The following is a 144179-nucleotide window of genomic DNA, read 5'->3' as shown; positions in this document are numbered from 1 at the left end:
CAGGGTATTTCTTACGTCGGTTTCTTACTTTTCTTATAATACTGTAAGTTTCAGTGTATATCATGGCCAATGTATATTAAAAATTGCCAAATATGTTACTGTAGTTCGAACGGGTTAAGTTAAATCAAAAGCCAACAGGAGGTACTTTGTTTGACAATGAGTGAAAGACGTCTCACACTCCATGTACAAAGGAATGTACAGAATATTTTCTTTTATATGTAACTCCATTTCTTGTCTTCCAGTTTTATTTGTTTTGCGTTCTAAGTCTTGACTTTCTCTTGGTATTGATTTACAGTGTGCAAACGTTTTGGCACATAATAAAAATTCTTTCCACTTCCAGTTACATAAGACATTGTAAAAGCAGCTACAATTACACTTTCTGAAACATATTCACTCCATATATCAATTCAAACTTTTTATACCTTCTTAAGAGCTCATGGTGCATCTCTAATATAAAGGCACCTCACCTCCAACTTGAATCTGATTGACTTGCCACCCATAACTGACAGGTTCATAAGTAGCCTCTTCAACATCTGCATTTCGATTTTTATCATACTTGAGACAGTTGGCTCTTCCATTCTGCAGAACTTCCTCTTTCTTGCAAAGTCTTCTGTACCATACGTTAATGTATTCTGACGATGGAAAGACAATGGCTATTGCATATTGCTAGGTCATTCAAAATACTTCACATAAAATGGCAAGATAAAGATAAAACTTTCAGTTTTTAAAGAATTGGTAGAAGAAACATGACTCACCAGACTTGCCATCTTTCTTTATCAATTGTGTTTTCTCTAAGGCTTCCTGAAAGAATAAAGATTTAGTAAGACGTTTGCTTTTCACTCTCCTTGGCTACGAGACCATGATTACTATGTTTCTTATGTTTGCCTAGTTAAGCAGTGTATTCAATGCTTTGATTACGTTTGCTATATGAACTTCACAGCATGTGGAGGGGTCATGGTCAGAAATTTGCAACAACTTAGCTTGGTTATTGAACCACCTATTATTATGGGGATTTCAGTCGAATAGTTTAGAACGCTGACGTCTTCGCTAGGTGAATATGAACCATACCGATTCAAATCAGATTGAGAATTTATTGAGTTGCATAAAAATTTGTTCCTAATGAATAATGATTATGGTCTGTCCCTACGTATGTCAAAATAATTTCATTAATGCGTTTAGTGAAAAGCATAACTGTCAACACCTTGACATCAGATTTAAAATTTACACACTTCATAACATATACTTACTGAGGGGTCCATCAAATCATCCTTCTCATAATATTCATCATTACGGCTCACTGCCGAAGCCTCCGATTTTGTAACTTTAACAGATTCCTCTCTGCTGTCGTTCTGTGTAAGTTGTTGATCTAAATAGCTGTACTCTGTATTTATGAATGAACAAGAGATGAACACAATGAGGTCAACTGACACTTTACAATGACTTTTGAACTGCCATGATTTTATATTCCGTAGAATTGCTAAACTGAAATTCTAATTTAAACGATAATTTTCTGAAACTTATGTGTGCCTTTCTTAAACATTATTGAAAAATTTCGGCAAAATTCCTTGACTCAATGAACTGATGCATATCAATTTCATCTTATTTACTCATGCTTACCCTGTATTGTTGAGTTGAAAAGTGAATTATACTGGTCATCCAACCATCTGGATGGCTGATCTCTGCACGGATCTTCGTATTCCCAAGAAGAATTCAAATCTGCTGACAACCGTGTTTTGTTTTCCTTGTATCTCATATCTGGCGTTCCATCCACATTCTGTTTCTGCGGCAGTTTTCGATTTTCTGAGCATCTCATGTCTCGTGATCCATCGACATTCAATCGGCCTCCAGTGAAGGGATCCTTTGGTAGCCTGTCTCGGTTTTCTTTCAGCCTCATATCGGCAGAACTTGGTTTTTGAGTCATCTTCCTATAATCCGGTGTTTTCTTTGGTTGGCTCACTTTCCTTGGTTCCTTGTTTTCATTGTATCTCCTATCTAAAGTTCCATCCACATTTAGTTTCTCAAGTAGTTTTCGATTTTCTGAACATCTCATGTCTCGCGATCCGTCGACATTCAGTCGGACTCCAGTGAAGGGATCCTTTGGTAGCATTGCTCGGTTCTCCTTCAGCCTCATGTCAGACGAACTTGGTTTTTGCGTTGGCCTATACTCCGGTGTTGTCTTCGGGTGGCTCACTCTAATAGCTTCCTCGTTTTGTTTAAATCTCATATCTGGTGCTCCATCTATGTTTGTTGGCCCGCCAGTAACTGGGTGACTTGGTAGGAGCTCTCTGTTGACTTTCAGCCTCGTATCAAGGCTACCATCGACGTTCCTACCAGGCGCAAGGTACGCTTGTCGATTTTCCTTGAAACGCATGTCTGGTGTTCCATCTTTCTTCAATGGCCCGCCAGTAACTGGGTAACTTGGTAGGAGCTCTCTGTTTACTTTCTGGGTTATATCGCTGGAGTACGAGCTTGTTGATCTTGTTGGTGGCGTTTGTGTTGGTGTGGAAGACATCCACAGTGAAGGTGAGGGCGATGTGGAAGCAAATTTATTCATCCTGCATCTCATATCAGGGCTACCATCGACGTTTCTACCAGGCGCAAGGTACATTCGTCGATTTTCCTTGAAACGCATGTCAGGGGTGCCATCTTTTTTGAGTCGTGACATTTTAAAGCAGCTGAAATTTAAGGTGTCATTGAGAAACACTGGCATGTCAAAACAGAAGGATACATATTTTTGAAACTTCATTCAATGCAGAGCAGCATAAAGGGACACAGTCGTTGAAACTGCGCTCAAAGGTTCTATGGGACCCATATAATGAATGTAAACACTGTATCCACAAGGTACGATGGTGAATGATGACAGTTCAAACAGTTCTGTCATAACCTACATCGTATAATTTAAATGTTGCATTGGAGCTATGATGATGAGGTGCATCTAGATATCGTGTACGAAATACATTGCTTGTAAACGAGAAACTCGCACAGGCGCAGTTCCGACGACTGTCTTCCTTTAAATGGAATGCGTTTGTCATCGAAATCGGGAAAAAAACATGTAGTAGGCTTTTCCGTTAATCACCATCATGCTACAATTTTGGACTGGTAAATATAGCAACGCATTGCACTCTGTCGTAAATAATACAATTTCTCAAATAAGTTTACAACTCTTAATGGAGAGGTGTGCTGCTTCGCTGAAGGTTCTCGCTAAAACAATTAGCAGACAATCAGTGTGCCCGTTAACATTGACTAGGCCAATTTAACGCGTCATGACACAATCTAGACTGAACGATTCAGTCATGTACCGGATCTCCGCCAACTCAACCCGCCGGAGATTCTCAGAGACCCACACAAGCCTGGCCTTTCAGTCCTTCACTGAATTTATTTCAATTCCTTCTAGCCAAACAACTTATCGGGTGACACTGATTTTTTAGCTTGTTAAAAAGTCTCCAATGTAATGTTCAATTCAGAGAAACATAGTGTTGTTACGAACGCAGTGGCTCGTTAATAAATAAACTTATCATGCATTAAACAAACTGATAAAGAAAAGGGGAAACACAACCGTTTACGATGTGAAAATTCCACAGTCATGAATCCGTATTGGCTTCATCGAATGAAACTGTCTATGGGTCACAAATAAACTTCCAGCCTCAAGTTGAAACAGGCAAATCATTATGAACGACTGTTGAAGTATTGTGATTTAGAGTTTTGTATAGCATACTTTTCTGAAAGGCTCTCTATTAGTGCATCTGATAATAAACAGTGCCTGATGCATTGTTAATGACAAATTACAAAACTAGAATCGAAATCTTTGCAACGACGGAAAAAAGACAAGACTTGCAACGCTTTTAAACTTAGTATAGAATTAGTAGCTATTTATCATTGACAAAATCGTAATGCTAAAACCTCTGAAACATGTTCCCTTAATACACCGCTCCGCAAAACGTATCAGGTTCCCATATCTACGAACTATGAGGGAATCAAATATATACCCGCTGCATCGTGTGGTAATAGAAACACTTGATATTTTGAGAGCTAAACTGGCAAAATCTCAGATTTTACGAAAGTGTCTTTGTTAGGAAGAACATGAAAAGGGAAGGAATTTTTATCTCCAGTAATAGAAGAAGATGCCAAACTGTCATTCCCATATATCGTGACATTGCTGGTTGATACTCACATTCACTGTACTGTAAAAGTGTCCGTATTTCACACTGTTAGTGATGTACTTTACACTTCAAGGAATTCCAGCGTGAGGAAATTAACCACGGCAGTCATGAACGCTAATGCCATACAATGCGTAAAATAGCGTTTTTAAAAATAGCGATTAATCTGATAAGCTCTTATCTGTCACGGGTCACGTAGTACCACACAGCAGAGTGGAGTGACTGTAGTAATACTGACCCCCTTACATACTGATCCATGCCATTCCGTAATTTTACTGGTCCGTATTTGCCTAGGCATACTTGATTCGTCTTCTTCTCAACATTTTCGGCACTCATGTTCGATCCTCGAGGTTTCATCTCAACCAATCACATGTGCCACAAAGAAATGTCAGTCGAATATACTTTTTGTGATTCATTGCTGCACGTCACAAATGAAACATTTTCTGGCACAATCAACATCAACAGAATACTTTATTCTGGCATCTTTTTCGTTCTGCTATTGCAAATTTGGTTTAAAATCGTTTTCATGCGACTTTGACAGTTGCATATTTCATGATTCTGTTTTTCACTTCTCCAATTCACAAACATGTTATCTTCGACGCAATATTCTGTCACGATCAAACATTCAGATGTCGGAAAGTTGTGTCATTTCGCAGGTAAAACTATGAAGCCTTCAAGGCAAATTGCTACATGTCTCGTCGATCTGTCGCTCCAAATGCGTCCCATGACAGAAAAAACCGACGGATGTCTGTTGAGGTCCTGCCTCACGTATGCGAACACGTATCAATCATTACCGAATAAAGACACTAAGTGATGCATTTGTTGAATAAATACAAGGTAACTGCGACATTATTACGTTTTCCGGTGAATATCTCGAAAAATTGATTTGAACACGAAGAAGCAGAAGTGATCCCCTCAATGATGGCATATTATTACGGGAACTTTGGAAACACACTACGCGTAACATTTGAAATTATTACAAAAATGTAAATGATTAACATTTACATTATTACCTTGAGGCTAAAGGTTTCCTCAGGTGACGCGACGCGGTGTGTACATGGGGCAACGCGTCCAAGTGCTGGGCGACACGTTAAATCTGGGTCTGAATTTTGGCCCAAATTACGCGACATAGCTGAACGTCAAGTGAGAGCATTCTAGTTTCTTCGCATACGGCGGTAATCCCGTTTAATACACCGTTCATGATACGGAGAGCTAGCGTCCTATCACACTGCACTACCTGCCCGAACATTCACAACAAATGCTCGCAGTCATGACCTGCGGTCAAACATCTTTCGTTGTCTCTTTTATATATGTCGCTTTCACTTTGATTCTCTGAAAACACAAAACATGGCATGACAAGCGAAGGGATGATGTATATATCACTTACATTCACACCGAGTGCACCGTGATATAATGTTCTTAGCTGACGTACACTATTCGCCGTCAACTCCGCTTGCTTGGCGTCCAAAATTTATACAGTAAATCACTTGAAACGCTTTTGAATAATTAAGAAGGGACGACGCCTCCATATTATGCCCATGTTTCAGCCAATAAGATTGCAGATATGTTAGACTGTACACAAACGAAAAAGGCGTCCAGTGACACACATTTAACCGAAAATCATACATTGTTGACCAAATATACAGGGCAGTCTATGAAAGAACTGTGAACATTTTTTCATATTTCTGTAATAAGTTTAAAAGGCATTGTAAGTCTTGTCTTTTTTCCGTCGTTGTAAAGATTTCCATCGTTAGTTTTATAATTTGTCATAAACAATGTACTAGGCAGGGTTTATCATCAGATATACTAATCAAAAGCTTTTCTGAAAAGGGTGAATATGCTATACAAAAGCTTTATTCGCAATATTTCAACAGTCGTTTATATAAATGCGCCTGTTTTAACTTCAGGCTGAAATTTCATTTTTGACAGTACCATATACACAGTTTCATTCGACAAAGCCATTTCTGTGAAACTTCCAGTTTTCATAACTGTGAAACTTTCATTACTGTGAAATTTCCAGATCTTCGACAGCTGTGATTACACGTTTTCTTTACAAATTTAATTGTTTGATGCTTCTTAACTTTATTTATTAAGGGTGAACGAGACACTGCGTTCGTACCAACAATATTTTTTCCCTGAATTGAAGATGAATTAGCGACATTTTTAACAAGTGAAAAACTATCCATGTCACCTGACCCCCTAAGATTATTGTAAAATCGTTCAGTGAGGGCCCGGTGTTTGTAAGGAACAGTCGTCATAAACGTATACAAGACGCCCATGCCGCAAGTCATATGCGCTGTGGAGAAAGTCGTGACAATATAAACAAAACAGCAAAATCACCATAGATAAAATGTCGAATGCACATCCAAAACGGCTTGGTGGGCGCCGATTTGATTTGAAACAACCCAATTCACACCCGACTTATATTGGCCATTAAAATTGTTGTGGTCTCGAATGAAGATCGCAGAAAACAGTTCTTTTAGATTGTTTTATTGGACTGGCACAACACTCGAAAGCATGTGACCCTGACGCATATGCAAATAGGTAAGGGCATACCAAAGACTTAAAGTTGCTTGAAATTTGGGCAAGTCTGAAGACCACCAGGCCTACACTGAACGATTTTACAAATTGCGATAATCCTAGGGGGTCAAGATGCTTGACTACCTGTATTAAATGTCTTCAGGTGCCTCTAGCAATATCTCTTCTATAGAAATTGTCCTGGTGTCTTTTCGTATTACACCCTATGCTAACATTCCCAACAACAAATGCATTTTAACAATAGCATCGCACATTTCGCACATGTGAATGTGTTTGCAGAACTTAGTGAGTATTTTAAGATACATTTTGGAGAAGATTAAGACAGTAAAATATCGGGGTTTTATGAAACAATGAAAATATTGTAACATTACAGCTTTTGAGCCTTTTATTTCATAAAAGATTAAAAAGAATTACGCTGTGTTTGCTGATTTTTCCCTGTCGTGATTACTTTTGGTTATAAGTTTAATTGGTCATGCATGACACAAATAAAGTACAACTATATTGTACCATACGCAGAGATCTGCTCATGCATGTTAAAGCAATGTTTAGCTTCCCATCATTATTAATATTTTTGATGCCAGAAATTTCACAACTATAAGAACTGGTCAGAATTTATTTGCTGTACAACATAAAATGCTGTGTTGGTTTTATTATAAAGTTTTACAGTCTAAGACAGCTCCAAACTTGAAGTATTGATATCTGACACACAAGTATATTAGCTTGAAATGAGTGATCAGCTGATAAATAAAGTGAATTGAAATTCCTTCCATGTGTTGGAATTTATGTTCAGCGCCTAGAATTGTTTAAGATGTACACATTTTCCCATCACAGTGGAATTACACCATTCAGCTTATGGTTTTGCAACATGCTCAAGCAAATCAGCTTTATAACAGAAATGATATTCACCATGCTCAATAACTCAGCAAAAAATCACTTTTAATGATCAAATATAGATTTTTATTGAGATTAAATCACAAAAACACGAAGTGTCGAAGAGATGGAGTTCATTGTAATGTTTTTACAGGATGTTTATTTCAGTCACCGTCCCTCCATCCTGGGTGGAGGGACGGTGTTTCAGTGAATGTATTGCAATGCATTGCACTTGTGTATCAAGCTTACTAACACTAGAGGGCGCCCAACTGTGACCTCAGTAATCAGATGGCACAAGCAGGTCATCCCAGTATAGACAGGTGTAAAAAATATTATACAGTAAATCTTGCAAATATTTCTCTAATATTTTCATTTTTTTAGAAAATCATGTGTGGCTGCACATTCTAGTTCTCCTTCACACATACTTCTACACATTTGTGTGCAAAATTCTTGTTGTAACAACACCAACAGGTCATTTTCTCACAGACCAACATCATATGCTGATAAATAACTTTTTTAGATGTTCAAGGATCACTCTCCAATTTCTAATCAATGCAATCAATGTAAACCTGCATTTCTGCTTTCAAAACATCAACCGGTTCGTTCATGTTTGAAACATGGTCCAGTCCTTGATTGTTAATGTGTTCAAAGGCACTGTAATCAATGAATGAAGACTGAGAGGTGAAAGGTCACAGGGTGATGATGTCATCTCAATACAGCAAGTATAGGATTATGTCAAGGATGATGATGTCATCGAAATACGGCAAGTATAGAATTATGTCATACAGATGTGACTCTCTACCATATTTTTATAGTTTGTAGCACTTTGTTGGTATAACTTTTGGGTCATATTAATGGTACTTCATAATCTCTGGCCTTGCATTGCCTTCATGACCGCTAGTCTGGTTCCCTGACCCATTTCCCCGGTAGAGGGCGTGGGGAAATATAGGGTCAGGTACCGGGTAGCCATCTTGAACAGAATTTTGTTCAAGATGGCGGAGGTTAGTCACCTGACAGAACATGCTACAACAAAAATGGCTGCTGCCATGAAAACGCCGGTCAAAATTCGACTGGATCAGAATTATGTTCGAACACTGGTATCCAAACCAAAAACATTGGCACACGAGACGGGAAACATAAACTGAATGGATTAATCCAGAAGTAACGGGGAAATAGAGATGATTGAAGGCTGGCTGTGATATCGCAGCAGTACTTGTGGCGTGTATCGAACGCGCTAGGGTCATTGAGGTCATCGCCGACTGTGGCGTGACCCCAATGGACCCTAGCACGCTCGATACATGCCACAAGTACTGCTGCGATATCACAGCTAATTGAAAGCAAACTTTGTTGGAATTGTGAACGACGATTGATTTTGACGGATAGAATGGTGTCTGAATTTCGTGAAAAATGCCAGGCATCATGTCGACGTTCTAAAAGTATTAAGAGGTGTGCTAAGTCACAGTGGCTAATCATGGAGGTAGAAAGTCTTTCTTTCTACCTCCACGGCTTTGTGGTACAAACAAGAAGTTGGTGTCAAGTGAGCCTGAAAGTGCGAAACCCAAGAAAGATGAGAAAAAGTTACAAGTGTTACTTTCATCCAATCACAGCTTGTTTTATTTTAACCCAATAGCGTCCATGTTTACATTAGCCGGTACCTGACCCTATATTTCCCCACGCCCTCTACCGGGGAAATGGGTCAGGGAACCAGACTAGCATTGCCTTCATGACCGCATACAGACTTGCTAATCTCAGACTAGCAGTTTTGAGTTTATTCAAAAACCTATCTGTGGTCAAGTTTTGAAGTATTTGTAGAAATAAATAAATTAGTCCTCTCATTTTCATTTGTTAAAATGGAAAGAAGTGTTTTATACATTACTAGTATATACAAATGAGGAATTGCTGCCTTTTGCGAAATACCACATAAAATTCTGTTCCCTGTTTTTGAGTTTTCATCTCAGTTTTTATAAGCCACCAACTCAGGTCTGCCTCACTGGAATGACGAGGAAAAAATACAAGACCCCAAAATCACTTTGTGGTCTGGTTGTCCTGATTATCCTGCTTTTCATGCTGTCCAGCCTCCATCAACTACCATGACACTCCCAGTTGTAAATGCAGACTATCAAGGAAGAGAGACACACAGACACAGAAATTATCAATTGGAAGTTGTTACATGTGAATGTTACAGTGATACTGTGTACTTAACCCTTTCACCACCATGGTTTGTCCCAAATCAATTGTTTTCTATGGTAAAGTTGAACCTGTACACAGGGAACTGGGGGTGAAAGGGTTAAAACAGGGAGGGAATTTACTTTTGCCAAATGAGATCATATTTAACAAGATATGAGCAAAAATAATCTATTCAAGCTAGTTGTTGATTTAAGCTGTTTGGGACATGATTTGAACATGCAGTTAGTTAAGAAATCTTGATTATTCTTGATTATATGTCATTTATTCATGACTAAAACCGATTTCAAATATATCTTCCAATCCATTTGGCGCAAATGATCAGCACAGCTGTTCAGATAGCGGTCCCTATCATGCACTGCTACAGCAGGAACACATTCAAAGAAACCGTCACAAGAATAACCATGTATTGTCAAAACATAGTGACAACAACAGAGTCTGTTGTACTGTGAAACCTATTTTTTTTTTTGGGTTGACATATACCTGTAGAAGGTGCTTTAAAATTTCTTACCTCATCTGATGCAAGATGAACACAGAGGGCTGCTATTTCCTCAGGTTTACCGATTCTTCCCAATGGTTGCCTTGCTATGAAATCAGCCCTGGCCTTTATAAAAAAAAGACATGTTCATTCAAAATGAAATAAATTCAGGAGTTGGTGTTGATTGACTTTTTGTTAGTTGACAATATATAAATGTAAGACATACAATAAATTGACATAGTTTGTATGAAATTCTGGAAGTTTCCTGACCCATGACCCTAAAGGTGAACCCCAATCTGGATCAGACAGGTAGCCAGATGAATTTGTGGATATAATGTTTATATTAAGAAATTTACAAATGTTGGATTGTAGAGAGAGGTAGAGAAAAAAATACTGTCAAGGACAGTGTGCTCACATTTGGTTTGAATTGGTGCATTTAAGAAATATTTAAAACAGAAAAACAAGAATGACAAAAGTAAATAAGGTCTGAAACTTTAGGTACTGGAGGTCAACTTTAGGAACACACATAGCAGAGGAATGTTTCAACACAGTCCCTCTTAGTTTGAGGTCTGCCAATATGTAACAGTTCATGAACAATGACAGGAAATGACTCATTGTGTAGGCTGTTTCAGTTACTGCTACCACTCCAACACACAGAAGGTACACTGCATACAAATAAGGTCATGCCTCATAGAACCTATACCTCAGATGTATAAGCTGTTTCAGTTAATAACACCACTCCCACACATGTGCAGGATTTTCACTTTTTCTTACCTCACTTGCATATTTTTGATATTGACACATTCATTTGAACAAATTCACATTCCACCCCTGGGTGCACCTGTACACCAAATACTACGCTGGTAGGTGCGGCGGTTTTGGAGCTTTTGATGTGGATAGACAGACAGACAGACACACATACATACATACATATATACATACATACAGATGCCACAGACTTACCATATAAGCTCTTGTGGTATTTATACATATACCAAATATGAGCTAAAAACTGCAGTAAAAAGGGTTGTTTTGATGCAACACGTTCATCATTTATAAAGAATATATTTTATTTAGTAAAACAATTCTGTCAAGTAGAAATGTTTGTTGGGGTTTGGACAAGTACATGTATGCATTGGCCAAGCTTCTACAAATATTAAAGATACATAACATTGATCTTATAAATCAAAGAGCTAGAATTGTAATTGTCAATGTAAAGTGAACTCAATGATGTTTATCTTAAAATTACAAACATCGCATCAAAATAAGCTAGCGACTGTCTTTGAGACCTATACACAAATCAATTTTTACAGCTTCACAATGTCTACACAAGTTTTAAGGTGTGTAACGAGCTACAACCACATGCCAAACATAAGAAAGTAATGGAGGGATGCCCGAATATTTCAATGAACTAAGGTTTCCATGATTTTTGATTTTACAACCATTACAGTAAATACAGTTCAAAATTTGAATTAAACTGTATTCATGTAATAGCCAGGGGATCAAAGCGTCCCTGGATTAGACACTTTCACCTGTGGGGTTTAGAAACAGAATATACTTAGAGGTTATTACCCAATATCGCCTGTTCCTGTGTCGTATCAGCATGAGTGTCATTTGTGCTGCGTCAGACACGAGACGAAGTCGAGTGTCTGACGCAGCACAAATGACACGAATGCTGATACGACACAAGGAACAGGCGATATTGGGTAATAACCGATTTATCATATACCCATGCCCATAATTTTAGGGAATTTTTACTAATAGAACAAAAAACCTTAAATTTTGAGGCTTTACTTTATTACGCCTTGCGCATAAATATCAGAATGTTTATGTGAACAGGCTTCATTCATAAAGTATACGACGAAGATGTCAACATCACGCGCGACATCGCTGCAAGTCGTCCATATCTCAATGAAACCAAAGAAGAAAGACACCGGGATACAAAAATCGTCATACAGAAGGAATATTTTAAGGGGCAATATGCTATTACAACTGTAACGATCAAAAACTGCTCAGCTTTAAATCTATCCTGATTTCGATCGTCGTACGGCACGGAGCTCGCGCGGAGAGGATGCCATTTTGTTAGTTTACCCTTAGAGTTGCCATGTCAACAGTCGTCGCGCGCACGACATCGCTGTCACGCCACGCGCTCACTACCTGCTCGGTGGAGACCGGTGCACAGCGCCGGCGCCGTGCGAAAGGCAGAATGTTTGCTAGAACTTGACCAAAAAAAATACCATGGGAAAAAATTTCAAGACTCAACGTGATATTTCCGTATTTTGCAACCAGAAATACCCGTGTTCCTCGAAGCCCTTCAAGTTTTTACGTCGGCGACATCGCTTCGCAGGCGGGGAGCGGCAGCCATTTTGTTGTTTACGTTGTTTACCAACAAACTGCTAATGTAGTTCGGGAAACTCTAAAACTGGTGACGTTCATCGTGCATATCTCGACGTTTACCGTGAAATATCACGGCTGATATTTTACAGTGAACGTCACTAGGATGTAGCAATATGGGCATGGGTAAATGAATATACTTATTGAAAATACGCTATGAGGGAAAAACCTTACATGAATATTGCAATGTAATTAAATACAGTAATTTACATAATAAATATAAGTTGGTACCTGTTCTGGGTTTGGTTGTGCATTAATTCTCTCCTGCAATGATGGCGTATCGACTGTAGCTGGACATATACAATTGCAACGAATTCCTTGTTTCACAAAATCAACAGCTATAGATTTAGTTAGGCCAATCACAGCACCTTTAGTGGTGCCATAAGCACATCTATTTGCAGCACCTAAAATGTAAAGCTAACGATGATTTCCAGTCACATAGCTCTAAATGTTGGCAACAAAACGTTGCTATAAAGTTTGAGGTTTTTCTCGCCACTATGTAAAACTTGCTCAAATCTCAAAAAGTCAAGTGTATGATGCTTTCAAGGTGGATGCGTTGGCATTGTGGAATCTTAAACTCTTAGACTCTAAACAAATAAGTAGTTGATTAAACCTACCTTTCAAACTGGAACAAGTGGAAGCCATATTTATTATACTGCCACCACCTTGGGTAATCATCTGTGGGGGATAAAAAGAGGGATAAAATTGTGTACTTTGGGTTATTTCTTTTTGAATATTATTTTTCAGGGAAACTTTAGCTCAATTAATCATTGTAAGCAGTGTTTTCTCTGCATGTTCACTGAAAGAGGCAATTTCTGCCCCATTCATCAAAATTAGGGGGCAGACATTACATTTTAGGGGGCAGACACAATAGAAAATTTACAGGTCACTACACAATGAGCTTTGGTCACCGTCACATGGGCGCATTTGCTTGCTGTGTTTTGTGAGGGATTTTCGCACTGTCAGTAACTTTTAAAGGGCAGAAAATGACCTGAAATGCGCAATTTGTGCAATTGCACAGTCAAGAGAAAACCCTGGTAAGTATGTGATGTTCATGTTCATTGAACAAAATCAACTCTGTTAAATCAACCTGCTCACCCCTAATAACCTGTAAAAAAGTCCACACTTAACATTGATAACAATGGGTTTAGGCCAAACCATCATGGTGAAAGGGTTAAAAGAGAATATTCTTCTCACTTTACCTTTGGAATGACCTGCTGACACATCAAATACATACTTTTCACATTCAGATTGTAGGAAAATTCCCAGTCTTTCTCATCACAGTCCAGAATAGTACCATGTGCAACATATCTGACAACACAATAAAACAAAAACATTTCCATCAATAAAATACACTGAACACAGAGATGAATGGAAAGAAAAACTGACATAACTATAAATGATATCATAAATAATTCTTGATATTATGAAGATTCATAACTAAAAACATTTCTGTCTGTAAAGAAAATGTATTTGAAGTAAAGCTGTTGATTTTTTTGTGAGAAGAGTTATTGAACTCACATCTACAACAGCAAAATCACTCTAAAACAACATTAAAGGCATAATAGCGGCAACTGTTGATGATTTTTTTATTGATTTTGTTCTTGGACAAGAGAATATTTTCTTCTTGATCATCCCAAAGTATGTTGATATAAAAAGTATTAGTTTCACAAACAAAACATTTCTTACAATATGCAATGGTTGTTGAAAACTTAATTCTAATGAGGACTGAAATTTAGTCGGGAAGAAAAACGAGAAATTGTATCATACAAAAACGTTCTTTAAAAGGCTGTTAATACACCAAAAGTTACCAGTAATGTAAGTCTTCTGATGATCACAACTGAAACTTTCTGAAAAATTCCCTCCTACCCGGCACAGTTGAAGAGTACATCAATTCTATCTATCTGTCCAACCAAGGCTGCGATGGCATCTTTGTTAGTGACATCCAACACCTTTGTTTCAATCCCTGAAAGAGCAAGAGGAGAGAAAAAGAACACATGTCATTTGTTTGGTGAATGATGGCTAGCGCCCTCACAAGTCTGACTGAACATAATTATGGATCCGACACATATGGTATGACGTTTTCTGCAATGAATCAAGTTTGTCTGATGGTGAAATGTGCTTGTACAGCTTGATTCTGCCATCTATATTTCTCTATCTAATTAAATTTGATCACAGGAAACATAAAGTATGAAGTTTCCGACTTAGTCTAAATAATGAACCAATACAAACTAAAACCAACATCTTTTCGGGATAAAAAGACTGAAAATGCCTAAGGATTAATTATGCATGTGAAAAAAAAAATGTTAAAATAGACCACATCAGATGTGGTCACTTTCAAGGCTGCAAATTTCACTCACCTGGCACATCATCCAATTCTTTGAGTTTTTCTCCATTGATGTCAGTGGCAATGACTTTAGCACCTTCCTTGGCAAATGCCTGTTTACAGTTTAAAAAATACAAAATAACTCATGATGATAATGCTCTGCAATGATTTTTTCATTAGGGAAAGACTGCATTAACTTGCATGGTACCTGCACAGTCCCTCTATCCACCGGTCCGGGGATAGAGGGACTGTGGTACCTGAAACCCCGGTCCTTGCCTGACCAACTCGGGTGACAAACAGAAGACTATTTTAATCCCCCCAAGGTGTGAATGTTCCATTGTTATGTTTATCTTATCCAGCTGGTACCATTGTAGTGCCATTGTAGGAAAGGCAGGTCTGTGAAATTGATCCTCTGATAACTAAGTAGGGAAGTAGGGTATTCCTAAGTTAATGGAGCTTTCCCGTAATGTGTATTTGAATCGTGACTCTTCTCAGACACCTCCAAACAACCAAAGTAAGTATGCACAGACACATGAATAGCACACAAACTACAGCAAGGCAACACCTTTGTTCTCCATAAAAATAAAGGCACAAGTCAGATGAGAGGAGGCGTGTCTGATGAAGTTCCAAAACCATTGATCAAGCTGACCTCGTCAAAAGCCATCATTGTGACAGTACTATGACACTAACACGTAATTATTGACAATAATGTATGATAACACTCACCAGTGCAGCCGCTTTGCCAATTCCCTGGGCTGCAGCTGAAAGTAAAATAACTTTATCCTGGAGTCTACCAATTCTGAACCAGACCTGGCCAGACATGTCTTGCAGCATGCCTCCAAATAGAGGTCGCTCTGAGTAGGGCACGGCTCCAGGCATAGAACAGTTGTGGGTACCAGTAACATGTTTGTGAAATGCTTTTGTTTGTGTTTCATCGAATGTGGAAGAGGCATCCATAGTAGGGATTGAGTGCGCGACCTCTAGCACCCTAACAATGGGAACGGTAGATGAGTGAATGAAGGAATATAAAGGGAAAAAAGGTAACTTCACACATTGGATCTACTGATGTAAGTGCAATGATACAGTAAATGAGTGGATCATAATAGTTATTTTGCGTGAAATACATGTGCTTGAAAAGCATGTTGAGAAAGGCTGGTTTGAGAAATACAATACTTCATTTCTTTGTTTAAAGGGACATAAGCTGTAACATGTGGCAAGTTTTTCAATATTCTGCTTCTGTATATCAACTACCGTGTCTGACCCTAATCCGTTTGTCATGCTGGAATTTCGAGTATTCTTTTTGTCAACACAGCTTATATGTGTGTAGTGATCATTGTTTATTGTTTACAAATGAATTCTAGTCCGGACTTGAATACAATTTTCAACAATAACAATGAACCGGTAGATTATACTCATATAGGTTGTGTTGATATGCTAAATACTTGGCATTAAATTACAGTTTAGGGATTCAATGCAGAAAGTGTAGGGAATTAAACCACAAAACAAAAGTTCTGAAAAAATAGCCAAAAGATACAGCTTATGGAGCTTTAAATTGCCATGTTTCGCACTATCACAAACCACACTGATATACTCAATATAATATCACTAATGAAGGTAGTACCGATGTGTGAGTTTGCCTTTATTTCCTTTACATTCAGAGGGAAGTTGACTATCATCAAACCAAATGAAAGGGATACATAACAGTTCGGCAACTGATGAAGGGACCCCACTTTGGTCACAAAACACCACTAGGACGAATCAAAAATATGAAACTGTTTTTTAGGACTTTTTTGCTGATGAACTAGTTATTTTGCGTGAAATATATGGCGATCAAGACACCACTCAATCAGTAGTGTTTTAACCCTGTCATGTGAAAAACATTTTTATTTTTGTGATTGGTCTTAAAGGTGTTTCAGGATCAAATTGGGGCTCCCTTACTAGTCGCACTGCTGTAATGTATGTAAATCCCATCTGTTCGGTTTGCTGATAGTCATCTTGAACCAAGTCTACCCTCTAATAGGAAAAGCCAGATTCGTTAGTAACAGAGTTACTCACTGTTGACTGGCTCTATATGTGTGCTATCCGTTGTGTGGTGTTGTGATTGACCAATCATTGGCCGAAGTACGCTTTGTCTTTTTGTATTGGGGCATATTTGAAGCTTGAAAAGGCTCTTTTTCACGATATTAGAGAAGTTTGTTGTGAAAGGTTGTTTACAGAAATATTCTGTTTATTTCTGCTTTTAAAGCGGAGCCTCCCTTTAAAGGACGCCAAGGTATGGCGGCATTCATTGTGTATGTAGACACCAAACAGGCAACACGTGGGCACACGCTCAAGAAAATGCCACTTTTTAGTTTTCCCGGGCAGCAAAAACATAGACAGACTGCCAAGCGGTCACCGCGAAGTTGCTGCCGATCAAACTCTGTGGTCATATTCAAAGTCTAGCATGACTGGAAGACAGTTTTTAACGAAATTCGAGCGTTTGTGATGGGGAATCAATGACCGTTGGTGATTTGAACCGACCGTCAATCAAAAGCTTGCATAAACTCTGTTTGCAGGATTAGCAAAAGGTGACAAAAGGTTGAGATCAGTTTGTGTAATCAATGTTATAGAAATCAAACATCGTACTGGCCAAGTGTTTGACTGGGAGGAGAACTCCACTAATGCGAGAACCTGGGATTGAAAAGTGCGGCTTTTAACTTTTGCTGTTTCATTTGTTGTGTTAACAGTAAATACTGTACTAATCAGTCGATGATTAGTTTGTTTTAGGAATGAAAATCAATTACCTGAACTTTTGGTTATGTGATGAAAGTCATCTTCCCTCTACCAGGAGAAGCCAGATTAATTAGTGATAGGGTCAATCATTGTTGACTGACTCACTATGTGCACAATCCGGAGTGTTGTGTCACAACTGTATCCCCAACCAGCATTCCAGACGTTTAATTTTTCTGCAATCAGATAGATTTTGCATCAATACTAGTACCCATTTTCCAGTGTTGGAAAAGCATGTTGTGGAAGTCCGGCTTGAGTAATAAAACACTTTACTTCTATGTTTTGATCACCATGTTTCCCACTATCAAGAAACCACAATGATATATTCACCATACAATATCACCAACAAAGGTAGAACCGATGTGTGAAGTTGCCTTTACGTCCTTTACATTCAGAGGGAAGATGACTACCATCAAACCAAATGGATGGGATACATGGCAGTTGGGCAACTGACGAAGGGACTCCACTTTGGTCACAAAACACCGCTAGGACGAATCATAAATATGAAACCATTTTCCTGGACCCTTGTCACATGACCAGGGTCAAAGCAATATTGATTCACCAGTGTCTCACCATGTATTCCACACAAAATTAGCACAATGATCCACTCATTCACTGTATAATACCACTAACAACAGTAGATCAGATGTGTGAAGATGCCTTCATTTGGTCAAGTGTTTTGACTGTGATGTCTTCACTACAGATACATGTAGGTGACTGTGTGCCGCACTTTGTGAAATCAAATCGGATCGAAATCTACTGAATTCCTTTATATTCATGACAAGATGTGGTGATGAAATTACAGTTTTTCAATGAAATAAGCATGCAGGCAACATACATTAGAGTCAACGTTACATTGCTGATGAAGCGTTGAACAAGAAATGTCCTTCTTTTTACCCTCTCCTTACAAGTATTTTATTCCCTACTTTTGCTTTTTTATGCATTACAGTCTGCCTTCCAATGCTACAAAAGGTTTACACTTACCTGTGTGCACCATTCCTTGTAGTGTTCTCAGAACCACTACCAGTATCAGTGTGAGACTGCTCTTCAACCTCGGTACTCATGAGTGTATAGAAAGAAAAATGTAATAACATAACACAGTACAGGTGCATCAATTTTCCATGGATCAACTTATGGTTTTTTGATGAAAGTCATCTTCCCTTTCCAAGAAATGAGATTCATTAGTGATAGAGTCCCTCTCCTTATAAGTGTTTGATTCCCCCACAGGGTTCGAAATTTATTCATTTGTTTGGTGGTCAAGTTTGACAACCAGATACAAACTTTGGTGGTCAATTGCAAAATTTTGGTGGTCAAAACAAATTAGTCTTTATCAGAGTGTAATTCTTGTGGAAGTCAGGGTCCATAGGGTGAATAGTGGGCTGACATCTTATTCCACCATGCTGCTACATGGGTTTGTTGGATGCCCAGTAAATCGACTGGTAAATTTTCGGTATTTTCACACCAGATCAACTTGACTACTGCATGAGTGACTGACTGACTGGTTATATGCAAAGGATTTGTTCGACACATTTTAAGTTTTGTCAGAATTACAAACTGAGTAATCAAGAAATGACAATTACTGCTGATAACATGACAAATATTGCAATTTTTTTACTATTATGAAGTTTTGTAAGAGTTTTGTACCTTGATCTGTGTCACTTTAATGGCTACACGAAATTTGAAAGATGTTATGCAATGTTTGCAGACTTAATCACAATAATCATAGCAGTAAACAGTAAAACTCCTAAGGAACACCTCACTTGAGTGGAGTGGAGTGGGGTTGAAGGACTGACATTGAACCACAGTGGAGGGACTGTGATTGAACAGACAAGACGTGTACTACATAACTGCTAAAATATCTATCTCCAAGGACAATTTATTGTTTCTGGATATTCCTAGCAATAAACTGTGAGAGGCATGTAAGATTTACAGCTCTGCAGTGCACTAGTGTGACCCCCGAAAACTTGGTGGATTGGTGGTCTTTTGACACATGACCACCAGGTATTTCAAACCCTGCCCCACTTTTGCCTTTTTATACATTACAGTCAGCCTTCCTATGCTTCACCTGTCAAAGGTTTATACTTACCTGTGTGCATCATTCTTTGTGGTGTTCTCATTACCACTACCAGTATCAGTGTGAGACTGCTCTTCATCCTCAGTATTCATGAGCGTATAGAAAGAAAAACGTATTAACATAACATAGGTGCATCAGTTTTCCATAGATATTGGTAATTGTTTAGAGAGTATTTCACCATCAGGTTAAGTTAGTTAAAATAAGCAAAGCACAACATGTCTTATATGGTACATTTTAACAAAAAAATTGAACATTTTAAGGCCCATGAAAATCTAGATATTGTTCAAAGATTTTTATGGACTAACGAAGCTACATGTTCAACAGACAAAGCCAAGTGGGTAATAATGCGTATGGTTTTGGCTCTTTACCACTTTTTATTGACTTGGCTGATGGGGAAGTGACACCATCTGGCAGGAAAAGGATTAAAGAAATTGTTCGTCTTGTGATCGTTGGAAATGACAATTCTAGAGCAAATAAATCTGAAAGTTGCAAACAGGCTACATACAAAATCAGCCTAACGAGTATGAGGTTTATACTTACTTGCATATGTCATTCCTTATGGTGTTCTCATTGCCACTATCAGTCATGGTCTCATTCTCAGTGCAAGTCTGCTCTATAACCTGGATACTTCTGTATTGAAAGAAAACAGATTATAAAAAATATAACACAGCCATACCAATGGCAACTTTCTATAAATATTGATCATTGTTTACAAAACATTCATTACAGATATTGTGTGTTTTCTGATTAATCAAAATAATGAATCTAGAGATAACACTTATTACACAGCAAAACGAACCTCACCCCTCTAACCTGAGCAGACCCCCTTTTACAACTTTGTGGTACAAGTCTGTGTCATACGTCAGATAAGATGGCACAGGGTTGTAACAGGCACTGTTTTACAGGTCTGTATCACAGTCCCTATACCACAGGTGGATAGAGGGACCGTGTCTGTATAAGGTGCTTTGAGGACATGGCTATCGCAGAACTGTAGAGTCAGTGTTGAGTCAGTGTTGTGACTGGGTCTGTATGTAAACAACTGTATGTTGCAAGCACGAATCAAGTCTGAATATTTTTAGTATTTTCACAATACACTTCCACCAATAAAATTGCATTTTTGCTAAGACCCCTGTATACACCCCCTGAAAATGAAATATAACTATTTCTGGCCATGTATAAGGCCCTGTAAATTCAACACTGAAATATGTTTGGACACCAGTGTCGATGTGATCACAGGTCTGGATATTGTCTGAAATTACAACACTGTACCAGACCCTACACTATCAGGCCTGATACAGACCCATATAAAGTCTCGAAATCAGGCAAATTGTATTGCTGGCCCCTGTAACAATTGAACGGTTATTTCTCAGGGTCTGTTACACATATTGATCAGACCTACTTACATGCTCGTCCTGAAATCTGCCTGTGGTTTTCTAGCAGTGTACCCTATATACTGTACGAATACTTCAGTTGCATTGATGCTTTAAAATTTGACCGTGTATGTTAAAAGCAAAATTAGAAAATTTAATTGCACAATGTATGAAAATCTCAGAATACAAACCTTGTGCATTTCTTGAAGTGTTTCACTGTGTCAATACGTCGACGGAAGGGTCTCAGGCAATTTGGGCAGTGGAAATGCCCCCCACCCTTCATTCCTTCATGTGGAAGGTGGCATTTGGTGGCAAAATAACCTATTAAAAGGAGAAGAGTACATATATGGATAACGGGTCACACTGTATATTTAGTATTACCCATGCCCTCTGAGAGAAAATGCATTTCATATTTATATAGCTGTGATATCGCAGCAGTACTTGTGGCATATATCGAATGCGCTCAGGTCAAGGGTCACCACCACAGTTCCTGTGGCGGTGACCCTTGACCCGATCGCGTTTGATATACGCCACAGTACCGCTGCGATATCACAACTAGTATTTATACAGTGTATACTCATCTATATCTGTTGCTGGCTTTGAATACGACACACTTTTTTATCCAGTAGCTAGGGGTACTTCGCATAATTGTATTATTGAAGATGGCATTCATGTAAAAAAATGTAACTGAGAAAAATATCCACAAGGCATCTGGATATTTTTTTCACTGGCATTTTTGTTAACATTTTGACTACTTTTACTTTTCTACTGTTTTTTCTATATATGCACGAGTTAAATGAGCATGTAAATAAATAAATAAATAAATAAATAAATAAATAAATAAATAAATAAATAAATAATGATAACAATTATAGTGTATATATGTTGTAAATGATTATGTATATACGTATCTTTATCGCCGAGATGACACAAATCACATATTCTAACCCACAGAATAAAGGAAACGGAAAGTACTAGCCTTACCTTCCTCGCTACTGCCGATTCGGGATTCCCAGTGCCTGACCCGCACATGATGTTTGACTCTTTTAATCCGACTTGGTCTGAAAACGTCTGCTGGACACAGAGGGCAGTGGTAGGACAGATACTTTGGTTTGTCTGAGCAACAGTCCCGACAGAGCTGCACTTCCTGCTCAAGCTCTGAAAGAGTTCGATAAACTACCACAGCCATTTCACCTAACACTTACGGAGAATTTGTTAACTTACCACTATGCATACACAAAATTATGTAAATGTCTTCGTGCGTTCTGCACCCGGACGGAACAAGACACTTTCTGTGTCTGCTTCGATGATACACGCGACGACGGTGTCAAGCAAAAGGTTTTAGGTCACAGATCACATGAGACTCCTTAGCTTTATGTAAATTCCTTCGAACCATCAGCGCTGCCGTCTTAGAGACGATTGAACCCATCAAATATATGTCTGACTATTAATTTTTAACACGATTTCATCAGCTACCTGTTGATGCTAGATGTACGCTACTCTGTAGCACACTCCAAACAGTGGCGGCGCTCTCACTTCCGTTTCACTCTGCTCCGTGAAAGCGGGAGCAGAGTGAAACGGAAGTGAGAGCGCCGCCACTGTTTGGAGTGTGACTCTGTAGGTGTAAGACTTGATGTAATGTGCTGTGTAGCTCAAGCTGACAAGACCCCAGCTCTGGCGGCGCCGTGCATAAACAGATGGATATTAAGCCCAATGTCAGCGTTTGCGTTTTCCGAAATTACGGGGCGAACCAGGTCGAAAGTACCGTGTAGGATGCATATTAGCCTAAACTTAATTTGTCGAACTTTACTGCTTTCACACTTCAGTAGAACCTAGTCAGCATATATGGGAATTATCTCAATTTTCTTCTCGTATAAATGCGTTCAGAGGTTTGATGTAACACAATTGGAAATATAGCTGCAAAGCAGCAATCACGGGTTTCGAGACATCTCGGTCAACAGGGGCAATAGAGAAATACATATGCAAAAAGATGGGAGGCTATGGTAGTATTTGTGAATCAAGGTCAAAAGTAGTCGAGGTGATGTGACATTTTCTTAAAAGAATTCAATATCATAGTTATCCCTTTATACCAAAAATCAGACATCTAGCTCTATCACCTTAGCCTAGAATTATACATGTGCATAATTAATGAGGTCTTGTCATGTGACATATTGACAATTGATTTCTATCCCATAGTAGTCCCTGTGTACCAAAATTCGGATCTCTAGTCCTATTGGTTAGCTCAGAATTAGATATGCACATAATTAATGAGTCTGGTCATGTGACATATTGACAATTGATTTCTATCCCAAACTACTATCTGTGTACCAAAATTCGGATCTCTAGTCCTATTGGTTAGCCTAGAATTAGATATGTGCATAATTAATGAGGTCTGGTCACGTGACATATTTGCAATAGATTTCTATCCCATAGTTGTCCCTGTGTACCAAAATTCGGATCTCTAGCCCTATTGGTTAGCCTAGAATTAGATATGGCATAATTAATGAGGTCTGGTCACGTGACATATTTGCAATAGATTTCTATCCCATAGTAGTCCCTGTGTACCAAAATTTGGATCTCAAGCCCTATTGGTTAGCCTAGAATTAGATATGCGCATAATTAATGAGGTCTGGTCACGTGACATATTTGCAATAGATTTCTATCCCATAGTAGTCCCTGTGTACCAAAATTCGGATCTCTAGCCCTATTGGTTAGCCTAGAATTAGATATGCACATAATTAATGAGGTCTGGTTACGTGACATATTTGCAATAGATTTCTATCCCATAGTAGTCCCTGTGTACCAAAATTCGGATCTCTAGCCCTATTGGTTAGCCTAGAATTAGATATGCGCATAATTAATGAGGTCTGGTCACCTGACATATTTGCAATAGATTTCTATCCCATAGTAGTCCCTGTGTACCAAAATTCGGATCTCTAGCCCTATTGGTTAGCCTAGAATTAGATATGTGCATAATTAATGAGGTCTGGTCACGTGACATATTTGCAATAGATTTCTATCCCATAGTAGTCCCTGTGTACCAAAATTTGGATCTCAAGCCCTATTGGTTAGCCTAGAATTAGATATGCGTATAATTAATGAGGTCTGGTCACGTGACATATTTGCAATAGATTTCTATCCCATAGTAGTCCCTGTGTACCAAAATTCGGATCTCTAGCCCTATTGGTTAGCCTAGAATTAGATATGCGCATAATTAATGAGGTCTGGTCACCTGACATATTTGCAATAGATTTCTATCCCATAGTAGTCCCTGTGTACCAAAATTCGGATCTCAAGCCTATTGGTTAGCCTAGAATTAGATATGTGCATAATTAATGAGGTCTGGTCACGTGACATATTTGCAATAGATTTCTATCCCATAGTAGTCCCTGTGTACCAAAATTTGGATCTCAAGCCCTATTGGTTAGCCTAGAATTAGATATGCGCATAATTAATGAGGTCTGGTCACGTGACATATTTGCAATAGATTTCTATCCCATAGTAGTCCCTGTGTACCAAAATTCGGATCTCTAGCCCTATTGGTTAGCCTAGAATTAGATATGCACATAATTAATGAGGTCTGGTTACGTGACATATTTGCAATAGATTTCTATCCCATAGTAGTCCCTGTGTACCAAAATTCGGATCTCTAGCCCTATTGGATAGCCTAGAATTAGATATGCGCATAATTAATGAGGTCTGGTCACGTGACCTGACCCAAAATATTTCGTGAACATTAACAGCCAATGATCGTCTATGTCGAAAAAGAACCAGACTCCTAGCTCTATTGGCTAGCCTGTAATGGGCATTTGTAAATCTATAGGGGAGGTCAAAGGTCACTGAAAAATGTGAAAAATAATACTTTAAAAATCTTCTTCTCAAAATCGGCAGGGCCTATGACCTTGAAATTTGGCATGAAGAAGCCTAGCCCTATGGTCTACAAAAATATCTAACAGAATTTTGATTGGTTATTTTTATGCAAATTAAGCCAAGTTGAAAGTTTAATTTCAATATGGCTGCCAGGTCACGTGACCCATTGTTATGGTCATGTGATCAAAAAATTACTTGTGAGGAGTTTTACCTATGTGCCAAATTTGAAGTCTCTAGGTGCAACAGTGTTCGCGTGGCAGTTGCATTTAGAGGACGGAAGAAGAAGAAGAAGAAAAAGAATAATAATAATAATAATAATAATAATAATAATAAAAAACGGAACGATTACTAGAGGGTTTCGGACCCGTGGTCTCGAAACCCTAACTATTGAATTTGGGATAATTCGATGGGGAAGTAGGCCTAATGCTGATTCAATCTGCAAATGTAATCTTATCTGCTTTTCTTTTTACATTATACACTTGTTTTATGACTAATTTGTAATATTGCAACACTCAGCTATATGGCACCTACCATTTTGAGAAATTTGAAAAATATGACGATCCAATCATTCCAAATTAGTTCCAATCGTGTTATGTTGAGTTTGCATCTTTAAAGCTTACGTTATTACGGCCACAACGAGCATTCAATTTTTAGTGAATGGAAAATTCCAAGACACGCCAAAGAAAATTTCAGACAACCTCAGACTTTTTTACTTTCTTTTTTAGAGTCCTTCCATAAATTCTGAACAAAACCAAAACTAATCAGTATCATTTCCCCCTTCAAAGCAAGTGATATTGTAACTCTTGACCTTGAGCTTACCCCTATATAAACGGTTCCTTAATCAATACAGAGTGCCCCCATCTTGCTACTTTAAACGCAATACTAATTTTACACAATCCATGTACGACAGAGAAGAGAGAGAGAGAGAGAGAGAGAGAGAGAGAGAGAGAGAGAGAGAGAGAGACTTTTATCAACAGTGCAATGTCACAACAAAGATATTATTACCTCATCCTTGAGAGTCTGAAACATGGGTTATCAATTTCCCTACTTGCATAAAATTTATCAGAAATCTGCCCATACCTAGGTATTTTCTAGACTCATGATACAGTATTTCATACCTCAAAAATGTAGTATGTGGCAAAAGGATTGTTCATATGCAGCTTGAGGTGTGAAAAACAGTTGACAAGACCCGTCTGCTACTAAATAAGAGATGTTTAAACACGATTGGAACTAATTTATTTATTTGGGATAATCGGATCTTTATATTTTTCAAATTTATCAAAGTCGTAGGTGCCCTATATATGAATGTTGCGATATTACAAATAACTCATAAAAACAATGTGCGTAACTTGAAAAGAAATGACGAGGTTACATTTTCAGCCTGAATCGACATTACTTCACTTTCCAATTATCCCAATCCAATCCTGTTTTCATTCTTCCTTTCACAGGCAATATAAACTGAGCGTGTAGAAGCAGAACGTCTTTGAAGAATTCTCTCGGTCGTCGTACAGGTGCGATATATTGCGGTCCGCAGTAAATTTTCTCTTGGTTATATTTCGTCATGAAATTCAACTTTTTCGCATATCATCATAGGGAACCCAGACATCTGGCTGTTGTTTGTATTGTTGTTTATGTTTATTAGTCGTGTTGTTGTTGTTGACCAATAAATTCAACGAACGTAACTGTTGTGTTGTTGTTAATGTTTCAAACGTAACGTAGATGTCATAAGAAACGCTACAAGGACACTACCATTACTTGGCCCGATACAACTCTCTGCTAACGTACACTCTCTTCATACACTTAAACAAGGGGTGCAACCTCAGCACCCTTCCAGCTCATGCATCCCAATTTCTGAGCCCTAAAATAATACTCTATTCACGAGCGATCGAGTTAAAAGTAGCATGACGAGACCTCAAATAGACATAACAAAGCTAATGTGGGGTTTACTTTACCTCACATCTCGAAAATCGCTCGAAAAACCGCGATTTTCACGTCGTTGTATAATGATTTTACTCGCTTTGAAGTGTATGAAGAGAGTGTACGTTAGCAGAGAGTTGTATCGGGCCAAGTAATGGTCGTGTCCTTGTAACGTTTCTTATGACATCTACGTTACGTTTGAAACATTAACAACAACACAACAGTTATGTTCGTTGAATTTTATTGGTCAACAACAACAACAACAACAACCGACTAATAAACATAAAGAACTAGACTTGGTTCAAGTCGGTGAATTTTTAAAAAATAAAATTATTTAGGGGCCTATAATAGTTTCTCATGAGTCTCTCCTATTTCGTATAAAACTTTTTGGAATTTGGTAGCCCGGGCCAGGTTTTCCCAGAGATTGAATGCATTACCTTTGAGTCTGCGCAGTACAGTGAGTTAGTTTCCGCCGGATTCACCTGTGATTCCGGGTGAAACTCCTCTGTATAGCGTTCACCTCACTCATCGCGTCCACTCACGCGCGCGTTTCACATGAAAGCAAAATAAAAATCATTGCGTTCACTCCACTCAAACATTCACAAATCGTAGACTTGAACCAAGTCTAATAAACAACAATACAAACAACAACAACCAGATGTCATTTCCAAGACAATGTTTTGCGCGCTCATTTTAACAAAGCTACATAGTGGGGTTTCATTGTTCTTTATTGTCGTCGCGCATTTCTATATTTCAGTATACTGTGCACGATTTTTACACCAAAGGGACCTAACCCCAGCTAGTAATATGACACCCACATGTAGGCCATGCGCTGAAGGTGTTTCTGCTAAGATACAGCTTCGGCGTTAAACCATAAGCTTAGACCCTCCAAAATTGTGGAGGGTCTAAGGTTAAACCTTGAACAAAATCTCATTTCAAACGGAATGAATGCCAGTGAGTTATACTGACTAGGACGCTACGATGGTAGAGAAAGTTCTTCAAAATTCAAAATTCATAATTTTGAATTCCGACTTTGAATTTTGAAGAACTCTCTCGGGCAGCGGTATGTCTGCAACTACCAGTGGTGCTGCCAGTAGACCGCTCACTCCATGGAATTGAAAGTTGAGTTAAAGACCACTGTTGCAAGAACATTATTAACCCTTTTACCAGCATGTTTTCTACCACACCCATCGTTGTCCATGATTAGCTTGGACTTGTTCACAGGGCACTGGGGTGAACGATTAATTTCCGCCATCAGACTTTGGAATTCAGTCAGCGCCATTGTGCGCTGGCGGCAAATTTTCTTACTTGAATTCCAAGGACACAATAGCAGTTGTAAATGATATTTTTCATAAGCTCATCTGAAAGCAACTTTTGTTAAATCCACTTAATGCAATATCAAATAGTGCATTGACAGACTCATTAGTGCAATGTAACAGCAGAGTATGAATAACATAATTTCGACAAGAGTGTGCATACTTTAACCTATCGTCTTCATTAGATGGCTGTTTACATTATTGCAATCATTACTGACATCAATATCGAGGCAACTAATGATGCAACCACTGCAATGCTTGCACAAAAGCTGGACGACCTTTTTGAGGAGTGAATATAATCAGTCAGATTGGGTGGTGTGATTGATCTGTGCGTGCGTCTACGCAGATATCTCAGGATGCCCTGGCCAATTTCTTATATACTTGGTACAAGAGGAATACACTATGGAATACATATGCGCGTCAATTTTGTTCAGTGATGCGATCCAATATGCCATGGTCACCAGGCAGGCATTTTGTTCCATTGTTTTCATGTCTGCAGCCATTTATACAGACATGTCTCTACCGATGTCATTCAAAGTTAGTGCAAAGACGAACGCGATGACTGAAACATGCACGTCATATTATTTTATTATACGATCCAATACGCAGAACTCTCGGAATTCTGTTATAAATCATCAAGAATCCATGCACGAATCTGAATCCATTTTCATAAGCCTATCTCAGACAATGATTTATTGCATACATATGCACGTTCATTTGATTTGCTATACAATCCAATATGGCCACCAGGGGGCCATATTGTTTGTTTCCATTTTTCATGTCCAAAGCCGTTACTCAGACATACCTTGAAAGATTTCTTTTTAACTTGGCACAACGTCAATACACCTTGACTTAAATCTGCACCTAGAATAATTTCACAGTATGATCAAATATCGCCGTCATGTGGCCATCTTGTTAAGAATTTTACATGTCTCAACCCATTACTGATTTTCTTTTAAATATGGCACAAGGACAACACACCACACTCCGACATACACGTGCACATCTAATATTTTTCAGCAACATGATCCAATATGGTTGCAAGGCAGCCATTTTGTTCTGATTCTCCAGGTCCAAGGCAATTACTCACATAATTGCCAGGACCACAAGGACAGTACATCATGACTTACAACTGCATGTCAAATTGTTTGTGACAATCTAATATGACTGTCAAGAGGCCGTTTTGCTCTGACTTTATCATACCTACTCAAACACAGCCTCACCCATTACCCAACTATTACACAGATTTGGCAAAACTAATTCCATTTCTACTTGACACAGTAACAATGCACATACAAATAAATATAAGGATAACACTTTCTCAGCCAGATATGAATTGACAAATTTTACTTCACCATGATTTCTGTCAATGGTTTCCAAATTTATTAACCATGCAGGGACTATGTCATTTACAATGACTTGTATATTAATGAATGATCTCTTGATACTAGTAGCACACAAAGTGTCCGTGTTGTAACTGTTCCTACAGTTTGTACATTATTCTTCACCAATTCACTTCTACGTCATTAAAATGAACACTGCAGAACATTTGCTTTTTTGTACATCATTAAAATGAATATATTGCATTTAAGGTTTCCTACCTATCGAGCAAAGCTAAAGCAGTAATTCATAATCTTATGGTTCCATTAATAAAGATAAACTTATTGATAAAAGTTACACGTATACCTGAAGTTCAGGAGAAGCAAACATAAAGAAGTTACAGCAAAACTGCTTTGAGTTAAGCTATGAAACTTCTTACTTAGTGAAATCATATGATTGTGAGAAAACACTTTCTTAATCAGAAACCTACTGTTAGTTAATTTGATGTTATGTGAAATAGTAAAATGTGCAAAACGTCATACATACTGTTAAGATGGAAAATTCCTTGGAGAGATATCAGCAACTTTCAACAAGCATATCTAATAATATCCAAAACATTGTCCAGCACCAAATTTTTTTATAACATTAAAAAATCTTCAACTTTGCTTCACAGGCTTGAATTAAAATTGGATATATTGAATCCTTATATCGAAATGTCCACGTCTGAATTCAATGTTCAGAATGCTTGAATGATTGATTAAAAAAATTGTCAAAAATGGCAAAACACAGGTGTTTTTGGTAAACTATTAATTTTCCAGGACTTTCAAGGACTTTATTTCCCTCTAAAGAAATTCCCAGGCTTTCAAATTTCAGGACTTTCAAGGAGTACAAACCTTAAGTAACTATAACATTGGTATTAAAAACATTCAAAAGAACATACATGGAGTGTCATATCCACTGACAAAAACATAAAAGCACATGTCTGTGACTGAAAACGTTATATGTATTCTGCATATCGGTTATGAACTAAACACTTTATATCAGGTAGTATGTCATCCATGGTGGGTCTTTGCTCTGCTTTAACAAAGATCATAGACAACACATCCTTGACGGTGTCATCATGGATGTCATTCAGTGATGGGTAGCGACCAGTCAGTATCTTCGTCATAACTTCGGTAAGCCCTTGTCCTTCCCACACCATCTTCCTGGTGTAGATTTCATACAGCACACATCCATAGCTGTACACGTCGACGCAAGGTTTCGATTTCATTGAGCTGCCCTCCAGACTTTCTTTGGCGCAATAGGCTAGGGTGCCCTTAAAATTGGAATCTCTCGTGGATGATGCAGAGGCTAGTGTCTCTCTCTGTTTAGCCAAACCAAAGTCACAAATGTAGGTTTTCCGGCTCTTTGCCTCGACCTAAGTGTAATGGAAAGATGAAATAAAACATGTGATTTCCTTTTAATAACCTAGCTTCTTCGACAATTAAAAAGTAAGATTTTGTCAATAACAGGGAAGCTTCTTCGATTTTGTAGGAGGTAATCTTTTACAGGGGGTAAATTCTTTTGAGGTAAACTATATATTACGCTATGTGTGTACGTTAAAGCACTTTTAAATTTTGTGAAGCACCATTGTACCATCATTGTGTTTATTTATATGTTTGTGCTCAATGAAATAATTGGTTTGCATTAACTACACAGAAGAATTTACCTTTGAATTAACACTGAAAAAAAATTTTGCCAGCATAATTGCAAGCAAAATTCACAAACGACACCAAGTGTGTAAGACGAAGTGGGATGTTAAAATTACAACAATGGCTATCAGGTGTACTGAAAACAGCTCATTGCGTTAATGCATGCATTGCTGGTCAAGCACAATGGTGATGCTATGCTACATGACATAGACCCTGTATCGCTTCCTCCAGGGTCTATGGCTACATGACCTTTGAACTGTTGACGGAATTATCTGATTAGCACAAAAGTTTACAAAAGTAGTGTAACACACTGAAGTACCCCATAACTTCCTCAGAACTGATGAACTATAGAGCTAGAAAGTCATAATTTACTTTCAAACATATCATTGTGAAAAGCTAAATTTGTAAATAACATTCTACACTGTTAAAAAAGTACTGTCAATAGCACTTTGCCTAACGTTGATAACAAATGATGTTTGAAACTGCAAATTTGACTGTATTGAGCTAGCAGTTTAAGAAAAGAAATTCTTTTGGCAAAATTTTAGAATTAATCAGCAGTAAGTCATTCCCAAACCTTCCAAAGAAAGTTGTGGTGTAAGCTATTGAGTAATTACTTTATAAGAGATGAAGTGGCTTTGACCACACATGGGAAAATTAGCCCAAAACTTTGTTTAAGCAAACATTATCATTATGTGAATGAATCTGAATGTGTTCAAAGGTCAGGGCAACTAAATTTGAAGCTATAAGATGAGTGATTATTGAGAAAAGTATTTTTTTTTTCAATTTTATGTCAGGAAAACAAGATTATTCATTTAATTTTATGTCAGGAAAACAACATCATTTGTGAATCATTTCCTAATTAGAAGGAACCAAGTTTGGCATCCTGGGTTGGTGATTTTGTAAGTTTTAATTAATTTTTGACCATTGTCACATTTTAGATTGAGGTGTAAACTCATTGACATATTTCAGGACATGTGCATCTGAATGAATCCTATCTTACCCTAGTACATCTTAATTTACAACAATACTCAGTTCATAAATGCAGCAGTTCTCAAGGTGTTGCAGAATGGCAGACAAATATATATATCTCTCATATATACACATACATTCAAAGTTACATTCATTCAGATGTTATGTGATTCCCATCTCTATCACTGCCAAAGTAAATATAGCAGTGTTAGCGGTAGGATTTAAAAAGCATTAGCCATTTTGGCTAATGTCACCTGAATTCAATTAGCCAAATTGGAAACTGATTAGCCATTTTTTTTCATCGCAATTTTATCCTGCTTGACAAATAAATGACAAATATGAACATTTACTTCTACTTTAAAATAAATACAACACAAATGAGTTTCCTGGACCTTTTTTGTTTATTACAACAGTACTTCAATGGTACAAATGATTGACCAGCCCATTACATAACACTGTATGATATGCAATAAAAGCACAGTTATTCTGGTCAATCTACACAGATGATGACAGAACAGAAGATACATTCCTAACACATCTCAGTTTCCTTAACTAGTGTGTTAATTCCATCAGTCAACCTGGCAAGCTGAGACTCTATTACATCTACACTATGTTCCGCCTCTCTGATATAATTCTCAGTAACTTTCATTTGCATGTTGGCAAAAGCCCGTCTGTCTTTCATACGAATCCACACATCAAATGCTGCATCAAAGTCAAACTCTTTGATGTGTGGTCCTTCAATACTTATCATCATAAGATTGTTAATATGTTGAATAGTCAGCAGATTCCTGTGAGTTGTTTTTGTCAAATTGTATTGTGAGAATCCTCTCTCACAGCTCACAGATGTCACAGGGCAGGTAAGTGCAACAACAAACAACTGACAAAGATTTGGAAAAATCTCTCTTTGTTTCATCAGAACTTCCCTGAAAAATATCTGTGTGTTCATGGTCCTTTTTGTACCATCAGAGACTTCACAAGAGCCCATTCAAGTATGGTTTCAGTGTCACTGATAATGGATTGATGGACTCCACCCTCTTTGTCTTTCTTTTCAACACCAAAATGATCAGTAAGAATTTTCAGTTTCTCTAATCCATAGTCAGAAGTTGGATTCTCAGGAATATTTCAAGGATCAAGTACACTGAAGGAGTCCATCAATCCACTATCAGGGAACCATGCCTTTAAATGGGCCACAAGTTGCTCAATGAATTTCAATCTGTTTGATTCAAATTTCTCTCTTTCACTTTGAGAATCTCTAATCTCATGGGATTTGAATGCACATTTGTTGCCCTCTGTGGGTGGCTCATCAGGAATCAACTCTAAAAACTCACTAAAATGTGGGCCATTGACAGTGAGTAAGGACTCTAATGCATCTACTGTGGCATTTATTTGAAGTTTAATGTCAGAATATATGACAATCTCACTCTGCATGACTCTACACAACTTGGATAGCAAACCAATGGCATCTGCACAAAAGTATGTCATGGCAATGAACTGATAAGTACCGAGTCTTTAAGGTAACTTTAAGATTTTTATTTTTTTCTCAATTGAACACGTCCCAAACCCCAATAAAGTATACATTTTCTGAAAGCCCTGACATAGAGCTATCCGTCCAAGTACAGTACACAGTCATTATTTGCATAAGAGTCACGTGACAAGCGTTTTGCTGAACCTTCCAAAAACCGGTTTTTCCCGCCTTATGCAAACACGCTGCAAGATTTCCGGTTAGAATTTCATTATTGACAAGCCTTGACAATATCCTTCAAAACCGTGTCTGCGATTTTTTTCCGGAGGCTCCATTCAAATTATATGGCGTGATAATTAAAATTCCTTGAAAAACACCTTCATCTACACCTTTAAGAGCGCATTAAACAAAACAAAGGCATATAAAGAAAATCCCAGACACGGTTTTGAAGGATATTGTCAAGGCTTGTCAATGAAGAAATTCCAACCGCAAATCTTGCAGCGTGTTTGCATAAGGCTGGAAAAACCGGTTTTTGGAAGGTTCAGCAAAACGCTTGTCACGTGACTCTTATGCAAATAATGACCGTGTACTGTGCTTGGTCGGATAGCTCTATATCAGGGCTTTCAGAAAATGTATACTTTATTGGGGTTTGGGACGTGTTCAATTGAGAAAAAAAATAAAAATCTGAAAGTGTCTAAAAGGTATGTAGCTACCTTAAGTAAGCCACTAGCCAGGGCCTTATGATTACCCTCCTTTGAGGTTTGTACAGCCATGCTATAATGCTGTCTGGGCATCCTACCATGGCTTCAACACAATCACCAAAGGACAACCACCTTGTGAAGAAAACCTGTTTCAGTTTTTTTGCATTTGCCTCACTGTGACAAAGTTTTGCACTTTCCAAGCTCCTAAGTAATTTTGGAGAAAATTTCAAAAGCTTACCAATTTGGTTGAGATCTCTGATATATTTCACCAGATAGGGTACCTCATTAGCTGCTTTTTCACTGGCTAGCGCTAAGCCATGTGCTAGGCAGTGGTTTGCTACAAGTAAGGGTTTTTGTCCTTAAACCTAGTAGTTACACCTGTTTTATGACCGGTCATTACGCTTGCCCCATCTGTTGCCAGACATATCAAATTTGACTGATCTAAATCTTTCTCATCTAATAATGTAGACACAGTTTTATAGATTTCACCGGCTGTACAGTCAGCAAGTTCTCGAACACTAAGGAAATGTGACTCTACATTGCCATCGTTGTTGACAAATCGAATGTACAACATCAATGTAGACAAATTTGATACATCAGTTGCCTCGTCTAGCTGTTTAGCATATATTTTAAATGGGCATGACTTCACATCATTTAATATCTTCCTCTCTATCACTGTCATTATGGACTGGTAGAATTCATCCAAAGATTCATGGTGACTGTAGTGGAACCTCGAATTATCTTGCAGATTACTTAATGCTTGACATCCCTGAAATGACACACACAAAAAAATAAGATTGTCAGTCATGTTGAGTCTACATTTGTTATTTGGCTTAGTTATTGCTAATGTGAATTTTAGTGTTAAAGTACAAACTAAAATTAATTTGCCAAGAATGACAATAATGACTACATGTAATGTATAGACTGTGTTCACAAGCAGAATACTTGGTCCACAACACAAAAAAAAATATGAAAAAAGCCACCAAATAGAGAATTTACAGCTACTGTTCATTAAAACAAACAAACAAACAACAAACTCAATTTAGACTCTCTGTCCAATTGTGTTATGTGGAGAAAAGGTTGGTAAACAGTACATTGTTTACCAACAACACAAGTTGTTACATCCGACAATATTCTACATTTATTAGTTGCCACACTCAGAACTAGGCCTGTATTCTCAGAACTTAGCAATGAAGGAATACTTACATTTAGTATCTGCATGTCGAGCAGGGGCTCTATCTTTCTGTTTGCCATCTGTTCCTTGGCCATCGTGTAGACGGTTCTCATGTGAGCTATAATGGTATCTTTCACTTTGGAATACGCCGTAGTAGTTGCTCGCCTCAAGTTCTGCTTCTGCTGTGGTTGATCCATGGCTGCCCTGTAGAAAGATACCAAGGACAGAACGGAATTCGTGATTTAGTTTTCCGCACATTTTGGCGAAAATAAATCAACCTTACAACTTTCTGAGCTCCTTTGAAATTCACCGTACCGACTTCGCAAGTCACCATCGCCACAGTCAAAACATGTGCCAAAACAACATTGCACGACCACGAGTCTCCTCCGTACAATGAACCGACCAGTTATCAAATTTCGGAAAAGTTGGGCAGTACATACCTGTGATCGCGAGATCGTTCATGTTTAACCAAATCATCCTTTTTCGGGCAAACGTCAGATTTCCCCTCAGTAAACACGTTGTGGAATTTATTATCGATGCACATTTGGCATTTCAGAAGACCGTCACTGTGTCTCAGCCATGGAAATTGTTTGAACCACTTAGACTTCACTGCTCTTCCGATGCTCTCCGCTGATCCACTATCTTCGAGTCGGCCTTTCTTCTTGATTCTGGCTATCGTCTTCGACAACATCTGACCCACAATTACCACCGCCAAAATATGACGATATATCTTTGGATTTCGATGCCGCTTTCCGTTTCCCCGACATCTTGAACAGTGACTGCGTCGCGGGCGCGAGGCATGGCCCGCGACGCCATGTTTGCTACATTTATTTAAATTTACAGCGATGACGACAAAATCTCGCATATATTGGTCAAGTCTCGTGAGATTGAGCGCGATGTAAACACTCAAACAAAATGGCTGTCGCGGTGGAGGGACTGTGCCTATACGTTACGATCGAAGCTGCCGGCAAGACCAAAATCAGGCTTCGCCAAAGTGACAAACTGGGTGCAAAATAAAATCGCCAAATGAAATTCCATTTCCCGTTAGCGAATTTGGCGAGCGCTAGCGCGAACACTGATATAGCAAATCGACGCTAAAATTTGCTTTCAATAGTATGGTAATATGAGGTTATTACGAAAATACCGCAAAGGATGCACGAGGACATAGCGGAGGGCGATGCGAGGCGCCAATGTCCGAGTGCATCCTTTGCGGTATTTTCGTAATAACCTTATGGTTATACATTTTACATTCCTGATCGGGGGCATCAAAATGTCGGAGTAGTGACCGTTTTCGTGCAATGTCAACAATTTTTCTTCCGATTTTATCACGCCAGTGTGGAACGCTACCTCGGACGCGCTTCTGCAAGTTTTGGAGTGTGTGCACTACACACATACGTAGGTACAGAGCGCGGCGCGAGACTTGTTCTGGCACTCGTCCAAGGGTCCCTTGAAACCGTTCTACAGTGAACGCGCAGATACAGCCCCAGGGAATGGGGCGCCTTGAAACCGTGCCGTACGGAACGGGCGCGAGTTCCGTACGGCTTTTTTTAGCGCACGCTAAATTCTATTGTTCTCGATGGTAGATGTATAATAATATGTTATATCAGATTGAAAGAATAGGTGATAAAGAGTGTACATATCAAGCACTGATCACCGTATGCCTTATTGTGGGAACAGTGCACACAAAATTAAGTAAAGCCTGTGCACTTGAAGCTAGGTATGAATTTTTTTACACATGGACTGTTAACTGTTGGAACTTACCAGAATGTTTGCTGGCTTCAGGTCTTGATGGACAATCTTATTGGTGTGCAGATACTGCAATCCAAGTGCCACTTGATACGCAACATAACCATTTGCCTTTAACTTCAACTGCAACAATTTAGTAACATAAGAAGAGTAAATTATCATTAAATTATCAACATTTTCATAGTTTCATATCAGCGAATTGGTGTGTGGGATTCTATTAACCCTTTGAGCGCCAAAGTCAACTTTTGTCACCCTTAGAAAATATGCTCCAGTCAAATTGTTTTCAGATTTTTGTCAAAATTTTGATAACAAACTGTAGCCGATGAAAAGCGACGTCCATTTTGTCCAAAATTATCAAAAATTACAGAAAAATTTATAAAAATTGGTAAAAATGTTTCACTAAAATTTTGTTGGGAACAATGACAGCACTCAAAGGATTAATAATCTTACGTACTGTGCAAGTTTAATTTACTGTTGGACTATTTTAATCAGCGTTTATTGTTATATATATTTCAAGTCTTTGATTACAATATTATGGACATTGATGATTTCAAAATATTCATTCATTCATTCATTTTATTGCCATATTATTATGCATCAAATACACATCTAATGCCACAAAAAGGCAATGAGAAAAAGAGAATTTGCAAATGGTACATTGGCAATATGGAGCTAGAAATGAATGAATATGAATGATTTCAAAATATATTATTATTGTCATCATTACTGTCATTGTTGTTGTTGTTTTTATAACTTATTGATAAGAAACAGGATGAATAGGGTATATCCCTTTGCACAACTCAACCCACTTGTTCAGATATTTGTATGTTTTGTACCAGTGTACGAGAGGCTGGCCTGCCTTTGATTTGTTTGAAATATTTCGACCAGATTGGGGAGAGTATTTCTCACACATATGATCATTTTATTATGGAGTCCATCATTAAAAGAAAATGACACATATCCCTTAGGATGATATTTATTTTGATATGGCTGAGGCTGTACACAGTGTTTTAGTCCTGAAGACCATGGAACCATTTTCTTACCTTTGGTTTCTCATCCGCATGGTGTAACAATTCATTTAGGTTGTCCCCGTAGATATACTGATTCACCATATAAAACCTCACCTTGGTTATGAAGACACCAAGGAGAGCCACAATATTAGGATGTCGCAGTTTTCTGGAAAGTAAGGAAAATTTACCATAATTATGAATTACATACATTTTGTTTCTTTCAAGTTATAACTATGTGAAACATGCATAAGATTTATCCACTGTGATCAAGAAATGCATAATAAAAGGTTGCACTTTCAAAGAGTTGTATTATTTAATATTGAAAGCAATTGTTGAAAGAAATATTGAAAAGAAATGCTGAGAACAATTTACAGGGAATGGAGCTAGATGAAGCGTAGGGACTAACAAACAGATATTTCTGAACCAGTGAGGTAATACCTACTGAGAACACAATAAAATTGGCATGTTTTCTTTCTTTTGATTCATACTATATAATTTCAAACATGCAATGGATGATGCAAAAGATTACAGGTTCAGAAAAGCCAGAGAAATCTACAACAAAGCAAATATCATAGCAATCTGGCCAGTAATTCATGAATTGGTCAATTTCACATCTGGTTTCATGATACAATACACATCGTTCTCATACAATGAGCTCTATGAAACAAAGACAGTAAATTGTTATATTCTAGAACCAACCTGGCAATTTCCACTTCTTGTGGAACCTCAGAGAGCTTCAGAGGGACTTCTTTAATCGACACCAAAGTGCCTTTCCACTTCCCCTTCCAAACTGTACCAAAGGAACCAGCACCTATCTCCTCGTCAAATGTCATATCTTCCTTGTTCATTTTGATGTCAGCTGCAGCAAACATGATAGATTATGAAGCGCTTAAGTTTAATTGTACGAATTTAATGTTATATCTGCCACACCCCATGAAAAGGGAAATCAAATTTCTGGTTTTGATGATATATGCAAGACATAACATGAAAAAAAGAAATCTGAAATTCAAAATACATAACTAAAGCATGTAGCATACAATAGAATTACAAAGATTACAACCAGGTAGGAGTTAGTATTTTAGCTCTACTTTTGTGGTTTCATGTCTTCAAAAGTCTATTCTATTGGTCAGAATTTTGAAAATGCTGGAACCTACGCCAACAAAACATACCATCAAAGTAACTTGTAAACAGAATGGAAAAAGAAAACCGTGATATATTTTCTTGGTGCATTTTGTTTGTCAAAAAAATTTATACTTTTCCTTGAATATTCCAAATGTTCAGACAACGCTACTGCATTTGGATATTACTGTACTGTTGTTTCAAGATGGAAAGGAGACACTGCACATAACTGCAGTTTTCCTATCCTCACGTTTATTACAATAGCAAAACTATAATTTGATGAATGCTTTTGTTCACGAATCAATCGACTTACCACTGACTTTGATAATGCTGACAACTTCAACGCTTGACGATTTCTCTCGCCTACCCTTGTACTTTACCACACAGTGGTAACAACCCTCTTCTTCCACATGGATGACAGACAGATCTTTTCCGCTTGTAAACTCCTCATCGTTCAGGAACCATGTGTAATCCACACCTTTTCCATGGTTCAAAGTTACACAACCGATGGCAAATTCACCATTTTCCTTGTCTCTGCCACTCACTTCGTCTGGACCATGAATAATCTCTTCTGTATACAGAGAAACGTTGTTTTTCAATAATTCTTTATCGATATGTACTATGCATAATACTCTCAATTTTGTCAACCAAACACACAAAAAGATGATAGCCTAAGTGACGGATCTGAGCAAACATCTAGAGCATGCTGATGAATTCTAACCTTCCCACCTCGACATCCTCAGTGGAGTTCCACTTTATCATTCAAAATGGTGAATGCACTACCATTTTGAGGGGAAAAAGGTCGAAGAAGCACAATAAATACTGTGATTATCTGAAATTAATGTGTCAATATCAATGAGTATACATGCATGCATACATCATAAAGGCTTCGAATATACAATTGCATTTACATTTTCATAATTATAATGACATACTAAGCTTTGCTTGATTTCATATACATCTTTGAAATTTCTACTCTCAGTATGAAAGCAGCTTCAAGTATCTGGCAATCTTGCACTTCCCCATAAGTTACTACATTAATGTCCATGAATTTACCCTATTCCATGAATTCCTTCATGGGTATAGGGTAGAATATGTGAGTTAATTGGAAGATATCTAACAAAAAGATACATGACTCATAGGTTTTTAATTTCAAAAGAATCATCTATGAATTCTTACTGTAACGTTAATTTCAAAGAGACTGGGTCAAATAAATTTCTATGGAATCACCCATTAAATCCTACATATAATCATACCAACCTCCCTTATTTAGGGTCCTCTTCAGCTCAGGGAATGTAACAGTGTCATCCTCTGAATACATCAGCACTTGCTCTGTAAATGCAAATACAGGGTGAGAGCAGTTATTTTATATTTGTTTGAAATACATCAAACAAGATCATGTTGCATGACATGAAATTTTTTCACCAAGACAGTTATTGAAGATGGGTGCACCTACACATGCAGCTACATGTAATATGCTTATCAATTGTGATCATTTCAATGATAATCTTACTATTTGTATTAAAATAATTCTGTAGCCATTCATTCAAATAGTTTCAATCAAAGTCCATAAAGTGGTACTTTTGACCGATTGACAGTGGGTGCAAAGAGAATCTTCCCTTGTGGCACTGACAGAACTTAAATTTTCCTTAACTTTATAGGCTATGGATTTTTTTTGCATGGATTTATAGTGCAAACTTCACTTCATAGTTAAAAACTTGTTTCAATATTCCAGTTTTGTGAAATTATTATGCAAGCAGCAACAACTGCATCTTTCTTAAACATTTTCATTTCTTACACTTTTTATTTATCATTTCTTTGTAAGATCTTCTGATACAGACAACAGCACCTCACCTCCAACTTGAATCTGATTGACTTGCCATCCATAACTGATAGGTTCATAAATATCCTCTTCAACATCTGCATTAAGATGTTCTTTATCATACTTGAGACAGCTGGCCCTGCCCTTCAGCAGAACTTCCTCTTTCTTGCCAAGTCTTCTGTACCAAATATTAATGTATTCTGACGATGGAAAGTCAATGGCTATTGTACACTGCCAGGTCATTCAAAATATTTCATGTGGAATGGCAAGATAACTATCAAACTATTTCACTTCTTTTAAGGTGGTAGAATTGCACCTCGAGGACAGAAATTCGGACTTAAACTTTTACAATCTTTTCTGGTCTATTACTTGTGAGGGCTCATTTTAAAGCTCTTGGATAAAAAATTTCGCCTAAGTTTTTAAAAAAATCTGAAATTTATTTTTCTCCATACCATAGAGTTAACACAGGGATGGCGGCCATTTTGAATTTCTAATATCGGTAAATCTTGGGTAATTTGTTTCTCCAGTCCTAAAATGTGCACGGTGATCCTTGAGTTTTATTCTTGATTTTGAAAGAGTATGGTTGAAAGATTCCTCGAGGAAAGTTTAAGTACAAAAGATAAAGTTTAAACAAAAGTTTAAGTCTTTCACTTTCGAGGCACAATTACTACCTTAAGAATAAGTAGCAGTAACAGTAATGTTTTTTGACAATGAAAAGTATATGCATACAGTTACTGCTAGGTCATTCAAAGTATAACATATTGAATGGCAAAATAACCATTTCAGTTCTTTTCAGGAAAAAATAACTCACCAGACTTTCCATCTTTCTTTATCAGTTGTGTTTTCTCTTGGGCGTCCTGAAAGAATAAATATCTGTAAGATGTTTGCTCTCCAGTCTTCTTTGCAAAATAACCATGACAACAGAATTTGTACAAAGATTTGGTCACCATGAATAGTTATTTTTGCACTATCATAAATCATTTTTTTAATTCATTTGGTTAATTAAAGGGATCATTATCAACTCTTGACATCATGTTTATAAACATGTAACTTTTATAATCAATATATACTCACTGAGGGCTCCACAACATCCTCATCATCATCATATTCATCATCAACGTTCCCAACAGAATGCTCCGATTTTGTAACTTTACCAGCTTCCTCTCGGCTGTCATTCCGTGTATACTTTTGATCTACGTAGCGGTACTCTGAAATTATGAATGAACAAGGGATTCACAAAATTTTTTATATTGACGTTTGACCATTCATAAATTTTATTCTGTACAATTGCCACTGTTTTGATACAAATGCAGGAAAACTAAATTATTCCATTAAGTGGGAGTACAGATGCACATGTGATCCCTGCTCCTAATTTGAACTTGGAAAATTCGCTGCAAATAGTTTGCGCCATTTTCAAACTCTGTTAAAACGTTTGCTTGGCTGAAATGAAACATATCCATTTCATTCTTATCTTCCGTTCACATGCTTACCCCTTGGTTGTGAATTATAGAGTGAATCATACAAGTCATCCAACAACCTAGATGACTGAAATTGGTCTGGGTCTCCATATTCCCGAGAAGATTTCCAATCTGTTGATGAAGGTGCATTGTTTTTCTTGTATCTCATATCTGGTGTTCCATCAACATTTTGTTTCTGCAGCAGTTTTCGATTTTCTGAGCATCTCATGTCTCGTGATCCATCGAGATTCAGTCGGGCTCCAGTGAAAGTATCCTTTGGTAGCATTGCTCGGTTCTCCTTCAGCCTCATGTCAGACGAACTTGGTTTTTGGGCTGGGTTCCTATACTCCGGTATTGTCTTCGGTTGGCTCACTCTCACAGCTTCCTTGTTTTGTTTATATCTCATATCTGGTGTTCCATCTTTCTTTGTTGGTCCACCAGTAACTGGGTGACTTGGTATGAGCTCTCTGTTGACTTTCAGTCGCATATCGCTGGAGTAAGAGCTTACTGCTGGTGGTATGTATGTTGGTGTGGTGTCAATCCGTGGTGCAGGTGAAGGTGATGGCGATGCGAATGAAGATTTGTTACTGCTGTATCTCATATCATAACCACCACTGACGGTCCTACCAGGTGAAAGGTAGGCTTGTCGATTTTCGCTGAAACGCATGTCTGGAGTACCATCGCTTTTAAATCGGGGCATTTTAGAGCAGCTGAAAAAAGTGGCAAGGAGAAATAGCTCTTAAAAACAAGGATGCATATTTCTTAACACTTCATTGAACAAAGAGCAGATCAAAGGCTGATTTACTTTAAAATAATCACTTTGAGCTTGATTACTTGTAGATGTTAAAATTACACTACGTGATAAATGTTTTTTGAAAACTAAGTTAAGAACTAACTAGCATTACATGGTATATGTAAATTGGTACCATGTCTCAGTCAACAATTAATACAGCAAGATGCTTCTGCCTTTATACAGTTCACATATTATCAACTTGTTCATCAAAATCAAATTTGTTTTGTCAACTGGAAGAATAACTGTCCATCAATGAAGGAAACATGAAACATAGGGCCAATGTCCCTGAAGCTACTATAGACATGGATACAAAATTAAGTATTTCCTAAATGTATGAAATTATCTCACTAAGGTCATCCTAGGGACCTGTATAGCAAATGTCAAAGCTGTCTGACCAGCGGTTTTGAAAAACCAAGCGACTTAACAGTCGACAAAGCTGCGCTGTGTTATGTAGAGAATAACTTTTTGTGACACATGTGTTGATGACGAATGTGGATATCTTTGATATCTCATTTCAGAAGAGCCTATCCAAAAATGGCAAAATTAGCTGCAAAGATACAAAAATTGAAGATTTCATCATAATTTCAATATACTACATTAAGATAAACCCTAGGAACCTGTATACCAAATATCAAAGCTATCAGATGAGTAACTTTTTGAGAAACAATGATTTTGACCAAAAAAGGGAAAAATTGACCCCCCAAAAAATATAAAAATTGAAGATTTCAGCAAAATTTCAATATATCACACTAAGATACAAAATATCAAAGCTATCAGACAAGTACTTTTTGAGAGACAATTTTTTGACCAAAAATGGCAAAAATTGTGCTAAAAATACAAAACTGCAGATTTCATCATAATTTCAATACATCACATTTTGATCATTCCTATGAACCTGTATACAAAATGTCAAAGCTGTCAGACAAGCGGTTTTGATGAAATAAATTTTTGACCAAAAATGACCAAAAAAATCCTTAAAAATACAAATTTGCATATTTCAACATAATTTGAACAAATCTAAGTTGGGTCATCCCTAGGGACCTGTATACTAATATCAAAGCTGTCTGACCAGCGGTTATGAAGATTTTTTTACCAAAAACGCCTTTTTTGCATTAATTTGCATGTTTTCAACAATATCAAAAAATAAAAAAGATAGTTTCTCATAATCATATTTTGCATCCACACAACAAATATAAAATCTGTAAGTACTGCAGTTCTCAAGATATTTGAGTGGACAGATATCCTCACAAACGGACATATATACATACATACATACATACATACATACATACATACATACATACATACATATATACAAACCAGTGTTTTTCTTAAGGCCCGTACCGGGGTTCCCCAGTCATTTCACCGGGGTTCCCCTTGGTATATCAATGCAATCAGATAAGGGGACAGTAGAAATGTTACCATGGTTCCCAAATCATTTACCGATGTTCCCTAACCTTAGCAAAAACACTGCATGATAAATACATACAGACTGACGACCGAAGCGGGACGGATACCCATCCCAATAGCTTCTATAGACTATAGTCTATAGTAGCTAAAAATGAATCGATTTGAAGAGAGTTCTTGATCTACTGAGAGAGTGCTTTAATTGTGGGTTAAGCAACCAAAAGAACATCGATAGTTTAAGAGCGAAGATTAATAAGTATCACTACTATGTTGTGGTTCAAAAAGTAGATGCGTCATGAATATATTAATATTTTACCTAGAACTGAAATGATCATTGATGTCATATTCGAATTCATTGATAGCAGAGAGCCGGACAAACGAGCAGTTGCGCATGCGTACCCACTTTTGCACGTCAGGGGAAAATCTAATCTATTATGCTAATTTGATGTTAATCCTGAATTAACTTTTTGGCGGGAGTAATACACCCTTGGCATGACCTGCCATAAAATGCTTAGGCCAAACATGGTCTTACATGAAGCAATCCAGGTACAGTGTTGCTTCCGGGAAGCGCTGTTTTTTATGCCTGCAGCTAGCAGCTGGCCTCTAATGGACGGCGCGCCGCGCCGCAGGCGCTAACATACACGCGGTACGCACAGAGACCTGCTAGCAGGACCATACTTGTGTATGCTTTTCCTACTCTGCATCAAGTTTGTGTTTTAAAGATACGGCGGGCACTCCGCTTGAGTCATTCCGAATTCCGTGTGATTTTAAAGTTTAACCATGACTACTTTCACTATCTCCCGCCAATTCACAAGAAATGCGTGCGGGGTCACGACCCGCAGGCGAATTCAGTTCTTTCGTTTTCACTTTACGTGAGACTGGCCCTAGTCGCTTGCGTGGTTTTTCTCGGGCGTATGCAGCAGTTACTGGCTGGTCGAGCGTTTACCCCCACGATCTACTCGACAGTCAGCCAGAATATACTGTTTGATTTTACTGTCGCGATATCAATATGCCCACAGACTATGGGCATGTCTACTGTACTTGTTCACACGTCCCTTTCATTTCAACGTGTTTGTCAACACAACAGACATATGAGAAAAGGATGATGAATTTTTCTACTTACATTCACAACAGGCAAGCCTATAGCGTGACAAAGGATAAAGCAAACTGCAAAGTACAGTTGATATGACCAGGTCCTGATTGGATTGTTTGGAAGCGCGGGAAACGCACGAGAACGTCAACAGTTGTGAGCTTTCTGCTGTTCGCTGTCGACACCGGCCAACTGGCGTGCAGAAACAGTGTGGTATAGTTTCATAGAAAGTGCGGGCCCTGTTGCATGGTTGGATTACGCTGACGTCATCGGGAAAAACCATGTTCTAAGTCCGTGGGGCATTTCCGTTGAGAATCCCAATGGAATTGCCCGCGACCTCCTTATGTCATAGTATCTAGGGAAGCGTCATTATTGTAAATACGAGTGGCCTGCAGAAAATCGGAGCAATGCTGCCACGAGCAAAATTATGACTTAACTGTAATGCAAAATATCTCTACAACATGATCCCGCCTTCGTTTTAATAAACACTAGTCTGATATAAATTCGCGATGAATTACGAGATTAAAGCCTCTGTAGCTGTAACTCTTGAAATTTGTTGTCCTGAAAAAAGGCTTTCTATTTTCTCTGGTTTTCTTTAAATTCTACAAATTTAAAAGATATACTTTTACTACTGAAAATTGGACAAGTATAATTAAATTTTAACCTTTATTTTGTTTCCCCGCCATTTTTAAAAACTGATAATATTACAAAAGAAACATATATAATGTCCCTGTGGAAAACGGTCAGCACTACGCATTATATTGGACTACTCTGTTGTTTCTGTGAAGATTCTAATGCATATATATGCACGACACGGCGTACAGTGTTTTTGCTGTATTTGCATGAGGGCGCCATTTTACGTTTGGGCAAACGTTTATTATTTATCTTGCTCAAAATTGCAAATGCAGTCCCAGTGGACAGTTTATTATACTTGTTTAAACACCCCTTAATGAGTACATTCCCAAGAACTTGTTTTAGTTTGGAAGTAATATCACAGAAAATAATGCTAAAATATATAGCTATTAGGCCTTTAAAAGTTGGAAAGGAAAATAAAAGCTGTTCGTAACTGCAGTGTAAGCTTACCCCTAGTGCAATTTGAAAATTTTCTTTGTTTTCTCGTGGTGTATTCCGCCACCGCCTATAAATTCTTTACACTTCCCATAGTCATGGTCCCCTCCAAAAGGTTTCCCCACAGCAATCTGCCCTACTGCAAAAGTTCCTATTGCCATATGTTTTTCCTTGCCCACCGGGAACGATAACAACTTTTAAAATCATTTTCCTTGTCCGCCCGCTAGACTTTTATGAGTCGGCGACAGAGCAATAACAAGGGGTTTCCGCCGTTATGAAAACATCACATTAAAGATTGTGAGAGAAATTTCATACAGAAGACAAAAACAAATGACAACTGATGACGGTGATATTTAATACCTTCCGGCTTTTACTATGGTGAATGTAAAGAGATGTGAAGACATGCTAATCAAAAGTCAATCACTAGAGATCCCCCCTGTAGGTATGTCAATGGACCATCCCTATTGTGCTATCCTAAATCTCAGGTTACGAAGCATGCTATGGATGACCCATCCATAGCATGCTTTCCTGTTAAAATCTCAGATTACGACTTGGATGATTATTTCCAAACTTTGTTAAAGCTTCGAACGTTCATAGATAGAAGGACAACGTCAACGAGACTTCCACCCTTCATTCGGAATTTTCACTGCTCGGACGTTGTGGTCTTTTGTGGCAATGAACTCCCCTCTTCCAAATTTGCCTGCCCCGCCGCTGTTTATTTATTCTAATGAGTATTTAGTCACTCCTTCCGAAGTTCCATATGTAACATTTGCAAGAGCTGTTTTCCCGCCAAGAAGATTGCCTATCGCTGGAGTGACGGGCAGTCTTGTAGGTACACGTACGCGTCATCAGTGGCCGTCCTGCACATCGTGTACGTAACCCCAAGCTTTACAGCGACTGTTTTGCTTCGCATCTCAAAGCTTTAATAGATCACATCCAATTCGGTAGGATCCCTAGGGAAGGATTCTTTTATCGCAGGGACTTGCCCTGCATTCTGTGAAGTCATTAGACTCTGAGTATCCAGCCCTTCTATTCAAAAATTGACCCTTTTTCGCCACTTTCAGCCTCCGTCCACAGGCCGAAGCGACGAATAGGGTCAAGGTTAGGGACCGTTCAGTTTTTACGGCTGGGGGGGGCTGGCAAAATCCAGGGGGGGTCATCATAATTTTGGAATCCACGAAGGGGGGGTCATCACTTTTTCACTGGTAGGAAAGGGGGGGTCACCACATTTTCAAAAACATAATACCTACAATAAAGTTCACTTTATGCCATGGCCATGATCGACCCTCTTTACCGGCGGGCCGCCTTCGGCGGCCCACTACAATAAATATATACTTTATGTATTACCCATTACCCTCTTAACGGGCAGACGCCTTTGGTGGCCCACTCCAAGTAGGTTTACTTCATGCAATGGCCATGATTGACCCTCGTTACCGGCGGGCCGCCTGCGGCGGCCCTGCCTACAATAAATTGACTTTATTGTAATACCGCATGACCATCTTAACGCCGGACGCCTTCAGCGGCCATGGTCAGTAAAGTTTACTTCGTGCAATGGCCATGATCGACCCTCTTTTTACCAGCGGGCCACCTTTGGTTGCCCACTAGAATAAAGTTGACTTTACATAGTGGCCCTGACCCTCTTAACCGGAGGGCTGCCTTTGGTGAACCACTCAAATAAAGTTTACTTTGTACAATGTCCATGGACATAAGTTGTCCATGGAAATGAAGTTCAAAATTGCCTTACAGTTGTCCTGATTAACAGACGTTTGCATGGATGTGGCTGAGAAGTTTGTGCACTTTCATCTCTGCTACACGAATAAAGTGCGCCGCTACCGGAGTTCAAATCCAACCGTGAGGGTAAATTTGACATATGGGTTTTGGTTATTTTTCAGCGGGGGGGGGGGGTCATCAAACTTTTTCGTCTGACAAAGGGGGGGTCATCATTTTTTCTCGAAAAATGCAGGGGGGGTCATCATTTTTTTGAACACCGGCGACAAGATTTTGCCGGCCCCCCCCCCGCCGTAAAACTGAACGGTCACGGTTAGGTAGATACAAGTAGGTTGGGGCCCCTTCATCTAGTTCATCACCAGCCACTCTACCGTTACAGTAATATAGAGTGGCCCAGCCCAATCTGATTAAAATCTGATGTAGACACGGGTCGGTCTTTTACCACAGGCGCTCCTTAGCTGGGTAGTCTGCTAAGTATATCGATTTTCGGATCGATCTATTGATTCTGAAGTCGAAATGCCCGCCACTGCAACCTAAATACTTAGGTTGCAGTGGCGGGCATATCGACTACGGGATCAATAGATCGATCCGAAAATCAATATACTTAGCAGACTACCCAGCTAAGGAGCGCCTGTGTCTTTTACACGATCGTATCGCGATCTTAATTTCTGCCATCCAATTTTAGGGAGCCGTCATTATTTACGGCCTGGGGGGAGTCGAAGGAATTTCATAGGAAACTGACATTTCGAGTAACTCCTCCCCTTGCCTACCATGATGACAATGAAATGCTCTTTTGACCCCGTGTTTTTTCTACCCAGTACAACAATTCATGGCGCCTCATTGTATTGGCATTTTAACCCATAATATTGTAGCACAAGGATTTTTGGTATCAGTATTTTCGGTTTACACTTACGACTTGCTCCCCCCCCCCCGCCAAAATTAAAGGAAAGTTTTAGTGTTTGTGAGAAGTTGCTCGGAGTACACATGTATCACAGTCAACGACAAATTTAGAGGTCATCGTGTGTCCCAGCCGGCGTACGTGATGAACCCTCCCTCACACAGGGAATTCAATTACATTTTTGTAGTGCCGAAGAGAAGATGACGAAAGGAGTGCCGCAAAACGCGGATTTTCGCAGAATAACTTGAAAAACTCTTGTTGCGGATAGTTCCTAGCCCTGCCACAGACAAGCTCATTGCCTGTGGCTCTTTCCACTCCCTGACTGTTTGTCTAATACAAATAGTCGGGGCACGCCCTGACTGTTTTTCTAATACAAACAGACTGTTTGTCTAATACAAACAGTCAGGAGTAGCAGGTCAGCGGACCCGCATCTTGAAGAACTCTTGCCAGTCTACCGTACACACACGTGCATCAGGAAAATAATCGGAGTCAACGACAGGACTTTCTTACAGTTACTCATCCTCGCTTGCCAAGGTCTCATTTCTGAGCATCTTGATGCTCCCCAAAATGTGTTAGTGGGAGACTGTAGTCGAGCTGCGACCGTGCGAGCGGACGATGATACCTACTGTCCGTAATGCACGAGGAACCGAAGACCATATTAGGCCTAGATCTATATGGAAGTGTATGTTATGGTGCAAGAAATTTACCACCGTCGTGAGAGTGTTCAGTCAAAAGTGGGCTGTCTCGAGCCTGTATCTCTTACTGATCTTGTTAGAATAAAACCATCGCACTTTGTTTAATGCTCAATAGCATGAATAGCCTAAGTACAAAGTACTTGCTTTACATGTTACGTAAAAGTGACATTCTTCTTGTTATTTGCCACCAGTAGTTGCAGCCATAATATCCTCTACCGTGGCCGAAAACGACACTATCCCTCTTCAGATGCTGTAATTTCCTTCTTCCGTTTTGACCTATTTTCTTCTCATATTGACCTGGCGCACTTCAGATTGTAACTTGCAATAGTTTCTCATAAAGCTTGTGTAAACTACATCTCCGGAAAACTGTCTTTTTTTCATGTCTGACTTCCCGAGTCCTGTTGTACAGTTGAACCCCCTGATTTCCATCGACCACCCCAATAAAAATGAAGGTCAATTTCTAATTCAATTTGCAGTTATAATAGTGCTATTAGAGTTAACTTTTCATCATTAAAGTTGTTGTGTCTGACTGAGAAATACCAGCACCTTGTTATGTGGCAATTTACCCAATTTGCAATTCCTCCTCACATTTATCGATTAAAAATGAAGTTGGCCGATCAAGATTTTCTTAATTCTGAAATACAATACCAGGAAAACATAAAAAAAACGAAATTTAGTCCAATTTTAATCTAAATGATCATGTGAACCGATGAAATAATGAAATTTGTCCTTATTTTGAATGTCATTCTTTGATTTTAGGGTGAAAATAATGGTTGGCCGAATAATGTCACGGATTAGATTTGAGGAAGAAAATTACAATCTGACGAGCGCAGAGGAAATTGCAAATTGAAGAGAGATGGTGTTCTTTTCGGCCACGGTAATCCTCTGTTTGCACTCCGCTTCATCGTGTAGGTCTTTTCTGTTTTGTTTAATTTCTCTTTAATGTAATATGCACCTCGAAAGTGAAAGACTTAAACTTTTGCTCAAACTTTCCTCAGTGAAACTTTCAATCATTCTCTTACAAAAGCAAGAATAAAAATTAGGGGTCACCGTGCAAACTTTGGTACTAGAGAGACAAATAACTTGCGATTTCTCGATATTTGAAATCCATCATGGCCGCCATGTGTTAACTCTATGGAAAAAAAATAAATTTTCGATTTTTGAAAAACTAAGAGGCATGAAAACTTTTCTTTCGCCAAGAGCTTCAAAATGAGCCCCCACAAGTGGTAGGTCAGAAGAAAATTGATAAAATTTGAAGGCCCGAATTTCTGTCCCCGAGGTGCGTTCTACCTTATCAAGCAATAGACACGTATTAACTCCAGCTTTCCCGCCAAAATGGGTCGCAATATTCTTGGACATTCAGCTTTTCGTACTGAGGCACGACTTAGTAGTTTGAGTACTCATGTTTAGACAATTTCAAACCGGCCACACTTGCAAGCTCTCCAAAAGGTATGCATATATGAAGTGTTTAGCACTAAATGTAATATATTTCCATACTGTTGGCATCGTCACGTACTGGTTAGCAGATTGCAACTTGCATATTGGCCATCTCACCGTAGAGCTACATTATTGCTGCTAGATAAACAAGAAAGAACAGTACAATTGCGTTTCAGTAAATAATTGTACGTAATGTAATAGTTACTGCACATGATCCACAATCCAGTCTCATTTCTTAATAATGAATCGATGGATTGTAAATGATTTTATGTATAAATACTCCAAACATTAATTTATTCACTGCATCATAGGCGATCTATTTTAAAAGCTGATATTTGTTGATTCTTAATCACTTGTGAACACTGTAAGTGTCAATATAAATTAAACTCATATAAGCGAGGAAAAAAACGACGTTGAGAAAAACAAGTATTTGAAACTTTAACTAAAGACGTAAACTTTTGCTCAAACCTTACTCAAGCAAATTTTCAACCATTCTCTTTTAAAAGCGAGAATAAAAATCGGGGGTCATGTGCGAATTTTATAATTAGACAACTCACTTTACCGATATTCGAAATTAAAATTGGCCAGCATGCGTTAACTCTATGGGTATAAATAAATTTTTGATTGTCATAAACATCAGCCGGTGAAAACTGTATTTACTTATGAGATTGAAAATGGACCACAAAAGTATAGTAAAAATTCGAGAGTCCGTATGTACGTCCCCGAGTCATCAAACTGCAGTTTCCTTCCTGTACACTTGGAGCAACATATTTAATGTGATATGCCCGGTCTGTCCGTAACACAAATCATAAAGCATGTGTTTATTTTGTAAAACTACTATACCAATGCAACAGTGTAAGAAAGTCGTGACTGGCCTTTAGGTTGAAATCATCTTCTTCAGAATATTATTGAATATGTCTCGTGTTTGGCGAACATTCAAAACGAATCTAGTCTTACTGTGAGACGATTGTTGAATATTTATAAGCCCGTTTAACATTATTGTAATGTTTGTTATTGTTGAAAAGTTGATTTTTTTTCTGGCAAACGCGGCACATGAAGAAATTTGCAGACTCTACCTTTCATGGTATGCAATATGATATTGTCCATGCGATACAGACTATATGTCACGCAGTATATCATTCAAAGTGGATCTCAGCAACACTATGCTGTTCACTGACTAGACTTTCAATGTCGGGCAGTATGTCATCCATGGTGGATCTCTGCTCTGCTTGCACAAATATCATAGGCAACACCTTCTTCACAGAGGCATCTCTGATGTCACAAAATGACGGGTAGCGATCGGTCAGTATCTTCGTCATCATTTCGGCCACCCCTAGCCCGTGCCAGACCATTTTCCTACAGTACACTTCATACAGTACACATCCGAAGCTGTACACATCAACGCAAGGTTTGGATTTCATTGAACTGCCCTCCAGGCTCTCTCTTGCACAGTAGGTTAGGGTACCCTGAAAAATGGAATTTCCAGTGGAGACGGCCGAGGCCAACGTTTCTCTCTGCTTTGCCAAACCAAAGTCACATATATAAGTCTTTATGCTCCTTGTCTCAACCTGTGTGCGATGAAAAGTTAATAAAACACATTTCTTTTAGTAATTATAATTATAAATCACGTTGATAGAACAGTGTTAAGAGTAAAAGCTAATTTTATGCTTTTACACGTAACAAACCTGAATCACTATGGTGCACAGGTTAAAGGTATACTGTCACCTGTTCCAATTTTGCCACAGTTACCATGGAAAGAGAAATCTAACCAATCACAGATTTTAAGCGGGTTGCCGCTTTTTAAAAACAGCGTCCTCACATGGGCCTTTTGAATACCAAGGAACGCCCCTTGGACCATATATGGGCATATTTAGATTACACGTAACTGTATAACTTAAAATGTTGGCTTGCAGTGGTACTATTTACGTCAGTGTCTGAGCACTTATGTTTATTTGACTAAGTTGATTTTATGAAGTCACATTTTGCTGACAATAAGACTGCCGAAAGAAAGCCTATATTCGGCATCAAACTTTTATAATAGTGCACATCATATTTTGGACATTTTGAAACCACTCCATGATGAGACAGCCTGTGCACGTGTGGCACTGATGTGCTCATTGCTTCCCGTGTTAGCTGTCAAGGTAAAGTGCGAACTAGTACTTACCAGAATGTTTGCTGGTTTAAGGTCTCGATGAACAATCTTATTGGCGTGTAGATACTGCAAGCCAAGTGCCACTTGATAGACAACATGGCCATTAGCATGTGACTGTAACTGAAATAATGGTATCAGAGAAATAATATCCCAAGTACACACACAAACAGACACAGACACAGACACAGACACACAGACACACACACACACACAGACACACATATATATATATATATATATATATATATATATATATATATATATATATATATATATATATATATATATATTATACATAAGCATAGAAACCACAGAAACCTTTGGATATCCAGTCACTAGCAATTGATTTGTAACAGAGTAAAGCTCATAATGCTAGTATTTTAGGTTATGTTTGGGTCCTGTTTTCTTACGTAAATCACCGGGTTTTCAAGAGATAGACTAAGGGTAATGTTTTATTTTGGTACTGACTATGGCTGTGTGCACTGTTTGAGTTATTGAGGCGACTGAACAATCTCCATACCTTTTGTGTTTCAGGCACATGATGTAACAAGTTACTCAGGTTGTCACCATGTATGTATTGATTCACCAAGTAGAACTTGACCTTCGTTATACAGGCGCCGACGAGAGCCACTATGTTAGGATGGTGCAGTTTTCTAGCAAAAGATGAGTATAAGCAACCACAATTACTAATTATGTACATCTTTTTTGTGGTAACGCAATGTGGAAGATGCTTACGATTAACCAGTCACATCTTTTTGTTTGACGATCAGAACTTCTACATTTGGAAAAGCGTAAAATATTTCATATCGTGTCTTAAGGTAGTTATAGGAAGTAATATGTTAGAGGTTTAGCGGATCTGTTACTGCCAGGTACTTGAAAACTTCCGTTTTAAGACAAGTCGAACATTTACCAAACACATAATTAAACTGAACTGAAGAAGGGAACTTGCTATTTTGCTAGAACTAACCTGGCAATTTCTATTTCTTGTGGAACCTCTGGCAGCTTCAGAGGGACTTCTTTAATAGACACCAAAGTGTCTTTCCATTTCCCCTTCCACACTGTACCAAAGGAACCAGCGCCAATCTCCTCATCAAATGTCAAATCTTCCTTGTTTATTTTGATGTCAGCTGCGGAAATAACACACACCGGAAACGTTTAATCCATAAAACTGTTCAAATGTTTCATTCTATCTTCATTTTCATCCTCATTTTCAAATCTTCACATATCTGACATACCATCTTCAATGGGTATTACAAAGAGGTGAGTCGTTTATTTGACTGCAGTCATTTTTTCTCTCTCAAAAATTGGTTGTATTGGTCGGAACATTGTAGAGCATAACATACTTTCAACTCAACTTAAGACAAAATAGACAAAAAAGAGATGCCACGTTTTCTGACATTTGCCTGAATCCTTAGGCTTACCTATGCTTTGACAGCCCAAACTCCGATGTAGGGTAGAGTTGCGCTTATATACCTTTGACAATCATTTACTCTGTAATCTATTGAAGATGACTTCGAAGGACGAAAAAAGGAAAGGCTTTGTCCCTTTGATTACCTTTTGACTTCGAACATGGACATTAAAGTGCCTTTCCAGCCTCGTTCCAAACCAAATTTAAACTTCGCCTTAAACAATTTCACAGGTTTGAAGATTAAGGCTAGATTGCAGTAGCGAAATACCGTAGTTCTTGAGAGAGAGGAGATTCAGCAATATAGTGAATATTTTTTCCTCTGAGACTCGTTTCACACAGGTATATGGTTTCTTTGGAGAATTACACTAATCCACTCACCTTTAACTTTGATTAAGCTGACAATGTCAACAGCTGACGATATCTCTTCCCTGCCCTTGTACTTGACAACACAGTGATATCGACCCTCTTCTACCACACGGATGACGGACAGATCTGTGTTGTTTGTAAACTCTTCATAGTTCCAAAACCATGCATAGTTCACATCATTCCCATGGTGTGCAGTTACACAACCGATGATATACTCGCCTGTTTCTTTGTCCCTGCCACACACCTTGTCAGGCCCTAAGATGATCTCCTCTGAAAACGAAGATACATAAAATACTTGTCAAACATCGATATACACCAAAATGTGATATTTTGGTGTGGTGTAAGTTCTTCTTCCAGATTCTTCTCTAATATATATTCATTCAGGTGCCGCCAACTAAGCTGTTCGTGCAAAAAGGTGTTCGTGCGAAGTTTTTCAGTGGGCGGGCAAATTTCAAAACTGATCAGCGGGCGGGGAGAAAATATTGATATTTACTGTGGGCGGCGAAGAAATTTCATTACTTTCAGCGGGCGGGGAGAAATTTTTTGACAGTGGGCACCGGAAAATACGTAGAGGGAGGGGAAAGCGGCGTGGTTGATAGAACTTGAGGAGAAATTAAGCGCCTAACTTAGAGGGAGCAATGTTTCCACGTATACTGCTTACTACTGGCATGGTTTTGTGTTGATCTGGTTGCCTAGTGGGCATCTAGTTGGCAATGGGGAATTTTAGTAGTGGGGAGAGGGCAGCGGGGAGCTTGAATTGTTGTGGGAGCTAGGAGCGAGCAGACTGTAGATACGGAGGGCAGTGGGCATCAAAAATTCAGTGGGAGGGCACATTTTCAGTGTATGCCAGTTGGGGGGGGGGCAGTTACGAACAGCTCTCACTTTCCCCTCCAAATTTTAGGTCAAAGTCAAAATAAGAAAAATCGGTATATCAGCTTTCAAACATGTTTTGTGATGATTTTGCGAAATTCATGAAATTTACCAGTTGGCGGCACCTGTTCATTGTTCCCCTGTTTACAGAACCTCATATTGTAGTAAAAATTTCATGGTAAGGGAGAGGCGTTCTGTCACCAGGTATGAGCAATTGCAAGCAAATCAGATTGCGTTTCAATACAAGATTGGAGAACTTCAAAGGAAGTAAGTCGTTGTTTCACTCAGCTCAGAGGAAGGAGTGGTCATTTATCCGTGTTAAAACTGTCCATCCAGTCAAAATACATTATTTCAGATTGTATATGTATTCCAAGAAATATAGCATTTCACTAATTTGAATATGATGCACAATGACGATGACACATAGCAAGATATACCCTGATGAAATATGAAATTCATTAATGAATTGGCAGTATGAAATGAAGAGAACGTTTGCCTTCAGATGTGTAATACACTATATTCTACTAAATCAGGAAGAAGAACAGGAAATTGGAAAAAACACTCCACTGATGTTACTGTCAGGGAGTGTGCTCAAATTTTTTTTTCGATTCTTCTGAGGGAGGCATGAATTCTTTAGATGAATTTCCCAGTCAACGTCTGATATGACAACGCTCTCCAAAGGGTCGGACAATCACTATTGTACCGTATGATATCATTTAACAACAAAGATAAGCCAAGATTAGATTTTCAACTATATCTGGTTGTCTTAAATAACATGTATGTTGAGTTTAAGACGACCTCTCAGTGACAATAGCCACGTATATTCTACCATAATGCATGCTTAATGCTTGCCCTGTCGTGTGGCAATGTCTACATTCGGAAAATCTCCCATTAATATCCTCAGACTTCTTACGGTGTGAAAACCATCTCCAACAACGTCTTTCGATGCACACCATGATTTTCTTTATACCAAGGAATTCAAACAAATGATCCATGTCCTGTTATAGTTGCTCACGATTTTTTTCTGAGCTGTTGTCAACTCCACAGTATCATCCATCAACATCCTTAGGACCACCAATAAAATCCAATACTACCCTTCATTAATTTTTGTGTGATCAAATAAATCAGCTTCCTGCATTGGTTTCTACGGGGTCACCAACTAAATGTTACATATATTCATACTAACCTCCCTTCTTCCTAATCTGCGTCTTTTTCAGCTCGGGGAACGCTACTGTATCATCCTCCTTTGAACACATTAACAGCAATTCCTCTGAAAACGAAAGCATGAAGATTACATTCAGGGTTTCGAGAATGGAAATAATGGGATGAGGTCTGACAATGTTCTCCTTATCACGAACTCTCAACCAATAACGTTGTACTTAGGAGAATACGCGACAGATTAACCTTGTATGACCTTTCAAAACAAACACTTTGAGGGATAATGCCCGAAATACCCATGTAATGTACATTTGTTGTTTAAATAATGTTTATGACTTGGGTACACTCTTTGTTGGCCAGATTGTACAGGAGAAGGGCCAGACCTTGAAATGGGTGATTATGAGGCCTCGATTTCATTTCAAGGATAAACAACAAATCTCTCTCATTGTGACAAATATTGAAAAGAGCAGAACAAGTCAATTTTAGTCGCAAGTCCGTTATTTTGACAAGTTGCAACTACGGCTGGAGGGTGGTAGGACACCTTTCTACATATACAAAATTGTGGATACTTTATCGACGATTCCCCACTTGTAAGTCTCAGGATATCTAATAAATGTATTATTAATAATGCATCACTCCATCTTTGGATGAGGTCGACAGGATAAGGATTACGCAAAATGTGTTCGTCTTCTCACAGCTGACATATAATTTGTGTATGTAAAACGTGCGAACATTGGTTAACAACTCACGCCATTTTCAACTTTCCAGTGGTCTGAATAATCTTTACAAACGGAACGACGGTTAAATAATTTCCATTCTACTGATTTTCACCAGCTCCTGAAAGATCTAATAGCACATCTCGATTAAAATCTGAGCCTCACCTCCAACTTGAATCTGATTGACTTGCCATCCATAATTCAAAGCTTCATAGGTGGCCTCCTCAACATATGCATTGAGGTGTTCTTTGTCATACTTGAGACAGTTGTCCCTTCCTTTCAGTAGTATCTTCTCCTTCCCGTTTTGTCTTGTGTACCAAACATCTATGTATTCTGACAAAAAAGTCAATGATATAACTATTCAATTTAAAGGTACAATATTATTGTCTATGATTGAAGACTAATCTGGTTGCTAATTTCGTAGCACTACATACATAGGTAAGTACGTACGTACACGTATGTATGTATGTATGTATGTATGTATGTATGTATGTATGTATGTATGTATGTATGTATGTATGTATGTATGTATGTATGTATGTATGTTTATTCACGTCTATGTGATTTGAAGTGCATATTTCCTTTTCTTTTCTTGTATTGTAAATAAAAGTTAGGCAAATATATCACATTTAAGTTTTTATAAACTCGCAATCAAGTAGACAGCGGGACATGACAACTCACCAGTCTTGCCATCTTTCTTTATCAGTTGAGTTTTCTCTTCATCTTCCTGCAATTCAAAAAAAAACAAAAATATAAACTTTAATATTAAAAATTTTCAAATGTTTATTGATAAAATATGGTATTTTTACAAATATTAATTGCATTTGTATACTTTTTGCGGTTAATAAAAATTCCGTGCAGTTCTCTTCATTATCAAAATCACAAGGAGCGTCTTGGATGAAGGATGAGATTTCGTGACTTAGTTTGCTTATTAAAGAAGCACAGGTATATTCTTGATATTTAGATTACAGACATGTAAATTTTCAGACGTGTTGTACTCACTGAAGATTCAACCCAATCCTCTCCATAATCATGATCATAATCACGAGGAAGAGTCTCGTGTGAAGGGTGAAATTTCGTGATTTCAAGTTTCCTGTCTTCCACTGTAGGTTCTCTGTCTTCGTAGCTGGAATCTGAAATATTGCGTAAAAGTTGGTTTAACATGTAACCGTGCCTTCATAACATCAAGTTCAACGGAGATTTATAGACAAATCAGCTCTGCTTTGCTGAAAATAGGTCACACAATAGAATATTACATGTGAAATTTACCTTGCATGACCGGCGTGTCATTTGCTGCATTTTCTTCAATATTTGTATCTTTGGCAACATTTGATTTTTACAAAAAATGACATACCAGTAAATTCAGAATAATCAGCGCTATCGTGCAAATTTTATTTTATTACCCATTAGATTTCTGTCATCGCATTCTGAAGTTTGTGGTATATCCAACGTATTTATTCGATTTGAGAGGTAGGTTACATCGGTCGGTACTTTGAAAGCTACTGGGAGAGCAGCCGATATCGTATGTCTCCAACCGACTATAATATAGACGGAAGAGACGAAGAAAACGATTCTGTGTTTGCTGAAATCTACCTCCGCTTTGACAATCTAAACCTCGGCATATAGTACATTTGATGAAAATCATTTTATTTCATACTCGTGTTTAAGAATAAATCGTAGAATAAATGAGTGACTCCATCCGTGTGGTTACATTATGACCTCGAACATTGACACAAAAGTACCTTTCCAAATTTCAAAACAAATTTATACCTTGTCAAATATTACTTCAAATGTTTAAAAATTAAGGTTAGTTTGCAGTAATGTGACGTGTATTACCCGAGTTCTTTGACGGAGAGGGGGGATTTGACAATATTGAAATGTTCTTTACCTATCCCTATCACACAACACCAAGGTTCAGTTTCATAGTGTCTAGGAAGATTCTACAAATCGACTTACGTCTGTCTCCGTTTATACTGGTAATATCAATGCTTAACGATTTCTCTCGCCTGCCCCTGTACTTGACAACACAGTGATACCGACCATCTTCTACCACACGGATGACCGACAAATCTTTGTCATGTAAAAACTCTTCATCGTTCCAAAACCATGCATAATCCACACCCTTCCTATGGTGCACAGTTACACATCCGATGATATATTCGCCAGTATCCTCGTCTCTACCACACACTTCGTCTGGTCCAAAGACGATCTCTCCTGAAAACAAAGTCACATCGTATTTTGAAAATTAAGTCATCTCGTCTGTAAAATCTGACATTTCTTGAGGGGATCTGCCTTTTGCGTACCAGTTTCCTCTTTTAACGTTCAACTTTGCCACAACACTAAACACGTTGGAGGTCCTGTTTCTTTGATGGGGCAACTCTTCGCTCGAATGTATGCGTATGGTGAGTAAGCCGGCTAAACTCATCACTTAATCCGCCTGCCTAAGAATCCTTGATGATACAACAGAAATGAGGATCACACATACGAATGATGCAAAAACTAAAGAAACGTAACGCTGAAACGAGGATCATCTTCGAAAGTTTGTAAAGTAGACTTTAAATTAATGAGTGGAAATCCCCCCCACACACACACACACACATACACACACATCCAGATACTCATCCATATCTCCAAAGACTCCCTACAATACGTATATCGCAAAATGTAATTTAATGACATATCCATATACTCGAATCCGCTTATTTCCAGGAACTGATCCATGCCATGCTATGGACGCTCTGGAATAATCAGAGGTACTGTAATTATAAACTTCGAAAGAGTATCTATTAATGTCGACAGGATCGCATGTAATATCCTGCATTGCCCTAAATTAACTTCTGAAAGATCAATCATAAATCTTTCATTTATTCATACTAACCTCCATTGTTCAGGACACTCTTCTGCTCATGAAATGCTACATTGTCATCCTCTTCAAAATATATTAACAACAGTTGCTCTAAAAACACAACCATAAACATTTATAACATTCTTATGTTTTATTATTTGTTTAAAATACCGGAAAGGAGCTTTAGATCGTCTCTTATAGAGTCAAAGGACAATTTTGAGATGGTTATGGATGTCAGGAAATACAATCGTCAAGTATGACCATGTTTATACATGTAAAAAGCAAGTGACTATTTTGATGCAGAAAATTCTGTATATTTTAACATGCTCACTGAACACGATTATTATGATAAAGTTCCCATGGCTCGGGCTGAGCTCTCTGACAGAGCTACAAAATACGTCTAGGAGATTTCTCTTTCTCTTCCCGTGTAGAAATTTACGCATTGTCAAACTTTTGTTTAACCTTTCAGCCTTTTGTGCATCCCAATATCGCCTTCGATGGTATTGATGGACCTGTATTCACGCGGTACAAATGAGTCAATTTATTTGAATTTTGGGAAGTGGGTTTCGTTTTGAATGAATTTCTGACCTTTGAATAAAACACCACACATCGTTGGGGACGTGGATAATTAAAACACGCGCACGGCAAACGTAACTTCTGTGTTTAGGGGGAAGGGGGTTTGGCTGTATTTCGATTACCGTGCGCAAAAATCGCACTACATGTTTTCATATCAACATCTCGCTCCACGTTTTACTGTATCGCAAAATATCGCGCTTTACTGTTTGGCGTGTACCAGTAGTAGATTTGGTCGAGTATTTCTGTCTGTTGGTTCTCCACTAGGTGACTGGATGCTTTATGTTGTGGGTTTGAACCTGATTGAAAACACTGTATATTCTTAACCACGCAATTACCGATTGTATGTAGGTATGATAAAGAATGAGGCTGGGTTGGATTTTCGCACTTCCAAACTTTCGTTTAGGAGGGGGGAGGGGGTTGAGGCAAAACGCACTTAGTTTCGTTTACCGTGCGCATGCTTTAATTATCCACAGCCCCTTAGTTATCCCTAGAAGGTATTAATTAACCCATGAGTGCTGTAAATTTTCCAACTAAAATTTTAGTGCAACATTTTACCAATTTTAATGAACTTTTCTGTAATTTTTTGGATAATTTTGGACCAAATGGAATCACATTTCCTTGGCTACAGTTCTGTATCAAGATTTTGGCAAAATCTGAAAAAAAAATTGACTGCAATATTTTCTGTAAACTTAGGTGACAGTTTACACAGTGAATGTGGTTTTCGGTGGTGGTGAGGAGGAATAGAGATAAGAAGGGTGAGGTCTGAATCAACAACGTCTAGCAGTATACTTGATTCACATTCCCCGATTATGAACTTTTGACCAAAAACATTGAACCTATGAGTATACGCGATGGACAAACTCTTATCTATTGACAAATGGAGAACCTTTAGGGATTACTACAGAAAAGGTACTTGTGGTGTACCCACGTTGTTGGAATAATATGTTGGGTGGCAGAGATTGTATATGACAAGGTCAAGATCTTCGGATGCTCATGAAACCTAGACTTCATTTCATGGATTGGCAACAAATCATGTCTCTGATTTGTTTATTGTGACGAATATTGCAATAAGAACAAGTCTATTTAGTTTTCATGGACGATTAAACCAAGTTGCAACTACGGCAACACGATGAGAGGACACGTTTCTACACAAATTTGATGTTTTCCCTGATTAAGTGTTACACATTTAAATGATTAGGGTATGTTACAAGTGATGCATCATTACATCTTTGGATGGGATGGTAAAAGAGGATACGCAAAATGTGTCCGCCGTCCGCTATTTACCATAGAATTTTGAGCAGGTGGAAACGTGCAAACTTCTGTCATCAATTCGGCCATCCAGTCATCTGAATAATTTTTAAAAAGGGGCGACGGTTACACTTCTGGTAATTTTCATTCCGCATATTAAAGTTTCACCACCTATCTAAAGATCTGATAGCGCATCTCTAATAAAACAGGACCTCACCTCCAACTTGAATCTGATTGACTTTCCATCCATAATTCAAAGGTTCATAGGTGGCCTCCTCAACATCTGCATTGAGATGTTCTTTGTCATACTTGAGACAGTTGGCCCTTCCTTTCAGAAGTATCTTCTCCTTCCGGTTTTGTCTCGTGTACCAAACATGTATGTACTCTGACAAAAAGAATTCAACAAAATAGTAATTCAATTTAGACGTACAACTATATATCGTTAAATCGAAGTCTAATCTGGTTAGATTTCGTAGCACTATGTATGTATGTATGTATGTATGTATGTATGTATGTATGTATGTATGTATGTATGTATGTATGTATGTATTTACGTGTCTATGTATGTGTACTTATTTGTTTTGATGGATGGATGCAAGTGTGTGTAGGTTTGCATGTTTGTCGTTTATTTTGATGTGAATCGAAAAGCCAACCACCTTTCGTTTAATTACTTTGTAAACTGTACACGTCAACAAAGAAACTGGACAACTCACCAGCCTTGCCATCTTTCTTTATCGACTGTGTTTTCTCTTGAGCTTCCTGTAATTTAATTACGACAACAATATTTGCATAAAGGATGATCACCAAATATTACTATTGCTTACTAATGTAAATATTTGTTTTCATGATTCGTTTACTTGAAGAAGCACAGGCAAGTTCTTTATATTATATTCACACGTTTTGTACTCACTGAAGGTTCCACCAAATCCGCTTCATAATTGTAAGGACCGGGAAGAGTCTCGGATGAAAATTGAGATTTCGTCGCTTCAGCAGTTTCCGGTCTCCTGTCTCCGTAGCTGTAATCTGAAAATTGTACATCAGAGTGAGTAACTATGCGATCGCTACCCCTAACATTTTGAACGTTCCTTCATAACATCAACAAGATTTCTTGGGACAGTCAGCACCCATTTGCTAAAATACGCCAGACAACAACATATTTCATATGAGCTGTAGGGTGCACAGCTCCTTATTCGCTGTATCCTTCTTCAAATATGTATTTTGTCAAAATCCTATAGAACGCCTGACTGATCCCATAATAAACACGTCGGAATGATATATCGGTAATTCATTTTCACATTTGCTGCCGTATTAAATTAACAATTTTATTTGATTACCGAGGCTTCTGTCATCCCAATGTGAAGTTGGTTGTGTATCAAACATATCATAAAACCTATCCCATTGGCGGGTTTGGTCTCGTGTTGGACCTGTGTATTCCGGAGCTGCATGGAATTGATCAGGTGGTGGAACACTTTGCGTCCACGTCGGTAGTGAGTCTCGCCACGGGTAAACCTCGTACGGCTGCGGGGCTAATAAGTCCTGGCCAGAGTCTCCATATTCCCACGGAGGTCTGGAATGTGTTGACTGTCGTGTTTTGTTTTCGTTGTACCTCCTATCAGGAGTTCCATCCACATTTTGTTTCTTCAGTAGTTTTCGATTTTCTGAGCATCTCATGTCTCGCGATCCATCGACATTCAGTCGGACTCCAGTGAAAGGATCCTTTGGTAGACGGTCTCGGTTTTCCTTCAGCCTCATGTCAGACGAACTTGGCTTTTGAGTAATCTTCCTATAATCCGGTGTTGTCTTTGGTTGGCTAACTCTCCTTGGTTCCTTGTTTTCTTTGTATCTCCTATCTAAAGTTCCATCCACATTCAGTTTCTCAAGTAGTTTTCGATTTTCTGAGCATCTCATGTCTCGCGATCCATCGACATTCAGTCGGACTCCAGTGAAAGGATCTTTTGGTAGCCTGTCTCGGTTCTCCTTAAGTCTCATGTCAGACGAACTTGGCTTTTGAGTCGTCTGCCTATAATCCGGTGTTGTCTTTGGTTTGTTCACTCTCATAGCTACCTTGTTTTGTTTGTATCTCATATCTAGTGTTCCATCTTTCTTTGTCGGCCCGCCAGTAACTGGATGACGTGGTGGGAGCTCTCTATTGACTTTACGACGCATATCGCTGGAGTACGAGCTTATCGTTGGTGGTATGTATGTTGGTGTGGTGACAATCCGTGGTGGAGGTGATGGTGATGGCGATGCGAATGAAGATTTGTTACTGCTGTATCTCATATCAAAACCACCACTGACAGTCCTACCAGGTGGAAGGTAGGCTTGTCGATTTTCGCTGAAACGCATGTCTGGAGTACCATCTTTTTTGAGTCGTGCCATTTCAACTTCAAGTTTCACAGCGGCTAAAAAAGAAGTCACAGGGAAAGAGTGCTTAAAAACCACGAGTGCTTTCACGAGTGCGCATGGTTTTATCGATACTTCACATTCAACAAAGAGCAGATCTAATGCCGTCTTCTTCACTGTCATATAAAAAACCACTGTAGTCATATCAACATACAGGTAAACAATATGATGTTTATGAGGACACCCTTTGACAATACATGTAAACTCGTTATGAAATATGTTATCCACTTCTCAACATCAATGCATGTAGAAGTCAATAATACATTCAGCTGAATGGTTACTTAATAAAGATAATACACATCATGAAGTTGTTCATCGAAAGACAACTCGTGTTGTGTCAGCGGAAAACTGGACTGATTGTGCTATCTTTCCATAATCGAGTATATTGATATAGCGTTTTTTAATACTGATCAAAAGGACATCATGAGTTTAAAGACCAGCACGTAGGGACTGGACAGAAATTACAGGGGCGGTGTTTTTCGAAATGACGCTGCGCAGAAAATAGGAACACTTCAAAATCGTTATCAAGACACTGAGAGCGACCCTCCAAATTTTCATGCACAAAAATAGTGACCCTCCCCCTGTGTGTTACAGTCCGTATCAATGATATCTTAATTGACATATAATTTCTCATTTGACCTTTGAACTTTCAAAGAGTACTTTTTAACCTTTACGAATAATCACTTGGGTGAAATGCCGATATCATGTTTTACATCTGCTCTTTCAAACACCCGATTCTGATCACGTACATTTATATCAATTATCAAGAGTCTATAAATACACATATTCACCTTGTTTTGTATTGTAAAAAAAGTAAATCAACATTTCAGTGAAATTCCAAAATCAAATTTCTTGAACACACATCCACTTGTAACCCCCTAGTCTAATCTAGTTCATTAATATAAATAACCAAACATCTATACATGCAGAGATTAAGTTAGTTTTGTATTGGAAAAAAATATTCCTAGTTTTCTCATAGGCTTACATGTAAGTGTATCAACACTTTTGGGAGAAGCACTGTATAGGCCTCATCTTGCCTTCTTATAATTGCGATAGTTGCGCAAAAACGATGACCCTCCCCCAAAATAAAAGGCATGCGTGAAATTTCATGAACCTTCAAAAATGCTTGCACTAAACAGCGACCCAACCCCCCAAAACGCCGCCCCGCCCTGTAATTTTTGTCCAGTCCCTAATGTTATTATGAACTGTGTGATCGTCTGGGATTATACGCAAACACTGTTGATCCGCCGCACTATACTGCTATACCATTGAGGCGTTCCTAGAATTACGTATACTGCCGCTTGCGAGTTCACAAAAAATGCACGGGGTCGTGACCCACTGTTCTACTTTCGTTTTCACTTTACAAGTCGCTATACACAATTTCGGCGCTTTGGTAACACCATGTACAAATCGATATGATAAATAATAATTATTTCACTCACATTGACGACGAATCCACCTGAGTGACCAAATATACGGTAAAGTATCGTTGCTGTGGTCCTGGGGCCGGGGGGTTGGGCCGAGTGACAGCGCGGGAATCGAGCGTGCACTTCACAAACACTGCAGTGGACGTGGATGTATATGCTATGCTCCCAGTGAAAGCAAGCTGGCGTCTAAATCTGTTTTACGTTCGTAGTGCGAGGGCGTTCACCCATGAATAAACAACATGACGTCAATGGGAAATCCGACAGAGCTGAAACCTTGAACACCGTCGCTTGTCAATGGCCGGAGTTCGACGCGGACTCCATTTTCAAGTTGACAGAACATCTCATTCCTGTCCTTTAATGTTTTCCGACGTATCGGTATTTAATTAAAGCTGCATGCTAAGTCGTTTATTCATTATAATGTGTAGATTTGGAAACTACTTTAGTTGTACACTTTCTAAAGTAGAGTAGAGTAATGTTGGAGATTAAGAATTTGAATCTTCACCGTTGCCGTTTAGCAATAAAGATCTGTAGAGGTGCTTCCAACCGACTTGCTGAAAGCAATACGATCTCTCAACTGACAGACAGTGAAATAGAAAGCCTAACAATATAAATAGACACTATTACTTAACCACATGGAAAGAACCGTTTCTGACTACACAGCAAACCAACTACTCAATATACTCTTCTATAATAGTTTATCACTTCGCATGCAAAATTTATGCGAGTGTTGCTTTCCCTGCATCGGCGATGCATGTAATTACCTAGCCTCATTTTCTCCGGTTCAGCAGTAATACTCCTCTTTTTCTCATTATTTTTGGCATTCAATCTGATTTCATTTTTTTTGCCTTTTCGTCTTTAAATTTGAATTGATACGTACTTTTCTGCGCAGGATATTGTTTTAGTATTAAAGGTTCATTTGAAAAATGAAAGAATCTTCTTGTTCTTCTTCTTGCTAAAGTGTGTTGAAATATAAAGTATCAGCCTTTCATTTATAACGTATTGTCTACAAGATACATTCTTACCGTCGACAAGTGAGTTCCTAACACTCTATAACACTGAACATTTACACACACTACCACTGTATTGACAGGTTGACCATCAAGCATCAATCAAGCATTTGATTTTAAGAGTAGAACGAAAACATGTGTGTATGTAAACAGCAGTACACTGAAAGCCGTGGCTATTATCTGGGGCTCCACAAACGAAACTTCAACTAGGGGCAGTCAACAAAGCTGTTCTTGCATAAAATTGAAAATCTCTTCGTAAACTATTACCGATTGGTGGGAGGGTGGACTAACCATTCCCGTTTCAGCGGGCGGTTTCCATGTAAACAGGCAGACGGGCGTTCTTCCTCATTTGACGACTGGGAAATTCCATTCTACTGTCGAGCGGACAGTTTGGAAGGGACTCGAAGGAAGATCAGGGATGTATGATTTTGGTCTTTCGGAGGTTTGCCAATGAAACTAGAATGTGACAAGGCTGACAAGGGAATTTTTGTTGTCGGAAGAGGGCAATAGTAAGTTTAATTTTTGCGGGAGAGATAGATGGACAAATTAATAAAATTATACTTTTGGCAATTTCGATAATTACAACTTAACATTTGAAATCAGCACTTTGAGACATTCGGCAGTACATCTCTCCGATTTATTCATGCCGCAGTCTTATCAATATTCAAAGCATCGCTGTCTGTTACACAAAAAATCAATCATTGACTGAGATAAAGTCGCACCAACATCTACGATAACATCCATGTCAAAGTGGGTATTTAGCTTAGTAGCATATAATTCTGGTATAGACTACAAATTATACCAACGTTATATTGACGCATGCGCAGTTCAATGTATGTTTCTTTGTTTTGACTTCTCATTCAATTGTGTCAAAATATTGATCAATATTATGGACTTTTCTATCATTTTTGCAAACTTAGACAACAAGTATGCCAAAAGACAGAAGCTGAACTTTCAGTAAAGGCAGTGCCAGAAAGAATCAATCGTATTTCATCATTTGAATCACAGGCGCTCCTTAACTGGGTAGTCTACTAAGAAGATCGATTTTCAGCTCGATCTGTCCATCCTGTAGTCGATATGCCCACCACTGCAACCTAAATACTCACAAGGTGTGCAAGTGAGTATAGAGGTTGCAGTGGCGGGCATATCGACAACGCCGGGGATCGATCGAGCCGAAAATCGATCTATTTAGCGGACTGCCAGGAGCGCCTGTGATTTGGATTCTCAGTAATAAACAGCACCGAACTCAAGGCACTCTAAATTCTTGAAACTAACTGATAACTAAATCATTAAGTTCAAAATTTTGACATTTGCAACGGCGAAAGTGAACTTGAATTCAGGTTAAATATGAGCTCATAGGGTTTATCCGCCATCCAGCACCATGGCAGTTCCATTTGTGAATGCAGACTGTTAAAACGAAGACAAACAACTAAATTACAAAATTGAAACTTGATTTAACGTTGCCAAATAACACAAAATCGATTTATTTACTATAAAGACAATACACCGTCGATTTATAAAATGAAAACTTCCTGTTCATTTTGATATTTGTTCAAAATTGACATGCGCGTGTTTGTTTTTCTGAGTACTGTGACCTCGTATAAAATCTGAATGAAATAGATTCAAACACCGCGTGGTATGCATAGAACAATAATTATTCTATGCATAACACACGGCGGCCGCTATGTATCGAAACACTCGTAACTGTGTCCGTACATACATATCTGCAGCTTTATGGACCCGGAGATTACTGTACTGCTTTCACTGTCATCATAAAGTCTCGAGAGACTATGTTTAATCCTCTGGCTCAAAAATCAAAAAGACTGTAAACCAAATCAATCCAAGTTGGCTAAAATGGGTACAACACAGCATACACCGCGCTCACGGGTACGGTTTCAACATGGCTGAATCACATCGAAGGACAGATCTTGTACTGCGCGTGCGTACAATCCCATGACGCTTTCAATGAACCCTCTAAGTCAGTGGAAAAAATGACGCGCAGTTCGGCCTGGTTTCGCAAGATAAAATGCACGGGGAATTAAAAACATGACAAAAGTGAATGAATTTGTCGAAAACTACTCGAACAACAGATCAGTACTGAGGATGTTACAAAGTTCTACAACTTTATATCAAGATATGTATAAAAAGTTAATTAGACTGCAAGGAAATTCAGGTCAACTTGAGAACTAGTCAGGGACCACTTTGAAGTTTTTACAAAGTCCAACTTTTAACATTTCCAAAACAAATTTGGAAGGAACAAGAAAAACACATTATATTCACAACAGATTTATACGGAAGATTTAGACAATCAAAGTTCCGAACAGTTCGACATTGGTAACATTAGACAAGGTGTAAACGGATATACAACACACCATGAAGTAATTGACTCAGTCAACAGGGCATTTAATCAGGAAACATTACAAAATGATTACATGATCGGAAAACCACAAACAAAATATATACCAGTCATGCAAAAAAATAATTAGAGAAACATCATATTTTAATTTAACAATTAATTTTTTTTCTAAATGTATCTCTTTATTAGAACTATGATAACAAATAAGTTAAACAATACTGATAAATTCAAGACACATTACATATTCTATGCTTGGAAAAGAAAATCACAAAGATCTAATTAAATCCCCTACAACTGAATTTTTTTCTCCATCTGAGAAATTATTAGCTCCTCCTTCTTTCATAAGTGACATCCATTCTCTAGGAATTGCCTTTTTTAGTATTAACAATTGCACAATCCAATTCCTGCTAGTTTTTAAGATATCTTTCAAAAGTATTGAAGATAGATATTGACCATTAAAAAATACATCAGTAAGATAAACTATATCACTGTCGATCCATTCTTTGAAAAATAAAGGCTTGTTTTTACATTAGATTAATTGGTTGCCACAAATTATTTGTTCTGCAACGTCATTCGCTGTAACAGCTTGTCGTACTTCATAACCCTTGACTTCATACCATGAAAGAAAGACCTCCTTATAGAAAGCTGGGAGGTGTCTTGTTACAAATTTAACCCCCTTTTTGTCTAAATTCAGAAACGGTATCAATTCACTCCCTCCATACATACTGAAATGAAACTGTGGTATTACCATCCAAGTATTTTCTCCACCTTTATAAAACGTAAAACCCACTTGCATTTCAGGGCTTTTATCATAGCATCAACATCTATCATTTCTAAACCCCCATTCTCAAATTTGTTGCTGATAATTGAACGCTTAATTTTACCCCGTTTATAACCCCACAGGAAATCATGAAAAACAATTGTCAAACGCCGCGAGAAATCTGCAGGAGCTTCAATCATTGATGCTATGTATGGAACCTTGGAAAAAGCTAAGCATTTCAGTATCGTGATCTTTCCAAAAAGTGAAAGGTGTCTTCTTTGCCATATTTTTAACATTGTCTGAATCTTCTGTAACTTATCATCCCAGTTTAATTTTTTCAAGTCTCCTTTATTGTGACCAAAGAAAACACCTAAAGCTTTTATTGGGGTGTTAGGCCATGAAATAAACCCAGGGTCAGCTTTATTTCTCAAAGTTCCAAGTTTTAGCCCTTCTGTCTTATTTCTATTCAATCTTAACCCAGCATACTTCCCATATTCATCAATAAGGTTAAGTACTCTGCACAGACACCTTGCTTTACTACATAGATTTTGCGTGTCATCGGCCATTTTTGTAATTTTTACTGCTTTTGAACTATTCCCTTCTTTATAACGAACCCCTCAAATTCAGGATCATTTCTTATGATCTCTACCAAAATCTCTACAACCAATAAGAATAATAAAGCTGACAGAGGACAACCCTGCCGTACCCCTCTTTGTATTTCAAATAATCTTGAAATCCACCCATTACTGATGATAGCACTGTTACAGTCTTTGTATATTACTTTTATCCACTTAATGAACGAATTTCCCAACCCAAATTTATCAAGAACAGCGAAAAGAAAATTATGTTCAATAGAATCAAAGGCCTTGAAGAAATGTTAAAATAAAATGGCACCATTTTTCCTTTTTCTTTCTGCAAAATCAATTACGTCCTCAATAACACGCACATTTTCTACTATTATACGCCCCTTAATATATTTCACCTGGTCACCATTAATCACATCTGGATGAATTTTTTCAATCAATGAGCTAGTACATACGTTATAATTTTATAATCATGATTCAAAAGCGAAATAGGCCGCAAATTTTGAATATCTAGCCTAGGCTCTTTTTAGGGAATTAAAGTTATCAATCCTTTGTACTGTGATAGAGCAAACTGCCCTTCTGAGAAACCCTCATTCACCGAATTCAAGATCAAATCTTGTAATTCTTTCCAAAAAACTTTATAGAACTCCACTGGAATTCCGTCCCACCCTGGCGTTTTATTAGTTTTCATTTTCCATACGGCCATTTTACATTCTTCCTTCGTTATTAACCCCTCACATCGTTCACGCTCATTCTCACTCAATTTGTGAGTTATGTTAATATCATTCAAATAATTATTAATTTCATTACATTGGACTCCCCGAGTTTTATATAAAGATTGGTAAAAATCTGTGGCAGCCCCAAGAATTTCACCCTGGTCAGTTAAAACTTTTCCATCTACCTCAAGCTTGTTCATATGTTTTTGTTCTGTAACGTTTTTTCTCCAAACCCCAATAATAACCTGTATTTCTCTCTCCTTCCTCGTACCATTTTACCCTATATCTAATTTGGGCACCCCTACGTCTATCAATATAAAACTTATCAGACTGCTCCTTCTTCTCCAAATATTCTGCAATTTAAAAATTAATTCTGACAAAGAATATTTGGGATGATGCAGTACGGAATATAGCTAAGAGATCGGGGGGACTATCCGGTCTCTGTATACATCTAGTCAGGAGATTATTCTGCTCCAGAAAACGACTGGTGTATTTCTGGCTGACTAAACAGCAGATTAAACTTAGCCACGTAATCATCGAGGTATTTTGGTGCAGGCCTTTCTCGTTCCGGATATCACTTTTCTGCATCCTGGGTCAGTGTCAGTTCTGATGTTGGCACATGTTTTTCTTCTGTTTGCTCGTCCTTGCAACTATAAGAAGGCAAGATGTGGCTGATGTAGTGCTTCATCCAAAAATATCAATTCATAATACATGGAGTCAATCACGCAAATTATTGACAATTTTCTCACACAAAACACGCTATATCTGTATATTATATATGTCTGATAATATATTTAAATATACTGTGCTTGAAGTGGAAGTAATAATTAAATTTGTGTACAAGAAATTAATTTTGGAATTTCATCTAAAATATTGGCTCACTATATGTGGTAGTCTATGATGAAACTTTGAATATTTTTTAATACAAAACTAGGAAAATCTGTGCTTTAATGTACACTTGATTATTGATATTAATGTTCTTGATTAGACTAGAGTAATAAAATGCATCACATCGGCGGGCTTCCACGATGCCAGAGTTTCCATTGTTTACATCTACGGCTGCCATGAACGCAGTCTTGGGCAGGAATTACTAAAGTTTCTAAGGCAAATACCAGAGAATCTTGCACATGTAATGTACCGGCATCTGGCTGGTATCATCTTCTATTTTTGATTAAGCTGCTGGATATAAGAAAAACGAAGAGAAAGATGCTTTCTGGATGAATGAATAACCAAAATTGTTGCCATAGAAAGTTCCTCCAACTTTCCCAGAATAAGCAAACGAGCTATACATTACTGCTGCTGCTGGTGGTGGTGGTGGTGGTGGTGTGTATTGATTTTTATTGATATTACATCTCCTGTCAAGGGTACCATTGACATTCATACCAGGCAGCAGAAACATCTGTCTATTTACTATGCGCCGCATATCGTGTGTTCCATCTTTGTTTAGTGGCATCATTTTTGCAGAACCTGGAAAAGGAAGGCATAGGGAAACAGTGTTTAAAACAACAAGTGACTTTATTAACATAATGACCGTAGGTCATTCTGTTATTGTGGTTGGGGTTGAGTGACGTCGGACAGTGAATGTTTTTCGTAAACGACAAAAGTCAAAAACTGCTGAACGGACTATGTTGATATTTGATACAGGTGTTTATACCATTTTCAAGGTTTCAATATGTTAACATGATGCAAAAAAAATGTATCTGCTCAACTTCCTTGGTGTGACGGTATTTTGAGATGAAAGGAGGGTCTTGAATTTATACATAACAGGAGGGTTAAAGTGATAGTAAGGTATATATTTCGCCCTCAAGTCCATATACGTTGACAAATAAGTCAAAAGTGAAATTCGTCTTCAACGATACTTAGATTACAAAACCACAAATTCTGTCGGTCTGGGAATATTACTCCACCGACCCCATTTCAATTTTTAGTAAATGGGAAGATGTTCTAATTTACAAAGGGCAAGTATATGAATATTGTTGCAAATGGAAACTCACGGTTAATGTCAACAAAACTAGAATTATTGTCTTTAGGAGAGGTGGGGGTCTAAAAAGATATGAGAAGTGGTTTCACAATGGTCGGCAGGTGGCGGTAACCTCTTTCTATGGCTATCTTGGTGTGTGTTCTTTCTTGGACTGGTCATTGATACCAAGCACAAAAAGCATTAAATGGCCAAGCTAAAATAGCCCTATTCAGTCTTACTTCCTGCCTTTGTACGTTACATGTTTCAACTGCTCTCAACATATTTTATTGTAAAATACTGCCAATACTACTCTATGGCACTGAGATTTGGGTTTTCATCCAGCGCCAGATATTGAAAAAGTTCAAAACAAAATGCTGCGTCATATGTTAAAACTGTATAACAATACTTTGATCATTGCTATGAGAGATGAGATAGGCAGACCAACTTTGAAGGTATTTAATATTGGTTAAAACTTTTGAAAATGGACAAAACAGAATGTTATACAAATGTTACGAATTTCAAAAAATGTAAAATAGATGTACACCGTTATGATTTTTGGGCAAAAAGTGAACTTCAAAGTTATGGTTTCGGAGAAGTTTGGGAACACCAAGGTGTAGGCGACGAGACTGTATTTTTAAAATTGTTTAAGCAAAGGTATATAGATATTGATATCCAACTTTGGATGAGTGACTTGAATAACTCTGAGAGGCTAAATACTTATCGTCCATTTAACAAAGAGCTCACTTTGGAACAATATTTGACCTGTATAGAGAAACCTGTATGTATGTATGTATGTATGTATGTATGTATGTATGTATGTATGTGTGTGTGTGTGTGTGTTTGTGTGTGTGTGTGTGTGTGTGTGTGTGTGTGTGTGTGTGTATGTATGTATGTGTGTGTGTATGTATGTATGTATGTATGTATGTATGTATGTATGTATGTATGCATGTGTGTGTGTATATATATGTATGTATGTATGTATGTATGTGTGTATGTGTGTGCGTGTGCGTGTGCGCGTGCATGCGTGCGTGCATACATGCATGCATGTATGTATGTTCATGCCCGTAAGACATAATTCTCTCTGTCCATAACACTTGTAATCAGTCTAGAACCCTGGCGCGGAAATTCATAATCACTATGTTCTTCATGTAAATTTTCTGGGTATTCTAGGTCTACTTCTAGAAAACAGGGTGGGAAGTCGCCCAGTCTTGTGGTAGCATTCCCACCTTCTAGAGCTGTCTCTATTTCTTCCCTCGTCAACCAATGAAGTCCCCCACTGGCATTGGCTGGCTCATTGCCCATCCATAGAGATTGTTGGCATCAAGATATTTTATTTCAGTCGCTTGCTCTGTCTGCAGTAGCTCCGGGTCGGCGATTGCCACTTTTGTATGATTTGTTTGTAAGTAATGAATATTACACTGACTGATACCACCTCGAATCGCACTCTGAACGAAAGTCATCTGCTCTTCATCCTGAATGAGTTTAAACTTATTGCCCGTGAAAAGTAACATAGCATCCCATGTCAGGCCGGGCGCTGACATATAGTGCGCCGGGTCTAGCTTATATGCCCGTAAACATGTGTTGCGGAAATTTTCGAATATATTCGCAAGAAGGAAGACATCAGTCTCACAATAGAATTCCATATAATCCTTCAGGGTCTTACATTTCACTTCGTCCCACACCTTCAGTGCGTGTTCATATTCGGACTCCGAAATCCCTTCTTCTGTTAGTTTGCTATACAATTTCTTGCTCTGTGGGAGGCAATCTTCTTCCAGTTAAGTATTCGTACGGGAAGAAACCCTTTGCCCGCTGAATTTCTGGGTACGAAAGTGGTATCATCCAACCTTCCTCTGGCACGGTCGCTGCCAACTTCGCAAGCGACCCAGACATTAGTTGGTCACTGTCCACTAACTTTATCGAAAAGAAACGTTTGACTGTCTCCCTGTTCCTATTCTGCCACCCCTCACCATCAACAATTGAGTTACTAAAATAAATGTTTTCATAAGACACATAATTCCTCCATTGGCAGCTTAAGCTATGATTTTGGGCTCTTGGGAGCTGCTCCCACAGCCGTCGTCTAGTTCATGTATTTTTTTTATAATAAAAGAACCATCATACCCCTTGAGGTTGTGAAAGTAAATTGGAATAGTTCTCGACGGGCGGCATCCTTCACAATAAAAATAGTTTTATCCCCCACAATTCTATATGTGGCACTCTCCTCACATGCAACACAGGTCGGATTCCCGTATAGAGAAGTATCTTTCATCGGTTTTATTTTCCAATAGTATGATTTCGAATAATTCTCAGCCCTTTTCTTCATACATCCCTTAGAAATTCTGCAACACAGTCTCTGCCTGTGATTGTTCTTTGATAGTAAATTTCCGGCCTATATTTGCTAACTCTTTGTCACCATATTACCATCGCTCAATCATAACATACGAAAGACAAATTGGAATGTGCCGGCCGGTGTCCTTCTCAATGATTGCCTCAGTATCTGCATAGACAATATAGGGACAAGTTACCCGCTTCCAGTGCCCTTCGAATTGACATATCTTCTTAGGAAAAACTGGCTGAACTTCGTCTATCCCACAGTAGCTCTTTTGTACTTCCAATTCTTCTACTGATGCAAAACCTCGCACACAACCCATACAAGTACTTTTCTGTCTGTGCTTATTCTTATGATTATTATTAGAATTAACAAGACGATTTAATGCAGTAATTGGTACGAAGTGGCCGCTGCCACTTTCACCGACTATCAGTAAGACTTTGGCAGTCTGCGCTGCAGAGTTGCCACCATGATAATAAGCCGATGTGTCAGGATCACTTTCGTGAATCTGTACTACTTGTAACTTAATTGTATGGTTTTGCTGCTCGAAACGCTTGAATTTCGCAGATTGATCTATACGTGTAGGCCGGGGGTGTAGGAAAGGGTATTCCATCCCAGCAGTAATCGGCCACAAACTTTCATATGTCTTCCAGTTCCTTCTAGTCTGGTTACATTTCTTGCAAAACTCTTCGAACTTGAGGCTTGCTATGACTGCATACTGAAAACAGCGGGAGCTGCCGTGAGGCAGAATCAGATCACTGACACAATGCTTATTTTTTAACCATTGTGGCAATTTGACATGGCTGCCAGCCCCCAGTCGAACTTGTACTAAGAATTACTTTAAAATTAAGTATCTCCTCGAGAACGAGACCAGAACCATCGACATTTTCAATTTTTTCAAGCATATCATCGTAGCGAACTATTAATTGTTGTTTCATATCCGACCGTACGTCTTTTGTGTATATATCTTTTAAGGTAACATACAATCACAGGGGCTCATAAGTGGCTATATAAGTCAATATTACAGCGTTTTTCTTTCTTTTTCAATGTTACAAATAAACTAGCTGAGCCTGAAGAGCACAACACTTGTGAAGCTGTCTTTTGTGTAGCTTGTATTGGCATGTATAGTGCGCCCTCAATAGGGAGTGTGATCATATGTAAATGCGACCTTTAGTTCCGTGACCTCTAGCCATTCCTACTTCCTGTCCTCGCTATGCTTACTGGGAAATTAGAACAGTAAACACGGCGACGTCAGTAAACACAGCGACGACGTCTGTACGCATGGCATGGCTAGAGGTCACGGAACTAAAGGTCGTATTTACATATGATCACACTCCCTATTGAGGGCGCACTATACATGCCAATACAAGCTACACAAAAGACAGCTACACAAGTGTTGTGCTCTTCAGGCTCAGCTAGTTTATTTGTAACATTGAAAAAGAAAGAAAAACGCTGTAATATTGACTTATATAGCCACTTCTGAGCCCCTGTGATACAATGAACGAGTTTGTACACTTAGATCTTTTGTATCTATTAACTTCCATTTCTGTGAAAACTCTATACATCTTTCTCTTTTTCCGCCATATCTTCTATATTGATGTTCTTGATATCTGTGACTCGTTTAACTTTGGAAAATGTGTTTCTAAAACACACAATAGAAGGATTTTAGTAAACGATGCCGCTTTTTATGGAAAATTACTCTAAGTTTTCTTGGAATATAATCCAGCGGCAACTTATTATTATATTTCTTTATTAATATGTCTCTAAAACCATTGAAATATACCCACTGTATTGAATAGCCAGACATTAGGTCTAAGTTAACAAAGTGTCACGTGACCATCAATCCTATACCTCATTTATTATGCACATATCTAATCCTAAGCTATCAAATAGAGCTAGAGGTCTGCTTTTTACCACCCAGGCATATCTACGGGAGTAAAGATTTTTGACAAAATGTCATGTGACCGCAATGACCTTTGACCTCAAATATACGAAAATGCCTATATATCAGTGGCCACAACAGCTATGAAGTTCATATTTGATGGTATGGTAGACTTTTGATGCCACATCATATGTCTTATTAATTATGCACATATCTAGTCTGGCTAATAGAGCTAGAACTCTGATTTTTGGTACACAGGCATATCTATGGGAACAAATATTTTTTCCAAATGTCATGTGACTTCGATGACCTTTGACCTCAAATATACTTCTATGCCTATAAATCAGTAGCCACAACAGCTATAAAGTTCATATTTGGTGGCATGGTAGACCTTATGGTGCTACATCATGTGCCTCATTAATTATGCACATATCTAATTCTAGGCTGGCCAATAGCGCTAGAGATCTGATTTTTGGTACACAGGCATATCTTTGGGGAAAATATCTTTTACAAAATGTCACATGACCTCAATGATCTTTGACCTCAAATTTACTTCTATGCTTATAAATCATTAGCCACAACAGCTTTAAAGTTCATATTTGGTAGCATGGTAGACCTCATAGTGCCATATCAAGTGCCTCATTAATTATGCACATATGTAATTCTGGGCTAGGCAATAGAGCAGGAGGTCCGATTTTTGGTACACAGGGATTACTATGGGAGCAAAGATTTTTGACAAAATGTCACATGACCTCGATGACCTTTGACCTCAAATTTACTTCTATGCCTCTTAATCAGTAGCCACAAGGGCTATTATCTTCATTTTTGGTGTGATGGTAGACCATATAGTGCCACATCCTTTACCTCATTAATTATGCACATATATAATTTTGAGCTAGCCAATAAACCTAGTGGTCTGATTTTTGGTTGACAGATGTAACAATAGGAACAAAAGTTTTGTTGCAAAAAACACGTGTAACTGAGATGACCTTTGCCCTCTCTGATGACATTTGCCTTCTTTTCCCAATTAAGATTGCTTTGGCCCCGGCATCGCTGCTTGCAGCTATATTTTTCTTTCTTATTACTAATCATGAATCAATGCAATAATTGACCGTGTACTTAATGTCGACTGAGCATTTTCAGTTGGATATAAAATTTATAATCTGAACCTCTGTTTGGACAAGAAGAGCTTAGTGCTATATGATATAAAACGCTTAGCATGTACGTCATCAAATTGATCATCGAAAGTTTTTGTTTTCGGTTCACATTTACACACCAAGTTGTTGAATGTTCAAACCGCAAATGACTTTAGGCTTGACTTAAGTTTACATGAAATAGTCCATCTGTATCAAAATTCAGGTCATCAAAAATATTACATATATCAGAAGACCAATTAGACTGCTGAAGAGCATAGTCCCAGAGATATTTTACCTTTGTTAGTCTGATTCCATCAAGTTTAACAAGACAATTCCAATATCTCATTATCCAAATAATCAATTTTAAAACGTTTCTTCACGTTGAAGAAGCGCTTTTTTTTCCTTTTCGATTTTCAACACTTAAATCAAACAATGACAGTCGAAAAATGGGTAAATGGGTATTTTATCGGGTCACATAATCATTTACATTAAAACTCGACCAAGTTTCGACCTTAAATGTGCTTTCTTAGCATTTTATTTCTATACGAATTCGCAACGGTTCATGTTAAAACTACATTAAAACATCATTTTCTTATGTCCGAAATCCGAAAAAAATGAAATTTGGACATGCTTTTCAATGTCTTTCTGTGATTTCCACATAGAAATATGGTTAGCCTAAAAATGACACGAATTCTTTGTATCTTCTCACTTGTTTCAAACGGACAATGCATAGGTGCCGGATTTCGAGCTAATACAGCGTAAGGTCTCTAATATTATCATCCATCATAAGCTGGCTACATAATGCACGGCGTCGGATATGCCAACCCTAATAATGACATCACAGAAGAAACTTGACGAGATTTCAGTATTGGCAGAAATGCACCGTCGTCACAAGGGTTTTTGCCAATATCTCAAAATTTCACCGGTTTGGAAACCCCTTCGCGCTGAACGTGTTATTCTCAGAAATACAGCACTAAGAAAGTACATTCAAGATCGAAATTCGCTCCAATGTAATGCAGGGCTGTGAAAAAATGGTTGGTCGAATAATGTCACGGATTCCCAACGTACAGCCGATTTATTTCGCTACCTTATGATAAGCATTAAAATTGTCAGGTTTCTGTAAATTAGATCAACTACGATTCGCTCATTCCATCACAGTCAAACAATCACAATTTACTCTCGCACAGAACACTTTGGGTATGGAATAGCAAGCTTTCGTCTCGCCCTGCAGATGCTCCAACACTTACTTGGTCGTAATGTCAATTCATTTCGCAATATGTTTATTTTTAAACTCGGAGCAAGATATTACATTGAAAACATCGCACGTTGTATTATCGATCACCGGTTTCAATGAGAAAGGGGAAATCATGAATAGACCACGAGCTGGCGCTGACAGGATTTTATCTTGACCTCAAGCACTGACACCTTTGACCCATTGCGTTGATTGACCAATCATAACTTGCCAAACATTTGGGACTTTCCCTCGGCCCTCTATTCGTAGTCTGACTTTCGCGGCCATGCCACTGGAGAGCATTGTGGTTCCAGTATATAAACCGTAATTTATATACTCCTTCTTTCAAGACAATTACTGGACAAAGATCATTTATTTATCGTTCAACTATCATTTGGAATTATATTCCTCTTTCTATTAGAATATTGAGAGTTCGCCACAGTATAAAGCTCAGTTATGTTATTTCTCCTTGAAAAATATATGAATGAAGGTTCTTCTCTGGATTAATTGGTTTTTTCATTGTCATATGCGTGAATTCAAAATATGTTTCTGGATTGTATCAATAGTGGCCACTGTTTTTCCAGTGATTATAGTTATTCTCTAGCATTATAATGTCCTGTATGAGGGCTCTGATGTAAATTTCAATTATTTTTTGTAAATCAGACTACCCTCTTTAAATAAAGTATAATTAATATAAGTATTATATAGAAATAATAACGCGAATAATAATAGGTTCAATTTCCGTGAAAATTTCACCATGAGGGTATTTTGGGTCGAAAAGACCAAATATGATATCGATTTCACTGCCCCATGTTTCCATGGTAACCATTTTAGGGGTTGAAAATTTCAGTTTTTCTAATATCCCATGAAAAGTTACTTTGATTGTTATGAAAATTATCTAGTGGGGGAGTTTGGGTCAGACAACACAAAACACCAGACTTATTTTAATGTTTCGAGTTGCCATGGTAACCATTTGGGATTAAAAATGTTACTTTTTCCCTAATTCCTATTAAAGAACTATTGATTGATGTAAAAAATTGATAATAAGGGTTTTTCTGGTTAGCACACCAAAAAAAATCACACTCATTTTAATGTGAGATGTTTCCATGGCAACCATTCAGGAGTAAAAATAACCAGTTTTTCAAAGATTCCACCTAAAATCCAGTAATCAACAGAATATGTTATATCAAAGGGATATTTTGGGTTAGAAAGACCAAATATCCAGTGTAAAAATCCATTAATCAACAGAAATATTATACCAAAGGGTTATTTTAGATTAGAAAGACAAAATATGATATCCATTTTTACTGCCCTGTGTTTCCATAGTAACCTATTTGCGTTTTAAAATTTCAATTTTTTTCAAAATTCCATTAAAAGTAATCCCAGTAACTATGCAAATGCTCTCCTAAGTGTATTTATCACAGCATGAACTCAATGTTCATTTTTGTTTTATGTTGCCATGGTAACCTATTTGGAAACCACAGCTTTTTTATTTAAAACAATAGACCCTTGAAAGGGTCTATGTTAAAACATAATTCACTGTTTTTTATTTATTTTATGGATTTCTAAGTAACAACTTTTAACGTTTGTTCTATAATAATAATAATAATAATAATTGTAATTTCTTTGCCTTCATTCTAGGAAGAATAATTAAGATAATGTACATTGGGGCCATTGTTATCAAAATTTGTTTCCGTTTATTTTAGTGTGTTTGAATTAATTTTATATAGACCAGAAATAATTTTTCAAACATTTTTAATTTTGTTTCATGCAGTCATCCCAAATAAGTGTTATAGAGTATAGTACCAACTTATTATGCATTCATCGAATTAATTTTATGCCTTCAAATTAATTTTATGTGCTAAAATTAATTCTATTTGAATCTCAAATTAATTTTATGAACCCAATTCCCCTTATCACCCAATGTACCATTATTTATCAGAAGCAGTAACAGTAGCGCACAGTTTTTTTGTTTTATTTAAAACATAATTCACTGGTACTTATTTATTTTACGGATTTATAATTAACGACGTATAATAATGTTCATTTTATAATAATTTATTTTGATTTCTTTGCCTCATTCCAGGAAGAATAATGAAGACAAATTATTTCTGATTGTTTAACTAAAGTAAAATTATGGCCATGTAGTGGTGCATTATTTTTGTGTGACCTGGCGTGACCCCATAAACTCTATGATTCTGATGATTAGCTAGATCTCCCCTTTCCATGGTAGCAATGGCTAAATTTGAACATGGTCCCTGTATACCTTGAAACATTTTTTTAAACCCAGCAGGCCAAGACAAGGGGAAATATTACAAGTTAAATGTTTCATGTTTAATATTGCCCAGGGCTGGAAATTAACTTTTTTTCCCTGGTAGTCCACTTGGGCAACCATATTCTGAAGTTAGTAGCCCGGTGACACTGGCTGGAAGCCCATGCATATTTTAGATCAGGGGTATCTTTTTTCGTTAACCAGACAAGAAAGGGCTATTTTACAAGGTTCTGCCCATGAAGTGAATTTTCTAGTCTTTTGATGTGTATACTTGCACACCTTTAATGCCCAAGGAAACAGGTGTAATGGACGACAGTGGGATTCAAAAGTTTTGTGACCTATAAACAACCCGTTTCACTCTCACAGTTGTATGCAAATTTAAAAGTCGTCATGACAACATGACAACAATATGGCCTTTTCAGCACTGAGATATACTGTTGCAGGGCTAAAAATAGACCATGGCCCTTCTGTTGGGAGGAGGCATAATTTCCGTGTCATTGTGATTGATACATTATTATCAAAATGCAACGAGAATGCATTGTTATTGGCCACCATACCCCACAAACAACTTTCCTATAGCCGTATAACTTTCTATAGGGGGGAGGTTAATGAGCAATGACGTAATTTTTTTGAAGAGCGCCGCCATCGGCTCATGCGGACAGGTTTTGCTTGTCTTGGAATCACGCTCGATTCTGAATCAACAACTGGCTGAAAATATTCTGCACATGCGCAAATCGCAAGACAGAAAGACCACCTTGTAAACAGTGAAAACCATGTCATTTGTTTCGTAAGATACATAGTTTTGAAAATCGCTCTCAAAAATTTGTGATTTTCTGAAGTTTTCTGGGCATATTTTCTGTCTTTTTAGAGGACCTGGAGAAGATGAATGAGATTTTTCATGTGGAAACCGCTAATTTTCCTAGTGACCTGAATACATCACCTAACATTTCCACTCACAACCAAGTCGGGAACGCGAGTGTAATGTAGGGAACGGGATTTTATGCATAGCCTATTTTCCGTCTTTTGACAAATGGGATTGGCGTGTTTGACCTAGAAAATGGAGAAGGTGAGCGTTGATAGACCCTCTGAGGAGAAGCATATCTCCATGCTGACACGTCTATGCCGTGTGTGTGGCACACAAGACCTAAAAGAGCCTGCAAATGTCAATTATATGCCAATGAACTTATGAAGGTGTGCCAGTGCCACCACAATGTTGATCACGTCAGTCAAGGCCTTTCCGACAACCCCCCCCCCCCCATGGCAGTACGTACGTACGCGTACGGCAAATCCGAGTCGTCGCACGCATACGACCACAAAATTACCTCTGAAAACTGTTTCACGCTGCACAATTCGATGACCCTCTGCTGGGAAGTAGCTATCCGACTGCTGCAGTCTTTTTGTTGAGGCTTTCCGTTGTTCTCTATTGCCTTTATCAATGGGACAACGCGAAATGTTTTGCCGTCGCTAGCCATTGTTTACGTATTGATTTTGATATTCGCAGGATATTGTCGGGCAAGTCAGGTCGTAAGCCATGTGCGCATGAGCACCCAATTTACCCAGAAGCCTCGGCGAAAAGTTATAGACCATAGGGCTCTATGGCCTGTAGCCTAGTTGTTTGTGTACCCTGTGCCTGTCATTCAAGTACGTCAGTTCATATGGAAACTTTGTTGCAAAGTTCCACCGCACGGCCGGTCGTACTATATCGCCTCTAGTACTATGGCAAATTTCTATGCCCAGCTGGGTTTGACTGCATTTATCTAGCTCGTCCCAAAGTGACGGATGCATCTTTCAACCTTTCAGCGTGGTTAAAACGCATTTATTGATTCGCCAAAGGCCTGTGGACTCGCTAATTTTTGCACAAATGTGCTACATGGACATATGAAAAAGTTGTTGAATACTCACTGTTTCAGTGAATCCGCCATGATGAGAGTTCTCATCATGGTGGCCTAATCAAAAACTGTTGTCGAGCTCGAATACAAAGGTCTTCTCATTAAATTACGTCATTGTTATACAAGAGTTAGCATTCCAAAGTCTGACACCCTGATTTTTTCAAAGTTTGGAGAAGGCTGGCATTTCCATCTGAATGATTGAACGACGTGAAACGCAAAATTCCATCGCATATTATCTGGCAATATGTACAGTAGAATTCTAGCCCTACGAGTATGGCGAGAGTGTCCGGCTTTGGCTACGCCGCCTCCCACCTCCGCCATACAAACGCCTGCGCAAAAAAGTGGAGATTTGCGGTGCCGATCGGGACCGCAGCGATAACGTGTACAAATCAGCAAATTGGTACCTGAAACCTGTGTCGGACGATCCGCGTGAGCACAAGGGATGTTCGGACAGGGTTTGCGATCACAACAATGTCTTCATTTACTTAAAAACTACGAAAAACTACCGGTAGATCGGTAGATGTGAGCCGCCATGTTTATTCTCGCTAAGCGAGATTACCCAGCAAACATTGCGCGAAAGCTAAAAGACTGCGAAACTTTTTTGCTGATGTTTAAAACTTCAACACACATGATCCGAAATGCTAAAAAGGGGTTACAACTTGTCAAAACAGAAAACTTTACAAGGTTTAAGGAAAGATTCCTCGCACTGAAAAGTTATAAGAAAAGGCGTTAATTATCCTATGCTATCAGGTCAAATTTTTAAGGTCAAACATATGCATAGCTTCATTAGCAAATGTGGTAACATTGTATTTAAATAAGTAAACATCAACTTGATCCAAACAGTTTATGAAATCTGCCATTCAACCTTTGTTCAGGGAAGTATCAACAACAGTAGAACTCACTGGTATTTCGTTTCATTATGGATTTGTTAAAGAAAGTTCACACTAAATTTAATTTGCCCTATGAATTTAAGCCTGAACAAGTGAGTATAATTAAGAATATTGTTGCCGGCAATCATAAATGTGGGATCCTGCCAACAGGTTACTGAAAAAGTGATTGTTTTGTGGTGCCACAACTGGTATTGGATGAGGTAAGTGACAATTTTAGTTTTTATTCCAAGATTTGTTTACTATATTTACCATAAAAAAGTATATCACAATAGGAAACGGCTTTTGTTCTATTACATGTTTGGAGTTCAGAGTGAACATCTGCACAGGTCTTGTAAACGCGTAATTTCTGAAGTTACCAGAAACAAAGATGAAAATAACCTTTCTTTTTTAGCTCCATGTTTGACCATAGATTTGACAAGAATGTATTAATATTTAATAATATAATATTTAATTCTTAAAAAAACGCACTCCACAAACGTGCGCTGTACACAACTGTTAAAAACGATACAAGAAGACAGTTAAAAACTTGAAAACCTGCAATTACGAGTAAAATTTAGTAAAAAGGTGGGTCTTCAAAACGTTTAAAAGGTGCAATATTTCTGGCGCAACGAATTTCTGAAGGCAGTGCATTCCATAGCAAAGGAGCACATACCGAAAATGCTCTCTGACCGTAGGACTTATTAAAATAGCCCCGTGGAGGAGTCACACGCAATTTCTCAGAAGATCGTAGATCTCTTGCCGGTACATACAGGTCAATTAAATCAGTCAAATACAGAGGTGCATCACATCTGACAATCTTAAAAGTAGTTAGTAAAATCTTGAAATGTATTCGAGCTTTCACAGGTAGCCAGTGTAAATCAATTAAAACGGAGTGATGATGTGGTCATATTTTCATTGAAGTCACGTGACGGTTTGTCAAACAAATTATATTGTTAACTTATCCGTATATACCAAAAATCAGACCTCTAGCTCTATTGGCTCGCTCAAAATTAGATATGCGCATAGTTAATGGCGTACAATATGTGGCGTCATAAGGTGTCCCATCATACCAAATATGAAAGGTTTAGCACTTGTGGTTACTGAGTTATGGACAATAATGTATATTTGAGGTCAAAGGTCACCAAGGTCACATGATATTTTGTCAAAATGTCTGAGATATCTGCGTGAACCGATGGACTCACTGATGGACTCACGGACGGATATGACCCAATCTATAAGCCCCCTGAACTTTATCCGTGGGGACTAAAAACTGTGTCACTGCATCCTTTAGGCAATATGAATACGATGAGAAACTAAATTTTTATTTTTCTTGGCCTTATACATGGGAGTCTATGGAGAACTGCCTTATACATGGGAGTCTATGGAGGTGTAAACTAAAAAGTCCTCTAACACGGCCAAATTCGATCGCATTGTGAAACAAATCGACGTGCATCTGTATGGGGTTGGGTACTATTCTTGTACTGCAAAGTTTGAAAGAAATTGACCAGGGCATGTCTGAGATATCTGCGTGAACGGACGGACAGACGGACTGACATGATGACCAAACCTATAACTCCCCAGGACTTAGTCCGTGGGCACTAAAAACAACGCAACAGTTATTACAGCTACATCGGCGGTAGGTTTATATCCAGAGCCCCGTACGGTCTGCCGCCGTCGCTTGAAAACAATCTCATAAACCTGGCCATATGGTCAACTGTGTATGGGCAGCTGGATACTTGACTTCCCTGAGAAGGCGAGCTGTCACGTTCAAGCTCAGGATTATTTCAGTAAATTTACCTTACCTAGATGAAATTTTGTCTATAGGCTGAAATTTCGCCGAAGATTGACAAAATTGCATCGATTTTTCAGGCTCATATCCGACATTTTTGAGTTTTGAGTGCAGACAGAAATAAGTTTTGAGGCAACATACATGGCTGCGACCCCATGTTGACCCCTAGCCCTGCGTACGATGCTATGTGCTACAGCTAAACACACAGCATCGTACGCAGGGCTAGCGAGAGAGTTGCCGACATCGACGGTTATTTACGAGAAGTGAATAAAGACTGTCATTTTTGGAAGCGATCGAGTAGCTGAGGTAGGCTGGGATACGACTTGGGCCCAAGAACGCTGAATTTCGGCAGTAATTTGGCTTTTTACGTCAAGTCCCAAAATGGATTTGAAGTCACCGACCCTACGTACGGGTCTTTGCAGGGCTGTGGTGAGCGGGGCGATTAGCTGTAGCGGAACACACAGCATCGTACGCAGGGCTAGTTGACCCCAAGTGAAAATGTGTCCGCGATCAAATCTTCCTATATTTTTTTCAGAATTTTCGACAAAATCATTGCTTCTTAAATCTTTTGTAAAATATAAAATACTAAAATAAAAATGCGATGTGCCATGTCTCCAGATTTCTAAAATATCGTTCGTTGACCGTTCGACGGAATACTCATTTCGCAAACTTGTGACGCAGTTGAAATTCAATACTGACCGCCAAATAATCTTAATGAGACGAGATCATTCTAGACATCCTCCAAATTATCCAACCATTCGCGTTAGAGTTCAGCTCGCTTAGAGTATCATAACATTCTTCGGCTTTCGCTTAGATCGACCCTAATCTCTCCCATTTAGGAAATAAATACACAAGCTACCTTGACAAACTCCGTGCACCATCAAGCACCAAACGCACTACAAATCTGTCTTGACGTCATCATCTCCTTACATGGTAATCGGCATACCGTATTTTTTTAGCAAAGGAGACACAGAATACGTCGGAGTATTCAGTTTCAAAACGTATTACATTGTGTGATGTTGTCAAAAAAAGGTGATGTTACTGCAGTGGTATAAATTACAAAACACAAAAGTTCAAATCAGTTTATTTTGGACTGGCTTTACCCAACATTTCATATTGTTTCTTATGCCAGATTTGACCACGTGCTTACTGGAGACCCCTTTACATGCAAATTTTGTGTCAAATGGTGTGTTCTCCTGGAAAAACAAACGTACAATTTCTATATGAAGGAGGCGAAATTTGCCCTCAAAACTCGAAACCACCCCTTTATGGGGTGTACCTAGCTATTTTGAACGAGCTTCTCGAATCTGCAGCTCTATTTCGAAATGATGGTCTGGTTTTCTCAGCTCAAGGATAAGTGTTCTCCATCGCTGTGGGCATTACTATTCTCAACTGGGGGTACAGTTTCCAGTCGTAATGTTTTTCATTGTGTCCGGGATATAAAACCTTTCCTTTTCTCAATTTTACTTTGATTAACACTAGTCCACATCTTGTCAGCGATTAAACATGTTACAAGTTTAAATGTTAAATTCTGGTCTCGAGCCCTCTTGTTCGACCAAACTGAAATTACTGCTCCCACTTTGGCTCGTCCAGTGGGTGTAGCAAGGGTCGTGCCATCGCCTAGGAAACGGAGGGTGCATTAATTGTTGCATTTCGATGCACATTTTGATTATATTCAGAAGATTTTGTGGCAAAAACTGAGATAGAGAAGCATTAATATTCACATCTCACTTATTCAAGACTGGCTGAGAGCAGCACTTCCATTCAGTTAACATCATTACGCCATTTATTATGCCAAGAAAGATGAAGCCAAGACATTTTGCCCTCCCTGGTCTCAGCCAGAAATGGTTATACCTTACAGAGTTTTTTCCCACGGAATGAAAAAACAATGTACTTGGGCTGAGGCCCAAGTACAATAATAATAATATCAGAGCTCGTCGAAATTCGACCAATATTAAATGTCAACCCAATCGGACGATAAATTCTGTCTATCTAAGCTGATAGATGCTGTTCGGCGGCACAAATGATACCCGGTGGTAAGATGTTAATGCTTTCATGAAGTTTACTGTGTCTGCCATTGTATTCACACTGCCACGCATTCAAACGGACCTTGAGCGAACTTGGTTGAAAATTAGTTTTCAGCGAATGGTCTGCTATACATACAAGGTACTCTCATATACTTTCATAGATAATGTCTACTGAGGAACTATTCTGTGACAATTGCCTGAAAAACTTTTGACGGATTCAACCATATTTCAGTGCACCGAGTGCACTGAATTTTACCTGTGCGAAAACTGTTCTACTCTACAAATACAGTGCCAAGCAGCAGTCCGACTCAAGGCGGCTACGGAGGCAAGTTAGTTTCAACAACAAAAGTGGTCATACTGGTCCAGAACATTACTTCAAATAATTACAGTTTTAATCTATTCACCATCCAGCAAATTGCCTAAAAGGTTCCATTAACTTTCTTGTGACTTCGCATTCCTGCCGACGTTATTTCTCTACTGTTTCACGTTTGTTACGTCAAACTAATTTTTCATTCAACTAACGTCAAAATGGCTATACTCGGAGCAACGCTTACATTGTTGGCATTTTCTATCCTGAATATCGTGGTTGGCCAACATAGTCCATTTTCTCGTACTGATAGCCGCAGGGCGGAAGAGCTACTAGCACCTGTTGATGTCTCGATGGTCGCACTATGCAAATCCATTGACATCAAATACCTATACCTGAACCACATGCATGTTTTCGATCTTAGCGAGCCTGCCAATTGTCAGAAAAATACTATTGCTTGCGGCCGCATAACTTCGTATCTTTTATTGCTGTCAATCGTCATGAGTGGAGATGTACAACTTAACCCGGGCCCAATAAAATGTCCGTGTGGAGTGTGCGGGAAACCTGTCAAGTGTAACCAGCGTGGCATACAATGTGATGGTTGCGACATCTGGTATCACACTAAATGCATTGATATGCCCTTGTGTGAATACGACGATTTGTCAGTTTCATCTCAACAATGGTTCTGCCAATCATGTCAACTTCCACAGTTCAGTGATTCATACTTCAACGTCTCTACAGATAGCCGTGACACGGACAACAGTTCCATCTCCGATGACGGTGACTACCAATCATCTGCAAGTCATGTTAGTAATGTCAATAAACTGACTTTTCTTTACCTCAATGCCAGGAGTGTCAAAACTGTCCGTGGGAAAGACAGATACATAAACTCAAAGACCTCGATGCCATACTAATCGGTGATCGGCACGATTGTATCTGTGTCACAGAAACATGGTTAAATGAATCAGTTAAGGATTCAGAGTTACAGGGTCCGGTTATAATTTATTCCGTAAGGATAGAAAGCATGTTCACAAGGAAAAGGGGGGAGGCATTATGTGTTTGGTAAAATCATGTATTACTTCATTGCGTAGAAACAGACCTTGAACCTGCCAGTGAAATTATGGTAATCGAAATTTCGCCAGCTAAAAGCCATAAAATGGCAATTGTTTTGTGTTACCGTTCCCCTCAGAGTAATGCGGAGATTTTTGTTTCCGAGCTCAATGATACACTGCAGAAAGTTGTCAATTTTTATAATCATTTTCAAGTTATTGGTGACTTCAATTTCCCTAACATCAAAGGTTGTCAGGAACCAGTACTGCACGTGTTTCGAAACATGAACAAGCTTTCTGCAATGTTATTCAAAAATTTTCTTGGTGCAAATGAATAATATTCCATCACGCGAAAATTGCTTAAACATTCTTGATCTCATTTTCACTTCGATGCTCGACAAATTCGGAGATGCAGTAACCGTTTCTCCTGATTTTTTTCACACTGATCACAGACTATTGGAATTCCACGTACTTACCAAGTTTGATTATGTCAAACGCAAACCCTGTTTTATGTACAATTACAAAAAGGCGAATTTCGATCTTATTAGATCTACTTTGTCGAATACAAATTTTGATGATATTTTATCTTCAAATGATGTCAATTCAGCATGGTCATTGTTAAAGAAACATATTTCTAAAGTTATGGATGCACATATTCCGAAAGTAAAGATCAAGGATATGTCTGCACCTGCTTGGATTGATGCTGATGTTAGGCATATGCAAAACAAAAAAACATCTGCCTGGAGACAAGCTAAGAAATCAAACTCTTCGAGTCACTGGGCAAAATTTCGCAAACTCCGTAATAAACTTAAAAACATGCTTACCTTGAAATTTCGCCTGTACATTGATGGACTTGGTAATACTATCACAGAAAATCCGAAGCGTTTTTGGTCCATTATTAGGCAAAAGACACGTTCTAAATCATTACCCAAGGTGCTTTTCGGTCAGAAGGGTTCAGTTACTACCGCTAAAGATAAGGCTACTCTTTTCAATAATTACTTTTATTCTGTTTTCACAAAGCCCAATTCCAATGTCATTTTGCCTGACATCTCCACCTTCAAGCATGGCTCTTTAGGTAATATTCGGTCACTCAGGAGGAAATTTTGAATATTCTCATTGACCTCGACGCTTCTAAAGCAATTGGCCCGGATGGTATTTCCCCACATTTCAACAATGTGCCAGGCAACTAGTTGAACCATTGTGTCATATCTTTAACTTATCACTTTCAACAGGTATATTGCCCGATGATTGGCTGACGGCAAATATAGTTCCGATACACAAGAAATCGGATAAACAACAAGTTGAAAACTACAGACCGGTTTCTCTGTTATGTGTTTGTAGTAAAGTATTAGAGAGGTCTATATTTAATGTTATCTTTCAGAATATAATAGACCGCATCCATCAATTGCAACACGGCTTTGTTAAAGGGCGTTCGTCGTTGACTCAACTTTTGCAAATTTTCCATGACGTTGGTTCCATTTTGGACAAAGCTGGTCAGGTTGATATGGTGTATTTGGATTTTCCAAAGCTTTCGACAGTGTTCCCCATAATTTGTTAATTCATAAACTAAAATCCTTTGGCATCCATTCTCAGTTATTAACTTGGTTAGAGGCTTACCTGACTAGGAGAATGCAAAGAGTTGTTGTCGAAGGACTACACTCTGAGTGGCTCCCGGTAATTTCGGGGGTTCCACAAGGTTCCATATTAGGACCGCTGCTATTTCTCTTGTACATCAATGACATGCCCAGCGTTGTCCAACACTCAACTGTTGCTTTATTTGCTGACGACTCAAAGTGTTACAAAATTATCAATAATATTGATGACTGTGAGTGTCTTCAGAATGATATCAATTCTTTGCTAAGGTGGAGTGAAGCATGGTATCTCCGTTTTCATCCAATTAAATGTCAAATTATTACAATTTCTCGCAGTAAACATCCACTTATCTATAATTACAACATGTCAAGCACGATCCTTGGTCGGGTTAATTCAATTACAGACCTAGGAGTGGATATTTCTTCCACTTTGGTTGGAACAATCATATACAAAGACTTATAAAGAAGTCCAATATTAAACTTGGTTTGATAAAGCGGATTTTAGGTTTCGATGCTCCACAAAATGTAAGTAAGACCTTGTACACTGTCTTGGTTAGGAGTGGCTTGGAATATTGTTGTAGTTTGTGGGCGGGTACTACCAAACAAAACATTAAGGCTTTGGAAGGGGTGCAAAGAAGGGCCACACAGTTTATACTTCATTATCCCGATTCTGATTACAAAGAAAGGCTTACAGATCTTAATATTATGCCTCTCACATACAGAAGAGAAATGTCAGATTTGATATTTTTCATTAAGTGTATTCATGGATATTATGATGTAAATTTAAATGACTTTGTTCACTTTACTCAGCCAATTCGAGTTATCCCAATACGAGATCAATTGATGACTATTTAAAACTTAAACCACAGTCTTGCCACACAGAATCATTTACACGTTTTTACTTTAATAGAATTGTACCACTATGGAATCATTTACACTCAGATATTAGAATGTCGGGGAGCGTCTCTCTTTTTAAATCAAGAGTAACTTCATTTTATCAGCAGAATTTGTAAATATTTTCAATTGTACTGATACTTGTACATGGGTTTCAGCATGTCGCTGTCATAATTGTCGTCAAATTTAATTATTTCCGGTCTTTTCACTGTTCCACAGCTGCCGACTTTGTTTTTTACTGTATGTTAAATTGTTTTTTATTGTGCATTTCGTTATGTGCCTTGTTGTTTTTATTTTTCAATTTTTAATGTGTGGTGGGGCAGTTATAGAGGTGCTCGTCACCTGTTTGTCTCAACCTTTCACTGGTGAGCTAGTTGTTTGTCATTGTGTCTTCTTTGTCTTTGTATGCCAGTGATGAAGTTTAATAAATAAATAAAAAAAAAATAAATAAATATAAATTCTGTCTATCTAAGCTGATAGATGCTGTTCGGCGGCACAAATGATACCCGGTGGTAAGATGTTAATGCTTTCATGAAGTTTACTGTTTATTATCTGGTGTATACAGATTTTTATACCTTTCTTTTGAAATTGTTAGGGTTCATTGTTGATTAAAGTGACGTGCAAACCTTCAAGTTGTTTTGCCATATAAAAAGTATATGGTACATGTGTGTCGGCGAAGCCATAAACAGGGTACGTGGGTATCCTGATGCAACAAACCATCACCGGTCAAGATTACAGTGATAGAAAATAGCATGGAGGTTGTAGAATCCATCATTCTTAGAAATCCTTAGTTTTAAAGGAAATAGCTTCAAACTCATTATACTAAGTCTATACTGCAGCACAGCTTAGATTTTAGAATTAAGGTAGATGCTGTTAAAATAAATCTGTTTACATAGGTGAAATCTACACTGATGACAACTGGTTATTAAATTTGTATGATCATTTTTAGTGTAATTGCATATCAAAGGTCATCTATGCATCTTCCATGTCAGTATCAGTTTCACAATAAATTCCACCATCCTCTATATCATCACTTTCTGTAATTTCAACAATATTGTCTTCAGACATGTCATATTCACCTTCTTCATCCTCAGCAATCTCAATTTCATAATCTAGTATCTGGACTGACAGGTTTTTCGTTACAGAAATTATGCACTGGATGCAAAAACTTCATTCTTGCCAAAGCCATCTTCACGAACAAGATGGCATGATTTTTTGAGCTGGCCAAGCCAAGAGAGTTCTACTAAACCTATCAGACATGAGGTTGCTTATTTTCGCTTTCGCAATATCAAATTTCATATTTCCTGCATTAATATTTGTACAAATAGCATCTATCATGAACAGATAATGCTTACTCAATCTTATCAGCGCTATAGAATGCCTGACCAGATGCCTCTACAGACCAACCGTGACTTTTTTCAAGTATACTTAAGCAATTGTTAATTTATTACAAACGCTTACACATGAAAATAAACTATATAGTATAGATAAAACAGAATAAAACTTTGAATCAATTATTATACAGTACAGAACATGCATGCACCACAAATAGTAAGTCCACTAAGCAGAGCAACTCTATGAAAACTACGTCCTAAAATGACCTTTCGCTACGATCACCACAAATGTCAACGCAAGGATTAAATCAACCTGGTAAACGTCAGAAACTATCAATGGTACAGAAAAGTTACTGTTGTACTGAATACTAAACGTGGACTGGTGTAAAAAGTGTGTCTAATTGAGTAACTGATAGTCCAGTCAATTTAGGGTTTAACCTAGGACTAATTGCAACAGAAATTATTTCTTCACCATGACCTTTGGAAAGGTCTCACTAATGACATATTAAAAGTATAGAAAAATATAAGGGGTGCAAATTGGTTAAATTTGCATATATTCAAATTAGCTATATATTGCCTTTAAAATGACTGCTATACTCACATTTTGGGCATGTAAACTGAATTCAAGTGACTTTTTTCATTGCAACACAATTTAGTAAGGTTCAATAAGTTATTTTCTAAATGTCTTGAACAATAAAGAATATGCAAATTAAGTAATTTGCATATATTAACAGTTTTCCACTATTTCAGACAAAATGAATGTTTAAGTTCATATTTAAACAATTTTTTTCTCTATGAATTGTTCAGGTTTTGCAAGAATTACCTAAAACAAAAGAGGTTGACCTAATTGTATGCATTATTTGCATATTTTAATACAAAATGCCTAATTTGCATAATTGACACAAACGGTCTTCTGTATACAATAAGCCTACAATAGCTTCCATTGACTTTTTCTGGTTATTCAGAAATGCAATGAATAAAGAGAAGAGTTTCAGAGATTAGTGTTTAAATAAAAGGAATCAGAATTCTTTCTTTGGATATTCTTCTTCTTTTACGACGATAAGGTTATTCATAAAAATCATTGGACGTGCTCAAGTTTTTGACATCAATTATCATTTTAAGTCATTTTCTCCTACAACATGTTCAATTGCAGTAAAATTTTTGAAGGAATATTTTATGCTTTTGGTCATTATCTTCAATGACGATGGAAATATTCAGTTACTAATAAATGGATCACCACACTTAACAGTTGTGCCTGTGAATCATCCTTCTCATTATTAAACTATCATAAATATGAACATCATTTGAATCACCATGATGGTAGTGGTGATGACAATTATTATGATGGTCATTATCATATCAAAATTTCTTCCTCTTCCTCTCTGTTTACATCTTCCTCTAGGTGGTTCATTTGTTTACAGCCAGAATCCTTTCATTGACAACAGAAAGTCTATATTTTGCTTTCTGTCGGGGTTATTCATGCTGCTGCAGTTCATTGTAGAACCTATAAGTATGGGGAAGGATTACTCAATGAAAAGATGTGAAGCATAGGATGATATAATTGTACTGCGTATCATATCAGATCTTAGATGTGCAAGTATCACTCATCGGGCTGCTATGTGATGGACTTCCCATTTGCAGATTATTAGACTTTTGTATTATTACCAATAAGATCGATCACTTAAGGAATTGAGAGTCTGGCCAATCTGAGGTGAGACTTCCAAAAGGTTCAAAATACAGGATAACCAATTTTATGATAATTTGATGTCAAAATTTGGTATCCTAATTGACAAACTCGTTAACGGCAGCTTCTGTGATGCAAATCCCTTCACATCTTGGTTTTCTTGTTTCACGGTCATGAAACTTTGAAAGAGCAGCTAGACCATGTAACATTATGAAAAGTATCTAGATTTGCTTTTACCAGTGATTTAGATTATCATGATTCAGTCAACAGATTTCTTTCAGTTTTTCCTCAAATGCTATGGCTGTGTACGGTAAGATTTAACAGGAAATCTCTCTCTTCAGTCCACTATATTACTTTATATTAATTTTCAATTGTTGTCTTCAAGAAATTTCAAAATTTTGAGAAATGCAGTGTCCTTTGACGATTGTAATGTCTTTCAGCTGATAAAGGAACAGCTTTCCTAATCCATATTTCATGATAATTGGCAGTAGAGTATAACAATTGTACCTCTATATCATCATGATCATTATAATTTATTTATCATTATTATCATAAATTTCTGTATGTGGCATGAACAGGCAAGTTGCACACAGTCAAAAGTATATCTGATTTACCAGTGACCACACAACCTGGTCTTTAATTACATTTTATCCACATTTAATCTATATTAGTATTACGGGTAAGGGTGAAAATAAAAGAAAATAGAGCTGAAATGCAAATTTTCTTCAGCCTCCCTTTGTACAAAGTGTTGGTTATTTGGCCAAGCATTTTAGTATGCATTAAGAAAATCCAAATCTTCCAGTAAGTCCCAAATGTTATTGACATTATGCAAATTCTCTAGATAATTGAAACGAACTATACGAATCAATCATTGTTTATTTTTACAGGGCTTTTCATTCTGTAGGCCCTATTAGTATATAATCATTAAAATGAGTTAAAATACACAGAAAAAAATAACCATGTCAATTTCTTTGTACTGAGCAAATGTTCATTCAAGTTATAAAATGGACATCTTTCGATAGGAAGAATTTAAATATTAAAAACTTAAACAAGGAGAGTCTCTTAATGTAAGTTCTCATTTTACTGATAACATAATTAATTAAATAAGTTGACGTCAATTTGAAAAATTAAAGAAAATTATTTTAATGATCATCATATATGATTTACATGAGGAATCGCTCATAGTTAGGTAAAATATATTTAGCAATGTTAGTAAAAACTTCCAATCTCTCTTTACAATATTGTAAAACCTTTCAAGTTTCAATTATTACATTTAGTACAGTGTAGGCATTTCCTATAAAATCTTTTAAAATTAGTCCTTTCCACAATGTAGATTGTATTAGGCTTTGAATATACCATTCTTGGACCTTTTATGTATTTAAGGTGAAGAAATAATTCATGTTCCAATTAGAAAAAGGAAGTAACATGGTTGACTTATTGGACAAATGCAAATAAGAATTTTTTTATCGCTGTAAGATATATTTGAAAACATTCCCTGAACTAAAAACAAGAAAATGATGTTACATCGTCATTACATTGTCAGCTTATCTCTTAAATCACTTTCGTAAATAGATTATCAGCACCAGGTTTGTATAGCATCTATGACCCATTTAGCATTTGGGTAAATTAGCTGTCTTATGCACAACTTCATTAACCCTTTTCCTGCCAGACAGTAATAACTGTATTACTTCCCCATCAGCTAAGTCAGTAAAAAGCGGTATTGAGCCAAAACATGACGTATTTTCACCCGCTTGGCTTGGTATGTTATAGCATCTTTTGTCCAAAAAAAATTAAGTTTACAGTATTATGTTTTCAACAGCCTTCAAATGTACAGTATTATGTTAAAATAAATCATATGGAATACGTTGTGTTTCATTAATTTTAATCATCTTGTCCTGGTGGTGAAATATGGACTTGGCAGGAAAAGGGTTAAATGCGCTTTTCACGATCCCTGGGATCGCCTTTGTTCTAGTCTGTAAGAGAATGATTGAGGTGTAAGAGCCTTTTGTTTTCCATTGAAATTGTAATCATGCGGGTAAATTTTCTGATGAGAAAATCTGGTGCCAACTCAGGCCTTTAAACTTGAGATATGTAACTTCCATGACCCTACTAAAATTTAGTTCTAATGATCTCCGTTGTTTTTTAACATATATAGTCATTTATACTATAGGTCAAAAAAGGGAAAAGTAAAGTGGTAGGAGGGGCACATTGCAGTTATGTAAAATGAGGAATCTTAAATGATTTTATGCATTGCCTAGAAACACAAAAAGTACATTAAATAATGAAATTGCTTGAATTAAATATTAATTTGCTGAATATATTTTTAAGAAATCTATTAACAGCAGCGATTTTGTTCCCTTTTCTAAGTTTTATATTTATTCAAATTATGCACTGTCTCCCCACTTAACAGTCATTTTGTTTGTCATTCTATACGTTCAATACAGAGTGGAAACAAAAACTACTTGTTGTATAGATTAAATATAATTTTTAAGTGAAATGCAGTGGCAGCCATACATGATTTAGGCAAATTAGGAATATTTCTTGGGAGATAAAATGTATTCAAAAATATTGCCTGGACAAAAATTAAGATAAATGCATACATTACTTGAACATAATGTCGCATTTTTCTCAATTCAATATGCATATTTCTTTTATCAGTGAATGTATTGCTCCCATATTCCGTTTATATCTATACAAATAAGGTAATGTTATAAATCTTAGATTGTATTGGACTTTTAGTATGTCATTCTAGGATCTCTCTAAAATACACAAAGAAAATTTAATTCTATTGCAGTCAGAAGTAGCTTATATAGTTATTAATTAGGGACATACAAAGAAAAACGAAGTGTTGTGGCGGCCATATTGGATTTATGCAAATAAGGAATATTTCTATGACGACAAAATATTTTAATCAATATTGCCTGAACCAAAAACAAGGCAAATAAGCCCAAAACCCGCATATATCATGTTTAGCCAAATATTTTTAGTAGCAACATTCTATCAGCACCTAGTTTGTAACCATAATCTTTTTACATATATGCAAATTAGGCATTGTTTACATTTCTAGATTGTACGAGGCTTCTAGTATGTCATTGTAGGGCTTCTCTGAAATAAACAGTGGATAAATAATTCTATTGCTGTCAGAAGTAGCATAAAAATAGTTATTAATTGGGAAAAATACAAAGAAAAGTGAAGGTTGTGGCGGCCATATTGGATTTATGCAAATTAGGAATATTTCTATGAAGACTAGATATTTCCATCAACATTACCTAAACTAAAAACAAGGCAAATAAGCCAAAAACCTGCATAACATATCATGTTTAGCCAATTATTTTTAGCAGAAACATTCTATCAGCACTTAGTTTGTACCCATAATCTTTTTACATCTATGCAAATTAGGCACTGTTTACAATTCTAGATTGTACTAGGCTTTAAGTATGTTATTCTAGGACTTGTCTAAAATACAATATGAAAAAATTATTCTATTGCTGTCAGTAGTAGCTTAAAAATATTTATTAATTCGAGAAAAACTAAGAAAAGTGAAGTGTTGTGGCGGCCATATTGGATTTATGCAAATGAGGAATATTTGTATGACGACAAAATATTTTCAACAACATTGCCTAGACCAAAAAGGAGGCAAATAAGCCAAAAAACCCAGATCAAAAGCATGTTTAGCCACATATTTTAAGTAGAAACCGTCTATAAGCGACAATTTTATACCCATGAGCCCCCTTTACATTTATGCAAATTAGGCACTGTTGCACCCCTTAGATTTTATTATACTTTTAGTATGTTATTTCTAGGACCTTTCCAAAATGCATGGTGAAGAAATAATTTCTGTTGCAATTAGTCCTAGGTTTACCCCTTTTTGGCTTAGATTGACTGGACTATGAAGTGTGCACTTCCACGTACGTACACTGGCGACCATCTACACACGCGATTGTGCATTACCTTAGTCTAAGCTTGGCGGTACTCTAAGCTTGAGTGAAGGTTTGCCAATACTCTTCGGCCAAGCTTGTCGTCGATAAAGATAAATCCAATCTTGTTTGCAAATCTTGAGATAAGGATTGTGTCCAAAGCTTGGAACAGCTTGACAAATCTTAAATCAAGCGTACCTGGGATTAATAACCTTCACCTAAGGCCAGGAAGAAAAAATAAATTGTTCATCGGAATCGCCGCTTCTACTTTGGCATATTTGGAATTTTTTTTTTTTTTGATCGCGGCAAATTCTTACTTCCGCATTACAAATATTTTTAGTACTGCCGCGTTGGCGCCCTACAGGGTTTTCGCGGGCACGGGATTTTGAATGAGACTTCATACGTGTTCGGACTTTAAGTTGACCGCCAACACGTTGTTGTGACGTCTGAATTTGGCGAATCACGACGCAAAGTGGGTCGATTTGGCCAGAAATTTGCTCGTTTTGTAAAGGTTAGTACATGTCACATCATGAGTATTAATTTGATCGCCAACATTCGACGTGATGGCCAACAGTTAGTTCCAGAGACGCTATTCAGTGTTTGTCCTGATATTACGTTCGGCGATTTGTTCAACAAGATCGTGACAGCAGATGGACGGTGCATATCCGATTGAATGAAAATTGCATCGAAAGTATAAAAATGTACGGCAATGAAAAACACATGGTTGCGTTGATGTTAAAGTACGATCTGAATTATGACTATATAACTTCACTCCGATCACAGTACAGTGTTCAAAATGTGTATATATGCCTATAGACAGTGGTAACTAAAGAGGCCAAAACATGGGGCCAAAGTAAAATGAAAAAACTCAGATGCTAGGTCCCACCAGGACAATATTAAAGACAATACTGAATTGTTGAATTTCAGTGATTTGCTGTACATTTCAGTTTTATTCTGAGAGAATGTTGAAATGCTCAGAATATGTTGTGCAAACACTAACTGTGAATGTAATGGCCTATGTTATTGTTGGAAAATATAGTATTGAATTCAGTTACCAGTATCAGTGTTTCTTGTGTGTTCAGTATTCTTGTGTATTTCTCAGAAAGTAGATTAGTGAAATCATTTAAGAAGTTTTACGGTAGATACGGAGATGTTGTATCAAAATATGACCTGTCTGTTTCTCAAAATGATGTGACAGCATACCAAATCTTGACTCACAAAAGTAATTTGGTGAATTCACCAAATAACAATGAATTTGTCACTTTGGGTCAATCTTGACGGGTGCGGCTAGCTGGCAGGGTACGCTTACCCATTCCGGACACCTGGTACCACCACTATTTCGTGGTTCAAGATGGCCCCATTGCCTTTGTCATCATCTATATGTTCCTTGGACCTGGTAAATTTCACAGTTTACCTTGAATGATAACGATTATTGGACCTGATTTGATGTCTATTGTCTAAGATATTTCTGGTAAAAAGGGAAACAATTATCTTGCCTTGTCTGCATCTGTGCAAAAATGCCAGAGAACCGAGTTTACCTTCGGCCTAAAAAAAAATTTAAAAAAAAATTTTCGCTCGCCGCTCCTGGGACTTGGTCCAAAAAATCCGATGAACAAGATTTTTTTCCTCTGGCCTCAGGACAAAACAACGGAGCTTGACATATGACCGAAAACGCAGACACGCAGTTTGGTCGATATCGCGTTGTATTCGAGTGGTGTGCCCAAAATGCGTATGCATTATGTGCAATAACCCCTTATCATACATGCATACATTGGTTATGATCATTTCTCTGGCGATATTCCGATACTTGATACGAAATCGACAGAAATAGGCCTTCTTTATTCATTATTCGCGCTGTACTCATATAGAAAGTTGGTTGCAAAGGAGTGATGACAACCGCTTCACTTGTTGATATTATTCCGCTTTTGGGCCATAACACTTCACTGGTGGTTGTGATAAAATTTAATTATTAAGATGTCAATCCGGGTTTCCATAATTTGTTATATTTATGTGAAGTGCCGCATTAAATGTGAAACATAGGCTGGAGTGTGTAAAGTGACTATTTTTTCAACTCTGAAAAATGCTCACAGCCCTTCATGAAAGTTACGAGGCCAACCAAAAATCCGGTCAAAATAGACCTCGCGCAGCTCCCGGAGGAAATCACTATGAATCGTAAAGTGTGGTGTGTGCATCTCTTCGCTGTTGTGTATTTTCAGAAGTGTAGTCGGATTTTTGTGGCTCATTTTGGCTATACTCGATATAATTCAGTACATCGGTATTAAACCTTGTCAACAAGAAACTTGTCATATAGCGATTAATTCATAAAAGTCGTGATGCAGTCGATCAAGCCGCACTCTTCAGCTGTGCAGACGACATGAAATTGAAAGCACCGGCGTACTGGACCGTGATGATAAGAGATGTTCCTGTCGCGATGTCAGTCTCAACGCAAACATATTTCAACGCATTCGTGTTTATTTTATCCAAAGCCCGCTTAGGCTGCGTTCACAAATAACGATTGGGGGGGGGGGGGGCTGGAGGAATCTCGATTGAAATCTTATTTTTTTCAGATCCCCCCCCCTAAGTACCCTAAAAAATTTTCAAATGCCCCCCCCTCTATATGGTCAAAATTTTTCAAGCCCCCCCCCCAACTATCACAGGCCCGCATATTTGTAAAGGATGTGAGCGCAGAAAAAATAACATGTATTGTGCCGTTCTGCTCACAGGTGTTCAACACTACCTGTATTAGCACTTTGTATAGTCATATTCCCAAGGCAAGTTCTTTAAATGCATCAGTGAATTTTTTAGATTTATTGGTCTAAAAGCCAACTTGAGTTAATCAAACTCTGGCCAGGTCAATTGCTCCTGTTGAAGAGCACACAAAATGCAATCATGAGAGAGTAGGAAAATTGTGAATTCTGGCTAATTACCGTATTGCACAGTGACCTACCAAAAATTGTTTCAAAACTACAAGACCTATATGAATTAGATGCTACTCAAAATTGACAATACCGGAAGATTAAAATATTCCATCAAATAATATTTTAATCTCTGAAATTTTGGGTGTGATAATTGCAAATTTGGTTAAAAATAAATAATTCCATTTGGTCATATATTTTTTCTTTTAATCTTTACTATTCAAAGTTTTACTTCTGTATCATTTTATAATAAGAGTGTGAAAATTTAGAAAATCAAGCATGGTGACCCCATCTTTTTTCTTTAATATTTGATTATTCTCATATGCCAGAATTCAAACATTTCTATGTTTCCTTCCATGTGTTGCTCTCTGGCCTGATCTTGTGTACAAGTGAGTTTCACTGTCATGAGTGTCATTTGACCAAAACTCTTCTTCAACTACCATGTTCATCAGAGTCAGAGTTGTCTCTGTCACTGTTCAGGTATGCAGTGACAGTGACACTGCAGTAGCGGGGTAGTATCTGATAGTGACACTACCCGTAGGCAGTAGCTGTATTAACTTTGATAATTTTGGCAATATTTTTGTTCAGTTTTACAACTGCGTTCTTGTTCTACTCCCTACAGCATGTTGAATTGTCTGGTATTCAGCTTGCTATCACAGCCTATGTATGTGTACCATGCATTTGTATCACTGACAACTGACTGTCAGTCTGGAATCCAATTAAATTATCACCAAATACATATTTATATTTATATATACAGGCTTTGTCGACAAACTAAATATTGTGTGTTTGAGATGCTGTATGGAGACAGCAAGAAACTGTATTTGTTATATTGCATAGAAATATTGCTGCAGTAATCATTAACAGTTGCAGCTTCTGCCCTGTTACGAGGCTCAAGTTTGTTTTTAACGACAAATCACACGTTTAGATTTTTTCGAGATAAAAGTCATGAAATGTGACAAAATGGTTCTAGATTTTGTTAAATTATTACTAACATTACAACATTTTGATGACATAAAAAATGGTATTCATTTTTCATTGAATAACCTACAAAAACTTGGAATTGGAAAATGTAAAACTCAAAAGGGACCCAAAAATTTTCAAGTCCCCCCCCCTACAGGTAGAGCAAAATTTTCAAGTCCCCCCCTCCACTACCCCCAAAATTTTCGAATCCCCCCCTGAATTCCTCCAGCCCCCCCACCGTTTTTTGTGAACGCAGCCTTACTGGTCTATATTTTACTTAAATGTGGATCACAACTTTCAAACAAATAATTCGCTAAGACTCGGCAGTCAAATCGGCTCCCTAAACTGAGCAAAAAATAACCCTTTAGGTCAAATGCTGGGTCAAGGGACACAAAAGCTACAATAGAAACGAGGATGATAAAAAGCTTATCCGTAAAGTTCAGCCCAAGGTTTACTGCCCAAGTTTGGAACACGATTGGAAGTTTAAGGTTTTATAAAGGTTAGTTGCCCAAGGTTCAAGAAAGGTTTGCAGGAATAAGCTTCAACGAATCTTGGGCGCACAAGTCTTAAATTAAGGTCGGCACGCTCACCATTGTACTGAACTTCGGCGCCAAGCTTCATTGCACAATCGCGTGTGCAAGACATAGGGAGTGGCGAAGTCAGATTTAGAACAAAGTTTCGCTGGCGATTTTTCAGTAACTAGACCTCGAACACCAAAAATAATTGGTAACACAAAGTAATGCAGGTCTGGTCTTGGAAAAAATACCCCATTGGGGTCGTCAAAGACGTGTCAACGAAAATGACGCAATCATTAACTTTCACTTTCACTTTATTTCATAGCAACACACTTCGGAAGTGCAGTATAGCAAGAACAAAACTAAACATTGCATAAAACATCGTTGTCTATGTCTTTACCTGCAGCTGCTGGGGGAAACATAGTGTTTGTAATGTATTTCATGAGAGACAGCGTATCGTCTGAAGTTAAAGTGTACAAAAACTTATCTCTTTCATTTAAACTATCAAATAAACTATTAACTATCAAATAAACTTTTTTCTTTGAAACTATTAACAGGACCTTGCACTGGCCGCGGTCAAAAATAACATCGGGGATTCACGAAAAACTACTCCACAGAAGTCGATTTTTCCCCTTCAGACTATGATAATACTTATTAAGAACGCATTAGAACGAACAACTGAAATCTATGGAGCGCTTTACGAAAATCTGTATTTTCCCACTACAGAGAAAACCGGCCAACCGTCTCTTGTGAGCCCTGGCTGCGCGTGTTGGTTTGTTTGAAGTAAAATCCTCATTTTTTATGCATGCAAGTTGGGTACCCATCCTTCAGCGTGACCTTTAGAAAGTCAAACATGAAATCACGGTCATGCCACAAAAGTGGTTGCACCCTTTGGTTTTAATTGCGCTGTGGCCGGCGCACGGACTCTGTTCTTTATTTTTCGTTCTCAGGTATCATAAGCTTACTACTTTTATGCATGTACACATAGCGACAAATATTGAGACAAAGACACAGACAAAGCACACAAACGAGACTTAATACCTTACTTACCTGCAAGGCACCAACAATCTTCAATTAAAATAAAGGAGATAACTTTGCGTATCCAAACAGAAACTGCGGATTCAACTAATTAGCCAATATTTTCATACGTCCCAGCATGAGTCACGAGTGTTATTTGTGCTGCGTCACCATAGAAAGTAGAGGGTAAATCAGTCTACGGAAGCTATTTTAAGGTATTCGGTCACCTGTTTTTTAAAAGCCAATCACAGATTTTACGCGGATGGTGCGCCCCACACGACAAGCCATGGCATACTTAGCATGCTAAGTATGCCATGGCTAAGTATGCCATGGCATACTTAGCATGCTAAGTATGCCATGGCTTGTCGTGTGGGGCGCACCATCCGCGTAAAATCTGTGATTGGCTTTTAAAAAGCAGAGTCCTCTGCATAAGTTTGAAATATCAAATATGGAGGACCGACAGCTCCCTCAGCTTACAAGTTGGGTCACACGCCATTACCCCTTAATTTACTTCGATCGTATCGGCTCCAATCGCACTAAATAGGCCTATATCCGACTGTTGGTTACGTCCATGGTCCATCGTATCGACGAAAACTTTTAAAACCGCAATTTTCAATCCCAGGTTTTCGCATTAGTGGAGACCTTCTCCCAGTCAAACACTTGGCCAGTAAGTTTATGATGATTGATTTCTGTAGTCGCGTTTATACGTGTATTTTTTTAAAACCTGAGGGGATCCTAGCTGTGGGTCCATAGCTGTGGTGTTTTTAAACGGGATTCCTGCCTTTTACGGGGCTGGTTTTGACTTTTATGATTTTAACCCCGCCATCACAGCTATGGTGGCGGGAAAGTCAAAACCAGCCCGTAAAAGGCAGGAATCCCGTCTGAAAACACAACAGCTATGGACCAACAGCTATAGCTGTAACTTGTGACTAATTTTTCACTACTCTGTTTCAATGTATCAAATACAGAATTTTACTATAATCCGATCATCATGACCAATGCCCGGTGTCCTGCTTGCCAACACAGCCTGTATATGTGAAATGACCATTGTTATTGCTGATAAATGTATTCTAGTCTGAACCTGAATACAAAATTTGAACAAGAACAAAGCAGATTATACTCATATACAGGGTATATTTATGAGCTAAATATTAGGAATTTCTCCATGGTTCAGGGATTCAAACCAGAAACTGCAAATGATACACAGACCAAACAAAATTTAAAAAATGACAAAGGTTACAGCTAATTGATCTTTGACATGATTTAATTCAGATTTTCCTTTGTCTATTTGTGGATCTATATTTTGGAAATGGATAAAAATGGATTCTTTCGAAACAATCACAAGGGCGCTTCCCCATCTGTTTATGATCAAACAGTGAAAGTGGTTCTGCAAAGAGAGGCTGCGAAAGTAATCGCAACCAATTAAGCCACAATCTGTACCTCCCTCTCGTTGCTAGACTGGAATGCGGTTAACCCTAACATATTTGCCTTGAACCGGCAACTTCTGTGGTGCTTGATTAAGAGCATCATCAAGTGATCACTGTTTGATATGATTTGAAAATACAACCCTTTTCAGAATTAGAGCGCGAAGCCACTGCAGTGAACTGCAATAAAACTGCGTACACTAATTAGTTTCAGCTGTAGCCGTGGCCACTTTGGTGTTGAACAAGGCTACTTGGTAAAGACCAAAAAGTCTGCTTGTACAAAGGCAAAACTAGCTCTGTCTGAGGCTCGAGTTGTAAATGAGAGTTTACGATTGGCACCCTGTGTTCAAGATTAAGATACAATGTAACATTACCATGCACTGGTCCATGTACAAATCTTTTTTATTTCAACTTCCCCAGACAAACTGTCTGCATGGGACATACAATGTTGTCGACTTTGCAAGCTGGCTACAGCTGAAACTAATTAGTGTGAGCAGTTTTATTGCAGTTCACTGCAGTGGCTTCGCGCTCTAATTCTGAAAAGGGTTGTAATTATATCAGCAAACATCAGAGGTTCCGAAAATTCTGTTTCACAACCTTTTTCATGTTTCATATTTTTTCTTAATACAATAGTGATAGAAAACTCAGTTCCACGCTTCTGAGTGAGAGATACGACTCTTGCATGTGGATAAAAAGTGAAGCTCATCATCTGTTACATTACTATCACATCTCAAACAAATTAAGGTAAATGAGGTTTACATTTTCTACAAATTTCAACACGCAAATTATGATCACTTAATCTATATTTTGTCAAACTTCTACGTAAATACTTTCACTTACCGTTTTGCCTGTCTTTGCCTTTGTGAAAACCACCTGCGGTCAAAGGTCTTTCGTTGAAACGGGACCATTATATACAAGAAGCCCCAGTTCGAGTCTGTATTCCGTTATGATATCAGGGTAGAGAGTTTCGTGCCAGTAACTGAACTGCCATAAGTAAATTCCTTTCCATAATGTACCTCGAAACTTTCACCGAAATGGAATTTGAATAAATATTACTTGTAATGTCGACGGCGACGTCACCTGATCACCGTTCACTACAATAATTATCGGTTATGAGTCTTAAACATGATGAAAGAGTTTGCGCTCTAATGTTGTAAACAATGTACAACGCTGCATTTTTATTGGTTTTTCGTCTTTGTGTCTTCAGTTTTTTTAGCAAAGACAAAATGGACAAGGACAAATCTTGTCAACTGCAATCGAGAGCGAAAATGGTGAACAGGACCGAAACCCTGCCGGCTTCCAGTTGCACCGTCACGACGGTGTAACGTAAGATGGCCTCATTCGATCGCCGACTCGGATGCCATAATCGAATTACACCATGCACGGTAAAGTCGACGGAGACTTTGTCCATTTTTTCGTGCAAATGAGTCAGTAAAATATTCTGAGAAGGTTGAGGCAGTTTCTCTACTAACTCAAGTAAAGTTTGCGAAAAAGTCTCGTGTGTCAATAGCCAACTTTTGTCTATTGACAGGCGCCTGTCAATAGGATTCTGTCTATTGACAGGCGTTGATACGACACCGTACAAGGTAAAGAATAAAGCGCTTTGTCCGTATTTTAGTGTGTAAAAGAGGCTGCGTGTGTAAAAGAGGCTCCGTAAAGTATGGGCCAGTCTGTTTCGCTAAAAATTCCATTGAAAATTTGGAGAGCGAGTCCCGCGTGCCAGCTCTTGGTTATATATTGACAGGCGCGGCGTTGGTGCAACATCGTCGCGGTAAAGTCTAAAATTACTCAAAATTACGGCGACTAAATGTCCATAATTTGGTGTACAAAGGCTTTATCAAGTACTCTAACAGAATTAGGCAGTTTATTAGGCTATAATGTGGCCAATTTGGTGAAAAACGTCCAGCGTGTCAATAGCCACATCCACTATATTGACAGGCGCGGCGTTGGTGCAACATCGTACACGGTAAAGTCTACAATTACTCAAAATTGCGGCGACTTTGTCCATAATTTAGTGTACAAAGGCTTTATCAAGCATTCTAACAAGCATTGGGCAGTTTATTAGGCTAAAATGTGGTGAATTTTGGCGAAAAGTCCTGCGTGTCAATAGCCAACTTTTGTCTATTGACAGGCGCCTGTCAATAGCCACGGCAGGTCGACAAATTTCAAGAGTTACAGCTACAGGGGCTTCATGAGTACGATAGTGTTTTGTTTGTGTGTTTGTCCATATTGACCGATACACGGGTGCAGTGCAGGATTCATGATCAGACAGAGCTCCATGGACACAGAAAAGGAAACATAAACTGGACACAAGAAAAGGAAACATAAACTGCTCGTTTTCTTAGACGGCGACTCACTGATCTTTATGGAATGGATATCAACATCAGGCGGAGTGTGGTCATCAAAATTATCTCCTTCTTGTGAATGTCTTCGCCGAAGGCGTCTCGGTCAGTTGATTGAAACACGGTCCCTCTCCGTGATTGAAAACAAAAAGAACGTTGACAGTAGCCCTGCGTACGATGATGTGTGTTCGGGAACACACAGCATCATGTACGCAGGGCTACGTAGACAGCATCTGTCCGATGTTTGTGTCCGCCATTGCGAGCAAGCGATTGTTCTCTGTGCCAGTGAATACTGCTGAGGACGCTTGACCCGAACTAAATTTATACCTTGTTGATTGACGTGTAAACGTTGGATTGCTAAGATCACTGATGAGCAATATTTACAGAGCGACTAATCGTGGATCCCCTTTAAATGTTCCTTTAAATACAAATACAAAATATATGTCTGTTTAAATGTCTAATCTCTACTTTTGGCATATAAATAAGGTGAGAGTTTTCACATTTAATCTATATTTCTCCATGAGTTTTAATTGTACTTATGCTGGAAGAAAAATCTTCCGGCATCAGCTGTTTTTGGAAAGCCTAATAAGAGTAGCTGAGAAATATTATTTGTTGAGTAAAAACGCAATCAGAGTTCATTTTTCATCTCTATAGCAATCGTCAAACATACAGGAATATTTTCACTGACACGAATAAGCTTGTAACATCTTTGGTAATCGAACTGAACACTGTTATAAAGAAAGCAATGTTTGTCAGAGAAAAGAATTCAATTATGTGAGAGTAGTTGACTTAGTTTTGCTTAACCCTCCAACTTATCTGCCAAGTTTATATGAAGATCAAATTGAAGAACTTTTTGGCACGTTCAAAAAAGGCATGATGTTAAAAGTTATTGCAAAGTTTAAATCTAGTTTCAAATGGAGAAAAAATTATTACCCGAATGGTTTAATGCCGGATACAGTTTTGTAGTACCCAAAATCATTGGTTTTGCGATGCAATGAACATACAGGCCTGCAAGGCAGCACATGCAGTGGGTGAAACATCAACCGATCTGGGGCCAAAGGTTACAGTGTTGCCTCTCGATCATTAGTTGAGACTTTGTGAATCTTTCTCTATGGCTCCTGCCTTACGCTGTACTTCGCTAAAAAGTTCAACTTGTTGTGCTTCCGGTATTTTTACCTTGTTATTTTGGGCCATCTGGCGATGTTTTAGAATGTTGTCACCCCTGTAATAGCCATTTCTCAGCGCAGCAACGGAGCCATGTTGAGGCGATCATCTGTCAGTGTCGTTGCCATCGAAAATTGCGATGAATGCAGTGACAGTTGTAACGTGAACTAGATTTTTTCAACTTTAACACTGCATAACTGACTTGATCAACACTGAAACGTTGTATTGTACAGTACAAGTATGATCTATAGGCCAAAATACACGTGCAGAACATGTACAGGGCCGTGGCTAATGCTATAGCTCTGGTGATACGGCACCGCTTATGACGGCTTTCCCTTTCGCTACTGCGTTCAAAACGTTGAATTTGTGACGTGTTAGCACTTATTTTGTAAATTTTAAATGGCAAACTAATGTGTTCTTCATGTAAGTGGGCGGAAAAACGTCGCGCGTGTCAATAGCCATTTTTGTCTATTGACAGGCGCCTGCCAATAGACACTCCGTTTCTTGTTTTTAAATTCTACAGGTTAAGGATATAGTCTTTTATAACTGAAAAAATCGACAATTAAATTTAAATTTTAACCATTATTTTGATTTTCCGCCATTTTTAAAAATTTGTAAATCACATAGAAAAACATAGCATATGGTGCCCCAGTGGAAAACATTCAGCAATATGCAATATATTCAACTACTCTGTTGTTTCTGTGAAGATATTCCAATGCATATATGCATGGTATACAGTGTTTTTGCTTTATTTCCATGAGGGCACTATTCATGTTTGGGCAAACATTAATTATTATCTTGCTCAAAATTGCATATGTAGTCCCAGTGGGCATTGTATTTACCTGTGTAAGCACCCCTCCATGAGTACGTTGCTGTGAAGGTCTTGAAAAGTCTTGAAATGAATACTGCTGGAGTTTCCAAAGTCTTGAAGTAACACATCAGAGACACAATTCCAAATGTCTGACAGGAAATCACGCCGCCCCAGTATTTATACTTAAATTGTTATATAAGAGAACATAAGAACAATCTGGAACTTCTAGTTCACCACTTTGCACGTTAAATTTATGAAAGTGTTACTTTCCTTGCCTCTGCGATGCATGTAATGTATGCACATCGCTGAAGCGAAATAGCTGTGACTTTTGATAACAGTTTCACTATTTTTCACTTTAATTTTTTGTTTATTTCGGTTCAACAGTCATTTCTGTTTTTCTCATTGTTTTGGGCATTCCGTCTGATTTCAATTTTGCTTTTCATCTTGAATTCATATGCACTTTTCTGTGCAGAACATTGTTTACAGTATTGTTAGGTGAGGAGAAACGAACAAAACGGTTTCCATATAAACGTGCGCACAGGCGGCTTTTCTTCATAAGACGTAACTTGAAAGAGGCTCCATGGGTGGACAGGGATGTGTGATTTGGTTCTTTTCAGGATTTTGCCAATGGATGTAGGGAATAGTATGTGTTAAGGAGGGCGCGAAAAATTTTGTAATGGGAAGAGGGCAGTGGGGAATTTTTGATGGAGAGATGGGAAGCGGGGAGCTTTCCTAGTGGAGAATTTAGAGAGATGAAACGACGGAAAGAAAGAGATGATTTAAATCGTAGCTTTAGTACAGTAACGAACAGCCGTTATTTTCCAAAAACAAATTGTTTTCCCGGCGTATTACCCTTCTGCATATGTATAAATTACTTATTAGTCTTCAAAGTCATCTGTCTGCGAAAAGCGAATTCTCTTGCTTGGCTCAGCAAGTTCAAAGTTAATTCAAGATAATTAGACGAACTGATAAACGAGAATACACTGATGAAAATTGTGATAATTGCAACTTTTATATTCGAAATCAACACTTTGAAATATTCGGCAGTAAATCTCACTGATTTATTCATGTCGCAGTCTTATCAACCGTTAACTGAAAGAAAGTCGTTGTCAGGAGCATAAATCATAACCTCAATTTCAAAGTAGGTATTTAGTTTAGTAGCATATAATTCTGGTAGAGACTAAAAATTATATAAACGCTCTACGTTAAATTATACCATCGTTGTACTGCCGGACGTGTATAGTTGAACGTATATTCCTTAGTTCTGACCACTCATTCAAGTTGTGTCAAAATATTGATCAAGATAATAGATTTATTTAGCATTGCAAACTTGGACATCAGGTATTCCAAAAGACACATGGTGACCCTTAAGTAAAGGCGGTGCCAGAAAGAATGAATCGTATATCATTACTGGGATTCTCAATGATAAACAGCGCCGAACTCAAGGCGCTCTAAATTCTTGAAACTAACTGATTACTGAATCATGAAGTTCAAAATTTTGACATTTGCAACGGCGAAAGTAAACTTGAATTCTGGTTTGTCTTGGTGACCGAGCTCATAGAGTCCATCCTCCATCCAGCACCATGGCAGTTCCAGTTGTGAATGCAGACTGTTAAAAACGAAGACAAATAAATAACAAAATTGAAACTTGATAACTTTACTTTACACAATCGATTTATTTGCCAAGTAAACACGCCATCGATTCATAAAAAGGAAAACTACCCGTTTGTTTTATTTTGTTTGTTCAAATTGACATGCATATGTCTGTAACAGTACAGTGACTTCATATGAAAGTGAACGAAATAGGTTCAAACATGTGTGCGTAATGGCTCAAACATAGGTGGGGGAGTGCAGTTGCCCCAACCCCAATGCTGAAGTTGGGGGGGGGGCAAAGACATACTTTTGCCCCCAACATTAACTAATACAACATAGCTTATGACCAACTTTTACATATTGGTCTAATAGCAAAATGGATCTAGAGAATGACGTGCCCAACAGTCTGCTCGAAAGTATACAAACCAAACATATGGCCCATGATGATGGGGGGTACATATTTTTTTCGCATTGTGGAACATACGGTGTAATTGGCTAAGAGGCTGCAAGTGTCGGTCATTTAGCCAATCAGGCGAAACTTAACACAATCAATGATCGTAGAAAGTAGGAAAGTTTGTGACATGAAAAACAAGTGAACGCGCCGTATGAAACACGGAGTACGGTCTGCATGTAGGAGTCACATGAACAAACTCTGCTTTCTCAATAAGCTTACAGAAGGTGACTTGGATATCCCGGTTTGGGTGGGGCAGCTGCCCACTAGGAGTTTTGGAAAAAGTGTAATTTTTCGAATACGAAGTGATGCTGATAAAATCGTTAATTTCCCAGGTGATTCCCAGCACGCGTGCTTTGTATTGATGGTTTATTACTAATGTCAAGTGTCTCTGTACTTACAGTGATCAGTGATAGAGCTTTATCATATTTTATTCTTTATACTTATCTATTTCTACCTATTGTTCATTAATTTATTCATTTTATTTTTTATCGTAAATCAATCACCAGAAAATAGTTAACGCTTGCCCCCCCCCCCCCCCGACAAAGAATTGCTTCCTACGCCCCTGTCAACACGACATGAAAGCAATCGTAAAACAATGACCGCCTCGCCATATTAGATCCTACCAAAAAAAATCGACTGGAATATCATTATGTACCTCACAGTACATTGTCCCATTTTGAAGAAAATCTTTCTAACATGTCTGATTAAGATAGTATGCGCCTTGGAGACAGCTATTCGGATTCTTTCGCACTATTCTTTTGACCTACCACTTGAGGGCCTCCTTTGTAGCTTATGTAGTAAAAAATTTTTGCTGGCCTAGTTTCGTGAAACTCGGGAATTTCAATTGCCCCAACACAGATAACACACGGATAGAGGCCACTTTGGATTTCAAATATCGGTAATTATTGGCTAGCTTTCTGTCTAGAACCAAATTTTGGACGGTTACCCCCAATTTTTATTCTTGATTTGAAAGAGAATGGTTGAAAGTTTGCTTGAGGAAAATTTGAGCAAAACTTTAAAGTCATTCATTTTCGAGGTGCGTACTACCATGTGGCCAACTGACCGGACGGACGGAGCCCAGTCTATAGGTTCCCATGGATGTATGATGGTATATACCTCGTCAGATGCAAGATATACCAATAAGGCTGCCACTTCTTCAACCTTTCCAAGTCTTCCAATTGGTTGACGCGCTATGAAATCAGCTCTTGCCTAAACGTGAAAATGGTGAATTGACAAAAATATTTCAAAATCCATATTACATGGAAGTTAATGGTAGAGATGTTCTATAATTTAAGATGAAAAAATAAACCAACGAAAAATAGAAAAAGAGAATAAATTTGAAATAGGAGATTATTTCATATAAGCTTATCTAAATAAATTGAATTCCCGCATGTAATGTATATTGATGCACGCTTTGTGGAGGGACGGTGATCGATGCTATATGCTTACACACTAAAGTCGCCGGTAGATTACTTTGATGCACTAGATTCTTTTGAATATTTCATTCTTTGAGATTGTTTGTACGTTCGTCCACACTGCTATTTATAACAACATCAAATTGTGCAGTGGTCGTGCAGACAATAATTGGGTAATAATGATTTGCAAATTAGCATACAAGATCAGGCAGAGCACTTCAGACGTGTTTTGTACCTTCTCTGGGTTTGGAAATCTTTGAATTACTTCCTCCAATGATGAAGTGTTTATCGTCGCTGGACAGAGGCAGTTACAACGGATACCCTGTTTCATAAAATCCACGGCGACAGATTTGGTCAGTCCGATCACAGCGGCCTTGCTGGCGCTATAAATGCATCTTTCAGGAACACCTACAGGGGAAATTATTTTACGCGTCACAGTATAATTGCTACATAGAGAATGTGGAAACGCGAGCGTGGAAGATATATAAAGACGATGTCGGATCTTTGCTTTATCCTTTCGTTCAGTCTATGCTATGCCCTAAATGCACGTTGCATATCTAAATCTGTACAGTCTCGACAGGGTTACTGTCTTTCTTTTCCACTCAGATTACAATGATTTAATGATTTGATTACTTTTGGTCTTTTTAAGGTGGGAATGCGTCGCTTTGCATTTCAAAAATAAGTAAACCTATTTTCTCTTAGCGTAAAATTTATCCCCTTATTTTTATTTCACATTATGAAAGAGAACAGTTTAAAGTTGTGTCGGGGAAAACTTGTAAGAACATTACGAGGCGCATGCTTCCTGAATTAGAATTCGAGCAACTGCCTAAGCGATGATAATCTTCTTGATTTTACACTTTTTTTTGGACCTTTAGGATTAACTTCAACTGCTGAAACTTAACTGACGTATAAACTTACTTACCTTTCAAACTGGAACACACAGATGACATGTTAATGATATTGCCACCGCCTTGGGAAATCATCTACGAGGAAACAAAAGAGAAAATACATGAAGATTCGATGGCATCAATCTGTGGTAAACTTTACAGTCAACAAAAAATGTTTCCGTGTATCTCCATACTCTCTCTCTCTCTCTCTCTCTCTCTCTCTCTCTCTCTCTCTCTCTCTCTCTCTCTCTCTCTCTCTCTCTCTCTCTCTCTCTCTCTCTCTCTCTCTCTCTCTCTCACACCACAGATGCACATCGTCTTCTAGCTGGAGTGCAAAATACTTATAATTGTGTCTGCTAGGACTCTTGCAGCAAAGAAAAACATCACTTCGCATTCACAATCCAGTCTCTAAAAGTATGCAGCACGCAAAAAAAATAAGTTTTGCTCACCTTAGGGATAACCTGTCTGCACATCAAAAACATGCTTTTGACATTCAGGTTAAACGAAAAATCCCAGTCAGTCTCGTCGCCAGCGAGTATTGTTCCTTTGAAAACACACCTAGGTAGAAGCAAAAAAATGAAAAATAAACGTGTTAATCTGGTAGTGCAAGCCAAGGTTTCACATTCTCATGGCGTAGGCAAGAATGCGCATGTGCGACTCTATCGTTGTTAAATAATGTGTTGATTCAATAACATAACACAGCATCGAAATTTCAGTGTCACGGCTTATAAAACTCTAATGTGCGCCTGTGTGGACGCTCTTTGGACGTATGGGAGCAGCGACGTCGATGATGGCTACATCCCGGGGCTACATCTCTTTAAAGACACCCTTATTTCACAGACCATAATGTAAGGAACTACGGCGTCTAAATATGGAGCAGCACGTGTAGACGTTGTACTTGTCTGATGATCGCATTTTTCGCTACAGCTCTGTCTCGAATTCAACATTTAACATCTATAACTGAGCCACTAAAATGAAAGATTTAATACTGTTATAATGAATCTAACTGAAGGATTGTAAAACAGCGATTTTTACCCAGCACAGTTGAAGAGTACGTCAATTCTGTCGAACTGGCCAACCAAGGCTGCGATGGAGTCTTTGTTAGTGACATCCAACACCTTTGTTTCAATCCCTGAAAGTTAAAAGTGAGGTGAAGTGTAAACAACAGACTCTTTCGAAGGCTTCACAGAGGGCGAATTGTTAAAACAATGTTGTGGGAATTTCTGACAATAGGCTCGCGTAAGTGATATCAATGACTTACCTGGCACAGTATCCAATTCTTTGAGTTTTTCTCCATTGATATCAGTGGCTATGACTTTCGCACCTTCCTTTGCGAATGCCTGTATAAAGAAAACATATGGTTTTTTTTCTAAGAACAAGTATGTGCCTCAGGGACAGATTTTCGGACTTTCAACTTTTTATAAGACTTTTCTAATCTTGCTTTTGTGTGCTCTTGTAGTAAATTAAGTTTTATTCACCATATTTTTGTAAAATTCGAAAAATCAGTTTTTTCCCTAAGAGTAAACACAAGGATAGTGGCCGTTTTGATCGTCAAATTCTCTGTCACCAAAATTTGCCAGGTAACCGCTGATTTTTATTCTTGATCTTGAAAGGATGACGCAAGTTTCCTTGAGGAAAGTTCCAGCAAAAGTTTGTCTTGCACTTTGGAGCCGCATCTTAGTACCTTAAAAGATATTACACGACACGACTGTGACGTGGCTAAATGCATTGTTGACAAACGTTTTACGAACCACATCGTTTCTGTCGTCTGTAGGTCTCCTTGTAACAATTGCTAGAACTTCCAGATATCATCAACAGTTGGTAAACTGGACACTTAAGGTAGTATGCGCCTCGAAAGTGAAAGACTTAAACTTTGCTCAAACTTTCCTTAATGAATCTTTCAATCATTCTCTTTCAAAAGCGAGAATAAAAATCAAGGGTCACCATGCAAAGTTTAGTACAAGAGAAACAAATTACCCAAGATTTACCGATATTTGAAATTCAAAATGGCCGCCATCCTTGTGTTAACTCTATGGAGGAAAAATAAAATTTTCAATTTTCGAAAAACAAAGCCGGTGATAGTTTTTCTTTCTGCAAGAGCTTCAAAATTGGCCCCCACAAGTGGTAGATCAGAAAAGAATTGTAAAAGTTTGAGAGTCCAAATATCTGTCCCCGACGCACGATCTACCTTAAAATTATTATCTGAATGTAGGACTTTCAATCCCTATGATGTTGTCAATTTCTTAGCAAATCGGAAATTGCTTTTCAAAATTTGTGACCACGCTTATCAATTTAGTGACGTACACTTGAAATTGACGTCTTGAAATTACTTGGCCCATTTTTCTTCCGAAAATAAAATGCTAATCAGACAGAGCGAGAAACGAAAAATTGAAATCGGCAATCTCTTGTCAGAGGTGGGGACTTGGTAATTTTTTCGCTTCCCCTTTTAGTCCATTGCATGTATATATATAAAGAAAAAGTAACTGATCGCATAGATAACTTAAAGGTTTGACACTAGAGCACAGCCGGCTTGAGCTTTGTGCGTACAATAGATTTAAGACCCAGGTTCTACTGTTTATCATGTTGTCACTTGTATTATGTTGACAAAACTTCTTAAATCTTAGACCTTAGAACTTTGACGCGTACAAAACTCGCACGGTCACTTGTCTATATCTTTCACTTTAGACATGGATCATCTTGTGTTTTAAACCATTTTAGTCTTCTCGGAGACCCACGACTAACCGTCGAGAACAGAATTCATTTCGTAAGCTTCGGGCACAAACGCGACATCAGCCCAACATATGCTGTCGTCATATGCACGATCGCCGGATTGCCTAAAATTAGTATTTAGGTTGCAGTGGCGGGCATATCGACTACGGGATCGATAGATCGAGCCGAAAATCGATCGCTTTAGCAGACTACCTAGCCAAGGAGCGCCTGTGTATAAAATTTACCGTCATCCTCGTACACGTGGATAGCATGCCTGATCACACTCTATAACAATGGTACGCCAGTATCATTATCATTTCAATGGTATTGTCTCTAACCTTTTTCAAGTGGGCAAAAAACGATCCAGTGAACGGCCTTGAAAATATTATGTACTTATTGGTCGACATGTCAAAGTTCATAAACAGATTGGTCGACATGTCAAAGTTCATAACCTCTGTAAGAGGTGTGGACTCTCTAATAATCAACATGTGAACACGTGAGTAAGAAATTCGCCAGTAGGATATTCGCACCGCGCCAACGAAGACAATATCGTAAACTTAACATTGTTTATCCCTGCAGAGACACGAGAAAGAGCACATTCACTTCGAATTCCGGCGCAAACACCCCTCAGCCGCTAGCCGTAGTCGACTTTGCGTGCATTTATTCGCCACTGTTTTGGCCTTAGGACGCACATTGTACAAGCCGGCTTATATGATAATATTTATGGCATTACAATTTCCCTTGTCGTCATCTATAAAGAGCTAAAGTTCATCAAAGTCGTTGTACCTTGCCTTCTATCGAGTGCGCTTTCATAAATTTTGTACAATTAAGGTGCCACGCGCTGTGATATTGAAATTAATAGATTTTACTCAAACCTTTCTCCAATTAAACTTTTAACCATACAGAGGAGCGGCACATTCTTCAGCTAGCTCCACGGTTTATCTTTAACCCTTTTCCTTTTCGAAATTAAGAGTATGAAAAACTGTAACAAACTGTTTAAATTTGAAATCCAACAGTGCCTTGCGGTATATTAAATCCTTGTGAAAGAGCCTTAGGGACTGGTCAGTTTCTTCGGCCTGGGGGGGGGGGGCGGTGGATTATTTTTGCGACGTCAAAAAGTGGCTGACCCCCCCTATTCCAAATTTTGAAAACAGGGTGACCCCCCCTATTCCAAATTTCGAAAACAGGGTGACCCCCCCCCCCCGGCACGCAACATAGGTAAAACAAAAGGTGGACATATATATATATATATATATATATATATATATATATATATTATATATATATATATATATATATATATTTTTATTTTTTATTTATTTATTTGAATCAGGCTCTAGGCCCATAGAAAAATACCATAAAATAAAGAAAAATAACAGATACACACAAACAATCATCTATACAGAAGAAAAAACAACTTCAGTATAAGATAGTTCTCCAGTGCCTGCACTGTAGTGAGTCAATATATGTACAAGCATAAATAGTCTTAATATAAGAATTCTGAGATCTCTTAATTCTGTTCATAAAGTTAAAAGTGTTTTTACGCAGTAACTCGCCAAAAGACAAAACATCATAGACAACAAACATGGTACTAATACTACAACGTCTTGACAGATTAAAAAGTCGTCTGAAACAATTATTATACGCCACTCGAATTTTCGTCAGAGAGCGCTTTGTAAAGGTGGACCAAAGCTGGCAGCAGTATAAATTTGAGCAAAATGATTTAAATAATCTGGTTTTCACCTGTATAGAACAGTAAGCAAACTTCCTGAAAAGAAAGTTACCACGAATATATAATAGCCGCATTTGTCTTTTAATGTCATCGTCATCGTTGAAAGAGCTAATTATAAAAACACCCAAATACTTGTACGAGTGGACAAAAGAAAGCTTCATACCACTAAGACAAATTTCAGGCATATTGATAAGTTTAAAACTATTGGGCATTACAATCATACATACAGTTTTCTTTTGATTATAAATGATATCATGTTCAGCACCGTAAACCTCACAAATACGAATAAGTTTTTGCAGGCCCTTGCTTGTCGGGCAAAAGATAACTAAATCATCAGCGTAACAAATATGATTAAGTCTTCTACACCAAAAGACAGCCAACATTACAACTGGATAAACTATAGCTAAGTTCATCAATGTAAACATTGAAGAAAAGTGGCGAGAGAATGCCCCCTTGACGAACACCGTTTAAAACATTAAATGCAGTAGATAATGTAGATCCCCACCTAACGCACACTTGTTGAAATCTATACCAAAAAACAATCAGTCGTACGAATATTTCAGGAACTCCTCTCGATAAAAGCTTCTGAAAAAGTGTCCAATGATTGACACGGTCGAACGCCTTAGAGGCATCCATAAAACATAAAAACATGGGAGTTTTATGTGTCTTATAAAACTGAATAACTTCCTTTAAGAGATAAATACATTGATCTGTAGAGTGTTTAGCCTTAAAACCAAACTGGTTATCTGACAAATACAAATATGACTCGAATAAGTTAACAAGACATTTTCAAAAATCTTAGAAAATACAGATGACAACGCAATGGGTCGATAATTGCCCTTGTCAGCTATATCACCGGCCTTATCTTTGATAATAGGCACCAAAACAGTAGAAATCATACTAGAAGGTAATAACCATGTAACAGACAAGCATTGAAGATAATAGTCAGAAGTACAGCAAGTCTATGACTAGAATACAGTATATGTTCAGATGAAATACCATCAGGACCGCAAGCTTTACTCTTTTCCAACTTACTGACAGCATTCCTAATATCATTAACAGAAAACATTTTATGGGAGTCATTAAGCTGAATATTCGACAATTGTTCTTCAACAAATGACTTATTACTCTCTGTCTTAACAGAAGAGTACAAATCTTTAAAATGGCTATACCACATGTTAGCTATGTCTTTATGTCCCGTAGCTCCCCCGACTGTATTGGCAAGAGGCACCCGACTAGACGCTTGTTGTTCTACATGTTTCCAGAATTGAATGTCGTTCTTATTGATTAAATCTGAAGCAAGAGCATCTGCTCTAGTTGTACGCTCATTGTTTTTACACCAACGCAGAGCATATTTAAAATGGGCTCTGGTAGTCTGCATCCTGCGAAATATATGACCTTGCTTAGGCTTTGAAAAGCTCATCCAGAGTTTAAAAGCAAATCTAGCTTCATCATGGGCAGTCTTAACAAATTCATTCCATCCAGGAATATTAAAATTTCTCTTTGTTTTCGAATGAGGAATATTCATCTCAGCTGCCTGAGAGAGACTCTGTACAACATTGTATACAGCAAATCAATATCATTATGATGGTTGGTATTGTTACAATTAACATCGGTACAATGTAAAAGATGGGAAGGTATGACAAGTTCGTTAAGCAAATCATCACAATTTAAGCGATATGCTTCAATATGGTGTTCGTTGGCAAGATGCCATTTACAGCAACTTACATGATTGTCAGAATCAAGATCAAAATGCGGGAGGCTACCAGTATTGATAGAAATACACAGAGGAAAATGGTCCGAAGTATGAAAATCATGAAGAATGGAAATATTAGAAATGGCATTGTGACCCTGAAAAGTTGATAAACAGTGATCAAGCCAGGATGTGGTGGCATGCGAATCACTGAAATAAGTGAAATGGTCTCCAACATCTAAAAGCTTAACATCTGAGAGTACATAATTATGATCAGTACAAAAAGACTTGAGTTCATTACCAAAAGAGCTGGTTTTGTTAACACAAGCATTCCAGTCTCCCACAATATATGCACATGGTGTATTACATTCAGTAACTATAGAATGCACAAGTCCAAGATGACTTAAAAGCATTCATAGTTTTCATTATTACTTCTATCATCACATGGCATGTATACATTAAGAATAATTATATATATATATATATATATATATATATATATATATATATATATATATATATATATATATATATATATATATATATATATATTATATTTTACATTTTACATATATTATATTTAATTTTAAATAGTCATTCTATGTTTTAATGAAATTGTTGACATGTCAGTTGTAAGATAGCAATTTCAAAGTGTCAATCTTAAAGTTTGAATACAGTACATTTTGAATGAGCTGTATTTTGAATGAGCTGTGAATGTATTTCACACTTTCTATGCTTAACCAGATGTCCTGAACTGTTGTACAGAAATGGATGTCAATCATTAATATCAAAGAGGAAAAAGCAGTGAATCAAAAACTTTGATGGGTGTTAAGACTAATGCCAACCATATAATTAAATCTCTTGAGGAGCCATAGAGAGCTTTTTTAGCCAAATCTGATGTGTACAGTGTCTGGGAGGACCTTTTCTTGTAACATTGAAACCATAAAAGCACAGCTAATAATGACAAAAACTGCCTTTTTTAACTGTTATTTTGTTCACAAAAAAGCATCTTTCTACAGGAAACCTGTGACACAAAGGAAAATAATTGCATCAATGAGAAGGAAAGATATCTTGTCATTTTCTATCTCTAAAATAAGTCACTGTATCAAATATATATTGTGAAATATTTGTGCATGTTGCTTTCTCATACTGAATTCTCATAGAGAGAACAGAAAAGTATCAGGAATTGTCATCCTTTTCATATGAAATGCAGATTTCATAATGGTACACTTTCACTTAGGAAACATCAAGATATCTCTGATTTATTAAAGTATGACGACCGAAGGCGCGCCGAAAAATATGAAACATCTGATATCTCTGATATATATGCCTTGTATATTAAAGTCATGCAACTGAAGGGCATGCTGAAAAATGTCTGATATATTAAAGTAATGAGCTTGAAGAGCACGCTGAAAAATATTGAACATACAGATATCTCTGATGTATGTATGCTTGATATGTTAAAGTTGGGCGTGCTGAAAAATAGACTGATTATTAAAGTTACGCGCCCGAAGGGCGCGCCGAAAAATACAACTGAATGATGAAATTTGTGGCTGACACTAGCATTTTAGGTAATGATGAGCCTGTGTCAAAATTCAAAAACACACTGACCCCCCTATTGGGCATTTCAAAAAACATGGTGACCCCCCCTATCACCAAAGTCAAAAACAGGGTGACCCCCCCCCCCATGAATCCACCGGCCCCCCCCAGGCTGAAGAAAATGACCAGTCCCTTATGAGACCATCCTCAGTCAACACTTAAGGGGAAATCAACAAGGGAAGAAATTGATCGTTTTTACATTGGTATATGATGACGTATAAATGACAATAATGGAATATACTAAAGCTGAATGTCGACTGTCGAACTATCGGTTTTTTTCATCGGCTGTGTCCTTTTTTCATCACATTATTGTTGCAACCTGTTGCACTGGGACTAGCCTGAGCTTTAAACATCCGCATGGTGGAAATTTTGAAGAAAACTTCCCTTGCAGCCAGTAAGGTTACAGTATGTGGTGGGTTTCCCGTGCAGGTTGATGGCCTAAGAGCTTGATTAGCTTAGCAAAAGAATAAATACGGCCGTGCGGCATGAATGGCGTTTGAGAGCTCACACAAGGTCAAAGGTCTGTATCCAGGTGCTTGAGTGTACTTTGAACTTTACCATTTCCATCGAGCATGGATGTGACAAGAGAGTGACTGATTGGCAAATTAATTGATTAGTGCATAGCGGGACGTGGTTAATGTTTTCAGAAAAAATTCCATGCGTATCCAACCATCTTTTGTTCGACTCACCCGTGCAGAAGCTTCGCCGATCCCCTGAGCAGCTGCCGTGACCAGAATAACTTTACCCTCCAGTCTACCCATTTTATCAATCTCAAGACGCGAGGGACAACAGACGAAGATGTAGTATTGCCACTCTCTCACTGCGTTAAACATCGATTGTGCTTGTACTTCTTAAAGAGGGGGCGCTGTTCTCTTTACAGTATATGATGCGCTACCTATTAGGAGCTCAAGGGTGTATATACAGCACTTTCCTCACAGTGACTCCCTCAGTGTTTAATCCAAAAGGCACATTTTGTCGAAAATAAAAGGTCTGCGATATCGATCATAAAAAACAATAGGTGATGGAGTTCTGTTTACGACTGCAATATGCATTATTTACCCCACGTGTTTAGAGATATGCCAAGGATCATCGTAAAACTCGGCTGCAGTGTATACAACATAGCCGAGTTTTGCTCTCTGATATTAATGAAGCGGAGCGCCGTCGAACGAGACACCTCTTTTCACTTGCAGAAGACCATTCAACCAACTTAATAACTTCTCCTGGTTGTCATATCTCCGCGAGAAATCAACGCTCTCGGAAGGAATACACGGGACAGTAAGAATGGTAAAATTGAAATAATTGTCATCGATACCATAAAAATTATTAACTTTTTCAGAAACTGTACAGGCAGGGAGCGATTCGCGCTTATTAACCCTTTCACCCCCAGTTCCCTGTATACAGGTCCAACTTTACCATAGAAAACAATGGATTTGGGTCAAACTATGGTGGTGAAAGGGTTAAGGTAGAATGCGCCTTTTAGAATGCGACAGATATACTGACTCTCATTTTTTTACAAATCTTTTCTGATGTATCACCTAAGGGGACTCATTTAAAAGCTCTTGGAGTACACAAGAAACATTTTCACCGTGTTCGTTTTTCGAAAATCGAAAATGTTATTTTTCTCCATGGAGTTAACAAAGTGAACGCGGCCATTTTGAATTTCAACTATCAGTTAAAACTGTTTTGTACAGAATTTGTGTCTTTAGTAACAAACTTTGTACGGCCGACGACCCGTGATTTCATGAATTTCTTGATTTCGTAAGACAATGGCTGCAAGTTTCACTGAGGAAAGTTTGAGCAAAAGTTAAAGTCTTACCAGGCGCATACTACTTTAGGGACTGGTCAGTTTCTTCAGCCTGAGGGCGGTGGATACATGGGGGTCACCCTGTTTATGACTTTGGTGATTGGGTCACCATGTTTTTGAAATGCTCAGTGGGTGAGGTCAGTGTGTTTTTGAACTACAATACGGGATAGTACTTGCCTAACATATATCTTGCTATGCAGCCACGAATTGCATCATTCAGTTGCATTTTTCAGCGAAACATACCAGACAGAAATCAGAGAACCATTTTTATTCTCCCATCCCACCCCCTCAAAGGTGTTTGTGAATGTAACCTTAGAGGGTCACATTAATAGCCTAAGATTTGCTACACAATTCGTCAAGTATAATGAAATGTTGCTGCCGAAGTAAAATTCTCCGTGTATTTTAACCTATCCAAGATACTATCGATGCTTATGCTTTGTGTAGTTAATTCATGTATCGCACTTCTGCCCCATCATTTTTGCATGGAGTAACCCCGGCCCTATGCACATGATGTAAGGTGCTAGTAAATTCAGCCACACGCAAAGCGTAGAGGGCGCTCTTGATGAGGTTCTGGAAAACGTTGTGATCTGGACATTTTTTGTGAAGTGTAGAAGAAACTCAACACACGTGAAAGAGTAGCACAAAAGAATATGTTTCCAACGTTTTAACCGTGAAGTAACAACATTGTGAGACTTTCCTGTATTTCCTGACCCGTGCCTAGTTTCTATTTTTGAAATAGGCCTCAAGTCTTCGCCCCATTCCCCACTTTTATTTGTAGAGCGATGCGTAGCCGAGGGTTTTCATGCTGTTGATATCAGTTTGACTTTTGTAGCCATTGTAACACTAGTAGGTTATCTTTTCGTCATTTATGCTGAAAATGCGGACAAACATTTAATTTTATGCATATTAATGAGAGAAAATGTGACGTCATTAGGATCAGCGCTATTGGATGCCACGGATAATATTTCGAACTTTCTATCGGCAGGCACTTTAATATTTTACATGTTCTTTTATCCAGAAATTGGTATTTTTTCCCTGAAATAGCGCTCTATTGTTCGTGTAATCATTTTTATCAAAATAGTTTAGTACATAAAAGAAGCATTATGTGAAAGTTCACAGGGGGAATGCGTAATCATATGCAGTTCAAGTATTTTATCTTTCGTTGCCAGAACTCATGGTCATCATATCTTTTAACCGGTTCAAAAAGTAAAACCGTAGTTATATTATATCATGCTACCATGCACCATTCTGATTGGACGAGAGCTCATAGATGCTAAAATACTTTTAGCAGTGGTAAAACGGGCCCCTAAACCAGCATTTACGAAAATTGCTCAGTCGCTAGTCGGTGCATTTGAACCACAGGTGCTCAAATCAACCAGTGATCGCGAAGCCCCCCAAACGTACATAAATAGGGCTTCGCGATCACTGGTTGATTTGAGCATCTGTGATTTGAACGTACCGATCTAGATTTAATCTGAAACAGTCCGCTGCAGTGAAAATTAATATAAATGCTTTTGATACTCAGTCACTTGTTCACTACTGGTGTTGCAGGTGTGTAGCACAACAAAGCATAGACTTTAAAAACGGAAGTAACAACAAACATTCTTGTCGATCACCACACTCATGCAAAAAGTCTCGTGACCAAGGTCAAAGGTCAGCTATCACGTGTAACAGTGCTCCTGTCCTTTCAACCTGGAATAAGCTAGATAGTGCGAGTTGAGGCGTCGATAGTGGCTGAGTTTGTTTACGTTCTTGAACATGGCGTACTCTGATCAACGGGTCTTGTCGATTCAAAGTCATGTCGTGTCAGGATATGTGGGAAACAAGTCGGCGACGTTCCCCATGCAGGTATGTTGGAACATCGGCTCTACCGTCTACGCCCGCGTCTAACAGTAGCCTTCACGTTACTGCTATCGGTACTGTCAACGTGTAAAAGCATTGGTGCATAGAGGCGATGTTGTACAGACATGTAGTGAAAGCTAATGTGGTAGTGTTCCCATCAGCCGAGAGGCGCGATGACCCGTTAATTTTTTAATCGACTGACTGTGTCAGGCGAATCAGGCGAATCGAATCAGGCGAGGGTTTGCTAGTGTAGTGTATCCCAAAGATCCTACAGCAAGGTACCCACCATAGTGTCGTAGGTTCCATGTTCCTACTACTAGTACTACTACTAGACTACAGACTTGATATTTGTAGATGGAGTGAAAACCATAGAGTTTAAATTTCAGTGGCAATCAAAAAACCATGACTCAAAGACAACGAAAGTTGTCATGTAGAGTGTAGTCTGTGTGTACACATGGAGAGTTCGTATCCCCATTCTGCAGTGATTGAGTGATATGTATTCCATTCACATAAACATCTCATCGCCCTTGGGAAAGGCACCTTTTGAAGGGAGATCGCCCTCATTTTTCCCACCTCACTGCCGTAAACTTTCCCTGCAGTGCTCTGTTGCATTGATATGTAAATCAGCATTCAGTTACACAACTTGACCTTGACGAAATTACATAAAGCCTCATTGGATGGAACATAGAAAAATGAACAGTATGTTCTGCTTCAACAATCCGATATAATTGTTATAAAATACTAGCTGACCAGTGGGAGATAAAATACTTGTTAAAAGGCAGAGGATAAAAACTGCAACAAGTTAAAATTAATACAGGGAAATACTGACCCACCAGCGGGACATAAAACACTTGCAAAATCTACCTTTACCAGTTTGCAAATGTTTTATATCCTGCTGGTTGGTCAGTATTTTAATGTATTAATGTAAACTTGTTGCAGTTTTTATCCTCTGTCTTTTAACAAGTATTTTATCTCCTGCTGGTCGGCCAATATTTTACTGTATTCATTTTCACTTGCTGCAGTTTTAAGCCTCTTTTGAGGTTGTTTGTAATTTTTACCGATATAAATGTAATAGTTTTTCACACCTACACAAGAGAACGAAAGCTCACATCTGTAAATAACACAAATAGAGTAGAGGACCTGATTTTGCAGCCCCAAAACACTCCATCAGTTTGAATTAATGTGTGACTGTGTTATTGTGTCATAGCGAATAATTCTATTCTGTTCAATTAACCCTTTGAGCACTGTAATCCCCCCCCAAATATCAGGGCAACATTTTAACAATTTTTATGAATTTTTCTGTAATTTTTTCCATGATTTTGGATCAAATGGATGTAAATTTGTAAGGGCTGCACTTTTTGACCAAAATTTTGGGAAAAATCTGAAAAAAGTTGTCTAGATCTGAAAGAAATTGTTGGCGTTTTATTGTATGAGTGCAACAAAAATCGACTTTGGCACTCAAAGGGTTAATAATACAACAATCAATCCAACACTCTGACACTCATAATTCTTAGTTTGAACAACTTACATGAAGATCAAAATAAATATTATATCAAATAGTTACATTATGAAGTTTGGTTGATGTATAGAGACTATTGGCATTTTTCTGAAATATGGCACCAAATATAGTTATAGAAAAGCATCACATTTCATCCCCACTGTTTGATGCTCTTCAATGGGTACCATTATAAACCCTCATGGGTTTTGTTGTACTTTTGGAAAATGAAGTGTAAAAATGTTGTTTTACTGATTATCCTAGCTGCCAAAAATATTAAATTAGTAAAAACATCAACTTTGCAATAGATACCAGAGAGGAGTAGGGCACAATGTATGTTAGCTGACATGTTGTAAGTGTAAATAAATGCTAATATTTAGAAATGCTGCGATCAGTAATATTCATATGTTGTGTAACTGTGTAGTCATATCATATTTGGATTCAGAATCAAATATGTTGTTCAAAGTAGAATTTCAACTCTGAGGTTGAAACGGATTCATTTTCAGTTCACATGCTGGCTGATCTTGTAAAGCTGTTATTATTATTGTGAGTGGTTATATATGCAGGTTTGTCTACTTCCTGTTTATAAAATGTCGGTGTTGTTGGCTCCCCATTGGCAAAGAATCATGGGAGATTAGTTTGGTGAATATGTATAGATGAATTAATGGAAACAACTAAGTTCTTTGAACCAGGGAGACTCTGTTTGAATCAAAACGAATCCTCTTCATTCACCAAAAGCATAATTGGCATAAAATATCATAAAGAGTATAAATACTTATCACAACATGATCAGCATTATAAATAACTAAAAATAAGATCATTGACTCATCCAAAAAGGTTTCAAAATTTCAACAAAAATCTGAATAAAACAGTTGCTCATAACTATCCATCGTAAAATTTTTACTGTCGCAGTATGGTTTGAATAAAAGCTATATAAATGTCAGTTGAACTCGTTTTATGTTCATGATTCCTGGATAACAACAAAGTGACTGTAAAAACATGTTTTTCTGACTGAGCAATTTGTCTGCACGTGCATATTTATGTACGTCTAAACATGTACATGTACATCTCATTTCTGTGCCCCAACCCTCACTCAAAACAATCCTTATGTCTCAGTGTCTGAATAATGTAGTATTTTTTCAAAATAGGTACTTGGATATGAGGTGGACGCCATCAACTCTGTTCAGCTGTGCAGCCACACGGGTTATAAAGTGTTTCAAGGGCAAGTCTTGAATGCTGAGGAGCTGAAGACGTTATATGAAGGATTGAAGATAAATGAAATAGACCAATACTCACATGTACTTACAGGTATATGCAGTGCCAGCAATATAATATTCCTGTATATATTTTGCCAGGTATTTTCTTTCTGCAGTTATTGATCAGTGTCAAACAAGGTTCTGCTGAGATTTCTTAGAGTAGTGGACTGCCCATTTATATATTCATGATTATTACATGCCTCGTATATAGAACACAGCGCGCTCCATAGGATTCAATGGTAATTCGTTGATGACATCGCAGGCCGCATAATATCTGACTGAAAGTGAACCGGAACTATTTACAACTTGACAACTTGTCAGAATTAAAAAATGAAAAAATTACATGTTTTACATAGGAGATACTGTTTTTTGAAAATTATGCAAAAAAATTTGATAAACCGCAAAACAGTGATTTAAATGTATCACTGTGCCGTTCGATGATGAAAATCATGCTATTTTTAACAGATTTTCGTCTAAAATGGAAATAAAGCATATACAGTCAAACATGTCATAGTGGCCACCCTTACAGAGCAGTCACCTCTCTATAGTGGTCACTTTGTGGCAGTCCGTGGTATTTTACATGTTAAAGGCCCTCTACAGAACAGCCACCTCTCTTATGTGGTCAGTGGTCACATGGAATTGCTCTATTTTGGTACAAAACCTGTATATAATGGTCAATATATCTGACTCTCAATGACCTCTATCAAAAAATGCTCAGACTGGCAAGCACGAAATAAGTCTACTTTTACAGATTTTACATCTGCATTACAAGCTTTCAGAAACTAAATAGCTGTTCTATGTTTTTGAACAGATTTATGTTATGGAATTTTATAATTAGTTCCAGAGACCAGCTCTGGAACTGTTAGTTTTTGCTCACTTTCCTTCTTTCTTTCTTTCTTTCTTTCTTTCTTTCTTTCTTTCTTTCTTTCTCTATTTCCGGTATTACTACCATAGAACATGCTATACACAAATTTTACCTTAATTACCCAGAATGCATTGCGACACGCTTAAGACGTCATCACTCAGCTCGACGGGTTTTACGGGCATTTCTTGTGTGTTTATTTATTTATTTTTTATTTGGCATTGCTCAACTATCATATTGCGTTCAGTTATTAATAATTCTAGCTTTCTTTCGCTTTGTTTTTTGTTGCTTTTTGATTTTATTTTTCTCTAAATACTCGCCGTACGTGGCGCTATACTGTTTCGCCCGAATGCTCATGGGTTGAATGACATTAACAATGGCGGCGTATTTCGCTTCGCCCGCACAGAGACAGAAAATTAGGGTTTCCGTAAGTTTACAAGCGCGGCTGGGCACATCGTGTACCTAGGCGAGGTGGGTGTGCTCGAAAACGATGATCAATGCAAAATTTGGACTCAAAATTGGCTGTTTTGGGGGAGAAACCTGCCCGCCGTATTTCTGAGGAGTCACCAGCGGTTTTTCCTATATCAGTCTGCGGGGCTGTGGTGGGAGGCCGTTTAACGCCGGTAACACACAGCCCTGCCATGCAGAGCCAGGCATTCATAGTGAACGTACTGTCTGTCACGCTCCGGCATGCGTCGGCTGCACGTAAAAGCAACTCAACTTTCCAAGATCAAACGGTCAGTATCTTGTGAAAACAGCGACATAGCAATGAAAATTGTTTTAGTCTGTGCTTTTAATCAATGAAAATGCATGTGGCTCAATTTCAACGGCCTAGGTCCAATGTTTCCTCTCGTCTGATCATCGTTGTAAATCACACGCCTCTTTACGGCAACAACTCAGCGCTACCCGTCAAGCGATTGATTTTTGCGTTGGTCAGCGGAGCGAAAATTATTGCTCTGGCTCGCGAGAATGTCGTCTGATAAACATTTCCGTGCGTTGTCGCCCCCGTATGTATCTGTTGCGTTTTTACCGTATATGTAGGCATTTGTAATCTGTGTACTATAATTCCCCGGACTGCCTTGCTTTTAGTTGTATTGGTGTTTACTGCTATCAGCCCTGAATATTAAAATCCAAAGCACTCTTTCATTCTGCACCTATCTTTGTCACACATTCTCTTGTTCTTCCGCTGCTCTGGTCTCTGGAACTTCGCTTTGCTTGCAAATGCTTTCTAGTTGCTTTTATCTTTCCCTAAATTCACCACTTAGCGCACCACCTGCACAGAAAGTAATGCCACACCCACCCTCTATAGAAAGGCCACCTACATATAGTGGTCACTTTTTCTTGGTCCCTTGAGTGACCACTATACACAGGTTTGACTGTAATTGTTTTTATGTAAACCCTAAAAATTTGTTTTGAGTGAAAACCATGTAATAGAGACATGTAATAAAAACATTATAGCCCAAACAAAGGATATGTACCCTCAGGGCAGGAGACAATTTACCCTTCCTATGTCAGGCAAATGGTCACCTACCCTCAGGCACATAGCCCCTTGTTTGGGCTATTATATATAGTATTTATATATTCGTGTCAAATTTGCAATAAATATTTGTATGCTTGCAGGTTTTATATTTTCTAAATGTATCAATATAATCATCCTTTGGCATGGTCTGCTATAGCAGGTTTGGTCTGTAAAAATCATGTTACAGTGTCTAGGTATTCAAAAGCCTTCAAGTATTTGATCTTTTGTTAAGGTAGTGACTCAGGTTCCTTTGTAAATTTTAGCGATTTGTGATTATTTCATATTCTGAACCCCTGAAATATGATCTTTTTATTAGAGAAAACTGTGAGGTAACATTGTACTGGAAAATGTCTTAAATTTTAGTGAAAACACGGCCTTCTAACCACTGCGCGAGTTATTATTTTCTTTTTGTTTTAACGGTCTGGATTACTGTCAGCGTTATCGTTATACCTTGAGGAGATTATGTAAATTTTTACGCACCATGTTGCGCATGCGCGCACGTCTTCATAAGAGACGCTATCCAACATGGCTGATGACTGCTGGCAGTATAAGCAGTGTAGAAAACGCAAACGGGGGCCGAAGAAGCAAAATGGAAAGCTGATGGACCGATGTTGTGTGTTGGCCGCTACAGCTAACACACAGCATCGTACGCAGGGCTAGCGAGAGAGTTGCCGACATCGACGGTTATTTACGAAAAGTGAATAAAAGACTGGCATTTTTGGAAGCGATCGAGTAGCTGAGGTAGGCAGGGATACGACTTGGGCCCAAGAACGCTGAATTTCGACAGTAATTTGGCTTTTTACGTCAAGTCCCAAAATGGATTTGAAGTCACCGACCCTACGTACGGGTCTTTGCAGGGCTGTGGTGAGCGAGGCGATTAGCTGTAGCGGAACACATAGCATCGTACGCCGGGCTATAGATTACACTGCCGTCCAAAGAGAATCTATTTAATCTTCACTGGAAAATATGGTTCTATAACAGCAGCCCATATCTTGGACTTAGTTTGTCCATGGATGTAGGAAGCATGGTTTGTCCAATTTGTCAATCCGACACTGTTATGTCGGTCTAGAGCACAGCAACGTACGCGAAACGTCGCTTCACGATCGTTGCCTGTCAATTTCTATCTGTGGTCAAGAGAGTGTCGCTGGGTGTCGCGATATGTCGCCGTTTCAATTTTACAATGAGTGAATCTGTCGAGTATCGCCTCAGTCGTTTATTTTAAGTCATGAAGAATCGCTTTTACGTGTAACTGAAGTTGATTTTGGTTTCATACCCGAGGCCATAATAGTACATGTCACAGTGGAAAGCGAAATAGCGCACGAAAGCCTGGTCATTTTTTATGGTGAGCAAAAGGACTGCAGCAGATCACATGTGAAAACCACAAAAACAAGTGCGACTTACCCGCATTCCTTGAACTTCTCAACTACAGAATTTTTAGAGCATCGAGAGTTGGTCGTCTCATCTCCGAAAGCAAGCAAGCAAGCAAGTGACGTCTTGTACTATAGGCACAAAAATCGGCACTAAAATGAACTGGGCAACCATTTCACACTTGGTACGTGCATAAATTACGGGCTTTGAGACCGGAAGTCGAGCGCTTGCGAGAAAGCGAGCGCGCGTCGTCGGCAGAACTCAGACCTGTAAACCATTCCGGCTGTATGATTTTTTTAAACTTTTCTCGTCTTGTAACCAGACTCTAACCGTTACCAAACAGTGTACAGTTAATATAATTATAAGCTAGATACGTATTTGACAAACAGATTATGCCCTGAATTATCTTTCTAGTGTTTATCGTGTAAATAGTACCCACCGCTTACGCTGACCAGCCTCACGTTTCTACGCACAATTTTCATCATTTTTAGGCGAACTAATGTTTAGGACTTGTCAGAAATTCTCTAACCTGATGCCCAATATTTAAGCTAGACCCAGATCGAATGATTTTCTTTTAAACGCACAAAAATCCGACTTTTTTCGGCGATTTTGTGTGAAAAATGGGGCGTTTACACAAATCGTCGATTTTCTTAGTTCCGATTTTTGCTATGTATGCGCACCTTCAAATGAGTGTAAGTCGGCGACGCGTGGGCGGATTTCTCCGATTCTTCGCATGCTAACACTTCATGAATAGACCTGAAAAACTGTGTCTTAGATTTTTGATAAACCCCCCTGAAGTGACAATAACTTGACAAACGTGAACAAAAGCCGATAATTTTGCAAAAATCCGACAGTTCACACTTCGAAGGCGCACTGTGCAGAAACAAAAGGGAATTTCAAAAATCCAAAACACGGTTTTTCCCCTGTATATCCAGCTGTCTAGTGCCGTTAACAGATCACTTAGGGGTGCTGCCAATGCTTACTTATACTCTTTTAAGTGAAAAAATTCAAAATCACATGTTTTTGACTTAAACAAACATACCAATGCATGTTTTGACAACTAAACAAAATTTTTACCTTCTTCAAATATAGACCTATTAGAAAATGTACCACATGTTGGGTGTGAGACCCTGTTTTCTATATGTGAAACTTTTGATTGAAAATATGTGTCAACGAAACTGAGTCACTACCTTAAATTACAACATGTTAGACGTGTTGTGCCTCATTCATTGTAACCAAAGTGTTTTGATAGTGACATATGAATTTGGCAGGATAATTGTTAAGCTGGGTAACCATGCAGTTATTCCTATTTCTTGTCTTTTATTTTATAAATTTACTCCAAGCAGCAACTTGATTGTTAGGTATTATTCAAAGTTTTTCATTGCCATAGTATCCTAGGTAAGAATTTTTTCACTGCAAGGTTATAACTGTGATTTCTAAGCTTTGTATGATACTTACAGTTGTCAATTTGCAGGGCCATTGTGATCCATCTATACCAGTATTGTACCAGCACTGTGCATTCTTAAAGTATATGCCAAGGCAAGGTACGATGCAAGCACACAGAAATCAACTGTCTGATTGTTTGGTATTTGTTTACTCTGCTTCAAAGGCTATGTGGGATCAGAATCCTTTCTCAAGGAAGTCGTGAACATTGTCAAGGAAATGAAACAGAAGAACCCAAAAACATTGTTCGTCTGCGATCCAGTTCTTGGAGATTTCGGCGTGGGCTACTACGTGCCCAAGGAACTGATGCCAATTTACAGAGATCAGCTGTTACCACTGTCCGACATAGCGACACCAAACCAGTTCGAAGCAGAGTAAGTATTTTAACCCTTTGAGTTCTGCAAATTTTCCCACCAAAATTAAGTGCAACATTTTACCGATTTTTATGAATTTTTCTGTAATTTTAGGGATAATTTTGGACTTAACGAACATCATGTTTCATTGGGTAAAGTTTTTCATGAAAATTTTGGCAAAAATCTGAAAAAATTTACTGGAATGTATTTTATAAAGACAAAAATTGACTTTGGCGCTTAAAGGTTTTACACTTTTCACTGCAAAATTGTAGTAGAACTTTTTTTTGTTGACCGGGAGATTCGACGAGTTGATTATCGAGTCCTTGATGGATAGGGAAATGGAAAAAATATCAATGAATTTTACAAAAATTGTGGCATTTTCCACCCCAAAGGTTGCTCGCAGACATGACCATTAAAACAGAAGAAGATGCGTTAAAATGCATGGATATCATCCATGGGCTTGGTGTCAAAAATGTGGTTTTGAGCAGCACAGAGTTGGCTGAGCGAGATGACACTCTCCTACTGCTAGGAAGTCAACTTGTAGGTAAGTTCAGCATCTTGTATGCAATTTTTAACGTTTTTCTACATTGAGTTCCACAACCTGTAGGAGTTCACTCGTAAGGTATGACCATTTCTTTTTAAATTGTTCCAAAACTATAAATAATTTTGTGAATTGTGTCCTAATCTTTCGCTATTTTTTTTTCTTTTAAACAGAGTGATGAATTCTGCAGTCTTAAGTCTTTTATGGTGGGCGATAGTCACCATATTTTGTGCTCTTTATTGGTAATGAGATACCTTTCCAAAATCAAGCATGTACCCTGAAATTGCATGAAGTCAAAACTTGTGATCTAAATGTAGGCTGCTGTAGTTGCTAGAATTTCTCTTGTTGACCTCCAACCTTCGTCAGTGGGATAATCCAGTGTCAAGCTGGTGACCTATCAGATGCATGACGTGAAAATGGGCGACCTGCATCAAATTATAACATTCAGACCAACGTCTCTGTTTGTACAGATTTGTCAAGATACAGATGGAACAGCAATGTTTCCTCCAGACGATCTTACCATTATTTTATCTTCCAGGCGACAAAAAGAAAATCATCAAGCTGGAGATGAAAAAGTTTGATGCCCATTACACCGGCACTGGTGATCTGTTCACAGCCTTGTTGCTTGTATGGAGTCACAAACACCCAGACAACCTTGCAGTGAGTGCCTCTATCCATCTGATACATAATTCACCATTTCAAACCATGATAGAAAATCGAGGGGGTCACTCATAAAATATGAATGAATGAAATCATGAGGGGAGCAGGAGGGAATCCATCAAATGGTGCAAATCCATCATTTTTTTAGCTCAGAAATGTGAATTTAGCATTCCATTCGACCGACAGACCAAGCAATACTGATTGATGAGGGACGAAATAGGGACAACTGTGCCTTAGAATGTCAATTTCACTTATCACTATCTCAATTAAGAAAATCTTTTTTAAGCAAGAACAGTCTACATACTACAAATATTGTTGTAGAGCTGACTGAAGAAAACTCCAAGATTTTCTAAATTAACTTAAGATAGAAAGCACTGTATAAACATTACATGCAGACTCTCAAACTTATACGATACAATTTGTAGGTGGTCCTTTTAAAAATTATGGAGTAAACATGGTTGTCATCCACTTATTTTTGAGAAAATCATACAATTAAATTTTTCACTTAGAGTTGACACACAGGGTAAGTGAGAGAATGAGTGAGATTGACATACATCATCAGTGACAAGGTAGGAGGCGGTGATTTCCGTTTCACAGTATTGATGATTTGTGTCTTTTGAAGAACATGACCGTTCACGCCTTCTTAGCAAATTTGTAGTTTCTCAATACAACATTTTTTTCTGATGAAAGATCATTTACATTCCTTCTCAGCTTGCCTGTGAAAAGACAATATCCACTATGCAAGTTATATTGAAGAGAACGCTAGATGCAGCCAGAGGTATGTGAAAATGTCACCAAAGCAATGGTCAAGGGCGCCTCCTATAGTTCAAGTGCAATATTGAAATAATAACTCATTTAGTGGGGCTATATCATGGTTTGTTGCCTGCCTAAGGGATGGTACTCTTGACTGAAATATTGATGATGCCCAAGTGAATTCAAGCTAAGGGTACATGTATTTGGAACTTCTGTAAATTTGGAAAATGGATACTGCACTGCACTGTGATGTGCTTGCTATCCATCTATAGTAAAATACGGTCAAGCTGAGCTGATATCACCCCTGGATGTATTGTGGCTTTAATGTAAATATATGATCCATGATCTGAACACAGCTCAATATAGAAAAGATGTTGTCACACATGACAAAGAATCCTTCTTTCTTTTATTTGCCTCCAGAAATTGCAGGGCCTGGAAAGAAACCCAACGTTGCACAGATAGAGCTGCGGTTAGTCCAGAGCAAGAAAGTTATAGAAGAACCACCAACCGATGTTGTCAAGGCTGTCGTTATAGAAAAGTAACAAAGATAGAAATATTTGTTTCTCATATTTTTTTTTAACCGGCACTTACCAAGTAACTTATAATCAATGTCCTGAGAAATGTCAAGTTGATGGGAAAAGATAAAAATTGTAAATTTGTGGTTAGTGAGCTACAAATGCATGTCATATTTGAGTTTACAGGGTGAGCATAGGTGATAAACCATTTGGCAGTATGCAAGACAAACATCAGGTCAATCCTCAGTGAAGTCTTATGTCTGGTAGATCCTGTGTTCACTCTCAACGGTACAGTTGTTATCGGTATTCAGCGGTTCGTTTGATCTATGATTTCAGAATCTAGCAAATCAAAGTGAAAGAAAAGTTGCTGCAGATAATAGGTGATATTTTGACTTTACAAGGGAGTGATATCACCAGAAACAACAGCAAATTCACAGGTTACTAAAAACTTGGGTCTCTATGTACAGACCTTTTTATTTGCATGCTGTGTGTAATCAACATGTATGTCTATGGTTATGGATTGGGTGCGATTCCTGTGCTTTGAGTAACTTTTTCAGGGCAAACTATAGCTTGAAATGTGCAATTTATGCAATTTTCGCACATGAGAAAAATCACTGTTGTTGTAGGTCAGAGGTCAGAGCAGGGTAGCAAACAAGGAGCTGTGGGAGAGCCCACTCTCAGCATTTGTAGTGTTTGCTGGCCACAGGAAAATGAACCTGAATTTCCCGCTTTCCTTTTTTCTTTGAAACTTCAATATCTTTAAAATGGAATCATGTATCAAATTGCTTCTCAAACGGACATTTTACAGGACAAATAAACCTCTTTTGAGATTTGATGGAACAAACAAAGTATGATGGTTGCATTTCTGGTACAAACCAGAAATAAGTCTTGCTGAGCTCATTGTTGATGGTGGATTTGAAGAAGATATTTTTTTTTGCCGAAAATAAATATGCCCCAAAACACCAACTTTGTCTTTTTTTTAGCGAAAGTCTTTCATTTGCGTGCTTAGGATGTGAAATTTGTAAAATGCAGAGATTTCATCAAGTGGAATTATCATTGTAGCAGGTCCCTTTTAAAACTCTAAAAACTTTAAATTGAAAAAAAGTTGTACAATTTTTAATGCCAACTTTGCATGACATGTTTTGTCATTTTATCCCAATATCCGAGTTGGTTTATGCAAATTGTAAGCAAACAGCTCAAAACCAACCCCTGATTTTTGTCATTGATTTGCGTCTGCTACAAGTATATCAAGTATTTATTCAAACTTATAATCAGAACTGTAACTAAGCTCTGTATGAATTTGTAAAATCAAACTCAGTATCTTACAAATCAAACTTGGAATCTTGAAGATAATAATTGTAAGGCGTCTGTTTTACTTGTAATTGTAGTCTGCCTTCCAACACTGTGCCTGCCAATCAAATTTCTTGGGCAGATGCGAGGAAACGCCAATAATGTGCATATTTTAGAGCTATATATTTGCAGAGGAATCATCTACCTCATCCAGAAATGAGGGTATCTCAGTGAGGTGATGTACATTACCATTTGCATTCCAGAATCCTTCCATTACATGAACTTTGACCCAATAGTGACCCCTTCATGCCCTTTGACCCCATATTCAACTGTTTGTGTTTTGTGGTGTATGGTTCAAAGCAACACAAGCACATTCTTTACAGAGATACAGTATAATGCTGATTACGCATTTGTGTCATGCAACAATTTATACGTGATAAAAAATATGAGGTATTTTAGCCAAGCCTTTAACATTGTAATGACATCGTTTGATGTGAATTGTAATACCCAGAGTGATAATGAACTATATATTATTTCTGATTTTCTCAGAAGCTCCCCATTTGCCAACTCAGATTTCTATGTCATGTGACTGGGAGATATCTCACACGAGGGCGCTCTCCATATTCCCTTACATGTAGAACTGGAATCATTGAGAGCCCCTGTGAGAAATGAATAGAACAGTGTATTGAGATTAATGATGAAATTTACAGTCTGAATCTGGTAATAGAAGTGTTTATCACACCATAAATGTTTATTTTTATTTCATTCTGTATGTTTTTATTCCTCTACATCACTTGAGAATTCTCAGCTTGACGTCAGTGTTGTGGTTTTAGAGCCTTCTACGTCAATCCAAAATAAGTGTAACCCTCATTCTCAGGTAACGCTGTGAAATGTTGAATAATTTCTCAATAAATGAATTGCAGGTGAAATAAAAGGGATGTCACCGACTCTTTGTGTGTGTGTGTTTTCTTACTGACAATGTGTACCTTTTGTTGTGGTGTGTATTTTGTGCGATATCTATTCTCATGAAGCTTTCTGCATGGTATTCTTTCACTGTCAATTATTACGGAGACAAGGAAAAAATTATTTGACATAGACTGTTAGGCACTTTAAATAAAATTCTTTTCCGTTTGCCGTCCACATGCTGGTAAGTTTTCCGAGAAAATTAAGAAAACAAACACAATCTAAAAATGTTATTTTTCCAAAAGAAACCACTTGTGTTTTTTCTCTGTTTGTTTTTTGTCCCCGGCTAACTGGTAGGTTTTTCAAAAAATTCAAAGACGGCAAACAAAGAATTTTCTTTAATTGGCCTGACAGAAGAGAAAGACTGGAAGCGGGAAGTTAAAATTATATCCAGCTTCAAGACTAACATACACAAAACGTTTGGTATACTTGTAGATATTATGTAGTCCAAAGCTGTGTGAAGTTGTGTTACAGTTACAGTGCTTCAAACGACAAGAGTTGATATATGTATAAGCTCCACTTGGCTCAACAGGGAGACAGATTTTTGGGGTAAAACAAAACAGCGTAGAGCAAAATTCAACCAATGTCACTGTTGTGTCTACCATGATATTTGAGCAGAGCATATCTTGTGGGAGAAAAGTATCGGCTGGATTGACAAGATTTTGTCACGTGAGCTAAAGCTGCAGTTGCGAATTTAATTAAGGGACTACCATCCCAAGGCACGGGTCAATTGAACAAAACTTGTGTGTTCTGGACAAAGAATTGATACCACACTCAATTTCATGAGATAATCTGTTTTTATTTTGTGGAATTTTACACTTTGAAGACTATTTACAGGAAAGAGATTTGCTTGGTCTTTTCTTGTAATTAAGTTCTGCATAAAGGTTATAAGGATGCAAACAACAAAATTTTATACAGCCTAGGAAACGAAGTTCTCATTTTGCAGGGATTGGTTAAAACAAAACAGTATACACCATGATTCCAAAACCACTGAGATGATTGATAATAATCTAAAATCAAAATTTGCATTTTAAATACACCAGGTGTAAATAACATGTCAGCCAATTGTTCCCTCTGTAGTACCTGTTTATCTTTTACCTGTTTACAACCCGCCAATCTGAGTGATCAGATTGTAAAAATAGGGCTAATTTACATATTACATTTGAAGTTCACTATCAGAGATATGTCAGACAAAGGACATTAGAAGGGAACTCAAAATATGGCGCCTATTGCAAATACTGTCGAAAACAAGTTCGTCATAATATACAATGTTGACTAACCAATGTTGACTAACCAATCACATCTCTCTCTGGACCTAATTAGCATGTTACTAACGGCATTTGGTGACCAGGTGGTCAACATTGTGACTAACACTTTTGATTATGATTCAAATGCAAAAATTGCAATAAAAAGAGACTTGGAAATGCTTGTACACAGATAGAGTTTGATAACCAGAGCTTGAGTGACAAAATAAACACAAATTGCAGATTGAATTTTTATAACGACTTAAGATAAATTAGAAGTATGACAGTTACGAACGTTGTCCTGTAAAACAAATATGACAGGGTTAAAATCAAATGATTGCAGATGTTTGCTTTAATTATACACAACGACATGCAGTAAATCAATGTTAGCACCCTCTTTACACAAAAAAAAATTTGAAAATTCTCTGTAACTTGCTGATTGGCTATAATTGTACTTACAATTTTACAACGACTGTTTCACAAGAAATATTTTTAGAATTATAGTAAGTAATGAGTTTTTGCAAATGACAACCTTCTACCAGTGAACCTACTGAGGCTCAAAATGCCCAATCAGCCTTGATGAATATTCTCACTGAACACCTGGTAACTGACCAATGACAATCTTTGAAGAGAATGTTTTTTCCTGTCAGTTTTATTTTTCTTCTTGGAGATATGGTGTTGAAGCCAGACTTATAAAAAAAGTGTTTTGGCAAAAGAGTTGATGAAACTATCTAATAGATTTACAAAAAAATTAATGCGGTTATCTTGTATTGCTTTTATTTGTAACAGCCTTATTTCCACAATTTCAAATAAATTTGCAGCGTTAAATTTGGAAGTTTTACTTGGGGGTGACCCTACCTCAGCTTGGTACGAGAAGATAGCGATATACAATTAACCCTTTGAGTGCTACAATTTTCCCCAACAAAATTTTAGTGAAACAGTTTGCCAATTTTCATGTATTTTTCTGTAATTTTTATTACAATTTTGGACCAAATGGACATCACATTTCTTTGGCTACAGTTTTTCATCAAAATTTTGTCAAAAATCTGAAAAAAAATATTTACTGAGATATATTTTATAAAGGCATCAAAAATTATCTTTGGCACTCAAAGGGTTAATGCCATTGGTTACAGTGTACTCCAAACTGTTGAACAAAAATTACAGACCAGTCTGACAATGAAACATCTCATAGATAATCTTGTGAAACAGCAGCAGTCAACACCCAGCTCTGTAAATATCAGGTTCCATTAAAATCACTTTTGTAAACTCCTTGCCTATTGGTTAGTTGTAGTCACAGTAATCTATTACCATTACGGTATTCTGATGATTAAAGTTGAATAACAATTAAAATATCAGGTCTCATAACATCCCTTATGTAAACTCCATGCTGATTGGCTAATTGTGATCACAGTAGCCTATTCCCATCATCATATTCTGATGATTAAATATGAATGGCGATAAAATTATAATATCAGGTGTATTAACAACATTGATGTTAACTCTTTTCTGATTGGCTACTTGTGATCACAGTAACCAATCATTGTTACTGTACTCCAATTTGTAAATTTACTCAGATGCTAAAAAACCAGAAAGACGCTTGCTTAAAGGTGTGAAACTGATGAAGATTTTTTTTTTTACAGCAAAGAATGGTTTGGCAAAAAAAGAGATAATGAACACCGTCAAATTAAGTGACCCAAATTCAATTTTTTGTACATATCTATTAACCCTAAAACCTCACAAATTAAATTTCATTGAAAATTCCTGATTTCAGTCAGAGAAATGGTCAAGGCAAAGAGTACTGATCAATCTAAAAGAGATAAAATTTACATTCTTGTTTCACATTGACTGATTTCATTGATTGGTATCAATCAATGTTTACACCTTCTAATGTTGTTCAATGACCATGATTGTTAATCTCAACTAATTGTCCCTGTGTACATACAACTGTAATCTGTTTCCATGCACAATATCACTGGAAGATCGGTGTTAGTTTTTTAAGAGAATCTGTACAATCTATTGGCAAAATGTTTATGATATTGCCTTCAATGATGGACTCCACTACTGATCAATGATTGAACTCTCTCAATGAAAGGATAGGTCACCGATCAATGATTGGAATCTATCAATGAACGGATAGGCCACTGATCAATGATTGGAATCTATCAATGAAAGGATAGGCCACTGATCAACGACTGAACTCTATCAATGAAAGGATAGGCCACTGATCAATGATTGAACTCTATCAATGAAAGGATAGGCCACTGATCAATGATTGGAATCTATCAATGAAAGGATAAGCCACTAATCAATGACGGACTCCTATCAATAATAGGATAAGCCATTGATCAATGATTGGAATCTATCGAGGAAAGGATAGGCCACTGATCAATGATTGAACTCTATCAATGAAAAGATAGGCCACTGATCAATGACTGACC

At 37.9% G+C, this 144179-nt stretch overlaps 6 protein-coding genes across 10 annotated transcripts in view; 1 reads left to right on the top strand and 5 right to left on the bottom strand.

The window, feature by feature from the left end:
- Positions 1-4294, bottom strand: part of LOC139142112 (uncharacterized) — a 12666-nt gene extending 8372 nt beyond the window's left edge. The window contains exons 1-5 of the mRNA XM_070711935.1: positions 4172-4294; positions 1618-2675; positions 1248-1381; positions 756-801; positions 468-632 (exon numbers count right to left, since the gene is read on the bottom strand). Coding sequence (XP_070568036.1) covers positions 468-632; positions 756-801; positions 1248-1381; positions 1618-2665 — 1393 coding nt within the window. The 5' untranslated portion in view covers positions 2666-2675; positions 4172-4294. The remainder of the gene's footprint in view (positions 1-467; positions 633-755; positions 802-1247; positions 1382-1617; positions 2676-4171) is intronic.
- Positions 1-22606, bottom strand: part of LOC139142114 (dehydrogenase/reductase SDR family member 6-like) — a 49787-nt gene extending 27181 nt beyond the window's left edge. The window contains exons 1-14 of one of the 3 annotated variants that reach the window (XM_070711940.1): positions 22145-22606; positions 21352-21481; positions 20331-20420; positions 19803-19870; positions 18701-18775; positions 15674-15935; positions 14982-15060; positions 14491-14587; positions 13824-13932; positions 13239-13299; positions 12853-13025; positions 10261-10353; positions 9285-9681; positions 7630-8451 (exon numbers count right to left, since the gene is read on the bottom strand). In XM_070711940.1, the coding sequence (XP_070568041.1) occupies positions 9628-9681; positions 10261-10353; positions 12853-13025; positions 13239-13299; positions 13824-13932; positions 14491-14587; positions 14982-15060; positions 15674-15935; positions 18701-18775; positions 19803-19870; positions 20331-20336 (1077 nt within the window). In that variant the 5' untranslated portion in view covers positions 20337-20420; positions 21352-21481; positions 22145-22606 and the 3' untranslated portion in view covers positions 7630-8451; positions 9285-9627. Of the gene's footprint in view, positions 1-7629; positions 8452-9284; positions 9682-10260; positions 10354-12852; positions 13026-13238; positions 13300-13823; positions 13933-14490; positions 14588-14981; positions 15061-15673; positions 15936-18700; positions 18776-19802; positions 19871-20330; positions 20421-21351; positions 21482-22144 lie in introns of those variants that run through there. The other 2 variants (XM_070711939.1, XM_070711938.1) reach the window with 2 other exon arrangements.
- A 6989-nt stretch (positions 22607-29595) lies between these two features.
- On the bottom strand, positions 29596-67292 carry LOC139142110 (uncharacterized). Of its 2 annotated transcripts, none has more exons than XM_070711934.1 (16): positions 67035-67202; positions 64524-65591; positions 64100-64212; positions 63903-63948; positions 63407-63574; positions 61399-61476; positions 60477-60734; positions 59523-59653; positions 59202-59247; positions 58686-58853; positions 40716-40787; positions 39769-40026; positions 39036-39195; positions 38370-38502; positions 37342-37449; positions 29596-31000 (listed from the first exon to the last, which is right to left on the bottom strand). In XM_070711934.1, the coding sequence occupies exons 2-16, from the start codon at positions 65566-65568 to the stop codon at positions 30581-30583; spliced, it is 3204 nt and encodes a 1067-aa protein (XP_070568035.1). In that variant the 5' UTR covers positions 65569-65591; positions 67035-67202; the 3' UTR covers positions 29596-30580. The 2 variants fall into 2 exon arrangements, with proteins under 2 accessions (XP_070568035.1, XP_070568034.1); XM_070711933.1 differs by lacking the exons at positions 29596-31000; positions 37342-37449; positions 38370-38502; ... (1 more) ...; positions 39769-40026; positions 40716-40787 and adding exons at positions 51940-53418; positions 54015-54122; positions 54523-54655; ... (1 more) ...; positions 55789-56046; positions 57833-57916 and having other exon boundaries at positions 67035-67292.
- On the bottom strand, positions 32078-36643 carry LOC139142116 (zinc finger MYM-type protein 6-like). Its single transcript, XM_070711943.1, has 2 exons — positions 35613-36643; positions 32078-35175 (listed from the first exon to the last, which is right to left on the bottom strand). Exons 1-2 carry the CDS (start codon positions 35775-35777, stop codon positions 34744-34746), a joined length of 597 nt encoding a protein of 198 aa, XP_070568044.1. The 5' UTR covers positions 35778-36643; the 3' UTR covers positions 32078-34743.
- A 2018-nt stretch (positions 67293-69310) lies between the features above and the next one.
- Positions 69311-124653, bottom strand: LOC139142115 (dehydrogenase/reductase SDR family member 6-like). 2 transcript variants are annotated; one of them, XM_070711942.1, is made up of 9 exons: positions 124523-124653; positions 117362-117440; positions 117136-117232; positions 116550-116658; positions 116136-116196; positions 115449-115621; positions 114915-115007; positions 113291-113360; positions 69311-69369 (listed from the first exon to the last, which is right to left on the bottom strand). In XM_070711942.1, the coding sequence occupies exons 1-8, from the start codon at positions 124592-124594 to the stop codon at positions 113307-113309; spliced, it is 738 nt and encodes a 245-aa protein (XP_070568043.1). In that variant the 5' UTR covers positions 124595-124653; the 3' UTR covers positions 69311-69369; positions 113291-113306. The 2 variants fall into 2 exon arrangements, with proteins under 2 accessions (XP_070568043.1, XP_070568042.1); XM_070711941.1 differs by lacking the exon at positions 69311-69369 and having other exon boundaries at positions 112745-113360.
- A 2620-nt stretch (positions 124654-127273) lies between these two features.
- On the top strand, positions 127274-140481 carry LOC139142107 (pyridoxal kinase-like). Its single transcript, XM_070711930.1, has 7 exons — positions 127274-127485; positions 130123-130282; positions 135589-135796; positions 136168-136319; positions 136855-136976; positions 137688-137754; positions 138150-140481. The coding sequence occupies exons 1-7, from the start codon at positions 127396-127398 to the stop codon at positions 138269-138271; spliced, it is 921 nt and encodes a 306-aa protein (XP_070568031.1). The 5' UTR covers positions 127274-127395; the 3' UTR covers positions 138272-140481.
- The last annotated feature ends 3698 nt before the right edge of the window (positions 140482-144179 follow it).

Source organism: Ptychodera flava, chromosome 10 (assembly GCF_041260155.1).
Source record: "Ptychodera flava strain L36383 chromosome 10, AS_Pfla_20210202, whole genome shotgun sequence".
NCBI lineage: Eukaryota > Metazoa > Hemichordata > Enteropneusta > Ptychoderidae > Ptychodera > Ptychodera flava.
The sequence above is the reverse complement of the archived record's forward strand: the minus strand, read 5'-3'. Positions and strand labels throughout refer to the sequence as shown.

Coding starts and splice junctions, on each gene's coding strand:
- LOC139142116 (XM_070711943.1), bottom strand. CDS start 35,777: ATGGATCAACCACAGCAGAAGCAGAACTTGAGGCGAGCAACTACTACG. Junction 35,176..35,612: donor TCGACATGCAGATACTAAAT/GTAAGTATTCCT, acceptor GTGTCATTTCAG/GGATGTCAAGCATTAAGTAA.
- LOC139142110 (XM_070711933.1), bottom strand. CDS start 65,568: ATGGCACGACTCAAAAAAGATGGTACTCCAGACATGCGTTTCAGCGAA. Junction 61,477..63,406: donor CAATCAGATTCAAGTTGGAG/GTGAGGTCCTGT, acceptor TTGTGTTTTTAG/AGCAACTGTTGTTAATATAT. Junction 59,248..59,522: donor AGGATTGGGTTGAATCTTCA/GTGAGTACAACA, acceptor TTTGAATTGCAG/GAAGATGAAGAGAAAACTCA.
- LOC139142115 (XM_070711942.1), bottom strand. CDS start 124,594: ATGGGTAGACTGGAGGGTAAAGTTATTCTGGTCACGGCAGCTGCTCAG. Junction 116,659..117,135: donor GTACTCTTCAACTGTGCTGG/GTAAAAATCGCT, acceptor GCTTCTACCTAG/GTGTGTTTTCAAAGGAACAA. Junction 115,622..116,135: donor TGTGTGTTCCAGTTTGAAAG/GTAAGTAAGTTT, acceptor TTTCCCCTGTAG/GTGTTCCTGAAAGATGCATT.
- LOC139142107 (XM_070711930.1), top strand. CDS start 127,396: ATGGCGTACTCTGATCAACGGGTCTTGTCGATTCAAAGTCATGTCGTG. Junction 136,977..137,687: donor AACACCCAGACAACCTTGCA/GTGAGTGCCTCT, acceptor ATTCCTTCTCAG/CTTGCCTGTGAAAAGACAAT. Junction 137,755..138,149: donor AACGCTAGATGCAGCCAGAG/GTATGTGAAAAT, acceptor ATTTGCCTCCAG/AAATTGCAGGGCCTGGAAAG.